Source organism: Lolium perenne, chromosome 3 (assembly GCF_019359855.2).
Source record: "Lolium perenne isolate Kyuss_39 chromosome 3, Kyuss_2.0, whole genome shotgun sequence".
NCBI lineage: Eukaryota > Viridiplantae > Streptophyta > Magnoliopsida > Poales > Poaceae > Lolium > Lolium perenne.
Genome location: NC_067246.2, coordinates 30,741,803 through 30,884,394, shown reverse-complemented (window position 1 = coordinate 30,884,394; position 142,592 = coordinate 30,741,803). Strand labels below are relative to the sequence as shown.

Below are 142,592 nucleotides of genomic sequence, written 5' to 3'. Positions count from 1 at the left end.
TGTCGACATAGTGTAGAGGTACTTCAGCATTTCCTATCCAGCGAGCGAGGCCAGCTAGCTCAGATGTTGATACATCGCTTCATCTCGCATGCATTTTCAATAACCGGTGTTCTCCTACGACAGTTCATCGCCGGTGACCATCGTCAGAGAGCTAGTAGATGGGATTACCTCAGCCTGAAAAGAAAATGGACAAATCGAAATAATTCCGGGATAGATACGCACAGAAGTGGGCTGGCCAGAAATTAATTATAAGCCATCCAATTATCTTCAAGGATCTAATCGTACTTTATGTTTCCATGCATGCAAACAATTTCTCCGCGACTTAAGCAATTCAATTAAGGCAAATCAATTAAGATACACAGCTATGTGCATGCCGCGGCCTCCTCGATTCCTTCTCCCCGAAACCTAGCGGCATCCCTGATCCTTGACTCCCCGATCCGATGACGGCCCCTGCACCTCACAGTCGGCACGCGGATCGTGCTTCCATCCGTCGCCTCTCCGCGTTCTCCGCACCTTCTTCCTTCCCGCAGCTGCCCGTCACCCTCTCTATAAATCTCCTACACGCTCTTCATCCTACAATTTCGCATCATTCCTTCTCCACAAAGTCACCATCATCGTCACAGTATGAATCCCATGTAGTTGATCGTTGCCGGCGAGACAGTCCGGCGTGGGCTGGACAGTACAGTCAGCCATGGCATGCTCGTTCCTGGCGGTCACTATGCTGGCTAGCGTTGTGCCACACATATATGTTTTTTTCGGTTTTAATTGGGCAACACCTTGTGGTGCAGTGGTGGAGATGGTGCTGCAGAAATGTTGGAGGTGGAAACCAAGATGTATGTATGTACTTGTCATCTCCTTCAATTTTGAAACTCATACGGTCGGGCGAGATGCACAAATAACTGCTAACTGAACATTTATCTCTGAACTTTGTAACTCTGTAACCTGCAGGTTGTCTCTGCTATGCACAAAAATCTACTGCGCCAATGTCCAACCGAGAGAGCAGAGAGGTCCACCGGCCCATTGAAAACCCTAGCCCGCTGCTGCCTCCTCGACACACTGCGAGGAGAGCCTCCTCGGAGGAGGGGACAGCCGCATCTGCCGCTGATATTCGACGGCCGGCATTTTCCCTGGTGTCTGGCCGTGAATGTTTAGGGTCCAATGGCTGGGTGGGGCGCTTCTACATAGTGCAGGAGGTCGAGCTGATTGCCCACAAGGGCCACAAGCCCACAATGGTGACCTCGACTCTACCATCTAGGATTCTAGGAACTCTCCAACATCGGCATCAAGGTACTGACTTTAGTGTTACTCAACTTGATTGATATCCGATGGAGAAACTCTGTTTGGTTTTTTTTTCTTTGGCCGTCAAGGTTTTACTTTATTTCTTCCCAATTATCTTGCTTGGACATTCTGTGGTTTAGTGCCCTGGTACCTACTCCCATAATTATGTAATTTTGGTTATCATCGAGCTGATATCTGTAGTTTCATTGCTGGAGCTCAGTGAATTCCTTATGCAGTAATTAATTAATGGAGCAACATAACATATATTGCAGCAGAAAATGGCATATGTTTCTAAAAAAGATTACATTTTAGAAAATGTCATATGTATAAGATTAACTCTGCGTATGTCATGGACAACATATATTTTCTCGTTGCTGGATTTTCAGCTCATTAATGGATCTATTATCAAATCCATAATTTCACACATGGATACAGCTGACCCCAACTTCCATGCTACTAATTTAAGTGTGGTCGAATTGATTATTGGCCGAGGTATATGATGTTTGGTTTTACTTTGATCATCGGCAGTAGGTGTATTTACTGCAGTTAACTCTTTAATTTAGATGCAGAACACACTATTTAGCACCGCTGATTATTTTTTGTTGTCTTAGACCGTTTGTGTGCATAGAGAAGTTTATGTCATGAAGATATAATCCAGTCCCTTTTGATATATTTTTCAGGGTTGAGCAGATAATTGGAAGAACCATATTTTCTCAATGCAAGCAACCTGGGAATAACCTTGAGATCTGCAAGGTTACATCCTTGTGAAATCTTTCTCCATTGAAATTCTTGGCATCTTGTCCTTTTTATTTCTAATTTGTTGTTTTATGTTTTCAGGTGTGAGTAGGAACTGAGGCTCCACTCTTAGAGCAACACTCACGTGTTGAGCTTTTGGTTGTCCTTATTTGTAAGGGGCAGGTAGTCTCACCAAGGTCCTTTAAGTAGTATTTATATATGCCCTTGATTTAAAGAACTTGATCACAATAAATTATGGATATTGTAGAATAGCTTCTTATTTTTGGGGAACTTTTATGGAAGGATGATATCTTCCTTACATATCTAAGCATTACAACATAGTATGGATTTTGTCCGTGCCTATTTTGAAGTAAATTTTCAGGGCTATTCTCTTTTGTGCCATATCTAACCATATTTTTGTTGCTACAAAAGTTTTATATTCTTGAAATTTGGCTCATATATCTGTACCGTCATTTTGGTTTTCACTCTAAAATTTTCTGAAATCTCCAATGTGTATAGCACAAGCAAGTTCCATGTAACATGTCTTAACATACTGCCATTATTACAGACCTACCATTACATCAGGAAATCGGGATGCCATCAGTTTCTCCTATCATAACTGAGGTGCTTGCTATCAAAGTTATTAGTGTGAGTAGAATAAGTGGAGAATGTCAGTTTGTCTCTATTCCTTAAAATCACATATAGCACAACCTGAAGCTTTTATTATCTGAAGGGAAACATTGCCGACTGGATGAAGAAGGAAGGGGAAAAAGTCTCACTAGGTGTAGAAGGTCGAGCTGCTCGTCCTCATGGTGCACCATAGCTACCTCGCTGCTGCCATCCAGGACCTGTCAACATCGGCATCACAAGGTACTGAATTAGGTGCGTTTGATTAGAGTTCTACCCAATCTAGTTTCTGTCTGATTTTGGTTCGTTCTTAAATATTACTCCCTTTGTCCCGTGAAAGTTTTCTTAGATTACTCTAAAATTAGACGCGTCTACATACATCTAATTTTAGTGTTTCATAATTAAATCTAGTGTGAGATTCACTTAAAATAGAGTTGATGCCGGCTTACATTTTTTTTATTGTAGTGCACGAAGCATACTTTGTGTTGTCTAATATTTTCTTCATGGTTGTGTGCCATTTTAGTCTTTATGTCATGGTTTCAGATATGTATAGGCGCTTACATCCGATTTGCTGGGTACACATTACCAAAATTATGTGCAAAAATCTTCGGTATGTTGAAAAAATATGTTGCTGCTGTTCTAACCGTAATGATTAATTTCTTTTATATTTGTGCATCTTCAAATGTTGCTGGCATTAATCACATTATGAATAGTTTCATGCTGCAGATTTGATAAACGTCTTGATTGTGACTAGTTGTGCTAGTGTCGTGAGATCGATACATATCAGGCTAGACTAGAGTGTGTATTTTTTCCTAGTTTGCTGTGAATGCTATTTACTTAACCATATTTCTGTTGTGAATTATAGTTAGCTAGTGTACTGCAAGGTACTTCGCAAATGATAGATACATGCTTGAGATTTTTTTATTTTAGGCATTTGAGACTTTGACTAGTTTAACCTTCTACTTATGTCCTAGTACATAGTGCTCGCTAGGCACCCCAGCTGACACTGATCCTATTTAATATTGCAAAACATTCTGAATTTTTTGGGTTCTCTTGCTGAGCAGATCAGAAATACTGTGAAGCGAGACACATAGTGAGCTACACATCTTATGTCTCATCCCCATTCAATGTTTATTATAGCTATCAGTCCTTAGCCTCCGTAGGTTAATTTGGCAACTAGCCTCAAGTATGTTTCCGAAACCAAATAGATATTATTGGGGTAGTACTATGTTGAAATCCTGCATTCTCATTTGATATATTATTTTTAGAGTTACTTTTGACGCTGCAGTTGTGATTTTTGTTATTATTTTTAGAGCATGAACAATTGGCCTCCTCCCTTCTAAGGCCATGACATTTTCCATCTTTCTACAACTAGCACTATTCTTAGAGGTACTACAAGCAGTAGGTGATGAGGATGTATCATTTGTTTGACTGTACATACCTATACATATGATTTTGCAAAAGCTGAACTTTAATATATGCATTCTTGTTCTTTCTTTTACTTTTTTGATTGTTAATTAACTGATTTGAAATATACATTTGAATGACCTGATAAATCTTCAAGTTTGGTTGCTTGGAGATTTATTATGCCATTCAAATATATATTTTGAATCATATTTTTGCATTAGTGATTCCGATGTTTGATGAGTTAAGAAAGTAGATGCATACAGTTCAACTGTAGTACATAGGACCTTTCACGAAATCATCCCAGGCTGACTCTACCACTTCCAGCTAATCATGTGACTAGTATCATTCTTCTTCCATGTGCATGCATTTGCATCAAAGGAACTCCTTGCTGGCCCCCACGTTCACCACCCATCCTTCCATCTCGCGCATCAATTTCGTCTGGATCGACAGCGGTCCCTCTGCAAATTCGCAGTACAGCTCCTCAAGAACCCGAGCGTTGCAGAGCAAGAACCTGGCCAGCGTCCTCTGCGCTCTACCGCCTTGGTAGTGCCACAGGCGGATATGCCTCACCCGGGTCCCCAGGCACGACGGGATCGCCGCCGTCTCGTAATCGACAGTGTCATACTTGTTGTAGTGCAGATGGTGCGCATCGACGAACTTCGACACCTTACGTTTTCGGTGAAGGTATTTGTTATAGCCGGACTTAAGAGGTGCTGGTTCAAAGAATAGGGTCAGGAGCTCAAGGTCAGGGGCTCGCCGGAGAATTGTGCACGTCGTGGCGATGGCAGCGGCAGGGTCGTCGTCGCGCAGCACACGCCCGTTCAACTGGAGGTGCCGGACGGCCGGGAACGCCGGCAGGGCCACGAAGCAGGAGCCCATGCGAGCGGCGCGGAGTTGCAGGCGTTTCGTGGTGGACGCGAACGGCAGCAGGAACGAACCGAGCGCGGCGAGCTCCTCTTCGGACGTGGCCTCCTTCTCGACGCAGACCGCGCATACGTCGATCTTGCACGACTTGATGGATGGTAGTCCGCCGCCGTTGCCGCGAATCGAGAGGAACGAGCTGCCTCGGACGGCACCACGGTACTCGAAGGCGTGCAGCTCCTGCGCGTCAACGGTGACGGTGGCAAGGTTGTGGCAGCACAGGATGATAAGTCGGCGGAGGCAGCTGTTGTCGAGGAGCGACAGCACTTTCACCGTGGCGCAGGCCTCGAGGGTTAGGTCGGCGAGGTGCGGGGATGCGGAGATGAGCCTCTGGACATGCTCCTCCTCGTCGGGGACGTGGGTGAGGTGGAGCGCCTCCAGCGACGGTAGGCTGATGACGGCCGGTGGGGAGAGATTGCACGAGCTGAGGCGAAGCGATCGTAGCGTCGCGCATGAGAAGAGCCGGCTGTGGACGGTGTACACTGCAGGCGGCCGACGCCAATACGAATCCGTCTCGTCGCTGCTGTCGTCGGTCGAGGCGGCGTCGGCGGTGTCGTCGAGTTCGTCGTCGCTGTAGTCGACCTCCTCGGGGGTAACGTCAGCCTTCCCGCCGTAAACGGCAGTGTCCCCGTCCGAGCCTGCAGCCGGAGCCGCGGGGTGGTAGGCGTAGGGGCGGTGGCAGATGGGAACGCGGCGGACGCGCAGATCGACCTCGAGCTTGGGGGCGGAGTGCTTCACGGCGTAGGTGACCCACTGGTCCACAGGAAAGGCGTCGAGGCCGCCGTAGCTCTCCATGGAGACGCGGAGGGCGCGCAGCGGCGGGGATGCGGCGCCGGGGGCCGGGCGGCGGCTGCGGGCGAAGAGGGCCGCGGTGACGACGACGGTAAAGGGCAGCGTCGGGTCGGGCTCGCGGAGTTCGTAACCGCGTGAGCCGTGGTCGTACTCGGGGATGGGACCTTCCGGCTCTTCCATGGAGACGGTGTGGACGCTGGCGAGGATGTCCCGCCACCGCGACGAGAGCGTGGTGGCGCGCGCGGCCTCCTTGGCGTCGAGGAAGGAGAGGATGTGGCCGAGCACGCCGTCCCCGAGCCGGCTCAGGCGATCCTCGCGCCCTTGTCCGGCGATCAACGTGTGATCCATCGCGCGATATGATGTGCGATCTCCGGCCGGATCTGGTGTCGCAAGGTTTATGCATGTGTGTAGGGAAATAGGAGAAAGAATCGGTACTGACGTTGCCTTTGAATCAGGATAGGATACGTGTACGGTAGGAGAACGAATCGGTACTGTATCTAGTTAAGCAATAAGTACTACAGTACTTGGGACTTCGTATCTCTTTGCGTCATGTCCTTTATAAATCGTTCAAGGGGCTGCCTAGATGATATTATATAAGTGAGGAACAATGTGCACATAGTGGATGAGAACCCACGTTGCCTTTGGATTAGGATACCATACACAACTAGCACAATAAGTATATACTCTGTATTAATACATAACTAGCACAATAAGTGCGCGTAATTAATTACACGTGTAAAATATGAATGCATGTATAATTTTATGTATGTAAACAATGGACGTTTTAAAAAATGGTTGTCCTTTTCTTTCTAGCAAAAACATTTTTCCTGAAATCTTAAAGACCAACCTATGTCGGACCAGCTAGGAACCCTAGTTCTACCACATCGCAGCATCCCAAAGATAGCGTGTCAAGTGGGATCCCATCTTTTTTTTTGAACAGGGGTAGGGTCCGACGACCCTAGAAGCTGCATTGAATGGTGGTTACAAATTGCAGAAAAGCCCCAACAGATCAGGGGAATTCTGGATAAGGCCCGAGCTTTTACAGAGAAGACCCTAAAAGAAAATTGGAAAAAGCAATCAGGCCCTCGAAGCTCTGCACCGCATCTGGAGCACGCCGTCGAGTTGCTCCGCCACCGAGCTGACACCGGCGTCGGGGTCTCTGGGAAGTAAGAACTCCTGGAGAAGGGCCGCCATTTGGCCAGTAGATGCAGGGGCGAGGCAGTGACGTCGGCATAGGTCCCCCGCTGAAAAGCTTCCTAGGATGAACCCCGCCTCAACGACGGAGTTTCTGAAGCATCCACAGCTCTCGAGTGGAAGCACCTCCTCTGCTTGGGGGCCAGACCAACCACCACCTGATCTTCTCCCTCGCCACCGGGGCCGGCCAAGAGAAGCATCGGAGTTGGTTGACCTCCAGAGAAGAGGAGGCAGGTAGAACGCTTATTGCTGCAGGAGCTCGCCGCAGAAGCATGCCGCACCATCTCCCACCTCGGAAGCACGGTGAAGTCGCTTAGCGGCGAAAGCCTGACGAGGCGTCGACACGCCAGGCTATAAGAAGACCCCCGCCTACCACAAGGATCACAGATGCTGGCTCCATTCTTCCTCTTCTCCTCGCCTCCATGGCCGGCCAGAGGAGGAAGAGATAGCAGCGCAGCATCCAAGATCCAGGGATAGCAGATCCGGATCTTATACACGGAGATCCCTGGGGTGACGGATCTGACCTTCTCCGACCGCCGAAGCTCAAGAAGACGCCGCCACGAGCACATGATGCTCAAGATCTGATCCAGACGATCTTGAGCCCTACTCCAAACTACTGGCATATAGCCAAAACCTAGAAAACTAACCCTATCATCTACTCCGGCACCCCTCCTTCGCCATCTCCGGCCGGCAGAGCCGCCGGAGAAGGCTCGGGAGCGGCCCGGCCTCTCTTGAGAGCCTCTCAAGGAAAGGGGGAGGAGAGAGAGAGGAAGGGGGAAAGTGAGCTCGTAGTGGGATCCCATCTATGTTTCACTTGTAGTGTATTTTGCTTTTCCTACTATAAATTTTGACACTAAAATTTAAACTAGAAAATTCAAACCACACTACAAGTGAAATCCAGGTGGGATCCCAGCTTGACACCTTACCGAAAAACCCGCACATCATCCATCCCATCCCCATACGTGAGCGCTCACCCGCCTCAACCTTCCTCGTGCGCCGCCCTCTCTCCCTCACCTCTCTCTTCCACCGGATGCGCTCCCTTTCCCCCGTTCGAACCAGACATGCAAAATGATAGTGCTGCAAGCGCAAATCAAGCAAGTAAAGCAACGTCACAAATTTGTTCTCAACAATAGCTTTACATGTTTGCATAGGACATGCACTGTGCCTGAACATCGTCACAAACGAAACAATGCAACAGTGAATTGCGGACATTTTCTTCTCACTAACCATATATTATCCTCCTTCTCTGTCAGTTCAAACATCTCATTGACTTGAACTAGGTTGGGGAACAATTGACTTGAACTAGGTTGGGGAACAACAGAGAAGCAGCTGGGGCCTAGACTGGATTATGCATATATGAAGTGTAAAGTCGGATGGGTAAAGTAGCAAACACCGCCAGGGAAAGTAGCAAACGAAGTAAATTATGTGCCATACTTACTCGCACTCGCCTTTGGGATTGGTAGGAACCATGAATAGCACTAATGTGCCTTGCAGTTGAATGTTGAATGTCTCCATAAACTGGAGTAGCAGAAATCATCCTCAAGAGGAAGCTGATCCGTTATTTACGGTTTAAAACCAGCTTGGTTACATATTTGAAGTGTACCCTGAGACTAGTATCAGAGAAATCTTCCAAATCTAATTATGGTTTACAAAGCTTTTTTCTCAGCTCATAACAGCTTCAAATGCCGCAGAATACAGAGAATGATTCACACGCACAAAAAAAACAGAGCAGTAAAAGACACGCCTAGCCAGGCCCTTTGTTTTATTGCAGTAAAACACCCCACAACAAAAACAGTATGTGGCCTGCCGAGAGTCCAGTAATGGTGAAGAATCTCCAGAGCCTGCGACAAGGCACCACTGAACCAAGCGATGCCGAGCACCTCGTGGCTGCCCGCATCGTCATGTTCCCAAAACCTAGCTACTCCTCAAGTCTAACAAACAGTTTGGTGATCACCAATTCCCGCACTTCACAAGTCATATACCGAGTACGAAAGAAGCAGCAACAACCGGAACATCAGAAACATTCTCAATAGATCGCTGCCACCAAACTTCGTTCCTTGCAAGGTAGAATGTTCCCTCTTCCAAATACACTGCAAAACTTCTCTTTCACTGCTGGCGACGAACACGTCAAGAGACTCACCTTGCGCCTCGAGTCTGACCGCGAGGCATGGATCGGCCCTTTCTTGAACCGCCACGGCAACGAGGACAGAAACCTGGTCGACCTCATGCTCTCCCACCCGGCAGCACGCCGTGCGGAGGAGCTCCGGCTCCTGCTGGAACCCAACGAGTGGAGCAGCGACGCGGACTACGACAACGAGACCTACCGGCGTCCGGAAACAATCTACACGGTTACCATCGATGCCCTGCGGTTCGAGACCCTCCGCGTGTTGGAGCTAACGAATTGCACACCTCAGAACAAGAAGGACCTTGGCCTTTCCTCTCCCCGTCTACAGTGCTGAGAGGCGATTTGTGCAACCTTCCCGGTCGAGCCACCTCACCGCCGCCGATTCGGTGGATTCTTCGCCCTCCGGCGGCCGCTCCGGCGGCGGGAGGACGGGGGATCCCCGGATCCGGCGTGTATATAGCGTAGGTTTGAGTAGGGATCCCGCCGGCGGCGCTGTGGAGAGGGCGGCGGTGCTGGATGGGCTTTTGAGGGCGGCGGTTCTCTCCTCCGATGGCGGGGCCCCGGTGGAGCTTGGCCGCGGAGCTGCCGTCATCTCCGTGCTCGGTGCTCTTCGGAGCGGAGGGGCACGTCTTCTCTTCCCCGTGCCGGCGTCCGTGGGACGGCGGATCCGGCGTATAAAGTTCCTGCGGAGGAGGATGTTGAAGATTGGCGCGACGACGACGGCGGCCTTCGGGGTAGGGCCATGGGTTCCGGTGATTGGTGACTTCCCGCTCGCGAGGGGACTTCTCTCGATCCAAGGCAAGAAGGGGAGAAGCAGCGACGGCGCGCCACCGACAGCTCCTGGACGCCGGCGTGTTCGTGTTGCAGAAGGACTGGGCTGTATTTTTGTTTTTCTTCGTGGACCTTTCTGTAACTTGCTGATCTAATATCATCTTCCTTTATGCGCAAAAAAAAAACGAATTGCACACGCCTCAGCCAACCGGAGGGCACTGCGGTCGTGCTCCCGCGGCTGTCGTCTCTACGGCTACGACACTGCGCCCAGGACCTAAACTCTCTCCAACGCGTCATCGACGCTGCCCCGGCGCTCGCCGACATCCGCCTCGAGTCTGTGGTCATCGACGCAACCAAAGACGCACCCTCACGAAGCAAACACGGAAGGGAGGACTGGTTCAGGCAATATGAATACAACAATGGCGACAGGCAGGCGTACATGGACAGACAGGGCAACTGGGTGTCTCTGTCTCCTTACAAGGAGGAGAAGGACGACGACAACGACTACAATAATGACTATGAAACTGGCGACGAGTACGATGATGACTATGAAACTGACGACGACAATGACGAAGGTTTTACCCCTCCACATCCCAAAGAAGCCGCACCCCGTGGCCTCAGATGCCCGACGGCCACCGTGCTCGTGCTGGACAGGTGTAAGTGGGAGGAGAAAGACCATGACAAAAATAAGTATGGCTACCACAGTACAAAGCGTGATACCGTCATTGACATGGTGATTCATGCGCCGAGGCTGCGCCGCTTCACGTACAAGGGGCTACTACGGCCGTTTACCTTCAGTCGGCCGCCGCCGGAGTTGGAACACGTGGATCTCCATTTTTTCATGGACGACCACAACTACAGGCATAGGAACAGGGCTCAAAACCGTGACTTAGCAACCTTCTGGCAATTTTCCCAGAGCTTCACCAGCACCAAGGAGATGCGCCTAAGTGTGGATCACCTCGAGGATATCGCTGTCCTCAGAGAGGAAACACAGGTCGAGCTCCTGCCGACATTTCGCCGCCTGGAGCGCGTCGAGTTTCAAGGAGTGCACAGGCCCAAAGGGAAGACTGCGGCAGTGGCCATCGGGAACCTGCTTCGGTGTTGCCCCGTGCTCTCTGCCCTCCGGATCAACCTCACCACAGAGCACCATGACGTCTCCAAAGACCACCGGTGGACAGACGAATTCCTCGAAAGGAAATTCAGATCTGATTGCAGCAAGTCCGTCGATCGCCTCGACCGGTGTGGCTTCCAGCCCAACACGATTTCACAGGAAGGAGACTATGATGACGAGGTTTGTGAGATCACTACCTTGAGCCCGGGCCAGTTCCAATGCTTGCGGAACTCCCTCAAGAGAGTGAGCTTGCAATTCCGGCTAGAACAATCAAACTGTCTTGGTCTCAGGCTGATAAAGTTCTTTGCCAAAAATGCCAGGGTTCTTGAAGAAATGCATATCGATGGAGGAAACAGAAAGTTGCACGAGCACATGAATCCTAAGATCGAAAAATGGGTCACTAATTCAGCAGAAAGGAGAAATTCAGGAGCGACAAGTTTTGTGGTCTTGCCTCTTGAGAGGTGAATGTACTTTTTATGTATGAATACTTGATGTTAGCCCGTGTACTCCTTCAGACATTACTATTTCTTTATCGAAAACGAGATTACTATTTTCTATTTCTATGATATAAATTGCCCAACGCTAGACATCATCCGGCTATAACTTTCTCGCCAGCCCGATCCAATTAAGTGAGTGATTCCAACACGTCCAGTTATGGTATAAAAATTGTTCGTGTGTATTAATTTTTTTAAGAGCATGTAACATTTGTCCGCAATATTTTTTCCTATAGATTGTGCAATCACAAAATTTTGATGCAAAAAAGTCCGCCAATGGTACAAAATTGTAATATTTTTCTATATGTTACATCGTTATGAAACATTTCTCTGCGATATATCCAACACTATTTCCTAACTTATCTAACAATAAAGAAACAAGTATGTAATATTGGTGCCATCTCAGTGTATCATATACATAAAAATCAAGGTATCACTTTACAAACAGAAAACATGCAACACACAACAGGTCGTGACGCCGTATGTAACATAAAAAAGAACCCCAATAAATTGGTTTCTCTGGCGATAATGGAGCCACCACCATGGTTGGTGGACTCGAGCTTGCTGGCCACCAATCTACGACGCCAAAGATCTGTCAGAACAAAATTGAGTGGACCCCTACCAATTCTAGTCATGGGACATAGTCTTCTTGGTTGTCACCAGTTGTGGCCATGGAAACCAATCTACCCGGTATGGACGCGAGCACGGTGGAGCGGCGGCCAGAGTGTCTAGAGGAATTACGGCGGCAACGGACAACCCGCGTGAAGGAATTACGGTGGCGGCCAGCACGCTTGGAGGAGCGGGCCGGGCCACAATATTCAGTGGCTAGGGAGACGACACCGCGACAACCCGGTGATGCCAGGATCTGCTGCACAATGTGTAAGAGCAAGTTCAGTAGTAGAGCTAACTGTGGGAAACGCATGGTTGAACCTGGCGGTATATGCTCTGGGCAGAAGTCTAGTTTTCATTGGTCTAGCTCTCACGTGGGCCATACAACTGCAGCAGTCATTTTATGGTAAAAAGGAGGAGGCTACGAAACCGGAATACACTCCTGGGGCCTAGCACTTAAATGCATCTCTCTCTCCTTCCGCTTATCTTCACAACAGCAACTGACAGCTCACAACCAGAGACGATCTTATTGGACTGCGCCGGCAGCAGCCCGACGATGGTCTCGAGACGGCGCACTGTTTCTTGAGGGCGTCCGTGTCCGTGACGCTGCCGCATTTGTCCGCCGCCGACATGTCCATGCAGATCATGAGCCCGTGCAGCGAGCTCGGGACGGGGCGGCGTCGGTGCGGGCTCGGGGCGGGGCGGGCGTTGGGGCGACCTCGGGGCAAGGCTCGGGGCAGCTGAGCGGCGCACGCGCGCACGCGCGCACGCGGCGGCGCCTTGCGGCACGACCATGCTGCTCCTCGAGTGCTTCGACCTGCTCCAAAAACTCGGTTCCTCCCACGACCGTGGCGGGCGTGGCGGCGTGGAGGACGTGGCGGCATGGCGAAGCGCGTGCGCGGAGCGGCGTGGCGGACCCGGACGTGGCGGATGCGGCAGAAGCACGTGGAAGTGGGGAACGCGTCGGAAGCGCGCGGACGTGGCGGCATGGCGGACGCCATCGTCGCGCCGTCCCCGACCTCGCCCGCGTGCACGCCAGGGCCACCGCGTCGTCGTCGCCCAGCCGACGAGCTGCCGGCAACCCTCTCGCCGCTGCCGCCCGCGCGGCGCGCTAGCCTGCCATGGCGTACACGTGACGACACGCGAAGGACAACGCCCGCGCCGTTTGCGAGCACGAGGGCGACGTCGGGCGCCGTTGCAACCCCTAGCGCCAGCGGCGTCGTCGGGGAACAGCCTGGCGATGGCCTGGGCTTATTCGGCGGGGGCGGGCCCGGGAGCTGGCGAGGCCGGGCGACGTGGAGGCGCCATGCGGCGTGCGCGCTGCGCCGGTGCAGCCTAGAGCCATATGGTCCGTGGAGGTAGAAGAAGCATCAGAAAATATATTATCTAATCCACAAAGCAGGTCCCGCATACTGTATTGCTCCGTATGATCTAAGTTTTACCACAGTAAATAGGCTAGCCCACCTTTTAGCAGTGGTCCCTGCAACATGTGCTGGACCAATGAATTGCCGACTTCACCACGGATCACATGCCGCCGAGTTCTAAAAAGCCACTCTTAGCTAACTGTTGGCTATAAGCCAAGTGTCATGTCATGTATAGTCATCCTAGAGTCAATATGTACAATAGTGAGTTATAAAATTATACTAATTTATTAAAGCAAGTGCAATAAGATATACTCAGCTGGAGGAGAGAGAATGGGAGAGAGAAAAGAGTGGGCTCTAATGCAAGAGCCAGCTCTAACACGTGCTACTAGGAACTTTGTGAGATTGAAAAAAGTGGGCCATATTTTCATAAAGTAGTACATTTTTCAACTATTGTATATTGTGGTTATAAGTTAGCTATAGATGACATGACAAATTACTATAGCTAGCTGCTAGCTACACTATTGTTCTTGCTCTTAGTGCATTGTCCATCATTTACTCTCACATAGTATCTAGAAGCACGTGCTAGAGGTGGCTCTTGCATAAGAGCTCACTCCTCTTCTCTCTCCTCCTCTCTCTCCTCTAACTAGGCAATAATATATTATTTTAATCCTTATAGCCAGCTGATTAGGACTTATTATACTTGCTCTAAACGGTGGCATGCGGCTACACATCAGATGGAAAGAAAAGGTGGCGAAAAAGTTCAAAAGGCAATTAGAGTTTTCCATATAAATTTGCGGTAAAAAATGGTGTGTTGGTCCATCTTGGCTTCATAGTAGTTCTAATTCTAAGTCCACTGACCATATAATCTACTCATTCGGTTCCAAATTGGTTGTCACATATTTATGAAGATAAATGTGCATGATAAATGTCTGAATATCCTTTCTTGAGATACATTAAAAATTATCTAGATAGATGTGTATTTAGGTAATTGTCCGAATATCCTTTCTTGAGAGAGTAATATAATAAATAGCAACAGGCTCACTGCACTGAATTTCAGCACCTCCACCTTGAGTACCGAGTGTAAAGGTCAAACGCTGATTTTCTCATAGTGCTGGGCAGCTTTTTCTTTTTACTATGACTACGGCTGGCATAAGCCAACCTGACCATGTACCTAAGTTTCCTATTAAGGTTTTTAGCCTCTACAAGATGGTTTGAAATGAACCAGAATACACGGAGAAGAAAAAAAAAAGAAAAAAACCCAACACAACAATCAAGAAGAAAAAGTGGCCACCCCCAAACCCGAGGGGCGGTTAGCCAATGAGAAGAACTCATGGCGACCCAGGCACAGCGAGAAGAGCCCCGAGGACACACAGGAGGGACATCCCAGCTCGAGGCCTCGCTAGAGCAATCGAACGACTTTGATCCACCGAGATCCATCAACGACACTGCACCATCGACGTAATCTAAGGGCAACGCGCATACGAGGCCACATTATGCACCGACACCACCTGCACCGAGGGTGTGGCCGAAAGGTCGCATGCGGCCGAGACGACGCCATGACGCATGTGTGTCACCAGCTGGACTCGAAGGGCATCACAAAGTAGAGATGCACTCATTGAGAACTTGGGCATGGAGCACCCTCAACGCGCCAAAGAGCTCCGACAAGGACCTGACATTGGAGTCCAGCAACCGGCAAGAGAAAACCACCACAACAACTACCATGGCTCACCTCGCATCGTAGGGGAGACCGCACCCATGGCATCCATTTGCAGAACCATAGGGCACACTGGTACAGAAGGAAGCAATGTGCTCCGCCACCGATGGCAGGACAGAGGGGCTCAATACCCAGGCACGACAGAGGGGCTCATTACCTAGCCTAGACGCCCGCCCAGGTGGGAAGCGCGTCGCTACCATGGCCACCGCTGTGAAACCATGGCGCTCGCCAGCCCCAGCGGCACCCCGCTGCATGTTGATGTCTGAGAAAGAGGTGACTTCCCTCGCAACCACGCCACTGGCCACTAGAGGCCGACATGCCGCAAGCAGGCACACCATCGTCCGCACCACACCGAGCAACTAGAGGACTAGCCCACATCCACTGTCGCCGAGACGACAGTACACCGAGGCTTGGAGTTGGGCGCCCTGCCATCGAGGTAGGAGTCGCCGGAATCCACCCAAAGATCTGGGACAAACCAGATCTGGGAGCCACGGTCGCCGCCGACCCGAGCGCCAGCAGCAGCACCTCGAGGCCCACCATGCCGCCGCCCATCACCCGCAGCTCTGCCACCAGTGTACGCTGCCACGCCCCCATGCTAGCATGGCGCCGCCGCTTGACACCGACATCTCGCGTCGTCGCCACCGCCAGCGTGCCCCAGCGACACCGACGAGAGGGGAGGGAGGGGTGAGGGCGCGATGCGGCGGCTAGGGTTTCCTCTGGCCGCTCACTGGAGCGACCCGGGAGGTCACAGAAAGGGTATTGTAGCAACTTGAGTGTTCTTGACACTCATCGGATCCAGTCCAACACCTCGGGATTCCGCACGGCAGGGTCGCTGGAGGGGAGGGGCGGACAAATCAGTTATGTTTCACGCGTCGCTGCGTTTTGCCGCGTCCTGGAACGAACGCGCTAAATATGTCGTGCGTAATGTCGCAATATCGCTCCTGTTAGAGATGCTCAAGCTTGCCAAGAATTTGGGTTCATATATATATATATATATATATAAAGATAAAAAGAAGCCAGAAGACCCCCCCCCCCCCCCCCCCCAAGAAAATAACTCTCGTACTCACCACGTTTCCAAAAGAGTCAGAAGAAAATCACTCATTAAATCACCACGATTCCAAAAGCTAGATTGCAATTCACAAGCAGCAGCACGCATCAAAGGAACTCCTTGCTGGCCCCCTCGTTCAACACCCATCCTTCCATCTCGCGCATCAATTTCGTCTGGATCGACAGCGGTCCCTCTGCAAATTCGCAGTACAGCTCCTCAAGAACCCGAGCGTTGCAGAGCAAGAACCTGGCCAGCGTCCTCTGCGCTCTACCGCCTTGGTAGTGCCACAGGCGGATATGCCTCACCCGGGTCCCCAGGCACGACGGGATCGCCGCCGTCTCGTAATCGACAGTGTCATACTTGTTGTAGTGCAGATGGTGCGCATCGACGAACTTCGACACCTTACGTTTTCGGTGAAGGTATTTGTTATAGCCGGACTTAAGAGGTGCTGGTTCAAAGAATAGGGTCAGGAGCTCAAGGTCAGGGGCTCGCCGGAGAATTGTGCACGTCGTGGCGATGGCAGCGGCAGGGTCGTCGTCGCGCAGCACACGCCCGTTCAACTGGAGGTGCCGGACGGCCGGGAACGCCGGCAGGGCCACGAAGCACGAGCCCAGGCGAGAGGCGCCGAGTTGCAGGCGTTTCGTGGTGGACGCGAACGGCAGCAGGAACGAACCGAGCGCGGCGAGCTCCTCTTCGGACGTGGCCTCCTTCTCGACGCAGACCGCGCATACGTCGATCTTGCACGACTTGATGGATGGTAGTCCGCCGCCGTTGCCGCGAATCGAGAGGAACGAGCTGCCTCGGACGGCACCACGGTACTCGAAGGCGTGCAGCTCCTGCGCGTCAACGGTGACGGTGGCAAGGTTGTGGCAGCACAGGATGATAAGTCGGCGGAGGCAGCTGTTGTCGAGGAGCGACAGCACTTTCACCGTGGCGCAGGCCTCGAGGGTTAGGTCGGCGAGGTGCGGGGATGCGGAGATGAGCCTCTGGACATGCTCCTCCTCGTCGGGGACGTGGGTGAGGTGGAGCGCCTCGAGCGACGGTAGGCTGATGACGGCCGGTGGGGAGAGATTGCAGGAGCCGAGGCGCAGCGATCGTAGCGTCGCGCATGAGAAGAGCCGGCTGTGGACGGTGTACACTGCAGGCGGCCGACGCCAATACGAATCCGTCTCGTCGCTGCTGTCGTCGGTCGAGGCGGCGTCGGCGGTGTCGTCGAGTTCGTCGTCGCTGTAGTCGACCTCCTCGGGGGTAACGTCAGCCTTCCCGCCGTAAACGGCAGTGTCCCCGTCCGAGCCTGCAGCCGGAGCCGCGGGGTGGTAGGCGTAGGGGCGGTGGCAGATGGGAACGCGGCGGACGCGCAGATCGACCTCGAGCTCGGGGGCGGAGTGCTTCACGGCGTAGGTGACCCACTGGTCCACAGAAAGGCGTCGACGCCGCCGTAGCTCTCCATGGAGACGCGGAGGGCGCGCAGCGGCGGGGATGCGGCGCCGGGGGCCGGGCGGCGGCTGCGGGCGAAGAGTGCCGCGGTGACGACGACGGTAAAGGGCAGCGTCGGGTCGGGCTCCCGGAGTTCGTAACTGCGTGAGCGGTGGTCGTACTCGGGGATGGGACCTTCCGGCTCTTCCATGGAGACGGTGTGGACGCTGGCGAGGATGTCCCGCCACCGCGACGAGAGCGTGGTGGCGCGCGCGGCCTCCTTGGTGTCGAGGAAGGAGAGGATGTGGCCGAGCACGCCGTCCCCGAGCCGGCTCAGGCGATCCTCGCGCCCTTGTCCGGCGATCAACGTGTGATCCATCGCGCGATGTGCGATCTCCGGCCGGATCTGGTGTCGCAAGGTTTATGCATGTGTGTAGGGAAATAGGAGAAAGAATCGGTACGGACGTTGCCTTTGAATCAGGATAGGATACGTGTACGGTAGCTAGGAGAAAGAATCGGTACTGTCCTGATTCAAATTAAAGAAAGCAGGTGCGCCCGTGGAGTTGGAGCAGGTGCGCGTCGCGTTGTTGCTGGAGTCAGCCTGGCACCCGATTTTGAAACCAAGGAAAGACCGATGGATCGATCGATCAGGCGTCACCAGCCAGGCTGGCTGGCTTGCAAATGGTGCACATCGCTGGGTTCGTTTGTAAATGGCGGCTCCTCTCGCTCCACTTTGATTGGTTCCGACGAGACCCGGCCGCATTAAGTTGAGTTGCGTTTGGCGGCCAAGTTCAAGGAGGAGGTCCGCACCGCACGTGAGCTGCTTGTCGCGCATCTGGCCAGCGGTGACGGGCGGCTCTTTGCTCGGAGTGTCGCACGGACGGAACGAGCGGGATTTCAAGGAGACTCTTCTTCAGCCGAAAGACAACGAGAAATCGCGCGCAAGAGCTCCAACGCCCGCGGCGACGGCCTCCACCTTCACCCTGCGATATTGGTGGAGGTCACTCATGAGGCTCGGAGCAAGACGGCTCGTATGAACTGTATTGCACTGTAGTTTGTACTTTGCAGATCACTTCTAATCTGAAGTTTTAATGACTAGCTGCTTGAACCAACGACCGCGTTTCGATCAAGAGATACGACCCTAGCTAGAGCCTTCAAAGTTCTCAAGAGGCAAGGAAACTCGGCAAGATGACAAAAGTGCTATACTCCTAGCAGATCATGAGAGGAATTACTGATGCATGCAGCTCGATGGTGCAGTGTCGTTGATGCCTACACAAGAACCTGTGTCATCACATGATTTGCTGCGCCTCGATGGAATTTGTACAAGAGACCTTTCCGAGTCAATCTACCTAAGTTGAAAGATGTCTCCAACAACATGAAAAAGTTCAACGCTGTGCATAACATACATGACACGAGTGCATGCATGGCCATATTGCAGTCTAGTTGTACAAGGGTGAGTAAGTCGTACCCGTGAAACCAAATTTCGAAACCCACCGAACTAGCCCGCCAAGGAAATTTGAGTTTTGAGCCAAATTTTATGGTCCGGATGGCGCGGGAATATTTTGGCCCAAACTAAAATTCGAGCTGGGTCCGCCTGAACCACACACCACCCAACAACCAAAATCCCCTCCCAGCGCCGCATCCTCTCTCCTCCCGTTCCCCATTCCTCCAGCTCCATCGACGGCAGATCCCGGCTAACTCCGGCCAGCCCCTGCCTTGCTGGCCACCATCCCGACACTCCCTCATCCTCCTCTCTCGAATCCAGGCCGCATCACCACCTCAAACCCTAGCCTCCGGCTCTACAGAGGTCAAGTTTCGACCTTTGGGTCCATGGCGGCGGCGCGGCCGCAGGTCGGGGTGAGGCTGTTCGGTGACGATCTTAACGCGCAGACCGCAATGAATCCTCTTTCTTGCCACCCCGCTCAAACCCTAGTCCCGACGGCCAAATCCTATCGCCACCCAAAATCCGGCAACCGAGACCATGTTGGCCACCGTGGAAGGCCAAGGACTGCTGCGAGGATGGCCACGCGAGGAGGAAGGCGCTGCTCGCCGCCGGCCACGCCCGACAAACATGCTGCTGCTACCCCCGTGAGTGAGGTCCCGGCCTCTTCCCAGCTACTCCAACAATTCTTGCAAAATTTCGTCACTTTTTACCTGCTGCAATATGCGTGTGTAGGACTTCAACGTGCTCTCAATTGTTTCTGCTGCTGCTTATGAATCGTCAGTGCTGAATCCTGTATCATTTTCAGGTTCAAATCGTATTTGGGCACCAAGCTGCTGCTTATGGAACCAAGCTGGGTGGTACCTGGTGGCGATGGCCAGCCAGGTGAGGAGGAGGCGGACTTCATCGGTGACATCTGCAGGGCCGCGTGGAGGCGCTACAATCGCTGCTGATTGACGGCATCTATTCACTAGGTCTCCCTAAAGAGAAACCCACTGACGGGGAGGTTGCCACCGCCACAAACAAATCCTATGTTGCCATGCGTATTTGGGTTCAACTGTATGTGTCTTGCTCTCACAGTTATGAATGAAGGAAATGAAGAGTTCCATGATGCGCTGTTGTCTTTTTCTTCCAAAACTCCACTTGTGCTTTCAGGCTCCTTTTTTCTGCATGCTTATAATTGTTCTGCTTTTCTTCTTAACTGTATAATCTGTTGTGTGCATAGTGTGTGGATGTCTTAGAGTTAGTCCTGATGGTTTGATTCGGAATAGGTATTATGGAGCGCATGCTTATATTCTTTACTCATTTTAGGCTTAGGAATAAGATGATCAGAATAACATCTGGCTTTATTAATTAAACGATCTGATTGGTATGCTATGATTTTCTTTGTGACTCTAGTTTAACCGTGATATTCTCTGATTTATATTGCTACCCTCAGATTTCTTGTGATACACTATTATTTTCCTAATATTTTTATGTTCATGCTTTGCCTGCAATGGATATATGCTCTGTCCTTCTCATTTGCACTTTATTGGCCACAAATTCTTGCTCACATGGTTACACATGCTGGCTTCCACTAATTACTCTCATTGCTCACATTTGTCAGGTGTGCCATTGACGTGACAAGGATGCTGAACTGCTGCTTGTCGCCTACAGCATCCGCGTTGAAGGCCTCCTGAAGCACTTGCATGTGCTCACTGATCCAACCTGGCACAACTCTGACGTGCCAATGACTTGCAGCTGGTGAGACCTCACTCCTTCATGCATTATTGCTACTAAAATTCATTTCTTTTACCTGGCTGAATCCGCACCTGCTGCAAAGCATGCTATGTTTGGATGCATATCTCTGTCAGATTTTCTTTCATTCGTTTGCTGTACATTTTTCAGATTCAAATCATATCAGAGGAAGAGAATGAGAGACTCAATGGCATTGCAAGAGGAGGTCTACGGTGGCCGCCAATCAGCTACGAGGTCTTCATCCCTAAAGAGCATCTGACCTACCCTGCTGATTTTTTTGCTGCTTATGCATCGACAGTGCTGACAAATTCTATTGTTTTTAAGTTCAATGAATATCGGAGCTGAAAAAAAGGCATGAAGCTGGGGAACTAGGAGGCAGTGTGGGAGGGGAACCAGGACGAGCTGGTGTCATCTCCGACACCCACAAGTGTGGCGATGATGTGATCTGGTGGTACCATAACTTGGAACCATGGAGATTCTTTGCGGTGATGAGGTGCTGATTTTTTATTGCTTAGATATCCATTTGGATGGAATGTGTACTCATCTCCATATTATAGTTAGTCCTGATGGTTTGATTACGAATTGGTATTATGGAGTGCTTGCTTATTTTCTGTGACTCATGTATGGCATAAGAATAAGATGATAAGATAAATGGATGATTTTGCTTTATTAATTGAATGATCTGATTTTTATCTCATGATTTGCTTTGTGGCTCTTTCCTTCGATCTTGTACTTTGTTCTGTATTCTGTATTTTTCATGTCTGATTGGTGATGGCATGCATGGCTGAGCCATTTCTTTGTTGAATTTGTCAAAATTTTGCCTGAAATCGCATCTTTCTATTTCAGGATATTGGCGCCAAGGCTTTGTTGGGTGGTGGAGGCCAAGAGGCAAATAGTCACCTACAGCAGCCGGTTAGTCTCCACCTAACCCCCCTTGGTGCATTTTTAATGTGCTACATTGGTGTATATTGTAGTATCCGTAGAATATGGTCGTCAATGGCTGGTAAACTATTAGTCATGACTAATCCATATGTTCAAACCTTGTTATGGAGTGGTTGCTTAATTTCCTCGCTCTCTTTATGCTTACTTGTAAGATGATAAGAACACAGGATTGCCATTATTGTGCTGTGAGTAAATTGATATCATTAATCCATTTCTGGTTCGCTTATGCTCAAGCATTTTCTAGTTGTGCAACCTCAATTACTTTCTTTCTGAATGTCATGGTCATTTTTGTCTCGCTTTTGGCAGCTCAGTGTAGAAGCATTTTAACGTCATTTATTAGCTGTACAATGTCAGTTTACTTTGTTTATGAATGTCATGGTCATCTAAATCATGCTGATGCTAACCGTTGTGTTTTCTACAAGTTTGCGTGTTCTGTAGATTTGTGAAAGTTGATGTCATGTTCTCTACCTTTGTAGAAGTTGACATCCATGCTTCACTCACAGGATGACGGTATAGCCCAAGGGGGTGGTGGGTTCACGGCCGACAATGATCCTGCTTGGATGATGCCAGGCAGGAGAATGGCTATGCTTGGAAGGTGTCCCCTGCTGCCTTATTCTTAGTTAAATCGCTTCAGCTTTGTACGGTGGCACCTCAATGGCTAGTCATTATTCTCAGATAAATTTCTTTACCGGTTAGGCCATAATGGGCTAACAATGGATTTTCTTTTCTACGCTTTGATATTGGAAAAAATGGATGGTCTCCTATTTTGTGAGGTGCTTGGATTTCCTTACATGGTCTTGTCTTTTGGTTAAGCTTTTGTGTGGCCCTGAATCAGTTATAATTTTTTTGGTACTATCTACTTATCCTCGTAAGGTCTCTCGATGCTCCCTATTTTCGTCTGTCTTTTATTTTGGTACATGCCAAGTAGCTATTTGGCTGGCCTGGGCCTATGGACTGATTCCACATTGTAGGCTTGATGATTTGAATGAAAGGGCCTTATTGCTATGTGGTTGGGCTGGCGTTGTAAAATCGACACTCTTTTTGCATCTTGGAATAACATAGTTTAGTTGGATTCCAACATGAAAACTAGCCCTCAATTCTTCTTTAAAGTGTTGCCTTTGTTGTTGCTTAACTAATTATTAAGATTTCATACTTCTTGAATTCTTCCTTCATTATATATGTTTGCTACAGTGAACCGATGCTCCATCGTGCATGACACCGTGGTCTTTGGGTATGTGTTATCTTGTACATTGTGAAGCCACTTACTAGCAATGGAAATTGCTGCATTTTTCTGTTTCCACCTGGTGTTCATCAAGTAGGTGTACAACTGATTAGTCGTTGTCACGTACATGGAGTAACAATATATGCATAAAACAGCAGTGTTCGCTTGTAAAGTCTCGCGCCATTTAGTTTCTTCAATATGATGTAATTGTTACCTACTGAACATTCCTTGTACCTGTGTTGATCTGTGGCCAGACCTCGTTCATCTTGTTTGTGTGTCGAGTAGTAACTTTTTGTGCCGTATGTGACTCTTTCTTTGTTTGTTGTTGTTCAGTTGATTGATGATGAGCTGAGCTTCTTTGACTAGTGATGTGATGCTGCAGCGGTACATGGAGATAAGCTTCTTCTGTGGTGCTTCTGAAGGTGTTCCTTGATGCGGCAGCAGCAACAGCAAGAGAGAAGTAGAGCTGATGGCCCGTGATGGTTTTTTGTATTTAATCAAGTGATGGTGCTCTTGTAGTGTTGTGGACTTGTGGTCTTAAATTTGCTGCTAGCTGTGTGGTTCTCTTGTAACATTAGTTATTTTTAACTTGCAGTTTTCGTAGGTTAAACTTGTGGGTCGAATTACAAGAGTGATGCTTTTGTCACTTCTTATTATCATATATTTATTGTCTGATCAGAATGTCCAAGGAATGAAGGAAGTATCATGGTCATGCTATTTTCCCCAAAAACCATGCATATATTGCCACTGCCAGGAAAGGCACATAGAAGTATTTTTCATTCTTTTGCAAAACTTTAAATTTTGATTTTTATTTCTCTTGCAAAAATTTCGAGAGCTGGCGGCTTAAATGAGAATATATGCACTCAAAATTCCTGCAATGGTTAAGCTTTTGCATGCATCTTGTCAAAGTTGCCCTCCACATGAGCGGGAAAAATTACATCGCTGTCTGATCGCATTGATTGACCATTGCATGTACAGTCAGGACTAAATGCCACAACTTTTACGTATGAGCTCCTTTGTTGACAATTATGGACTCGTTAGAAAGATAAACGTGGTATCTACAACAGAAGAAGTGAAAATGTCGGATATCCATTCAAATTAAATATAGCATACAAATAAATATGTTTGCTTAGATTGTTTTCAAATTAAAATACAACAAACAATAAAACAACTAAACAAATGTAATAAATGGGGCTAGATCAATATTTCAAAAAAAAAAAGGGGCTAGATCAAGGTGCCGTGACATTTGCTGATAATCTTTTGATCCTCCACATATGCTCAATGAGATCATTTTGAAGTTGCTCGTGAATGTTGTTGTCTCCCGCACTTCTCCACGCGTGCAACCATTGCACGAGGGCGTGCAAAATCGCACGATAACGGGACAGACCCGCTGGGAACTGCCGATCCAGGCATTCCTCTAGGGCCTGTCCTAGGGGTGCTTTGAGAACCGGTTGAGCCAGAACACAGAGGGCTTCCAGGCAACCAAACGGGTCGATTTCTTCTAGAACGATCCGAGCTAGGGGGCTCACAGCCTACCAAACACGCCCTTTGTACTACTGCTTCGACAGTTTCCGCGGGACGCAGGGAGTATTTCTTTTTGTCCTTCCCGATGGTAGTCGCCGCCGGCATCTGGACTTGTGGTTCTCTATTATTCCGGTGAGCGCACCTTTTTGCTCTCGTTGTTCTTGTCTTGGTCGTGGCCGATGCCGCCATGATTACATGTGTCGGATGAACTCATTGCTTCTGTTTGTGACAGATTTTCTCAACATTGCAACGGAAGTGTATATGTATGCAAAGCTTGTTCATTTGTTCCATAGGAATTACGGTAGCTCGTTAATCCATCAGATTCGTCGTACCAAGGTATTCAGCTCTATCAGACTTGTCAGGCTGAATACAACAATGCTGAAGAAGCCAAGCCATATATTATTGCGGGTGTTGTTTTGTTTTGGGCTGGGGCTTGGCATAGGGCGCGGGGGCTGATGTTGATTAGCGTGGTGGGCTCAGATAAAAATTAACGTTGTGGAGAAGCATCGTACATGGATCGTACGCAAATCGTCGTGTGTGGAGCTATTCCGTTGCAAATATTAAATTTCACTACCAACAGGAACTAACAACATAGGATACGAAAAAAACCATGTGAACATGTTGATGTGCCTTAGTTGTCAGCACTACTACATTGCAATATGCATATACATTATCAAGCTAATTTTATTACAAGTGATAAAAAATGAATTATATTTTTGATTTTCTGAATCTAATGTATACATCCCATGAATTATATAGCCATGAAAATATAATACTTTGTTTGGGAAGTCAAACGAACGATTCACTACAAGTGGTTCTACTAATATGTGATCCAAATTCACTTACATAAATCAGGTTTACACTAAAGGTATTATTGCCTGGTCTAATTTTCACCTATGGTAGTGCCTGATAGTCTGTTAATATAATTAAAATGAAGTGGACCTTGGAGATTTCAACAATCTAGAGATGGAAGTACTCTTGTACATTGATTTACAAGGATCAATTTCAGCAGTTTTAAAAGCCAAGTCAAACACAACATGCATATATACTTTATTTTAATAGGTCACAAGAACATGACAAAACCAAAAAAATAAAAGGCCACCTTGTTTCAAGAGTTGGGCCGGTAGCCTCGAAATGGGAGTTTTGCATTATAAGTCTAGAATCTTCCTAAGAAAGAGTCAATTCAAAGTTATGTATTGAATTTTCTCTTTACTACCCTTATGTAGCCATAGTTGGACCTCATGCAAAAGTGAAGGCTTTCTTTCCATTCCTTGCGATTTTTCACGAGCAACCGCGATACGTGCGTCCCACGACATCTACCCCTATCTTATCATCGGAAGTGGTCATTTAATGTGATTTTACAAAACTCGTACTCGTGTGATTTCATGTGTCTCCCTGTTTGGTAGGCCACACGATGTCTATCTGTAGCTTTTCATGTGATTTTTCACTTTTTGTGTGATAACCTAAATTTTATGGTTACAAATTAATTTAAGTAAAAATATAATTAACATCTAATTGTTTTGTTTTCCTAATTTCTGGGTTTTAAACTGGTTTTTTTTATACGTGCATGCAACAAAACTATAGAAGTTAGTCTAAATGAAAAAGCTAATTAACCTGACTTGCTTTCGACTGGTCACTAACTAGTTCCAATGCATCTGCCATAATGGAGGCTAGAAGATCCAAGTTTTCTACGTGAGTGCATGCATGGTGATCATTTGCTCAATCTGAAGGGATGTCGGCCAGCAGTTGTTTCACTCGAAAGGTCAAGGTCTAGATCATAGGGTCAAAGGTCATTGCGGCTGGGATTTTTCTCTATTCTTCAAACGGTGCTCAAGTCTAAACATCAGCGTTGCTAGCTGCTACAGCTGCATGCATCGACCTAGAGCAAGGGCGAAGAAGAGAGTGAGACCACTAGTGCATGGTGGCACAAACACACACTCCAACACAGAAAGAGTTGATCCATAGGCTGTGAAAGAAAGCCGAGTAGTATAGAATACACACATATATTTCTGTAAGGTGTGTTTGAGCAATGAGGGTGTTAATCTCGCTATCGGGGCAACTATTTACTCTGCTATAGCCTACTATGCAAGTAGATGCTCTGCTAACTCATAAGTTCTACTTCACTTGTATATGACGATTCGCCTGATCCTCTTATATCTTACTAGATATTGGTGCATGTGATCCTTATTATGGAGTTGTTGGTGATATCTTGATTCATCTGTATTGGTGACATGACTGCAACTATAATGTATCGGTCACAATGCAGGTATATATGACTATTTGAGTTCTCCAACAGGAACGACGCTTGGTCCGAAGAGGGTATCAGCGATGGATCCTTTGGAGCGGTCCATACTAGTAAGTCAAGTTTGTCGTGTCTCGGCGGGCTAACCCGCTCTACTTTTCTAGAGTCTGTGTGGTTCTAGTTGAGGTTGTCAATGTCGGAGTACCACTCTTAAGGTAAAAGTGTGAATTTCACTCATCTGACTCCCAAGTAGGGAAACTTGCTGGTCATATGTGATACCGATACAAAGTTGTTTACCATCTTTAATTCCATTTCCTTTGGTATTTTTTTCATCCATTAAAATCCATTTTTGTTATTCTTAGTTTATCCTTTTTATGATACTTTGTTCATTTCAGCTCGATACAGTAATTCATTGTTTTTTTTTTACCGGATTACCGTAGGGGAAGCCCCTACGGTGTAGATTTTATATTAACCAACAAACACAAGTACAGACTACAAGAACAATAATTCATTGTTACTGCATTTCAATCCTAATTTCTCCTTTATTGATTACTAAAGTGCCCACTTGTTGAGTATGATTTATTATACTAACCCTCACTTCCTCCAGTTATTTTTAGATGCATTTGACACTAACATAAGCATGTAAGGAAGATGTCGTCATCCAAGGAATAGGCTCGATCAATGAGTTGGGAAGCGTCTTAGAGAATTAATTTTTTTGATAATGTAACTGTATTAAAAGCTTGTCAAATAAGTAAATAAGCATATTGAGATCCACTATGATCGTTTATGCATGCTCTTTTATGCCTTACCCCGGCTGCTCCTCCTCGGCATACCCTCAACCGTCATTTGGACCAAACTGGCCATGGTAGTAGTCTCCTATGCCTACCCCGACTGTTCCTCCACCTTTGCCGCGGCGTTGGCACCAAACTATCCGTGGGATATGCCGGTGATTGTGGACCTCATCAAGGATGAAGACGACGAGCAGTAGAGTCGACTAGGGTTTGGTCCGCTTTAGTTCGAATTTATTTCTCACTTTTAACTATGTAAATTATGTTTCAATAAAGTTTGTCATTTTTTTGCATATCGGGTCACTCGGCTGCCCCTGACCTAGATAGACAAGAGGCACGACATGACCGATTTTTTATCGGCCGCCCCAATCCAAATGAACTAAATCGAACACTTTTGATGCATATTTTATCGTTGGAGATGACCTAGTGCAATCTTGAGCATCCTCTTGTTATATTTTACAAGCTAGCCAACTAGGTTGGCCATATATCTTCTGTACCTACGCAGTTAGATAGCTAGTAGTACTTGGCCGGCCGGTCATCTTGTCGACATAGTGTAGAGGTACTTCAGCATTTCCTATCCAGCGAGCGAGGCCAGCTAGCTCAGATGTTGATACATCGCTTCATCTCGCATGCATTTTCAATAACCGGTGTTCTCCTACGACAGTTCATCGCCGGTGACCATCGTCAGAGAGCTAGTAGATGGGATTACCTCAGCCTGAAAAGAAAATGGACAAATCGAAATAATTCCGGGATAGATACGCACAGAAGTGGGCTGGCCAGAAATTAATTATAAGCCATCCAATTATCTTCAAGGATCTAATCGTACTTTATGTTTCCATGCATGCAAACAATTTCTCCGCGACTTAAGCAATTCAATTAAGGCAAATCAATTAAGATACACAGCTATGTGCATGCCGCGGCCTCCTCGATTCCTTCTCCCCGAAACCTAGCGGCATCCCTGATCCTTGACTCCCCGATCCGATGACGGCCCCTGCACCTCACAGTCGGCACGCGGATCGTGCTTCCATCCGTCGCCTCTCCGCGTTCTCCGCACCTTCTTCCTTCCCGCAGCTGCCCGTCACCCCTCTCTATAAATCTCCTACACGCTCTTCATCCTACAATTTCGCATCATTCCTTCTCCACAAAGTCACCATCATCGTCACAGTATGAATCCCATGTAGTTGATCGTTGCCGGCGAGACAGTCCGGCGTGGGCTGGACAGTACAGTCAGCCATGGCATGCTCGTTCCTGGCGGTCACTATGCTGGCTAGCGTTGTGCCACACATATATGTTTTTTTCGGTTTTAATTGGGCAACACCTTGTGGTGCAGTGGTGGAGATGGTGCTGCAGAAATGTTGGAGGTGGAAACCAAGATGTATGTATGTACTTGTCATCTCCTTCAATTTTGAAACTCATACGGTCGGGCGAGATGCACAAATAACTGCTAACTGAACATTTATCTCTGAACTTTGTAACTCTGTAACCTGCAGGTTGTCTCTGCTATGCACAAAAATCTACTGCGCCAATGTCCAACCGAGAGAGCAGAGAGGTCCACCGGCCCATTGAAAACCCTAGCCCGCTGCTGCCTCCTCGACACACTGCGAGGAGAGCCTCCTCGGAGGAGGGGACAGCCGCATCTGCCGCTGATATTCGACGGCCGGCATTTTCCCTGGTGTCTGGCCGTGAATGTTTAGGGTCCAATGGCTGGGTGGGGCGCTTCTACATAGTGCAGGAGGTCGAGCTGATTGCCCACAAGGGCCACAAGCCCACAATGGTGACCTCGACTCTACCATCTAGGATTCTAGGAACTCTCCAACATCGGCATCAAGGTACTGACTTTAGTGTTACTCAACTTGATTGATATCCGATGGAGAAACTCTGTTTGGTTTTTTCTTTGGCCGTCAAGGTTTTACTTTATTTCTTCCCAATTATCTTGCTTGGACATTCTGTGGTTTAGTGCCCTGGTACCTACTCCCATAATTATGTAATTTTGGTTATCATCGAGCTGATATCTGTAGTTTCATTGCTGGAGCTCAGTGAATTCCTTATGCAGTAATTAATTAATGGAGCAACATAACATATATTGCAGCAGAAAATGGCATATGTTTCTAAAAAGATTACATTTTAGAAAATGTCATATGTATAAGATTAACTCTGCGTATGTCATGGACAACATATATTTTCTCGTTGCTGGATTTTCAGCTCATTAATGGATCTATTATCAAATCCATAATTTCACACATGGATACAGCTGACCCCAACTTCCATGCTACTAATTTAAGTGTGGTCGAATTGATTATTGGCCGAGGTATATGATGTTTGGTTTTACTTTGATCATCGGCAGTAGGTGTATTTACTGCAGTTAACTCTTTAATTTAGATGCAGAACACACTATTTAGCACCGCTGATTATTTTTGTTGTCTTAGACCGTTTGTGTGCATAGAGAAGTTTATGTCATGAAGATATAATCCAGTCCCTTTTGATATATTTTTCAGGGTTGAGCAGATAATTGGAAGAACCATATTTTCTCAATGCAAGCAACCTGGGAATAACCTTGAGATCTGCAAGGTTACATCCTTGTGAAATCTTTCTCCATTGAAATTCTTGGCATCTTGTCCTTTTTATTTCTAATTTGTTGTTTTATGTTTTCAGGTGTGAGTAGGAACTGAGGCTCCACTCTTAGAGCAACACTCACGTGTTGAGCTTTTGGTTGTCCTTATTTGTAAGGGGCAGGTAGTCTCACCAAGGTCCTTTAAGTAGTATTTATATATGCCCTTGATTTAAAGAACTTGATCACAATAAATTATGGATATTGTAGAATAGCTTCTTATTTTTGGGGAACTTTTATGGAAGGATGATATCTTCCTTACATATCTAAGCATTACAACATAGTATGGATTTTGTCCGTGCCTATTTTGAAGTAAATTTTCAGGGCTATTCTCTTTTGTGCCATATCTAACCATATTTTTGTTGCTACAAAAGTTTTATATTCTTGAAATTTGGCTCATATATCTGTACCGTCATTTTGGTTTTCACTCTAAAATTTTCTGAAATCTCCAATGTGTATAGCACAAGCAAGTTCCATGTAACATGTCTTAACATACTGCCATTATTACAGACCTACCATTACATCAGGAAATCGGGATGCCATCAGTTTCTCCTATCATAACTGAGGTGCTTGCTATCAAAGTTATTAGTGTGAGTAGAATAAGTGGAGAATGTCAGTTTGTCTCTATTCCTTAAAATCACATATAGCACAACCTGAAGCTTTTATTATCTGAAGGGAAACATTGCCGACTGGATGAAGAAGGAAGGGGAAAAAGTCTCACTAGGTGTAGAAGGTCGAGCTGCTCGTCCTCATGGTGCACCATAGCTACCTCGCTGCTGCCATCCAGGACCTGTCAACATCGGCATCACAAGGTACTGAATTAGGTGCGTTTGATTAGAGTTCTACCCAATCTAGTTTCTGTCTGATTTTGGTTCGTTCTTAAATATTACTCCCTTTGTCCCGTGAAAGTTTTCTTAGATTACTCTAAAATTAGACGCGTCTACATACATCTAATTTTAGTGTTTCATAATTAAATCTAGTGTGAGATTCACTTAAAATAGAGTTGATGCCGGCTTACATTTTTTATTGTAGTGCACGAAGCATACTTTGTGTTGTCTAATATTTTCTTCATGGTTGTGTGCCATTTTAGTCTTTATGTCATGGTTTCAGATATGTATAGGCGCTTACATCCGATTTGCTGGGTACACATTACCAAAATTATGTGCAAAAATCTTCGGTATGTTGAAAAAATATGTTGCTGCTGTTCTAACCGTAATGATTAATTTCTTTTATATTTGTGCATCTTCAAATGTTGCTGGCATTAATCACATTATGAATAGTTTCATGCTGCAGATTTGATAAACGTCTTGATTGTGACTAGTTGTGCTAGTGTCGTGAGATCGATACATATCAGGCTAGACTAGAGTGTGTATTTTTTCCTAGTTTGCTGTGAATGCTATTTACTTAACCATATTTCTGTTGTGAATTATAGTTAGCTAGTGTACTGCAAGGTACTTCGCAAATGATAGATACATGCTTGAGATTTTTTTATTTTAGGCATTTGAGACTTTGACTAGTTTAACCTTCTACTTATGTCCTAGTACATAGTGCTCGCTAGGCACCCCAGCTGACACTGATCCTATTTAATATTGCAAAACATTCTGAATTTTTTGGGTTCTCTTGCTGAGCAGATCAGAAATACTGTGAAGCGAGACACATAGTGAGCTACACATCTTATGTCTCATCCCCATTCAATGTTTATTATAGCTATCAGTCCTTAGCCTCCGTAGGTTAATTTGGCAACTAGCCTCAAGTATGTTTCCGAAACCAAATAGATATTATTGGGGTAGTACTATGTTGAAATCCTGCATTCTCATTTGATATATTATTTTTAGAGTTACTTTTGACGCTGCAGTTGTGATTTTTGTTATTATTTTTAGAGCATGAACAATTGGCCTCCTCCCTTCTAAGGCCATGACATTTTCCATCTTTCTACAACTAGCACTATTCTTAGAGGTACTACAAGCAGTAGGTGATGAGGATGTATCATTTGTTTGACTGTACATACCTATACATATGATTTTGCAAAAGCTGAACTTTAATATATGCATTCTTGTTCTTTCTTTTACTTTTTTGATTGTTAATTAACTGATTTGAAATATACATTTGAATGACCTGATAAATCTTCAAGTTTGGTTGCTTGGAGATTTATTATGCCATTCAAATATATATTTTGAATCATATTTTTGCATTAGTGATTCCGATGTTTGATGAGTTAAGAAAGTAGATGCATACAGTTCAACTGTAGTACATAGGACCTTTCACGAAATCATCCCAGGCTGACTCTACCACTTCCAGCTAATCATGTGACTAGTATCATTCTTCTTCCATGTGCATGCATTTGCATCATTTCCTTCAACGCGGTGCATTTGCTTCATTTCCTTCTACGTGGTGCATTTGCTTCATAAGGTGCCTATGTAAGACCTTTCATCTTTGATCGTAATCTTGCATCTCCATTTTATTTGATTGCATATCCATTTTATTTCAAGCAAGAGTATATAGGAATGCCCGTAGAAAGACTTGAACACTCGAAGTACCATTTGAGCTCATTGAATCCTACTGTGTGTGTGCAGATCATGGAACTTATGTGTGTGCAGATCAATGCAGTATCTTCGGAGGAGCGAGCAACAATATTCATTGGTTTACATTTAGGCTGCCAAGTCAGGCCGCTGACCTCCTTCGCTGCTGATGTTCGACAACCAATGTCTTAGCATTGGCGCCCAATGATAGGGAGGTTGCGGGAGGCAGAATCTGAAGATAAGGTGGGGCATTTCCACTACGTGCTGGAGGTTGATCTGCTTGCCTCCAAGGGCTACCATGGTGATCTATACACGGACTTTTAGGAGCTCGTCGACATCGACATCGCAAGGTACTAACTTTATTTTTTGATCGTTAATTAACTGATCCGAAATATACAATTGAATGGTCAATCTCCAGGTTTGGTTGCTTGGAGATTTATTAGGCCATTCAAATGTATATTTTGGATCATATATTTGCATTAGTTATTCGGATGTTTGTTATTTAAGCAAGTAGATGTATACAGTTCAAATGTAGTACATAGGACCCGACACAAAATCGTCATTGAATCTTGGAGATTTATGTCTGATGTCCATTCAATCTTGTAAGTGGTATAATTCTCCTTTCCTGATTGGTTTTGGGTCCATTTTGCATGCCTTTGCTTTATTTCCTTCTACGTGGTAAGGTGTGATTGTATGACCTTTCAGCTAATGACCTTTTTCTTATTCAATTAAGTAACACCACTTCGATACAAAAATACCATAGTTTTGGTTTTTCAGTTGTGAACATTTGATTTCATTTAAAAGCTTAAATAAATTAGATGATAGATGTATTATTATTAGTTTATTACTATTTAGCTTTGACCGTAATCTTGCATCTCCATTTTATTTGATTGCAATCTCCATTTCATTTGATTGCATATCCATTTTATTTCAAGCAAGAGCATAAAGGAATGCCCACAAAAAGACTTGAAGTACCACAGGAAGAGGCCTGGTCAGTGAACCATTTCAGCTCATTGAATCCTACCGTGTGCAGATCATGGAACTTATGGGTGCCATGTTGATCATCTTTGGAGGAGCGGACAACGGTATTCGGTGGACTACACTTGGGCAGCCAAGTCAGGCTGCCGACCTCCTTCGGCGCTGATGTTCGACAGCCAGTGTCTTACCGTAGGCGCCCGATGATAGGGAGGTTGGGGGCGGGGGGTGGGAAGAGAATCTCATAACCAGGTGGGCATTTCCATGTCGTGTTGGAGATTGATCTGCTTGCCAACAAGGGCTACCATGGCGATCTATACACTGCCTTTTAGGAGCTCGTCGATATCGACATTGCAAGGTACTAACTTTATGTGCCATTGAATGGATTGCTTCCCGATGCAGTCCTTGTTTGGTATTGCTTTGTTCTTCAGCATTAGGTGTATTCAGTCCAATTTACTATGTTTACTTTGGATGGGCAACTTTGTGGCTTATTTTTATTTCTCTTAGGCCTTGTGTGCTCCTAGAGAAGTTTATTTCTTGGTTATTCAACCGTTCTGATTTATTTCTTCAGGTGTTGAGCAAAGAATTGGAGGCCCCACATACTTCTGAGTACAAGCGAACTGGGAGTAACGTTCAAATGCAAAGTTACGTTCTTGTAAATTATCCCCCTTCGTTGACATTCCTAGCATTTGTTGTTTTCTGTTTTGAGGTATTAGTAGGATACATCAAATCTCCAGTTTTAGAGGCATACTCACCAACCCTGCCCCAAGTACTGTTACTGGCTTCAATGGTGCAGGTGTTGGACGGACGGGCCAACTAGTACATGGAGCAGCAGGCTGGCGTGGTGACCTCTCATTGGAGTTGGAGCTGTGCAGGAGGGAATGAGGGAGCCAGGGCCGCTGGACCCACGGAGGGAACATAACATGATTTTATTTGTTAATTTCTTCAAGTGATGTTGTAGCTGGTTAGGTGTTGCATCTTCAACTGGTATCTTCACTATTTTATCTCAGCTGATTTAGAATTTGAAGTGGATCTAGTTGAATGTAAGTTCCGTTTGAGGGAAATCAAAAGAAATGTACCCATTTGTGTGGATCCAATCATGTCTCGGACATATTTTGACATTGTTATTTCAAAAGAGAACGGTTATATGAATATGAGGAATCATCTGATAATCTGTGACCATATTAAGTGCCAAACTTGTCATTTTGCTTTGAATTGCAAATACATCCGTGTCTTTAACAAGTTTGATTGACCCAAGCCCAAGCATTGTGGCTGAAACAGTTGCTCTACCGTCACTGTCATGGCCGCCTGCGAGGAGTGCCCTTCCCGGTAACTCTGTTTCGTTTTTAACTGCATGTTTCGAATGAATTATGTTGCTTGATGTCTGTGTTTGCCGAATCATACGTATGCGGTACTGCAGTGCATTGTTTTAACACCAAGGACGTACATGTAGCTCAGCAAGATGTCACAATGATGTGAGGCAACAAATTATTATCCAACACTCCAGGGTGAGGTTGCGGATCGACCAGGCTCGTAAAACATATATGTATGTAGGTAGTGGGAAATTACTGACTCGGAAGAAAAGCCCCCAATTAATTCGACTAATATTTTGGATTTTGGAGATGCCTCGTTTTACGCCTGACTTGCGTGTTTTAATTGACCAGATCATCAACCGGGTCGCCCATCCGTGAAAACTCGCCTCTCTTCCTCCTTTGATTTTGTAGAAATTAAAACCTAGCAGCTTTGATTTAGTACAAGGCAACCGTCACCGGTCACGTGCGGGGAGCGTGTGTGACACGACCTGGATACGAGCTTTGCTAGTGTTTATGTGTAATATGCTCCATCAAGCTGACACACATGAACTACATAGGAGCCGGTTTTTCTAGTGTGACACCAGAATCTGCAGTTGATTGAAGACAGTACTAGTGCGTCCGTCAGCTTCATCTAGCGGGGCAAAAAAACTGCTCTCCGTGCTTGACTTGTCTGAGGCCGGAGTCGATGAAGACAATACTAGAGGATGCCAATGACTCTCTATGGTAATGACCGTGATGGAGTTGAGTACATCGTTCATGACGCCTGAGCCATGTTCCCAGGTTTTCCACAAGGCGGCGAGGGCACAACACCGTGCCCTCACACAATCTCTGGCACCATCGCAACATGAAGTTCTCGTGGTGGCAGGGGACGGAAGGGTTGTGGTCAGCGAAAAAACAGGTCTAAATGGGCTAGTGGATTTGTAAACTGCATCAAAGAAAACACTTCTAGTGGTTCAGCGAGACCAGGGGAGAGAGAGGGAGGGGGAGAGGGCTGGACGTCTATGTGATTGATGAACAAGTCATTCGTGGGATTGGTGAAGGAGCTCGCCACGTCCATCGCCGAAGAGATACAGAGTGACATGCTCCTTCCTCTCCTCTTCTCGCCAAAGTCCTTCACCAATCCCACGAATGAGAGAGGGAAAGGGAGAAGGAGAAGAAGAGGGAGAGAGAGAGAGAGAGAGAGAGAGAGAGAGAGAGAGAGAGAGAGGAGGGATGGACGCCTATGTGATCGATGAACAAGTCATTCGTGGGATTGGTGAAGGAGCTTGCCGCCGGCCAGCTACTCGTTGCTCGACCTCCGTCGCCGAAGAGATACAGAGTGACATGCTCTCTCCTCTCCTCTCCTCGCCAAAGTCCAAAGTCATAAGTCACGGCACGCGCTGCCGCCCGCGGCCGTCACCATGGCCTTCTTTTATAGATGAACGAAGGATTGGATTTGTGAGAGATAGATAGTTGGAAACAGAGACATCTTCGTTGTACGGTGGGATTAATAGTGGATTGGATGGCTGCGATGTTTTAGGCCACAGATCGGTGACATGGAACGGAGGCATCGTCAAATTAATATAGAACGCGTGAGATGCGCTGGAGACGAAGGGATATATTATGGGTTGAGATAGAACGGTTAGTTAATGTCCTTTGATTGTGGGCAGCGCCACAAATTTTGTGGGCTTAGTTATGGCCTGCAATTAATCGCTGGAGGTCAGGTTGGTGGGTTTAGTCTGGCACTTTTCATTTTTAGGAATAAAAGATGAAGAGACACTTTTCATTGATCTCAACAACGAATGCATTAGCAAACCCGCAATCTGAAAAAAATTCTCAAATGGAAGAAGCTCCTCAAAGTGAAAAGGACGTGGTTGATGGTGGCCCCACGTAGATGAGGTTTTCACCCTGTTGTGCACTATTTATTCGTGTCTGGGCAAGAGAGAAATCTGGCGCAAGAAAAAACAGCTTTTGAATACCCTATAAGAGCATCTCCAACAGGCGGGATCGCGCCTTCGGCCTCTCGGTCCCCGACTCCCTAGGGCTTCTTGCACCGCCGCCGTCGCCGCTGCCATGCACCGCTGCCGTCGACCTTCCTGCTTGCGGAACTCCCTCAAGAGAGTGAGCTTGCAATTCCGGCTAGAACAATCAAACTGTCTTGGTCTCAGGCTGATAAAGTTCTTTGCCAAAAATGCCAGGGTTCTTGAAGAAATGTATATCGATGGAGGAAACAGAAAGTTGCACGAGCACATGAATCCTAAGATCGAAAAATGGGTCACTAATTCAGCGGAAAGGAGAAATTCAGGAGCGACAAGTTTTGTGGTCTTGCCTCTTGAGAGGTGAATGTACTTTTTATGTATGAATACTTGATGTTAGCCCGTGTACTCCTTCAGACATAACTATTTCTTTATCGAAAATGAGATTACTATTTTCTATTTCTATGATATAAATTGCCCAACGCTAGACATCATCCGGCTATAACTTTCTCGACAGCCTGATCCAATTAAGTGAGTGATTCCAACACGTCCAGTTATGGTATAAAAATTGTTCGTGTGTATTAATTTTTTTAAGAGCATGTAACATTTATCAGCAATATTTTTTTCCTATAGATTGTGCAATCACAAAATTTTGATACAAAAAAGTCCGCCAATGGTACAAAATAATCTCGAATGTAATATTTTTCTCTATGTTACATCGTTATGAAACATTTCTCTGTGATATATCCAACACTATTTCCTAACTTATCTAACAATAAAGAAACAAGTATGTAATATTGGTGCCATCTCAGTGTATCATATACATAAAAATCAAGGTATCACTTTACAAACAGAAAACATGCAACACACAACAGGTCGTGACGCCGTATGTAACATAAAAAAGAACCCCAATAAATTGGTTTCTCTGGCGATAATGGAGCCACCACCATGGTTGGTGGACTCGAGCTTGCTGGCCACCAATCTACGACGCCAAAGATCTGTCAGAACAAAATTGAGTGGACCCCTACCAATTCTAGTCATGGGACATAGTCTTCTTGGTTGTCACCAGTTGTGGCCATGGAAACCAATCTACCCGGTATGGACGCGAGCACGGTGGAGCGGCGGCCAGAGTGTCTAGAGGAATTACGGCGGCAACGGACAACCCGCGTGAAGGAATTACGGTGGCGGCCAGCACGCTTGGAGGAGCGGGCCGGGCCACAATATTCAGTGGCTAGGGAGACGACACCGCGACAACCCGGCGACAACCCGGAGCTGCTCTTCCCCGCGCATAAGAAGGGGAGACGCGGGGTCTCCTCGTCTGGTGGCAGTGCTCCCAGGTCGGAGCGGTTTCGGCGGCGGCGTTTCCTCCTTAGCGGCGCGGCGGCGGGTGACGACGACGTGGTGGCGAGGCTCTTTGGCCTCGGGACGGCGCGGTGGCTCGGGGCTCCACCTGCCTGGCCCAGATCTGGGCCCTTCGGGCCCCATCTGGGTCCGGGAGGGCCGGCTCCCTGCCCCGTGGTGCTCCTCTAGGCGGACGAAGGGAAGGCCGGAGCTCGGGGCGGCGATGTCGGCGGCGCGTACACTGCAGCGCATAGACAGGAACTTCACGAGCCCGCTCGGGCTCGGCAGGGCCAGGTGGGCCTGGTGTGTTCCGGTCGCCGCATCCGGTCGGTGTCCGCAGGTGGCAGTGGAGGTGGTTCCTCCGGCGTGGCTGCCTCGCGCTCCCGGTTGGCTCGTCCTATTCGTGATGACCCCGCTTCGTTGGTCACAGTGAGACGGCGGTGGTGCTTGCAAGGCTGTGGTGGCGCATGGTGGTGGGTGGCGAGTGTGGTGGAGCACGATGGAGTGTCCAAGGCAAGGTTGCGAGGGTCGGGAGAAATCCCTGTCGGCATTGCCGGCACCGACGCGGTGACGCCCGTGGGCGCCACTCTTCCTTCTTGAAGGGCGTTGGGTGAAGCCCTGTTTCCTTGTCCTCGCGTGTACCGGGGGAAACCCTAGGACTACTCTGGGCAGCAGTGGCGTCGTCGTCGCACCCCTTCTTGAAGGTGTTGCTTGGTACGCGGAACTTCAGAGTGCTAGGAGCGTGGTGGGCATTATCCGGCGGGCGCAGCGGTTGTGAGGCATCTCCGTTTTCGTTGATCTAGCCCTTTCGGCATTAGTTTCTCTTTTCTTTCTTTTGTGTTTTCTTTTGGGCTTGCTTTGTGCTGTTTGCCCCAGCAATGGATCCTATGTTGTATCGATGGAGTGCTATATTAATATAGCGGGGAGAATGGCTCATGGTGAGTCGTACATGAAGGTGAAGGATCTAGGTAGTTGGTACATGCCCGCACTTATTTTTGGTTGGTGTCCTTGTATATATGTACGCTTGCGACACACACCAAATTTGACATAATAACAAGGCAAGTTAATTAATGTCTCGCATCATTTTGGCAGAAAAATAAAGAAAGAGCGGGTCGCGTGGGGGTGAATAAACACTCCTTCTCGATTGATTCCTCCAGCCAAAATCATCCATCACATAAGGAGGCAAGTTAAGTAATGCCAGGAATCATTTTTGGGAGGTAAATAAATGCAAAAGAGCGGGTTCGTGGGATGAATAAACACTCTCCCGTATCAATCAATCAAAGAAAAGGAAGGAAAAGGAAAATGAAAATCACGCAACGCACACCGCACCTCTCCATCCAGAATCCCCAACCACCCACGCCTCGATCCTCGCCGGCGAATGCGACCCACCTCCGCGCCGTCAACAACCGGCCGTCGACCTCCACCCTCGCGTCCTTCATTGCGCCCGGAGGCCAACTCCATCTCCGCCCGCCGTCCTCTGGGGGTCCTTCACCGTCAGCGCCGCGCTCCGGGAAGACGTTCATCACCTGGGCACGCCTCCATCGGCGAGCTCCTGCCCTGCCCCGCCACGCCGCCCATCCGGAGAACCAAGGCCGCTTCAGTTCACCCAGCCACCGCGCCACTATCCTACTCACCGGACCCCTGCCGGCCGCCTCCACAAGCCGGTGAGGTGAGCACCACGGTGGCCCATCCTGCTAGCGATCCCTTCACCCCATGCCCCTTCCTCTCGTGCTAATGGAGTGCTGCGTTTTTCTCTCTCTCTCTCTCTCTCTCTCTCTCTGCATATGCGTGTGTGTTGGGTGAAATCCCTAGGAGTAGGAGAAGCTTGGGACGGATGGATCGATGGTGGTGCAGCTCGAGGCGGCGGCGAGGGGCGACGGCTTGCTCAGTTGCTCTACCTACCACTCGGACGATGACGACGACGGGAACTGCAGATACTGCTACGGCTTGCTGCTACCAAGGTTGACTCGTCTCTACTGCCGCCTTTTCCTCTCTTGCTAGACTATGAATGTTGGTTGGTTGTTACTACGTAGCTTGATGATGATGGCTAGTCGTCGTCGTCATCGTCGTTGTTTGGATTTATTGTATCTTGCATCTGTATATCTAGTGGTTCCTCTCCTAATGTCCGCGGCCTGAATATGATGGAATTTTGTCATGTGCGGTACTTACTAGTCCTACTAGATTATCTGCGTCTTTTGTGGAGTTGCTTCGGTTAAAACATAGATAGGTGTTGTTTCCTGGCCCTGGTGCTTGCACAACTTAGTAGATACGTATATGCAATTATGCATTGATGCTAGGTCGGTAGATACCTTGCTATCAACCGAGGAAGCAGTAATTAACTCCTCTGCTTTTTCATTTATTCAGTAAGATGCATACAAGCCTTGCTGTGACTTTTTTCTAGTCAATTCTCTTTGTCCAATGTATTGCAAACTCGTCATGTAATTTTTGTTTGTACTACAGATGCTTGACACTTCACGTTATGTGATTCATTCATTCTTTCATCAGCGGTGCTCCTTTCTTGACATGTCTTAGCTAGATGCAGAGTTATAGCTTTGAATATTTGTAAAAGACTTGGGTCAGGGAAACAGTTTATATAGTGTTTGCATTTGGTCTTGAGATTTCTAATTAATCCTGCGGCAAACAGCAACAAAATCCCCTCTAGATCTTTTGGTTTTTGTGTAATTATTACGCGGTCTTTTCAATCTAATTTATATCATGTGGAGTTGAAGTGGAAGTGAATAATATGGTTTGAAGAACATGATGATTCTTTTTTTTGACTTCTAAATCTGTGGGTTTGCATTATGAGAGATCGTCATAGATTTGTTTCTGTGGTTCTTTCTCTCCATCTTTTGTGTATATCCTTAGAAAGAGGAGCTCTATCTGCATCTATGTAGGTGGCATAAAAGTTTGGCTTTCAAACACTTGTGTTCACACCAAAATTGTCCGAAACGGTTTTGGCACAGTTTGGCATGTAATTTGTACCACCACGGATTTTACTATTTAATTGAAAGCTTAGACTCTGTCTTGCTTTTGTTAATGGGGTTTTCTGTATATAGCAACATCTACTCACTGAATTCTAATTTCAATTCCAGGAGCATGAGAATTCAAGTTATGCCTTTTGTATCAGCGGTAATGCATAATGCATATTATGATGTAGTTCTTCTAATCAAATAAGCCGTAGCTCTTCTGGTTGCATCATAAATAACGATGATATCCCTTTCTTGCCCAGATAATGAAATGTCCACAACTCATAGGTCAATATCACCTTTTTATTGATTGTATATATTCACTTGTCGGCTGTCATTTACGACGATGGTTGCTTTCTTATCTTAATGTGCTTAGTAAGTTATTAATGCTTTACATAGGTTATTTCTTTTGTGTTTAAGGCCTTCACTGAATAATACTAACTATGGAGTTGCTATTTACTGACTGAAAAAGTACAACTATTTTGCTTGGCATTAGTGCTTGTTTATATTGACCTTTATTTTTATATCTCAGTGCCAACAAAAAAATCGGCTTCCTTTATCTTTACAAATTGAATTATGTCATGTGCAGGATTATCTTAAAGAGAAGCTGCAACCCTACAGAAGCATCGTAGAAGATAAGGTCTCCGCGGTAATACATGGTATCTTTGGACCTCTGCACAACGTGAAGTTAATTAGTTTTCAGACATTGCCAAGGCTCTAATGTCATGTATTTGCCTCACGCTGCCTTCTCTGATGATTTTTTGCTTTTTTGGGCTGGTCATTCTCCGCAAGTTTTGCTGCACACAAGGTTGATTTCTGTGTGATGTGTTGCTGGTATTGTTAGGTATTCTATTTGTCAAAATTTTGACTTATTTGCCCTCTCCTTGTGGTCTTCGAAGACTTTCGTCGGGTGTGAATATTGAGTGTGTTTGTGCCGGTGTTAGATTTACTTTGGGAATTGAAAATCAGGAGATAATACGGTCCTCTTGTTTACCTTTCTTGCAGTAAAGGTGCTTGAGTTTATTGTCTTTCCTTTGAATTATTCGTTGTTTCATTTTTCTTATCAAATTGCGAACCAGCTTGGTTAGGTTTCTTCTTGTGGCCTGAAATTTGAACTTATGGATAATTTGAGGTTGTATTATTTGATCTTATGGTGATTGACGGCTAAATTTAAAAGCTTTTTCTATTTTTCCCCTCTGATGAATTTAAGTCCTTTGCCTATTTTGGTTGAATCTGTTCTTGATTTGAGCTCGTTTCATGCAAGTACTATACCATGGTTTTCACAAACATTCGAAACTGATTTGGGTTCAGACTTGTGTTCTGTCGGAGACTAAAAGGAGGTGAACTCGATTTGTCTACTTCGTGATATGTAGTTTTAAATTTATTTTATGTGAGAATGCTACTATTTAATATAAGTATTTTATGTACCGTAGTTTGATCTAGTGAAACTAAAGAAGCCTTGACAAAGTTTTAAGGAGAATGCTGGTACTTTTACTATTGTGAATGCTTCTAGTACAAGGTACCTACTTGTTGCATATGGTTTTTGGACCACCCAATGGATTCTGAAACATGTGTTTTTATTTCTTTCTTTCTTTGCCTGGTATGCTTGTATTTCAATCCAAGAAATGGAAAATTTCTTCTCCCTTTCCAACTCAAATTTGATAAATTCTTTCATGTTTTTGGCTTTTCAAGCAAATTCAAATATACATCTCTAGATGCATAGCTTGATTGGAAATGTAAGTCTATACAGAATCAAAACAGGGAACAAAAAGGCTACAATTTTAAGAATGTTTATTTATGTATAATTCATTGTTGATGAAGATAAGCTTATCCTGGCTCTCTTGTACATCAACTTTTTTACTGGTTTACTTTGTCCATTGACTGGCATTATGTAATGCGCTCTCCCAATTTCCTGGTGTGTTTATCTATTCACTGAAAAGGTGACGCTTCTGCACTGGATAACATATGTATGTTTTGTGTGGGACAGTGATTGTGTTGTTGCATTAGTATTGGTGAGTAGGAACAAGGCTCAAGTGGCTAAATTACATACTCTGAGATTCGGTTCTGAGTTCTAGGATGGGATTTGAGGTTGTTTATCTACAGCTATGGAACTTTGATTAGATCATATATTTGAACTGTTTGGTGGCATGTCAACTAGGTGAACCATTCCCAGGAAGTGAAGGTGAAGAGTAAAAACGTACTGCCTATTTTTACGACTTACGACCCGTGTGGCCTGTTTTATACAGTACCAAGGTTATACTATCTTCGCTATTTATGGCTTGTGTTCGTCTACATGGTCCTTCATGGTGTAATTATGTCAATCAAATATTTAGATAACTATTGAGCTTTGTTTAGGATTAGTGTTGCTGAAAGAATGATCATCATTTAGGATTGGACTTGATGCATCTATTCATTTAAGATTGATCATCATATTCTTTACGCCATAATACGTAAGATAGTTTTCTTAGTTCATGCTGATCAATGTTCACATTTGTACTCGTTGCTGTCTCCGTATGATTTTTGCAGAAGTATAATCCTGCCATGTTCAAATGTTTTGTTCAGTTCACTATCTAGGCTATGCATGGCCTGTCGTACTGGAATGCTTAATTTGCAAGACAAAATATGCAAAAATCTGGTTCTCAGTTAAAATGCTGATGAAACAATAAATGCTATGCTTTGGTAGTTCCTTCAGTTTTCTAGCTAAGCTAGTCATGTTGAATGCTATCTGCAGCATGGTCATGAAAGTCTTAATCTTCCTAGACTTGATATTTATAGAGTATTGGCAATGAATCTCTACTACGAAAAGCCTTTACTAGTAGTTTCTTTGTTAGCTCAGTCTGAAGGTTTAACTTTTACTACTTGTTTGGTGGATCTTTACCATCCACTATTCCCAAGAATTCATTCCTAGTTATGTATGCCTCCTATTCAAGCTCATAGTATTGTTACTTTTCCTGTTAACTTTCTATTTATCTTTCTTCTTTTTTTATAAGGATCGAGGAAGCATTCAACAATTATAGTGCAAGAATAAACAATGTACATAAATGTTTACAGGGCCGTTTAGTAGATCCACTGTAGTAGAACAACAATTTTGGGTGCAATGTCAACAAAGGTTTGTTTTCTGCCTGTAGATCATTTATTTTATGGTAGAAAGGATGATTATGCATGATGTTAAGGTGCATCCATTTTAGTGAGTTTTAGATAAGCTTGGTCATTTTGAAGTTCCACATGATTTCCTCATTTTCCAAATTTGAGTACTTGCATCACAGATAGTTCAACTCTATTTTGGGGCATTGATTATGCGTGTAAGCAAAAGTGTAACATCTTTACCAGTATAACCCAATTAGCCATGATGTCTTATTTGGCATGATCTCTTTTATTTTATGGTTCATTTTTCTGCTATTTCACCAATCATAGCACCTTCATCTTGGTTCACATAATGAGTTGTCGAATTGGGCTCCCAAATCCAGAGTTCCATTGTTTGTACGAAGTCCCAATTTCAGTCCTTTGTCAACTCTTGTCCAAACTGTACCTTCTTATGGTTCACTACTAACTGATTTAGTGCAAAGGGTGTTTTTTTGACTGACTTTCATTTGCTACCTCCTCATCGCTGCATGCGATTGCCATTTACGAGCTGCTGCTGTACTAGCCACAGCCGGCCCTTGGCTTCGACTACCCGGCCTTGGTCCGCGACGCAACCGCGGTGGTGATGCTCTGCCTCGGCTACAAGCTATTCAGGTGAGGTCATTGATGCCATGTCTAAATAGATAGGGATAAACAAGTTTTGCGACCCAATGCATATTTTTGTTTGAAGTATGTCTAAGCTGTTGATGTTGTCTTTCTCTATATCCTGAATGATTTGAAAATTGTTGGCTTGATGAATTAGTATCAAAGCTTGATCATCACATGCAAATGTATTTTACTTTGGTTGGTTGCTGATTAGAAGTTGAAGAAACTCTCTTGTTGTTATTATCCTTTGGTAGCACATGTCCCTTGGAGTTGCTTGGAATGCGTTTGGAGTAGGTTGTAGCATTTTGGAAGGAAACCAATAATTTTTGTGTGTTTAAGTAAGGCTGTTGATGTGTGTTTTGATACATGTTAAGTGGTTAGCTTGGATATTAGTTCCATGTTCTTGACTGAATGCTCATGCATGTAAAGAAAGAGAGAAAGGAGGGTCATATTGTTGTTGCCATTTTATTTATTTATTTGGTACGATTGTGTAAGAAACAATGTGTGTAGCTCATCTCGAAGGAACACCCTCCAGTCATTATCTCATTTTGTTGATGCCTTCTGATTTGTTGTTGTGCATGCAGGTGGTGGCGAATGGACAAACGAGACGCCGACGGAGCCTTGTTCTTGGACCTGCGTTGGTAGATAGCCGGTTGGGACTGACACGACGCCGGAGGAGCAGTGGTGCATGGAGCGGTCGACGAACAAGTAGAGAGAAGGAATGGAGAGTTGTGCACGTGGCTGCCCTGAAGTAGCGGCGACAACAGCAATGAGGGAGAAACAGAGGTGGCCTGGAGGAAGGGATATAGACTAGATGTGTCCGGCTGGACAAGGGAGATGCTGGCCGATATTCCACTGCTAGCATTCTGTTTCAGGCACCCGTCGCGGCCAAGATTTTGTACCAATGTTGCTGTGTATTGTAGTTTCTCTGATAACGCGTCATACTACTATATCAAACCGAACCGGAACCAACCAAGGCGACCAAAATCTATCTTTTCCATTAATTTACATTCTCTAAGGTTGAGTTAGCATTAAATTTGGATTAACTCCTCACTCTAATTCCTCTCCACCGCTCCTAACTTCCGCAATTTTCTGCTTGGTTAGTTGCGCATGCATGGGGATGAAAACGATTTGAGGAGTGAATGCCGCTCTGTTGCATCCCCTAACTAACAGGGATGAGTCACTCCATTAACCGTGAGATAGGTGCGGGCTGATTGGAGAAAATTAGGGAGAGAAACAGATTAGTTGCCCAATGCAAGTCCACCTTTGTCGCGGTGAAAAATCATGGGAGCTTAATACGCCGGACGAAAGGCAGTTGAAGAATTGATTGTCAATGTCACCAATCCCTGGGATAATGTATCTCGACCATCCATCTTTCTCATGTGTTCCTAATTCTAACATGCAATGAACAGATTTGAGAGTCGATCCCTCATCGATGGAACCAAAATTTTATCTTCTTCCCACCAAACTGTTTTGCCTCTCTGAAAGTTTGAACTGTTCCAAAACCTTAGCCTTTTCCTATACCCACTAGTCACAGGGAACGCTGAATTCTGGGGGTTCAACAGTAGGGCATGCGGTTTTATTTGTTGGTGGTGATAGGATTTCCCATCCCGTCCCGTGAAAATAGGTAGGCATAACATTTATTCCCGGGGCACTGGAAATGTTCCATCGTAAAACACTCTCATCCAATTAATAGATCGTCGACGTCACGGATTGAAAATAGAGCCGAAATTTCATATTTTTCCCGCCCTACTGTTTTGTCTCTCTTGAAGTTTGAACTGTTTCAAAACCTCAGGTTTTTCCTCTATAAATATAAGGCCCCTAGTTACATACCTCGTGCGGCTTACGCGTGACAGTACTCGTTGTGTGTAAGGGATAGTGTTGTCAAAATTTCAATTCTTTTTGTTGATTAACATGTCACAGTTGCTTAATGAGCTATAAAAAAATCCCACGGCCAATACCTGCTGCGTGTAAATAGCAGCATAGAAATGATCTTGTGATCCAATACGTGGAGTCGGCTGCATTGTAGGTGTTGACGACTTGTGGTACCAGGATCATGGCTGCAAATTTCCATCGCTCCTATGCATCTAGCTGGTTGTTTCATCAGAAAAACAAGGACGAAGATGCCTTTTCTATTTTAGTAAAACAACGTAACATAGAACAAATTTTTCTCTGAAATCCTAGGAAAAATCTGGTAGTGATTTACTCACCAAATCAGTTATTGCCTAGGTCCCATGGTTGGACTCCCCTAATTTGAGGCCCCAATCAAGGATGGAACAAAATTAGCCCTACTCACCAAATCAGTGATTGACTAGGTCCCATAGTTTTTCCTATTACATCTGGTACAAACTAATGAGTTTCTGTATTTATTCCATCAATTCCCAAGATCCACTTGAATTACGGAGTACTACTACTGCAACTTAAGTTTATTGCATCTGCCCACCTCAACTCTCAATCCTTGAAACAAACGCGAGACCCTTGAACGCTCCTACTACTACCCTTTTATTCATATTCCCTTGTAAGTATATTAATTATCTCCAACAAAGCACACCCCTGTAAGATAGGATTTCCCTAGTATTCAGCCATAGCGTTTATTTCGGGGCAGTGGATTATGGGAACAAAATTAGCGCCACTCACCAAATCAGTGATTGCCTAGATCCCATAGTTTTCCTATTGCATCTAGTGCGAATTGAGGAGTTTCAGTATATTTTTTTTATATCAATTCCCAATCTGCACTTGAATTACGGAGTGCTACTGCAACTTAATTTCATTGGCTCTGCCCACCTCAACTCCCCTTACTTGAAACAAACGTGGGAGACTTGAACTCTCGTACTACCCTTTAATTCACATTTCCTAGCTACTCCCTCCATACCGGATTAGAAGGAAAATTTGTGATTTGAAGAAGAATCGTTTTGTTAGGCAAATTCCGTAATTAGCTCGCACAATTAAATGGATCAGACGTGGGGCTGCCCTCCTAAATTCACTCCCATCCTTTTCTTTTTCTTCCATATAATTCCTCCAACCGGTTGCATGTGGTGTGAATATGGTGTTGCATGCATTGTGAAACCAAAGAGTTTGCATGCAGGGAAGGAGGAGTAACTCGCGCGTGGGCCTCCTCGGCCGGGAACGGTTCGGTTCCCAAATCTAAATTAGCGGAAGGATTAACAGCTATTTGGAGCCAATCAACACCTGCCTTGGTCCCGCTGCGATTGTAAATTTGCTTTCTAATCCGGTATGGAGGGAGTATTAATTCCTCCAACTAAACACGGCATGTGAGGTAGGATTACCCATGGTATTCAGCCGCAGCGTTTATTTCGGGGCAGCTGAATATGGTAGAGCAGTCAATTCCATGCAATTAATTGACCTTACACGTCACCGATCCGTGGGATCATGTATCTGGGCCACCCATTCTTCCCAGATCAGAGATCCTAACGAGCGACGATCAGATTAGAGAGGCTCTCAACGATGCATGGGGCCGAAATTTCATCTTGTTCCCGCCCTATTGTTTTCCCTTTCCGAAAGTTTGAACCGTTCGAAAACCTTAGACTTTTCGTCTATAAGTACAAGCCCCATAGGCACATGCCGCGTGTCGGCTTCACGCGTGACGGGTGACTTAGACTTTGACTCTTGCTCGGCGAGGAGAGGAGAGGAGAGGAGCCCGCCATGCTTCACCGTCGTCGACGCCGCCGGCCATGGTGGTGAAGAGAAGGCTGCTGGAGCCGTCGTCCTAGAGCCAGGTCTTGTCAACATACTGATCCATCCGGCAAGTAAAGGTAACTATATATATATATATATGCTTCTCATGTATTATGATATGTTCTGGTTCCATCTGTGAGTGGATCCGTGGGCGTGAGATCTGGATCGATGCATCTTAATTGGGGGATGATTCTACCTGCCCTAGTTCTTTTGCCCAAATCTTTGGATGCTCCTCTCTATTTTTTTTTAAAAAAAATCTCCTTGTTCTGGTTCCATCACCGTACCGGTCCTTGAATTTGCTTCGGTTCAGAAGCAGTAGCATTGAGGTACTAGTCCTTGGATTTGGCGAGGGCACAAAGAAAGCAGAAGCGGGGATGATCCGTAACGTGCCGCAGAAGGTACAGCCTGGCGCCAGGCGACGGACCCCCTGCTTGTGTGTGCGAGAAAAGGCCGTGAAACCGAACAACGGAACCATCCATGCGGGTCAAAGATAGTATACTACTATCCACCAACGCGACGCGCAGGCGTTGGGAAGGAAGGAAAGCCATCAAGGCGAGCCAAGACCCATCATCCATGCGCTCGTTTCGCTAGCTGGAGCCAGCCTGGCTTTCAGGTGGGTGCGTTTACGCGCAGAACAAAACGGCGCCATGCGAAAATAACTCTCGTACTCACCACGTTTCCAAAAGAGGCAGAAGAAAACCACTCATTACATCACCACGATTCCAAAAGCTAGATTGCAATTCACAAGCAGCACCACGCATCAAAGGAACTCCTTGCTGGCCCCCACGTTCACCACCCATCCTTCCATCTCGCGCATCAATTTCGTCTGGATCGACAGCGGTCCCTCTGCAAATTCGCAGTACAGCTCCTCAAGAACCCGAGCGTTGCGAGCAAGAACCTGGCCAGCGTCCTCTGCGCTCTACCGCCTTGGTAGTGCCACGGGCGGATATGCCTCACCGGGTCCCCAGGCACGACGGGATCGCCGCCGTCTCGTAATCGACAGTGTCATACTTGTTGTAGTGCGAGATGGTGCGCATCGACGAACTTCGACACCTTACGTTTCGGTGAAGGTATTTGTTATAGCCGGACTTAAGAGGTGCTGGTTCAAAGAATAGGGTCGGGAGCTCAAGGTCGGGGGCTCGCCGGAGAATTGTGCACGTCGTGGCGATGGCGGCGGCGGGGTCGTCGTCGCGCGGCCACACGCCCGTTCAATCTGGAGGTGCCGGACGGCCCGGGGAACGCCGGCGGAGGCCACGAAGCGAGCCCATGCGGCGGCGCGGAGTTGCGGGCGTTTCGTGGTGGACGCGAACGGCAGCGAGGAACGAACCGAGCGCGGCGAGCTCCTCTTCGGACGTGGCCTCCTTCTCGACGCAGACCGCGCATACGTCGATCTTGCACGACTTGATGGATGGTAGTCCGCCGCCGTTGCCGCGAATCGAGAGGAACGAGCTGCCTCGGACGGCACCACGGTACTCGAAGGCGTGCAGCTCTGCGCGTCAACGGTGACGGTGGCAAGGTTGTGGCAGCACGGGATGATAAGTCGGCGGAGGCAGCTGTTGTCGAGGAGCGACGACTTTCACCGTGGCGCAGCCTCGAGGGTTAGGTCGGCGAGGTGCGGGGATGCGGAGATGAGCCTCTGGACATGCTCCTCCTCGTCGGGGACGTGGGTGAGGTGGAGCGCCTCCGGCGACGGTAGGGCGATGACGGCGGTGGGGAGAGATTGCAGAGCCGAGGCGCAGCGATCGTAGCGTCGCGCATGAGAAGAGCCGGCTGTGGACGGTGTACACTGCGGGCGGCCGACGCCAATACGAATCCGTCTCGTCGCTGCGTCGTCGGTCGAGCGGCGTCGGCGGTGTCGTCGAGTTCGTCGTCGGCCGTAGTCGACCTCCTCGGGGGTAACGTCAGCCTTCCCGCCGTAAACGGCAGTGTCCCCGTCCGAGCCTGCAGCCGGAGCCGCGGGGTGGTAGGCGTAGGGGCGGTGGCAGATGGGAACGCGGCGGACGCGCAGATCGACCTCGAGCTCGGGGGCGGAGTGCTTCACGGCGTAGGTGACCCACTGGTCCACAGGAAAGGCGTCGAGGCCGCCGTAGCTCTCCATGGAGACGCGGAGGGCGCGCAGCGGCGGGGATGCGGCGCCGGGGGCCGGGCGGCGGCTGCGGGCGAAGAGGGCCGCGGTGACGACGACGGTAAAGGGCAGCGTCGGGTCGGGCTCCCGGAGTTCGTAACTGCGTGAGCGGTGGTCGTACTCGGGGATGGGACCTTCCGGCTCTTCCATGGAGACGGTGTGGACGCTGGCGAGGATGTCCCGCCACCGCGACGAGAGCGTGGTGGCGCGCGCGGCCTCCTTGGCGGTGAGGAAGGAGAGGATGTGGCCGAGCACGCCGTCCCCGAGCCGGCTCAGGCGATCCTCGCTCCCTAGTCCGGCGATCAACGTGTGATCCATCGCGCGATGTGCGATCTCCGGATCTGGTGTCGCAAGGTTTATGTGTGTAGGGAAATAGGAGAAAGAATCGGTACGGACGTTGCCTTTGAATCAGGATAGGATACGTGTACGGTAGGAGAAAGAATCGGTACTGTATCTAGTTAAGCAATACTACAGTACTTGGGACTTCGTATCTCTTTGCGTCATGTCCTTTCTAAATCGTTCAAGGGGCTGCCTAGATGATATTACAAGTGAGGAACAATGTGCACATAGTGGATGAGAACCCACGTTGCCTTTGGATTAGGATACGATACACAACTAGCACAATTAGTATATACTCTGTATTAATACATAACTAGCACAATAAGTGCGCGTAATTAATTACACGTGTAAAATATGAATGCATGTATAATTTTATGTATGTAAACAATGGACGTTTTTAAAAATGTTTGTCCTTTTCTTTCTAGCAAAAACATTTTTTCTGAAATCTTAAAGGCCAACCTACGCCGGACCAGCTAGGAACCCTAGTTCTACCACATCGCAGCATCCCAAAGATCCTGTCAAGTGGGATCCCATATATGTTTCACTTGTAGTGTATTTTGCTTTTCCTACTATAAATTTTGACACTAAAATTTAAACTAGAAAATTCAAACCACACTACAAGTGAAATCCAGGTGGGATCCCACCTTGACACCTTACCGAAAGACCCGCACATCATCCATCCCATCATCCATCCCATCCCCATACGTGAGCGCTCACCCGCCTCAACCTTCCTCGTGTGCCGCCCTCTCTCCCTCACCTCATCTCTCTTCCACCGGATGCGCTCCCTTTCCCGTTCGAACCAGACATGCAAAATGATAGTGCTGCAAGCACAAATCAAGCAAGTAAAGCAACGTCACAAAATTGTTCTCAACAATAGCTTTACATGTTTGCATAGGACATGCACTGTGCCTGAACATCGTCACAAACGAAACAATGCAACAGTGAATTGCGGACATTTTCTTCTCACTAACCATATATTATCCTCCTTCTCTGTCAGTTCAAACATCTCATTGACTTGAACTAGGTTGGGGAACAACAGAGAAGCAGCTGGGGCCTAGACTGGATTACGCATATATGCAGGTGTGAAGTCAGATGAGCAAAGTAGCAAACACCACCAGGAAAAGTAGCAAACAAATTAAATTATGTTTCTTACTTACTCGCCTTTGGGATTGTTAGGAACCATGAATAGCACTAATGTGCCTAGTAGCAGAAATCGTGCTCAGAGGAAGCTGATCCGTTATTTACGGTTTAAAACCAGCTTGGTTACATATTTGAAGTGTATCCTGAGACTAGTATCAGAGAAATCTTCCAAATCTAATTATGGTTTATAAAGCTTTTTTCTCGGCTCATAACAGCTTCAAATGCCGCAGAATACAGAGCATGATGCACACACACACAAAAAAAACAGAGCAGTAAAGACACGCCTAGCCAGGCCCTTTGTTTTATTGCAGTAAAACACCCCACAACAAAAACAGTATGTGGCCTGCCGAGAGTCCAGTAATGGTGAAGAATCTCCAGAGCCTGCGACAAGGCACCACTGAACCAAGCCACGCCGAGCACCTCGTGGCTGCCCGCATCGTCATGTTCCCAAAATCTAGCTACTCCTCAAGTCTAACAAACAGTTTGGTGATCACCAATTCCCGCACTTCCCAAGTCATATAAATGCGCAGAGGCCGAGTACGAAAGAAGCAGCAACAACTGGAACATCAGAAACATTCTCAATAGATCGCTGCCACCAAACTTCGTTCCTTGCAAGGTAGAATGTTCCCTCTTCCAAATACACTGCAAAACTTCTCTTTCACTAGCTTTTACCACCAGATCCTCTTTTCGGAGCGCTAAAGATCCCAAAGCTTTTCTTAACCTCAGGCTTGCCAGCAGACACGCCATCTGTCTTCTTCACATCAGGTGTGGACGGCGTTCGAGTACTGAAGACGCCCAAACTCCTGGCAGCCGAAGCAGGATTCCCCGCATCGCGGCCTGGTGCCAATTCAGCGCTCTGACTCGGTTGCTGGAACTGCCGCTGGTTGTTATTCGGTGGCATGTAACTTCCTCTCTCGTTTCTCCTTGGGTCTTGAGGTGGTGGTGATCTGCCTCCTTGGCTGAACCTGGGAAGCGGTGGCTGGTTGGGCTGTTCTGATGGTCTCTGGTTATACCGGCCTTCGTTTTCATTTCTTCTCGGATCTTGTGGTGGTAATCGGCCTTGGTTGTCGCCGCCTCCGGGCTGCGGTCTACGGCTGGCATACCTGTTGGTCAGCTCAGGTGCCATATCCCGCTTTTCCGTTTGATGAGGATTTCCGCTCCTGGAAGCGCCAAGTCCACGGTCTGGTGATGATTGCGGTCCCGCCTGGCCAGGGTTCATCCTGTTCCCTTCAGCATTCATGTTGTGCGCGCTTTCGCGGTTGTTGCCTGGGTTCGAGTTTAACTCCCTTCTGAAGCCTCTATCTGGCCTTTCTCTTTGCATGGAAGGTTCACTGGAGCGAGGGGAGGGCGTTTTGTCTACTTCCGAACGATATTCACTTGCCACATCCCCACTGTCTGTAGCAGTGGCTGGCGATTCAGGGGCAGTACTGCGAGGGGTGCCTTTGCCCGCGTCTTCCATGGCCTGGCTAGCCTTCTTTCCACCTTTCTTGGTTGCAAACTTCGCATGCCGGACAATTACATACGCATGCTTTGAGTCCAAATGCGGCCCACTTTCTACAATGCACACATCTTGTATCTGTTCAATTGGTGGAAATTATAGAAAGAGCCAAACTTTACTTTCATGTACAGAAATTCTTAAATTGAACTGGAAGCAATAAGGAGCAAAGTACTCACCAGTCCCAATAACCGAGATAGCGGTCCGCCGAGATCTTCTGCTTCGTTACCTGCAGGCATCGCCATGCACTGCCAAATAGGAGCACCATTAAGATTTTCACAGTATGCGTTCAAGAAATTCAAGATGAAGAAATTAATATGAACATCAATAAATCAAATATATACAGCTATGAAGTTTTAATAGGCTGTAACATAAATCTAAGTCAAGCAGGTATTGGATATAAGCATTTTGCTTGGCAGTACAAACGTTGTGCTGTCACCTCAGGTGAAAATGAAGTTCAAGCTGGTATTGGATATGTGCAGACGACCCCAATGAAAATAGTAACAAGTTGATGCTAATCCTATTTATAGGCACAAACAGAAACTATCTACATACTAGCATAAAAGATAAGCCATATCACCGAGCCAGAATAAGGAGTGTTCATATACAAAGATCCCTGGATCAAGTTATAACATGGCAACAACGCAACTCCATTTATGAATCGGCCAAGACTCAACACAGCATGTAAGACTCACAACCTGAATGGCGGATCAACACTTTCCCCACCCTTTTTCATATCCAGGGCAGGCTTTAGGTACGCTTTAGTTTGAAATCATTAAAGATATGCTCGACCTCGTTTATGTCCATGGTACCATCGTACGTACCTTCTACTATCAACCAGATGAGATAGGGCTTTGAAAGGTCAGAGTCAGTCTCCTCTTTCTTTTATTAGGTCCATTGATACTTTATTCCACTGGCAGACCATGACAGCCCAACAAGACCAGGCCAATTTTTTAGCCCATGTGGTAGAAGAACGGCCCCATAAACTTAAAATTTATTATTACTTGGTAACTGGAACTAAGGTCACATGTAATAGAGCGGGAACTGTATCAACAGTGAACACCGATACATGGAACTTAAGAGTTACTACTCTTCAGCCCGCCTCTAACGTCACAACGGCTTTCATAATAGTTGGTTTCCATGTTCACAGAAGCCATCTAATCATTTCACTGTTTGGTTTCCCATTCTCCAGATGATTTAAGTAGCACAACACATAGATAAAATCTACTGTTCAGTAACAAAACATAACTAAGTGGATCAAAGTAAAAAAAAATAAGGAGATTTTTTTAGCAATTCCCTGGGTTGCCAAATAAATATTAGCAGAAGCATAGAAAAGGAACTAAAAGTGAATGTGAGCCCAAGCTTACCTTCACCCTGTAACCACGTTCCATTAGTCTGGTAATTGCATCTGCTTTCACCTTCAAGTCTTTTATTTCCTGCGAGAAACAATTTATGTTCCTCAACATGCATATGTGGCACAAGGCCTCTATACTGAACACAATATATCTCTGTTGGGATTTTTTAAGGCTTTATAATTTAGAAAAGGGATGAGCTCAACTAGGTATATCCAAACAAATAGGAAAACAAGCATGGGGTGGTCTGAGCAAGCGCATACTCCAGCTGCAAGGTAGCAATGAAGCATGCATTTCTCATCCAGTTAAGATTACTGCCAGGTATCAGCTACCAAAATAAAACAACAAAAGTTCCTATCATTCTCCCCTCAAATATTATTCAAGCATGCATTCCATATCATTAAAAATAAACATTAAGAAAGATGATAGGCTACAGTTAACAAAAAGATAAAACAACTGAGAAAACTCACTGTCTTCGCCTTAAATCGCACTTCCTTGTTATCCCCACCACGTAAGACAATAGCAGACTGCAGAAGATCAGATACAAAATAAGGAGAGGGAGATGCTATTATCATTCAGACATGAAGTCAAATCCCATTTGAGGTGGACATTACTGTTTATTGTGCAGCAGCACTATAAACATGGAAGGGGATATTATGCAAAAGTACTACAAACCTTGCTCAAGCGTTGGTGGCTATATTTAGCATTACCATTAATTTTCAAAAGCACTTAAATATCTCTGCTTTCATCAACATTAAACAAGTACAGAACATATTTTTATGGTGCAACAGTAAAATAGTCCAGTAACTAGAAAAATAAAACCCTAACTAACTAGATCCCAAAAGACATCACAGCAACCACAATCGGGGTCTGATTACCCAACCAAGTGCCTCAATACATCAGAAGTCAGTACTGCGATTCTGGCCATTTTGACTGAGTGACCAGAAGACCCTTCAGTAATAAATATCACAAGTGTATATTCTACTGAACATGAAGATAATATGCCTATAAGTATCCACCTAACCAGATGGCGTTGTTTCCAACAGTTCATCTTGTGTCTTGTAAAAGATACTGTCAATACAGCAAGTGGTAAAATGATAAATTGCTGGTTATCAAACAGACTGTTTCTCTTTTACACAAACTACAAACTGTTACTTTGAAACTCTATGATCTCGCAAACTACTAAGCATGGCTCTTCTCTGAACATTCAACTCAACTCCAGTAAACGCTGGAACAAGAAACTCACATACACACCTTAGTTTTTAGGCGTTCTTTCTCCTTGGCGTCTTTGTTGTACTTCTCTTTGTGGAAGTCCATGATCTTGCAAACAGGAGGGTCTGATTTTCGGTGGACCTGCACGGCGACAAGATTATATATAAGCATGAGAAATGCAGCCATTTCCTAAATCCCGACAACTGGATACCTCAGAATAGAAGGAAATAGATTATCAAATGAGGCAAACACTGGGACACCACAAAGTAGAACCAAAATGTGTTGTGGAGTAGTGTACCTCAACCAGGTCCATGCCCATCCTAGCCGCCTGCTGAAGAGCTTCATGCCTGGGGACAACGCTGTGCCCTGCGAGACTGAAATGTTCAGCATCTGACCGGTGAATGGAGGTGAGTGTGAGTGTGAGCGTGTGCCTTCCCTACCCTACCTTGGTCGGTGACGAGCCTGAGGAAGGGGGCGGTGATGTCGTTGTTGATCCTGGGCTCGGTGTCGTCGTCGTCCTTGGGGGCCTTCTTGACCTAGTGACCACGAGCCACAAGCAACGAGATCAACGACGGCGAGAAGACGAAAAGCTAGCCTAGGGCAGCAGAGGGAGGGATGGAGGGAAGGGAAAGACCAGATGAGGCGGAGCGGCGAAGGGCCGGTAGGGGATGATGATCGGGCGGCGGAAGGAAGGCGGGGGCGCGGTAGGAGGCGAGGGGGCGGCGCCGCGGAGGTAGGCTTGAGAGCGGATGGCGAGGCATCCGACGGCGCGGCGGAGAGCCATGGCCGGCGGAGGCGACGGGGCGGCGGCGGCGGCGGCGGCGGCGGACCAAAGGGGGCGGCGGTTAGCTTGCCTGACTGGACCTCGGACGAAAAAGCCTTCACGCTAAAGCCCAGGTTCTTTGCTGCGAGCCAACGACCAGAAAAAAGCCCACTGTGTATGAATGGCGCACGTGCGACACATTGGCAAGGCCCAGTCCAATCACGAGAATGCCGGAGCCCATGCACACGGCCTCTTCATTTATTTCGAAGTGTGAATCATTTGAAGTTTTTTTTTGACCTGGATTACGGCGGGTTTACGCCAGTATGAACTCATTTATAATCACACAAAGGTTTTACAGGGGGTATCATTACAGAGAAGGAGGGGGAGGGGGTGTGGAGAGAAAAGAAGGAGAAAATAGAGGGGAGATCTCAAGGCGGATCATAGCCATTACACCAAGAATTAAGAAGGTGGGATGAGGTGGGGGTGGTATAGCCATAAGCCCATAATGTCCTCTAGGCAACGCTGAGTAACCAACGCAAGATGATCAACAACACTGGTGAAAGTAAGAGCATTCCTTCGCTTCTAGATGTTCCACGCAATAGCCGTGTTGATGGTAGCATCCTCGTAGGTGCGACACCTCAAGAGCCAAAGGTCGGTGAAGGTGTCGATGACGTGGTCGTCGAAGTCACGGTGGAAGAATCTCCATACCTCCCAAGCCTGGGGGCATTGGAGTAGAAGATGATCTATGTCTTCGTCTTGATGGCATGAAAGGCAGCCAGCAGAAGAGTTGAGGTGGTGGTGAAACCTCCGCTCGTTGGTGGGTAGCCGCTTCTTCCTGGCAAGCCAGCAGAAGATCTTGCACTTCAAGGGTGCTGCATTCATGCAAACCTTGTTCTCAATATCATCGATCTGCAGATTGTTGAAAGCAACCGAATAGAAACTTTTGTTCGAAAGATTGACGTTAGGGAGACGGTTAACACGTAAATCCAAGGCATCGGGGCACAAGTTCAGTAGACTCAGGTCGGAGGTGAGGGTACAAGAAAGAGGTCAGCGTGGGGGGGAGAGGGTAGTTGAGACGTTAAGGTTAGAACGGGTGGAGTGGGAGATGAGGTTGGGGAAGCGAGTGCGAAGAGGGGAGTCGCCGAGCCAAAGGTCAAGCCAAAAGGCCGTGGCAACTCCTCAACCGATGGTGACTAAGGAAACGGCTCTGAAATTGTCAAGACCGGCAACGATGTCCTTCCAAATGGGGGTCTCAAGGTAGTGGTGGGTTCCCAAGTCGCGGGAGGCCCCCCAACCATACCAGCGTTGGAACCAACAGGCCCAAGGGGCATTGAATTTTATATTCATGGATCAGACAAAGTTGAAACATGTATGAACCAAACAAAAAATAAGGATCGAAAGTCTATCCATTTTAGATTCTATTAGCATGTTGCCATCCAGTAGCCTGGAAAAAAAGTCCTGAGTAACCGTAAATAGATGGTTGCGCCCAGTAGCCATATCCCCCCTCTGATCCTCCCAGAGAAGTAAAGCCCAAACTTGAATGCAATGCAGGCCACGACGAATAACCTGCAAAAAATTAGTACCCTTATGCTTGTTAAAAATAATATCATTTATGCATGTCTAAATGGACCAGCTGAAACGCCAATAAGTAGCTTTGTTTTATCATTTTTATGTACACCATTTAACCAGTTACCAAACATATCAGTAATATTAGCAGGTGTGGAATATTATAGGTTAAGTAAACCATGCGCCAAATAATTTTTGCAAATGGACATGCAAGTAAAAAATGGTTCACAGTTTCATTAGAATCACAAAAGCAACACTTTTGGCATCCATTCCAATTTCTCTTGGCTAGATTATCTTTAGTTATCAAAACTTTGTTATTTAGAAACCACATAAAAAATGATCTTGAGGGGGATTTTCAGTTTCCAAAAATAATTACGTAGAAACGTCGTATGACCATTCATTAAGTCTAAATACATAGATTTCACCGTAAATGAACCGGAATCAGTGAGTTTCCAAACAAACTTATCATGCTCATAAGAAAGAGTAACCTTCATCAAGCGCTGACACAAGTGCAGGCGTGCAGCCATTCATTCCACTTATGTTCATTAAACGTCCTCCTAAAGGCAATGAGAGGTGTTTGCGCTGAAACAGTCAACACCAATACATTCTTATGTTGAACAATGTTATACAATGAAGATATTGTTGTGCAAGAGGTCATTTTCCTAACCATATGTCTTTTCAAAAACGTATTGTTGAACCATCGCCGAATTTAAAGGAGCCTCTACTAAAAAAATCTTGCTTAACCCGCATGAACCCTTCCAAAAAGGGGAATCAGTTGGTTTTGCTTCAACTTGAGCTAAGGTTTTATTCTTAAGATACATGTTATGCAACAATTGTTGCCATTTGCCATATGCCATCTTCTGTGAGTAATTTGAACAACCATTTGCTAAGCAAACACTTATTTTTTTAATTCAAGAACTTCTATGCCGAGTCCCCCCTGATCCTTCGGCCGACATAAGATATTCCATTTAGATAGTCTATACTTTCTCTTATTCCCATATGATTGCCAAAAAAAAATCTATATCGGTAAATATCAAAGCGCTTCCGAACACCTTTCAGAATTTCTAGAATGGATAGCACAAACATTAGAAGACTTGTGGGGACTGAATTAATCAAAACGAGTCTATCCCAATATGAGAGAAGTTTGCTACACCTGCATCCTAGCTTTGAAAGAAAAGGGCTCTCAATAGGATTTCACTCCGAGTTACGAAGAATTCGATAGCGAATAGGTATTCCAAGGTACCCGAATGGTAAAGATCCGGACTCACAACCAAATAAAAATTTATATTGCTGCGCCATATCCTTAGCTTTACCAAAATAAAAAAAAGCTCGCTCTTATGAAAATTTATTTCTGTCCTGACAGTTGTTCAAAAATGCAAAGAATAAGTTTCATATTAACAACTTGTTCGATATCATGATCCAAGAACAAAGATAACGACATGACACCGCTGGCCATAGAGGCAACCCTAAACCTAGACCAGGCCCTAAGCCTACTATTTACTGGTGCATGCGTGTGTAGCCGAGCTTCATGTACCTGTGTATCATCCCTATTCAAACCGGCGAGGCTGCCGGAGAGGAGTCGGTGGACAAAGGTCAAAATAGAAGTTGTCACCGCTAGATCCTAGATGGAGGTGCAAACAAAGATGGGCATGAATATATATAGAAGTTAGCCGTGCAATGCGTTAGGGATGCTCATTCTCGCCAGAAGGATGCTTGAGATCATATACTCCATGAGCAACTAAAGCTTGGTTCGTATTATTGGTATCAGAGACGTAGTCAAAACTATGTGAATCAATTAATTGGTGAATTCGGTCACGCGGAAGCTCCAACGGCTGGACTAGCTAGCATCGAGAAACTACGACAGGCTGTTTGGATTGAAGACACGCCTTGTCGACCACGTCCTATGTTAGGCATGTGTGTTGTGTGCCACATGTCGTGTGCATTCTCAATTTGCTAAGAACTAAGTTCATGCTTAGTTAAGTCCTACATCGTTCGATTGCATCATGATTCATGCATACGAGTACAAGTTAAGTTGTAACTGAATTTTTTCAGTTGCAATGGTTGCAACTGAATTTTTGTAGTTGCAAGTGAGAGTGTAACTAAGAAAAATACTCCAAAGCATTAGATTTACTTCATGATTCGTGCTAGTTATAAGTTGCAATATAAGTTGTAACTGATATTTGATGACTTTATCTGAGAATAATGTTAGTTCTCAGTCTAGCTAGTGAGTAGTCACACCCATTTTTTCCAAAGTGTTGCCATAAGTGTGGCGAGCAATTTGCTCAACACAAAAAATTATGGCGTGCCACACATTTTTAAAAAAAAAGTGTGGCCTTAGTAGGCATCAAACGGTTGTAATCATACTTTTTGGATAAAATCTGTAATCATATATTTTTTTAGTAGCAGAAACATGGTTTCCCAACAAGAAAATATCCATCAAATTCGTTTCATGTTTCACGCTTTTCGTACATCAGTGTGTGACATGACATCAACCTTCGCTTCAAGCATGTACGATTTTCTTTCTGGCGTGGCGGAGAGTAAGAAGATCGGCTTCTCTTCTTCACGAAGCAAAAGTGCTAAGATCGAGAGTGCAGCTAGTGCACTAGGAATCTATAGGATCAGCCTTTCCACGAAAGAAACCAGCCTTCGCAACCACTGTGATGTGATAGCAGTTTAGTTTTAGTGCTATCTCTTGATGCTAATTACCTAGATTATAGTATGTAAACGAGAAAACATAGTACAGTAGAAGTATAAATTGGTGCACATTAGCATGTTACATGCAGAACGAATTATATTCACTGGAGAGTGGTGGCGCACTGGGATCCCTGCACGACGACGGCCCTGCTGAGCTGCTGCGCCGGCTGGAGCACCACGACGGCGACGCACTGGGCGGCGAGGGCGCGCCTGCCGGACACCCACGAAGCCACCTTCCACCGGAGCTGACCCTCCACGCGCAGCCTCAGCAGCGTCGTGGGCCGACCGCTCTCCGTCTCCGCCTCCACGGCCGACACCGCCGCCGGCTCCGCCGATGAGGCCAGGGAGGCCGAGAGCACGACGTCTCCCTGCGTCTGCTCGAACGGTTGGGCGGCTGCGGCGAGCTGGACGCCGGCGCCGTAGGAGGCCTGGATCACGAGGTGGTCGTACAGTGCGGCTGCGCGCGCGTTTGGGTTGTGCGCGACGAGGGCGGCGTCGAGGCGCGCTAGGGTGCCGTTGGAGGCGGTGGCGGTGGCGGCGAGCAGGGAGAAGTGCGGGGCGGAAGGGCGGAGGGTGAGCCAGAGTATGATGGCCAAGGCAACCAGGGACGACGCCGCCATCAGCAGCCGGCGCCAGGCAGTGCCGCTGAACCGGCCGCACCCGGCGCGGTGGTGGTGCTTGGCGGCGCAGTGCCGTGGGGAGTGGTTGGGATCATCCGTGATGAGGGACATGGAGGGAGCAACAAAAGCAGAGCACAGGCCAATGGGGAGAGAAGAGAAGAGAGGCGGTGCAGTGAGCTGAGACAAGCTAGGTTTGTGAGTGGTGTAGTAGCTAGTTATAACCACTGATAAACTTTGCGAGTTTGTCGCACTGCAACATAATTGTAGTTAGTTTTTCATGATAATGAAACGCAGGTTAGTTGCTTGATTGCTGCTGCATCAGCCATCGTTTTCTCATCTCCTTCTTTTCTGAAGAGAAGAAAGGCACCTACCACTGCCTGCCCCGATGGAGATGCTAAAGTTACCAAGGAAGATTCAAGGTTGATCAGTTAGCAGTTAAGATCAAACACTTGAGCTGTGGCAGCGAAGGAAGCTTGCAATCATCACATAGTAAGCTGCTAAGCTAAGATAGAGCGAAAGAAAGAAGGAAAGCAACTTTTCTCTGCATCTTTCATCAAAGTAGCACCGGGCAACTAGCAGCTAGCTAGCCGATAGATGGATGGATCATCATCGAGTAGTAGCTCTGTTTGCATGCCTGGTTATTCTTGTTGTTTGGATGCGAAATGTGAATCAAACTGTAGATCGCAATCAAGAAGGAGAAAAGGCAGCGCGTGCATATACAAAGTGGATTCGCGAACAATTCAAGCCCACTACTACTACCTCACTCATTCTCAAACCCCACCTGAACTTTACAAAAGAATGGAAATTTACATATTTGTCGTGTCCGAGTAGTCTCTAGAGTCTATCGGCTACTCTGCCAGGACTCGTGGCCCGTTCTCCTGCAACCCTAAGCTCGAAACTCTTGCTAAATTCACTGGTTGTGGCCAGTTCTACCGAAACATGGTTTCTCAAGACTTCCTCATCAGGAATTCGTTCGTGATATACCTTATGTTAATGAAAATTAAGCAATCCGCATAAAGGAAAAAAAATAAGAACAAGGATTTGGAAATATTTAACTAGATTCTGAACAAGGAAAAATGGACAAGCGGCCATCATTGGCTTATGCAGTAACAGCAACACCTAGTTGCCCAGAAAGACGGTGATCGGGGACTTGGCTGCTCCTCCGTCCCAAACGCGCTAGCAGGGGTGTCCATAACCATCGAGGCCACCAGACAACCACTTTCTTCCGTTCCAGCAGCCACCTCCGGAATCATGTCATCATGTGTACATTGAACCATAGCAGGGGTGTCCATACCCAATAGGAAAATGATCTGTTATGGTTCATGTTCAGTTTCATGAATTTCTGGTAGTCGTGTTGGAGATTTCATACAGGGAGCACAATTTTTACCTCAGCATGACTAGGAATGGCAACTGGTCTGCAGTCTGAACTAGTGTTTCGGGAACAGAAAGTTGTGGGCACTCATCTTTGGGACTAGAAAATGGATGTGTGAATGGATGTGTAAAATGAATCACCGATGCTTAACCCTTCAAGGGGGGAGGGGCAAACAATTTACATAATTGTACGTGCAAAAATGATGCCTTACCTTGTACGAGGCATTCACAAATTCCACCATTGCAGTGTTAAACCTTGTTTCTTGGATTTCCTCTAAGACCTAAAAATGGGATAATTCATGGTTGTCAGTAGTTAAAACATAATCATCATAACAGCATGACTTGAAGGTTTGGGACTAAGATGGTACTGAAGATTTTCATAATACAATATCATGAAAACAGTGTCGGACCATTGTAAGTGCCTGTCCTGATGGAGACTGGTGTGTGTGCGCGCGTGCGCGATGGCTGGCTCTCCATCACAAGATGCTAGAGTTACCAAGGAAGATGCATCAGTTAAAGAAACTTGAGCTATGGTGATTAAGGAAGCTTGCAATCATCACGTAGAAAAAAAGGAGGAAAGCAACCTTTCGCTGCATCATTCCACAAAGTAGCACCAGGCAAATAGCAGCTAGCTGATACACGGATGGATCAAGTAGCAGCTCTGTTTGCATGCTTGCTTATTTTTGTTGTTTGGGTGTGTAATGTGAATCAAATTGTCCATCGAAATCATCAAGAAGAAAAGGTATGCAGCGCATATACCAAAGTGGATTCGCCAACAATTGAAGTCCACTACTACCTCGCTCATTCTCAAGCCCCACCTGAACTTTACAAAAGAATGGAAGTTTACAGGATTGTTGTCTCCCAAGTCTCTAGACTATCAACTACTCTGCCAAGACTCGTGGCCCGTTCTCCTGCAACCCTAAGCTCAAAACTCATGTTCCATTCACTGCCTGTGGCCCGTTCTCCTGCATTGTACAGCAGCATAATTAAACAAATCAATCTCCAAAGCATAAAAAAAAGTGTTCCTTTCAATTGGTTTGCACCTGAAATGTATGAGATGCCAAGGAACACATCGTGGTGGGTTTAAGTTTGGGGGGCATAGCTCTACTCATCAAGGTTTAAATTATATTGCTCAAAAACATTATGCCTGAAGTTAGTATTGTTCATAATACCACCAGTCCACATTGAAACATAAGTTTTTGTCAATACTGAATAGAAAATGACCTGTTATGGTTCATCTTCAATTTCATAGATTTCTGGTACTCGCATTAGAAATTCATATTGTGTCCGACGGAGAGCACAACCTTTGACCTGAGCATGAGCGGAAGTACCGCTTGCAAGCGGTAATTCCGGCATGGTACCACCTAGGTACCGTAACTCAAGTTACGGCACTACCGCTCCAGTACCGCGGATGGAGTCCGGGGCTCGCAGAGGCCATGGCGGTACCATGAGCGGTACTACCGCTTCGAGCCCACGTGGCGAATTTGTGGGCTAATTTCAAACCTAGAGCGGTACTACCGGTTGTGCAGGATCTGCACATAACGGCTGGATTTGGAGGAGCCTATAAAAGAGCCCCTACTTCCCCAGCTCGATTTTATCTCTTCTCCTTCTCTCTCCTCCATTGTTGCTAAGCTCAAACTTTGAGGATCTCCCCACCTACCCAACCAATCTTGCCCAAACATTGTGGAGTGGTGGAGGAGGCCCCGATCTATAGTTCTACCAAGAGAGAATTCACCAATATCAGCTAGTCCTTAGTGGATCTTGGAGTTAGAGTTCCAATGGTGGGATCTTGGAGGAAGTGCTCTAGCGGTGGCTAGCTTGGAGTTGTGCTAGCCCCATAGGGTGTTGGGAGCCTCCGGTGTTTATGGAGCTCGCCCCAATCTTGTGAAGGAATCGCCGCCTCGACCGGCTACTTAGTGGAGAAGGGGAAGCTCCTTTGTGGGGTTTTCTCGAGGAACAAGGTGAGGCCTTCCTTCGTGGTGCGACCGCCTAGCCTTCGTGGCTAGCACCTCCTCAACGCAGACGTACTCCCTTTTGTAGGAGGAACTGCGGGAAACAAACCTCGCCTCGTCTCCGCGTCCCCGATTGCCCCGCTCCCTAACTTTATTATCATGTTTGGTTCATTTGCTTGTTGCACTAGACTAGGATCATACTAGGAACACCCCTATCACCAAAGCTATCACATTTACTTCCGTACCGCATAAAAACTGAAAAAGACATAAAAATTATGTAGCGCTCATTCACCTCCCCCTCTTGTTCGCTACGATCCATTCAACGTTAGAAATTCATATTGTGACCGGCGGAGAGCACAACCTTTGACCTGAGCATGACGATGACATAACTTTCTTCTGTTCATCAATATACAAGTTCTATTGATTATGTTAAGATCAAACATCACATGAAATATTAATCCTTAAACTGGCTAGCAACTATAGTCAAATGATAATTCCACATGATGCAACAGAAAGCTGTAAATATGAGTATATAAAAGAATATTTTCATATCTAACCAGATGCAATGGATTCAAGAAACAAAGTGCAACAGAGCATTCCTGAAGAGCTGACTATAATTCAATTGTTTAATAATAACTAGTGCTGGAAGCTCTTCACAAAATCAGGTTAATATTGCTAGTCAACAGACAAGTGGATAATCTAACTCCATTCGTCATCCGTTACAACAGACAAACAGAAGCATGAAACACACGTATATTTGGTATATATATTTATTCGTAAGAAGACCACTGGATTATCTCTAAAAAGGAAGAAGCCATGGAGAAAAAGCAAAGTCAATTCTTCAGTTACAAAAGACATGAGGCAGCTAGATTGCTAACTATTGAATGCTAAGAATATCAGTAGATAAAGTAAATAAAGCAGAGTCAAGTCTTCAGTTCAAGAAAAAAGAGGCACGAGTCAGATCAGTTGGCAAAGATTTCAGAAGTAGACAAAAGATGATTATTGGGAAATATAGCGCATGACAGACATTTCAGCCCAAAAGAATATTGAGAAATATAGCGCAACCATGTTACATTAAACAAAGAAGCTAGTGGTGGATACACTTCATACATATTACAGTTCATGAGGATACAAACAGCCAGGCCTTTAAGAAGCACCACCACACTGAAATGGAAAGGCTAAGTGTTGACAACATAAGCATTTGGGTGCGATGAAAGGCCAAGTGTTCACAACATAACCCTCTATTGTCGGAAAGAAGCTATGCTGAACAAGAGTTTGCTTGAGACGAAGTTGAGAAATACCAAGACATTTTGTATAGAACTTGGCGACCAACTTGCCAACTATGTCAATCTGAAGTAGCCACTCGCTTGTTTGTACCAGAATGAGCACATCATTATCATCCGAAGACGAAACCACCAGATTCCAGTACTTGCTAAGTCCAAACCGCCCGGTGAGCTCTGCAACCGGCAATTCAACCCGGCATTTGAAGGCCCATACTTCGCTGTCATAGTCCTGCATCATCCAGATATCGATGGTTGTCACCGCATCATTGAAGCTGGCCATGCCAAGCATTCCATCCACCTCAAACAGGTCAGCAGTGGCACGAACGGGCGGAGCGGGCATCTGCCTGAACACCTCAGCTGTGGCGTCGAATACCATTATGATGTTGCTTATGACCTCGACCATCGCTACGAACCAGTGCAGGTTGCCACGGCAAAGGACAGATACGAGCAAATGAATCAGCTCCTCCGCCTCCAGCCACCCAATGTGCCTCGGTGGCTGGCAGGAGCCCACCGTGTAAACATAGCACGCTTCTTGAATGCCAGCTGGCCGTTCATCGTGCATCCAAGTCCCGTCAGGGTACAGCAACAGCCGGTACTCGCCCATAGGAGGGTGCGGGTACATTCCCGCGAGCCTGAAGCCACGAAGCAATGGGAGGGGGGCGTACTGACGGGTGGCCGGGTTGCAGACGGAGAAGTACAAGGCAGGAGCGAAACACGGGTCACCAACAGTGGCGAGGACGAGGAGGCCGTCGCAGGACGCCTCCAGATGCATGTAGTTGTTACAGGAGCCAAGCCTGGCGACAAGATGGAGCTGGTCAGCGGCGGAGACCCCCGCCCGGTGGTCCAAAGGCACGATGTCTAGGGACTGGCTGAGATCATAAGTAGCGTCGTGCAGGTAGAGGAGGGGGAGAGTGGGCTGGTGGCTGTGGTGGGCGAGGAGGAAGTCGCGGGAGGAGGTGGCGAAGCGCCAGGCGCGGCAGACCGTGCGGCAGCGGAGGAGAGCCTTGGGGGGCAGGCGAACGAGGATCTCCCAGATGGCGATCTCGTCCGGGAGATCGCGGTGGGGAGGCATCTCTCCTGCTCTTGCGGCCTCCGCCACGGAAGCCACCGGCGTCGCAGAACGTGTATCAACAGCATCACCAGCGCCAGAGCTCTCTTGCACATTCGCAGACATGTTAACAAGCCTAGCTGTCAAAATTAGAGATAGAGAAGATAGCTCATAAGGGGATGACATGCGCTGACAGATACCATTGAAACAGATATATATCAGAAAATAAGAAGATAAATAAATAAACATGAACATACATATTAAAATATCAAGTAGCACGTGTCGATGTACAACATTTCAGTTCCTAGAACGAAAATAAAGATCGTTTCAGTTCCTGGAACATACATATTCAAATATCAAGTAGCATGTGTCGATGTGCAACATTTCTGTTCCTAGAACGAATATAAAGATGATTTCAATTGCACGATCACTGTCTACTGAACAGTGGCTAATTAATTCCCTTGCTAATTTAGGCCTGTCCAAAGGGCTAGAAGCCTAGAACAATCCTCTATAACTACTGCCAGGACAAGTACTCCCTGAGGCAACTAATATAGATCGGAGGGAGTACATAAATTAAACAAGGCAAATCGATTTGCTTGTAATGAGATTTTCTCTTGAGATGTTAAACACTCAAATGATTGAAGCATATGCAATAATATACAAATCCATTTGAAACTGGAATGAAAGAGCCAAGATAACAGCCTAGAAAGTCTGTACTGATTTGTCCAGGACAACCAGTCAGCAACCCAAGTTTTTTCGAATCCTACACTACATGGTAACAACAATATAGGAGTGTTCTGAATATGACAAATGAACTGCAACTGTATCACCCCTCGCTAATAAATTTTATTCGTCTAGAATTTTGATCATGTGCACATTAGATTAGCAAATGTTGGGTCCTGGAGGAACAGATCCGTAGCTAAGGACTGAAGTGAAAGTCTGAATGCTTCGTCTTTACATCAAGGGGTGATTTTCGCAACTAGTAGCTTCAATTCGTACAAGAAATACTACCTAGCAGCTAAAAGAAAACACAACGTCTAGAACCTTGACCAAAAAGACTGTATGTAAATACAAGTAGTAATTCCAAAATGAAGGTGTGCCACTATCAGTCTTGCGTATGAGAAGGTGCTGGGCTGCTGACCTTGGTGAGAACGGAGAAGGGTAGGGTACACCGGAGGAGGGAGGAGGACTAGTGCTTAGAGGAGGTGATCAGCAGGTCGACGGTGGCGGTGTTGTGGGCAATTCTACGCAGCGGTAGTGGTGCAGGAAGGTCGACGGCAGCGATGCGTGGCAGCGGCGACGGCGGCGGTGCAAGAAGCCCTAGGGAGTCGGGGACCGAGAGGCCGAAGGCGGGCGGTGCTCCAGGACGATGGCGGTCAGCGGTAGCTACGCAGGGCGGCTGTGGTAGAGCTGCTGGCACCCTAGGCTAGCCGTGCGGGCGTGCCGCCGCCATGGGGACGAACAGAGGAAGGAGGGGAAATGGGACAGACCTGGGTTTGGGCTGGGCTGGGCTGGACTCAGAATAGTACTAGTACCGTGTAGGTATAAGGGCATCTCGAGCGGCGCGAGGCAAATGGACGCTCAGCCCGACCGTTTTCGTCCGCCGTGACCGGAAATGTGTCTGGGACCTGTTCCAGCGGGGCGACGCAAAGTGACCGGGCCGTCCGCGGAGACGCAAACCTGGCTCAAATATGCGCTAGGTTTGCATCTCCGCGGACGCTCGGCGGTCGCGCGGAGCGTCCTCCATTTCTTACCCGGTCCCACAGGTCAGGGACAGCGAAATCGACCGCTTCGATTTGCTTCTTTTTCCCTTCTTTGTTGCCCTAGTGCGTCGTCACCACCCCAACCCCATCCGTCGTCGTCCGGTCGCAGCGCCGCAGTAGCCGCCGCCGGCTGCGTTCTTGTCGCGCGGGAGAGCAGGAGCATACTCGGGCTTGGCTCCGTCGCGTACCTGCCGGCTGTTTTCGGGCGAAACGCTCCCGGTTGTGCCGCCCTTCCGCGCCGAACACGACCTGTTCGGTCAATTGCGCCGGTAGGTTTCTACTCGTGTTTTCGGCGCTATTGTGCGCGGCCATTGATCCGCAGTTTGTACCCACGCAGATGGACATGTGGCAGATGTTGGACAAGTTCCGCGCGGAGGTCGTCGACTCCTCTTCCGACGAGGAGTCCGATGAGTCGACGCAGACATTGGCAACTACTGCGGCCTCCATGATCCACGAGTTCACCTCTAACCCGGGGCCGCAGCACCGGTGCTCTGTGAAGGGGCGCTCCAAAAACCTGCCGCGCAACAGAGTGGAAGGGCAGGCCCGCCTCCACAAGGACTACTTCCACCTCACCAATCCGATCTTCCCGAAAAAACTGTTCCGGCGCCGATACAAGATGTCAAGTGACCTGTTCTTGGTCATTCTACGGGGCGTCAGAAACTACGACCCCTACTTTCAATGCAGGCGCGATGCAACAGGTGCGTTAGGCTTCACCTCCTACCAAAAATGCTCCGCGGCTATTCGCATGCTCTCATATGGAATGGCTGCGGATATATTCGATGAGTATCTTCGAATGGGTGAGAGCACCTGTCTTGAGGCCATGTACAGGTTTTGCCGAGCCGTGATTGCCGTGTTCGGAGAGTATTACTGTAGGGAGCCAACTGTTGAGGATAAAAGGCGGCTCCTGTCTATCAACGAGTCTAGAGGCTTCCCAGGAATGATTGGCAGCATAGAATGCATGCACTGGCAGTGGAAAAACTGTCCATTTAGATGGCAGGGTGCGTACAGCGGGCATGAGGAGGGGAAAACTGTCATTCTTGAAGTAGTCATATCTCAAGATTTATGGATTTGGCATTCATTCTTTGGCATGGCCGGTTCCAACAATGACAACAATGTGTTGCACCGATCACCGGTTTTCAACAGGCTCATGCAAGGCAAAACTCCTCGGGTGAGCTATGAGATCAATGGAAATGCATATGACAAGCCATATTATCTTGCTGATGGCATCTACCCTAACTGGGCCACATTGGTGAAGACTGTCCGTAATCCAAACTCCGAGAAGACGAGAAGGTTTGCCAAGATGCAAGAGGCTTGCAGGAAAGATGTGGAGCGCGGATTTGGTGTGCTCCAAGCTCGGTGGGCAATTGTCCGTCACCCGGCAAGAACATGGTCGCTGAAGACCATGCATGAGGTGATGACATGTTACGTGATCATGCACAACATGATCGTTGAGAACGAGCGTCCTGATGGCCGCAATGAGAACCAATGCGATTTCCAAGGTGAGCTGGTTGCGCCACTTCCTGGAGCTTCATCTTGGCAGGACTATCTACATATGAATGTAGAAGTCACTGGCGAGAACGTCTCCAAACAGCTGCAAACGGAACTGATTGAGCATCCGTGGACATTGGCTGGCCATGAAGAATTAAATGTAATAACTATGACTTTGTTGATTTCCTTATTTTGTTGTTTCGAAACTTCGAAAATTGATGCAAACGCGGAAATGCGTCGGCCCGCTGGAGCCACCCCTAGGTGCAAACGGACGCGCGGACAAAAACGGTCTGTCCAGCGTCCGCCGCGCGACGCAAACGGACATTTCGGACGTCCGAAATGCGACGCGCCGCTGGAGATGCCCTAAGAGGATCTCCAACGGGCGGACATAAGGGCATCTCCAACGGGCGACCCATCCCGCGCCCGCACGTCCGGAGGTCGAGCCGGACAAAAATGCGGCCCAGCGCGCGGACTCATCCCTAAAACGGATGGCCACGGCGTCCGGGACGACCCAAACCCGACCCAAATCTGGGACGAGTTTGCGTGGCCGCTGAAAGATCGAGATGTCGCCTAGAGGGGGGGTGAATAGGCAATTAAAAACTCTTACGGATTTGTCTTGTAATAATGCGGAATTAAACTATCGTTTAGTTTACAAGCACAAACCCTAAATATGCTAAGCTCAACTAAGTGTAACAATAGCAACTAGAGCTAAGCAAGATAGGCACAAGATATATGTAGCACAAGTGATAGCAAGATATATGTACTTCAAGCACGATGGCTATCACAAGGAAAGAGAGCTCGGGTATAGAAATAACCGAGGCACGCGGAGATGAGGATGTATTCCCGTGTTCTCTTCCTTTGCAAGAAGGTACGTCACGTTTGGAGAAGTGGAGGTCCCACGAAGGATTCCCCGCGCCACGAAGGCTCACCCTATTCTCCGAACCACACCCACGAAGGATAATGGCCCTTTCCTTATGGTTAGCTTTTCCTCCGCTCCGGAGATGGCAAGCTCCACAACCACTTCACAAGCTCCACGAAGGAGAAGCCCGGGCCTCTTCACAATCTTCTTGAAGAGATCACCGGAGCACCAACCGCCAAGCCAACTAGGAGGTCTTCCTCCAAGAGTAACAAGCTCACGGTCTCTCACTCGAACTAATCGTGGTGGAGAGCTCAACACTATGCAATGATGCAAAGCAAGAACACTAGAGGTGTTCAAATCCTTCACTCTCAAATCCCACCCAAACAACAAATGCTAGGATGAGATTGGAGAGGAAGAACAATAGGGAAAGTCAACAAAAGACTCCAAGATCTAGATCCCAAGAGTTCCCCTCACTTAGAGAAGAAATGGATTGGTGGAAGTGTAGATCTAGATCTCCTCTCTTAGATCCCTCAAGAATGAGCAAGAATCATGGGATGAATCAAAGGGGAGAGAAAGTTCTTCCAAGAGCAACAATGGAGGTGAAGAAAGGAGAAGAACTAACCCAGCTCAAGGTGGAAGAAGCCTATTTATAGCTAAGGGGGAAATAGAACCGTTGGGGGGAAAACAGGAAAATGCAAAGGAAAAACGCCCAGAAAAATCGGTTGGCGGAGCATGACGGAGTGTCCGGTGCCGTGGGCCTTTGGGGGACGGGAGAAAACCTTGTCGATGACCGACACCGACGCGGTGACGCTCGCGGGCGCCACCATTCCCTCTTGAGGGGCGTCGGGGTTTCCCCTTCCCACTGCCCTTCCACATACCGGGGGAAACCCTAGGCTTGTCCGGGCGGCACCGGCGTCATCGTCGCATCCCTTCTTGAAGGTGCTGCTTTGGTATGCGGTGCTTCGGAGGGCTAAGCTCGTGGTGGGAATCTTCCGGAGGGCGCAGCGGTTGCGGATCATCAGCGTTTTCGTCGATCCGGCTTTGTCATCCTTTCTTTCTTTTTTCTTCTTCTTTTGTTTTCTCTTGGGCTTTGTTGTGTTGTTTACCCCAGCGGTGGTCGCTATCTTGTATCAGTTCGTTGCTATATTAATATAGCGGGGCGAAAGCCTATTTCGAGGAGGAGGGTGCGGGTACATTACCGCAGGCTGAAGCCATGAAGCAACGACAGAGGAGTATACTGACGAGTGGCTGGGTTGCAGACGGAGAAACACGAGACACTGGAAGTGGAGAGGATGATAAGGCCATCGCAGGACCGCCTCCAGCTGCATGCAGTTGTTGCCGGTGCCAAGCCGGGCGACCGGACGGAGCTGATCGGCGGCGACCCCGGTCCGGTGGTCCAAAGGCACGATGTCGAGGGTACGGCTGCTGGCGTCGCTGACGTCGTACGTGTAGAGGACGGAGAGCGCGGGCTGGTGGCCGTGGTGGGCGAGGAGGAAGTCGCGAGAGGAGGTGGCTCGGCGCCAGGAGCGGCAGACGGTGCGGCAGCGGAGGAGAGCCTTGGGTGGCAGGCAAATGAGGATCTCCTAGATGGCAATCTCGGCCGGGAGGCCGCGGTGGTGAGGCATCTCTCCTGCTGTTGCGGCCTCTGCCATGGGCCCATGGCCACCGGCTGGGAGAAGCAAAAGCGTGGAGAACTGGTGGTGCGGCCGAGTGGTGACTGGTTTTTTTTTTTTTTTGAGACAAACCAGCCAAGCTCTATTATTCATCAAAAACATCAATTACAGGAACTGTCACAGAATGAGGGGTGCCCAGCCATGTATGCCGGCCAACCCCAAGAGCTAAACTATGCCTGTCTAGGTTGTGTGCTTCAAAATTAGAAGCTCTACTCTCAAACACAAAACTACACTCCTGGAACAAAGAGGACCTATGGTTTATTTCAGAAATGATAGCTCCATATCTACCCTTACTACCTACATGAATTTCTTTTACAACTTGCTTGCAATCCGATGCCACATATATTGATGAAAGCATCAAGTCCTCCGCCAGAGCTAGAGCTTCTCTGCATGCCAATGTTTCAAGAACCCCTGGATCTGTTATTCCATCGAATATAATCACTGACGAGCCCAGATAGATGCCATTGTGATCCCGGCATACAGCAGCTGCCGCTCCTTTGTTTGCTACCTTAGCTATAGCTCCATCGACATTGATTTTAGCTACCTCATGGGGCGGTGGTATCCACTGACCCTTCTTTGCAAGAACAGGTGTTGTGATTACAGAATTGCTCACTGGTTTTCCCAAATCTTTCAACTCCGACAGATAAGAATTTATAAAAGTATGGGTAGATAAAGGGCTCTGGAAGATCTCCTCATGTATAGCTTTCCTTCGAGCTGTCCAGATCGCCCAAAGCGTGACAGTTAATCTCGTGAACTGATCATGAGGTAGGGACCCCAGCATATCAAATAACCACTGTTTTGCACTTGGCTCATTGTTCATCATCATATGCTCCACCATCACGCCATCTGCTAAGGCCCACACACTTGCTGCCATGTTACACTCAATTAAAGAGTGTCTCCATGAATCCAGAGCTCCACAAATTGAGCAGGAATTAGACTGAGACATGTTGCGATGTTGAAGTAAATCAGCTGTAGGAAGGGATTGTCTAGCCAAACGCCAAAGAAACACTCTGACCTTAGAAGGAACTGAAGTCTTCCATAGCGAACTCCAACCCCTCTCCTCCGCTTCCGAATTGGATGGTCCCGGATTTCCTTCCAAGTAATTCTCTCTGTGTATTTTTGTAACCATCAACATACGTTATGCCGATTTTACTGAAAAGATGCCGCTCCGATCATAGTGCCAGGCCCAGAAATCTTGTTGTCTCCTAGTACATAGAGGAATACTCAAGATTGCAGCGGCATCCATTGGCAAGAAGAACTCACGAATAATCTCTTCACGCCACGTAGCCTGTGTTTCATCAATCAAATCTGATACTAGATGTGGTGGATTTGGTTTAATAGCCACGACAGGTCTCAGCATATTATCCCGCGGTAACCAGTTATCCATCCAAATATCAGTTGTTGATCCATCCCCAATTCTCCGTATCAGACCTTGGATCATCACCTCTCTACCGTCTAAAATTGATCGCCATATCTGAGATGGGTGGGAACCCAGCCCGGCCTCAAGAATTGACGAGTTGGGAAAATAAACTGCCTTCAAAATCCGAGCACTCAGCGAAATTGGCTGTTGTAGAATTCTCCATGATTGCCGAGCAAGCAGACATAGGTTAAACATCTCAATATCCTTAAAACCAAGACCTCCCAAGTGCTTTGGGCGTGTCATCTCCTCCCATGACACCCATGCCACTTTCCTCTTCCCCTGTTTGCTACCCCACCAGAACTGGCGGATGAGAGAATTGATATGATCACATAAACCTCGGGGCAGCCTAAAACACGCCATAGAAAATACTGGGATAGCCTGAGCAACTGACTTAATGAGCACTTCCTTTCCTCCAGCGGAGAGGATTTTCTCCAACCACCCTTTGATCTTGCTCCAGACCCTATCCTTCAAAAATTTGAAAGTTCCATACCTTGAACTACCAACATATGTGGGCATACCCAAGTATCTATCATTTAAAGCTTCATTCTCCACTTGAAGGATCTGTTTGACCATGTCTCTTATAATTTGAGGACAGCCTTTAGTGAAGAAAATTGAAGATTTTTCCCTATTGATCCTCCGAGGAGAATTGCAATGGACTGAACTGGGCTGGGTTGGGCTCAGAATAGTACTACTACCGTAGATCCACAAAGAAAAACTGCCATAGCAGCTGCCTGGATTTCTCTGCAGCTGAGGCCTTGAATAGATGGGGTGTTCTCTACATTTGGATGTGCAAAACTCCACCAAGGAAAGCAAGAAATGAAGCAAATTATGTGTCTCAGTCATCATTTGGTTTTATAGGAACTAGGGATACAATCACTATGCCGGAGCAATTGAAAGCCTCCTGGTATGTTACAGTTTGCAGTGAAGTTTATCAGAATGCAGCCTAGCTATTTACTGAAGTGTATGGTGTGATGACAAAAAAAAAGCAGGTCAATATTCCAAAAGAAATGAATTAACATTGGAGAACATAAATTTTCAGAACTCATTACAGTTTCACATGCTGAAAGAAAATTTAGTACAGAAAAAGAACATGATGAACAAGAAGAATATCAACAACATAATAGTGAAGTCCAGTGCGATACCTGCTTGAAGCTTGGTTGCATCAGTCTCTCAGAAACTTGGTGGACACTCATACGCCAGGTCAGGGTAGGTGTCATCAGTGCAGCAAATGATATGTTGTTAGACTGAAGAAAATACTGCTCCAGTTAGGCCGTCAAGAAACAGTGTTTCAGAAACTGAGAATAAATGGGGCAACATATTGAGCTAGGTTCTATAGTACTTTTAGTAGCTCACAAGAGTAACCGTCGCGTTTCGTTTATTCAAAACCTTCTGCTGCTCTTAAGTGGAAGTTATATTCAAAGAAAGAAGCCATTGTAAATACAGTATGGCTAAATGCATGACTATCACAAGACATACGTGCCAATAGCATCAAATATTACTACAAAAGAATGGAAATTTACAGATTTGCCGCGTCTCAACAGTCTCTAGACTATCAACTACTCTGCCAGGACCAGAGGAATAATCAGGTCATTGCCTTCTGTTGATCTAGTATAACATTCAAGATCCTTCCAGGCACATAAATCCTCTTCTTGATGACCTTCCCATCCAAATATTTGGAGAGTTTCTCGTCTGAGGCTGCTTTTTCGAACGCATCATCCCCAGAGCACTCCTTGTCGACAAGGATTGTACCCCTGGTCTTCCCGTTGATTTGTACCGGGAGTACGACCTCTGATTCCTTCAAATACTCATCTTTTGCCTGGACAGGAAAGAAACAAATCTAAATATTTTCTGATATGCCACAAAACAAAATTTTAAAACCATGGGCATATATATCAAGACTAGTGATCCAGAAGATGCTCCTTAATAAAGAGTACTCTTCAGGTCACTCATCAGTAGCTTCTACTACCTAATATCTACGAAGTTTTATTCATATCCGCCCACCTACCAATCAAAGCAATGAAATCTTTCTGACTAAATTTTCATCTTAATGGATCTGCAACGTATGCTCACTTGGCAGCAAGGGAAAATGATGTACAAAAGCGGGGCCGGTTTTAGCTTACCTCTGGGAACTGTTCATAGGCCAATGATTGTGAGTGGCCAAGACGAAACCAAAGCTCCTCGGCCAAGTGTGGTGCAAATGGTGCAAGCAGCAGAACAAACGAGTCTATAACTGACTTCGGTTGGGTGTCCCACTGTAGAGAAAAAGAGCATTGTGTCAGATTCTTCTGAAATTGATGTTGGGTGTACAGTCAGAGAAGCTAAAAGGCATACTTAGTAGAATGTTTTGTTGCCAGTGCTATGTGAAACCAAGCAACCTATGAATTTTACTGAGGTGAGTTTTGAGATTCTGTGCCCATTAATACTTTACCAAAGTATGACCTGAGCACATTAATGAAGTGAATGTGCAGTTGTGCACAGTTGACTCATTACAGGAAACAACATACATAAGCTTGCACAGATTTGAATAAATGCAGTACAGCCGGGTGAACTAGTGTTTCGACAGATAACTGATGCAACAGAAAACTGTGGGCACTCATCTTTGGGAATAGAAAATGGATGTGTAAAATGGATCACAGATGCTTAACCCTTCAAGGGGGAGGGGGGTACACAATTTATATAATTGCGCATGCAAAAATGATGCCTGAATTTACCTTGTACGCGGCATTCACAAATTCCATCATTGCAGAAATTGCAGTATTAAACCGTGTTTCTTGAATTTCCTCTGAGACCTACAAACGGGTATTCATGGTATTTAGGAGTCAACCAGTAATCATCACAGCAGCATGACTTGAAGGTTTGGGACTAAGATGGTACTGAAGATTCTGATAATACAATATCGGTAAAAGAGTAGCGGACCATTGTAACATCAGGAAAAGCTTTCTGTGGGGAAAAAAGTCCATCTGGAAGCAGATACAGAAGTAAGGCAGTAAGGTTTGTCCGATTTGGTTCACCCCCATACTGGAATTATAATGATTTCCAAAATATTTAAAACCACAGGTGGTATGGGTTAGGGAACAAATTTACATATTCATTTTTCCCACACCAAACCAAATGCATCACTGATGTTTTACTTTAAAGCTGAAACATGGTAGAAGTTCTAAAACCAAACAGACGACCCTAATAAGCCCAACAAGTTGCATGATTTTCATTTCGAAGTTCATAAGTGAAAAAATGTTATTCAACCTGGTGACAGCTGTGACCTACCCTTGCTATGCACTTGTGAAGAACTCGAAGCTGCTCAAAGGTTGGTTTGTCATCAGTGGCCATAGTTCCATCTTTATATGATCCATCCGGTAAAGGTGCGCCAACTACGAGTCTCCAAGTCCTTCCTAGAAACCGATGCACACCTTCAATTCCACCGGTGCTCCATGTTTTTGAATCTCTGCATGGATCAAATAATCTGTTAACTTTCTGAAAATGGTTGACTAGATCTGTAAAAATCAATGGGTGAAAAAGAAAATGATGCACCTCAATGGTCCCATAAACATTTCATATAGGCGGAGAGAATCAGCGCCGTATTCTGAAACCACATCATCAGGGTTGATGACGTTTCCTCGACTTTTACTCATTTTGTACGCACGGGCATTTAAACGTATGTTTGGATCGTCCTTCAGCACATAATGATCTCCAACTTTTGTGATCTTAAGAACACAGAAACAATCAAAAGTCAATCTCCAAAACTTTTATCACCCCAACTGAACACAAGGACCAGAGCACACCTTATCTGCTGAAACTTTTTCTTGGTAGCAATCAGCTAAGCTTGAACCTGAATCTGCAGAAATCCACCTGCCTTCGTTGTCTCTATATGCAGTATACTCAACCTGTTATGACATCCATTACTTAGGAACAGCAAAATGCATGACAAAGATGTAAAACGTCTGAAAGAAAGTTGCACCACCTACTTCTCCCAGTATTAGTCCTTGGTTTATCAGGCATTTGAAGGGCTCTTTGGTGGAGACCACGCCAATATCATAAAGAACCTAGAGATATAATTTGGTTAGAAGAAACATAGAGCCAACAGATACTACTAGATTTTTGTTCTATATAATAAGCCTACATCATAATAATTGATGGTACAAGCAGGGAGAAAAACCATAATGAACCCGAAAGAGTTGGTGCCCATATATACTACAAGCAGAATTTAGGGCCTGTTTGGTTCCCAGCCACACTTTGCCAAGCCTAACTTTGGCAAGTGTGGCTAGGATTTTGGAAGCCACAAAGTGTGGCAAAAGTTGGCAAAATATGCACTCTATGACAAGTGGGCCATATGGATAGTAAAGTGTGGCAAGAACCAAACACATGCCAAATTGCCAAACTTTGGCTTGGCAAAATGTGGCTGGGAGCCAAACAGGCCCTTAGCTAACCAGAGTGAAAATTCTACTGTACAGTGTATGTTAGCTGAAGGGGCACCCGATTCAAATATCTCAGATTGCTTTTAGATTTCATGCACAAACGAACCAAACCCAACCTCAATCAGCAAAATCTCATACAATTGCACAGTTAGCAAGCTGATAACAAATATATGAACAAATGAAGTCACATAATTTGCATGTATTGCATAAAATAGGTCATTAGCATTCACATGGACTTCAATGGAATTATAAAAGGGTGGCTGTTTGTATTAGAAAAAGCAGAACCTTATGCCAAAATCTTGCATACAACAAATGCAAGACAGAGTGTTCGGCACCTCCGACGTAGATGTCAACTGGGCCCCAATAACTGCATGATATAAAAAAGAAGTTACACACACATCTCTTAAGAGATGATATGAAAGAAAGAAAGAAGCACCTTTCTTTAGCCTTATCAACCAATGTGCTGGAATTTTTTGGATCCATGAATCTCAAATAGTACCTGCATAACCATTAAAAAATATCACAAACATAACACGAAAAGGGCATGCTTAACAGCAAGGGGATAAAGGTTTGTCCATTGTACGATGGTGTTAGCAATTGCAATATTAAGCAAACATGGACAACTTTACACGCTTTGGTTGTGCATACCACCAGTTCCCACTATAAAACAGAACTTTTGCCCTACTTACGGAGCATTAACTTAGTATAAATCACTGAAATTACATCATGGCAAAATTTACCAGCATGAACCAGCCCATTGTGGCATGGTGCTTGTTTCTCTTGTTGCAGGCCCCCCAGTTAAAAAGTCAGTGGTTTTAACCTGAAAAGGGAGAAAACAATTTAATAGTATGTACGAGCAAAATTAAAGGATACTCAATACATATGTTCATGCAAATTCACTAACAGCAATAGCTTACATTAGATCTCATGACCCTCAAGTTGCCAGTTGTTCTTCATAGTTTTCAAACAAATAATAAGGAGTACTTTACATTATCCAATTCATCTAGCTTGCTCATTCAAAAACACAAAATATAAATGACGCAGAACAGTCCAACTGACATAAAACTTTCAGGGACTGTGTTCCTCCGAGCCATCTTTGAGCTTTATGTTTTCTCATGCATTGTTTTAACTTCACAAGATGTAGAGGTGGGATTATTTATTTAGCATTTGTTGTCCTCTATTTTTATTCTAACCGTCACACCAATATGCTCGTTCTATTTGTTCCAATATGGTTCATAGACATGCAACAACTAGAGAAGATTTTTCGAGGAAAAACGAGAAGTTCTTAGTATTACACAAAGACATCATAGTTTCTCAGCATAAAAAATGTTGCACACACATACCCAATCTGTTGCTTTGGTCAAAGGGGGTTCCCCAGTACCAGTGGGGGTGAAGTCATCCAGTTCAGGAAGAGTTAAAGGTAACTCATTTTCTGAAAGAGGCACCATTTCATTGGTATCGTCAAGGTAAATCAAAGGGAAAGGTTCTCCCCAATAGCGCTGTCTAGCAAAAAGCCAGTCACGAAGCTTGTAGTTTACCTGGTAATTGGGTCTGCTCAATTAGTTCATCACAAAAGCAGCATGCAGAATATTGCTATATGATGAAGTGGGAAAAATAATGCACCTTTTTCTTTCCAAATCCATTACTCTCTACCCAATCTGTAACTTTCAGAGCAGCATCTTGTGAAAGCATACCATTGATATTTAATCCAGATGAAGAACTGGATGAGTTTATCATGATACCATCATCTGCATAAGCCTCCTCAGGATCACAATTGCCATTCGGCGGACTTACAACCTTAATGATTGGAAGCTCGTATTTCAAGGCAAATTCGTGGTCACGAGAATCATGTGCAGGCACTGCCATGATAGCCCCGGTGCCATAGCTGCAAAGATGTTAAGAACCACTAAAAACACAATAATGATAATGCTGATACACAACACAACATAAAAAGACACAAAAAACAAAGATAAATTGACAAACCTTGCTAAGACATAATCTGCCACCCAAATTGGGATGATCTCCCCAGTTGCTGGGTTCTTAGCATAAGAACCGCTAAAAACTCCAGTTTTTTCTTTCTGTAATTCAGTTCTCTCAAGTTCACTCTTTCTAGCTGCAACTTCTGTGTATTCCTCTACCTGCTTTTCCAAAGTCCATATTAAAGATGAATAATGTGAAGTTGAGGAAACGACGAGAAAATATACATACATGCACACGTTGTCCCTCAGATGTTAGAGATGGCAATGAAACATGTTCAGGTGCTACAACAAGATATCTGGAGTAGAAAAACAAAATGCGGTTCAATATTGCCATCTGGGTCTAGAAGCTGTAAATAGTTGGCACCGACAAAAAAAAAAGGAGAATACTCACGTTGCACCAAAAATCGTGTCAGGCCTTGTTGTATAAACTGTCAATATAGCCCCTAAATCATGTCCCTCCTGGTCAACTGCACAAAATTCAAGCTCAGCACCTTCTGATCTCCCTATCCAATTTCTTTGCATTTCTTTTATGCTCTCAGGCCAGTCGAGATCATCCAAATCTTCAAGAAGCCGATCAGCATAAGATGTTATCCTCAGCATCCACTGACGCATTGGCTACACAACAGAAGATAAGGTGGATAATGAAATGTGCTTTTTGCATATAGGTGCCGAGCAACAGGTACATTAACATGGCAGAGGCGCAGAGCCTAGATAAAAAAGCAATAAGCTAAACTGACAGCAGAATGAGTTACACAGTTTCCACATCATACCTTTCTTATAACAGGATAACCACCTCGTTCACTGACACCATCAATTACTTCTTCATTCGCCAGAACAGTCCCAAGTACAGGGCACCAATTAACCGGTACCTCAGCCTGATTGTAAGATATCAATGCCAGCCTAAAAATCATTGAAAACCACAGATACAACACTAAGAACATAAAACAGAATCGTAAAAACAAATGGTACAGAGCAGATAGTCACTTGAAATAAAGAAATGAAAAGGAAGAACAGTGTCAAATCAACTGATAAACATGTTTGAAACTCGAAATATCCAACAAACGAGGACATCAGTAGCTCTGACCTGGTAAGCCAGCCCTCTTTTCAGAAGTTGAAGAAAAATCCATTGTGTCCATTTATAGTAGGTCGGTTCTGTTGTGGAGATTTCACGATCCCAGTCGTATGAAAAACCTAATGATTTCAGCTACAACACAAGAAAGAATTCAATTAATGAACCACCAGTAGTCAAGGTAACACACTGAAAAAAATTACACTTGCTTCCATAAGAATAGTGTTTTTATGTCAATATTCCATCCATGTTTCATGGTAATTACAAATGAAGGAGCAAGTTAGTTGCAAACTGCATGACTTATAGTGAATGGAGAACTTTTAGGCTATGAGCCATGGGACATGAATGGCAAGGGTACAACTAATAGCAAAGATTTCATTCTAACCAATCAAAACAAGCACCCTATGAGCATCACAGATCATGTATAATCGACCAAAAAAGCTGTATAGTCACCATAAGTCGCTGTATAGTCGCGAGTCGCCGTGATTTTTGGAAAATGACTCGGCGACTATACAGCGACTCAAAAACCATGCACAGGAAGATCCCATCCCATCTACTATGAGTCGTGCAAGTTGTTCATAAGTCTATCAATGTAACTAAAAACACCTTAGGAATGATTCCACTACCAACATCTTGTTTGGCTAAAAACAGTACTGCTATATTTGTGATGTAGCTCAGGTATCGTGCCTAACTTAGTAGCAGAGCTAATCCAGACAGTGTGTAGTGCTCTGTTCTGTTTATGCAACCTAATACAGGTATCGAGCTTGACTTGCTACTGTAAATATGCAACATCTACCAGACGTAAGGAGCAAAAGATACAATGTAGAACAAAGTGCACTACAGTATTACCTGTGTGCGGAAGCGGTCAATGTTCCGTGCCGTTGTAATCTTGGGGTGAGTTCCCGTCTGCGCACAGAGTACACCATTCAGATCATAGCAACACACAGACTTACAGAGGATAATAAGCTCAGCAACGAGAACGAGGAAGAGGGCTTGAGTTACCTGGATAGCATACTGCTCGGCAGGAAGACCAAACGCATCCCATCCCATTGGATGCAACACATTGAAGCCTTGCATACGCTTGAATCTCGACAAAATGTCAGTCGCCGTGTACCCGAGGGGGTGTCCAACATGCAGTCCAGCCCCACTGCATGGCAAGTTGCAAAATCATGTGAACCAAGACGAACATTTATCTACCTTAAGAGTGGATTCAATTCAGGGTGAGTTTATGCATCCGGGAAAACTAAATTTCAGCATTGAGGCCTTCGTGGCTAAATTTTGGCTTTGTGTGTCACATGATGTAAAGGCCAGAAGATTGATACTTGCACTATCTACAAAAAAAATATAATACAGCCTAGTACTATCCTACTACTAGACGGCAGGACAAGCATGGGGGCATATACTGTGAACTAGGCTAGTTAGGTGTAATGATGCAATAGACAGGTGATTACCATTTTTATCATTTTATGGATAACGAAACTCAGGAAGTAAAAAATGACAACTCTGACGATATGAACTGGTGCTATTCATACTCGGTTTTGTCTATTTTGTTCATGGAGCTATGAATCAGGTTTGGATTTGAAATTTTGAGGCACGGTTGATATGTATTGTGTGTCTATGTCTAGGACTTTTTTCAGATTTCTTCAGGATTTCTGTATGTGCATTTTGACTAGCTAGTAGCTAGTGCACTAGCACACCTCATGTGGTTAGCTGCCTAGCTCACTATGTCCTTGACCATCACTGCCCAACTACACCACTTCATGCAATTGCAAGACGGAACTGCCTCCCGGGTCGCCTCGCTCGGGCGACTCCGGAGGCCCCCAAACCCTAGCCAAAACAGCTCCCCCACCAGCGCTCCCACCGGCCGCCGCCGACGCCGGCGGTGGTGGCGGCGCCCGGCCGTCAAAGGCGGAGGGTGTTGGGGCACACGCCGGCGGCGCGTCTGCGAGCGGAGAGGCGTCGTCGGGCAACCGTGCGCGAAGGTGGTGGCCGCGGAGCTAGCGCGGCGGCGGTGGCCGTCGAGCTGGCGGGACGGCGGTGCTGTGAGGCGGGTTGCTGCGGGGCCGAAGCGCGGGCACCTCGCGCTGCGGTGCGGCGGCGGCCGGCCCGCACGGGCCCGATCTGGGCCGACGCGGGCTCGGTCTGGGCTGTGCCTCCTGGCGTGCGGTCGCGCCCTGGGCGCTGCGCTGTGGTATGCAGGTCTTCGTGGTGGCCGTCCTCAAGTGCCGGTGGTGGACGGAGCTGTTGCTCCGGTTGCGGCAGTGTGCTTCTTGTCCCGATCTGACCATCTCGGTCTCGATCCGGAGAGCGGCGGCTGCGGCGGTGTCTTTTGGTGCGTTCCGCCTTCTCCGTCGACCTCTAGTTGCCTCCTGCTGCGGTGGTTCAGGCCGGAATTTGGCGCATCTCCATCTTGTCGTTGGGCGGTCTTGACCCGGGTGAAAACCCTGCTCGGTTCTTCCGTTGCGGACCGCGGTGACACCTGTGGGTGCCATCTCCCTCCTTGGAGGCGTGGTTTTGGGTCCTAACCGTTTCTACCCTCGACGCCAGGGGAAACCCTAGGTCTCGCTTGCCGGATCGGGCAGCGGCGGCGCAGCAGCGTCGTCCCCTTCTTGAAGGCGTTGTTTTGGCTGCGAGGGATGGCTCTCGGTGGTGGTAGCCTCGCCGGTGTCTGCTACTGCTCAAGGTGTGAGTCTCTGGAGCGCAATGTACGCCATCGCCAACACGCTTGTCGACCCATTCCCAAGTTTTGGCCACACCCTGCCAATCGCGCGCTTCATCTTCTAGGCGTATGATGTGGTACGTTGGTCTGGGCAGCTTGGGAAGTTGGTCGTGTTGTTGGAGTTGGTTGTGACGCGGTTTGGAGACTCTGTGCCCCGCCGCCTCGCCGTTCTTGGGTTGAGGTTGGGCAAGGTGTGCTTGGCGTCGGTGTTGTAGGAGTGTGTTGTAAGCCAAAAGGCATGTGTGGTGTTGTAGCCATTCTTGGCGTTTCTTGTCAGCTTAATGCAATGACGCGCACGCTGTTGCGGGTTCTCAAAAAAATAAATTCAAACAATTCGGGCACAAACTCGCGGTGGGGTAAACAGAAACTGAACGAAGCCATAGCAACGAATTGTCTCTTAATTTTACAAAATTCAAGCACAAGTTCGTGGTGGAGTAGAGTAGCCACACACACACACAACCATAGCGAACTCGAACAATTCGATGGCGAATTCGCGGCGGGGAGGACTGAGGAGAGGCGCGGATGACTACCTCGGGTAGGGGAACATGTCGAGGATGTAGCACTTGGGCTTGGAGGTGTCGAGTCCTTCGCCGATGTCCGGGGTGCGGAACGTGCGGCGCTCCTCCCAGTGCGCCTGCCACCTCGGCTCGATCTCGTCGTACGGGTACGCCCTCCTCGCCTGCGCCTGAGCCTGAGCCTTCCCCGCGTCGGCGCAGCGGCAGAGGCGGAGGCGGGCTCGGCGCGGCGGCAGGCCGCGGTGGAAGGCGGCGGCGAGGGCGGGAGGCCGCGCGTGGAACCGGAGCGGCGGGTGCGTGGTGAGAGCCATTGGGGGTTCGAGGTGGGAGTGTGAGCGGGGTGTGGAGAAATATGAAGCGGAGCGGGAGGTTGCTGGAGGAAGACGACGAGCTTGGGATAAGGTTTTGGAATTTGCTATTGGCATTATTTTTTCTGAAATGTAAACATTTAAACTAAAAATGAGTTTTTTTTTGAAATCATAATATATTAAGTCAGCAAGCCGCCTCATTAAAAACCTTCCAGTCCCCTTCGGTACCCTGGTAAGGAAATGAGTGTGTTTGAAACTTGCCGCTTCCAAATCACAGAATAGTTACATCATCTAGTAGTTTGCTCAAGATACAGCTAGGGGGTTCATCGACCCAGTTACAAGAATTTTTAGAATCATAATAAAACCTAGCAAGATTATGAGCAACTTCATTTGACTCCCTAGGGCAGTGCCTAAACTTGACTTCCCCTAAGATTGCGATAGAGGAAATACAGTCAGCGTAGATTGCTGCCGCTGAGCTCCACCACATCTCCTCTCCATTGCATGCATTAATAACATCAACTGCATCAGATTCAGCTTTGACCCTATTACAGCCCAAACTCACGGCCAACTCCAGGCCATTACGCATAGCTATCGCTTCTGCGGTTGCTGCCGACTCAACGTGTTCCAGAAAGGCGTAGGATCCTACAAGGAACCGGCCCTTATTATCTCTAATCACCGCCGCCATTGCGCCTTCACGCGCATCCGCCAGAAACGCCGCGTCCACGTTAAGTTTGACATAGTTTGACAGAGGTCGCATCCACTTTGCACCACTCGGAGCTGCAGCATGGGACAATGATTTGATAAAATTTGCTATTAGTCCCAAAATAGATGTGGCCCTATACTTAACTGGTGGCACACAGAAAAGACACCAAAATGAGACGTACTCAATCCGAGTAAAGTAAAAGGGATCGGAGGGAATACTATTTTTTTTTTATCGAGAATTGTATAAAATATTAAAAAAAAACTAATTTGTATTCGATAAAGAGGACACCAGAGCCACAAAAAAATCGCCACACTATCAAAGGTTTAGCTGGCTATGAACTATAGTGATTATTTTTGAAGATCTCAGAGCTAGCGAGTCAAAATCTCGGTGGTACCAGATGGAACAAAACACCACATAAGTTAGGTTCCACACGTAAGTGAAAACTTAAAAGCTCGGGTGTTTGAGTTTGGACAGCTGTGAAGTCTCTGCTCATAGATATCGGATGGAATTTCCTTTGAAGTACCATCCCTATACATAAAACTTTCCTCGACCTTGTTTATAAATGCTTGGTGGTATCGCATGCACAACTTACTTGGTAGTGTTGACTGAAATAGTAATAGTGACACATCAATATTTGGAATATTCCAGATTCTTAAACTAACATGGTTGGAGGTACCGGAATGAAAGCATCCGGATGACCCGGGTATGTGTACAAAGATTGAGCTTGGACATTTTGAGTGGATTTTGAAGGAAAACTTTGTGCGGTTTTTGTGGGATCCTTTTTCCTCGTGCTTTGTCAAGTGCACCCACTTGAGATAGTATGGCGTATCTATATATGACTCAAGAAATGCAAATTGCATTGCATGGGAGCATCTGCACATTTTCCTAAACTTTTTAAGGGTCACACTCACACAACATTATCCACTTTGCAATTTCCATGATCAATACAATGATAGCATGATTAACCTATCATGGCATGATCATTCTGAATTAAAATCTGCAAAGCTTGAATTAAATGATTAGCTCCCTAATTGCATTCCAATTAATGAATTATAGAAAACCCTTTTAGAGATCCTTGGTGTACTTTCAACTTGTTTCCCATGAGTAATTTCGTGTATAATTTTCCATGAGTAATTTCGTGTACAATATTTTTTTGGGAAACGGGTAGGTTCGGTTTGTATACACAAGATAAAACCAAGTGCACTAAAGATGGACATATGAATCAAATCATATTTATGCACAAGTAAAACCTGTGGGAATTTTATATTCATGGATGATTAAGTATTATAATGGATGACATTTCAATACCAAATGCACTTCATGCACATGCGATCATCTTATTAACGAAACAAACTTGCAAGACACATTTGCGAACTATTTATTTTTAGATTCTAGAAGTTTCTATAATACGTTATAAATACCAAATAATACACTAGAAAAAACTAGTAATATATGTTCAATTGTAGGCCTTGTAGGTGACTCTCGCAATAACTCAAGATATTATGCACATTCAAATATACATATACTTGTACATGTGTATACTCTATAGTTTATGCAACTAAGAAAAGTTAGTTCAAGGATAACTCTTATTATAGCATATAATTTACTACAATCAAAATTTGTGATGATATGCAATACAATTGTGTAAAAAAACATTATATCTACACTATGGTTAATTATGGCATGTAAGCAGGTGTCGGTGTGTTCTGCATCGTCGATCTATTCCTTGAAATTCCCGCTCGCTTATGCCAGTTTTTCTGATATAAGTAATAGAAAGTTGAACTCACTAATACTACATTATGATTAAAAAACAAGTTCAAAATAAGTATAAAAAATTAGTATAAAATTTAATTATTCAAAAAACAAAATTGGGTAGAAAATTATTTTAGATCAGAAAGGCATCGAGGTTGCACTAGGGTCAAGAGTACTTAGGGTGTGTTTGTTTGGGCTTTAATTAGCTGTTGAAAAGCAGCTGTAGAAAAGCATCCGTGGAAAAGCAGCTGTGGAAGTAGAGATTTGGTGTTTGGTGATGGCGTGTAACTCACACGTTCGTTGGGAACCCCAAGAGGAAGGTATGATGCGCACAGCAGCAAGTTTTCCCTCAGAAAGAAACCAAGGTTTATCGAACCAGGAGGAGCCAAGAAGCACGTTGAAGGTTGATGGCGGCGGGATGTAGTGCGGCGCAACACCAGGGATTCCGGCGCCAACGTGGAACCTGCACAACACAACCAAAGTACTTTGCCCCAACGAAACAGTGAGGTTGTCAATCTCACCGGCTTGCTGTAACAAAGGATTAACCGTATTGTGTGGAAGATGATTGTTTGCAGAAAACAGTAGAACAAGTATTGGCAAGAGATTGTATTTCAGTAAAGAGAATTGGACCGGGGTCCACAGTTCACTAGAGGTGTCTCTCCCATAAGACAAACAGCATGTTGGGTGAACAAATTACAGTTGGGCAATTGACAAATAAAGAGAGCATGACCATGCACATACATATCATGATGAGTATAGTGAGATTTAATTGGGCATTACGACAAAGTACATAGACCGCCATCCAACTGCATCTATGCCTAAAAAGTCCACCTTCAGGTTATCATCCGAACCCCCTCCAGTATTAAGTTGCAAAGCAACAGACAATTGCATTAAGTATGGTGCGTAATGTAATCAACAACTACATCCTTAGACATAGCATCAATGTTTTATCCCTAGTGGCAACAGCACAGCTGAAAGATCGAGATGTCGCCTAGAGGGGGGGGGGGTGAATAGGCAATTACAAACTCTTGCGGATTTGTCTTGTATGAATGCGGAATTAAACTATCGTTTAGATTACAAGCACAAACCCTAAATATGCTAAGCTCAACTAAGTGTAACAATAGCAACTAGAGCTAAGCAAGATAGGCACAAGATATGTGTAGCACAAGTGATAGCAAGATATATGTACTTCAAGCACGATGGCTATCACAAGGAAAGAGAGCTCGGGTATAGAAATAACCGAGGCACGCGGAGACGAGGATGTATTCCCGTGTTCCCTTGCTTTGCAACAAGGTACGTCACGTTTGGAGGAGTGGAGGTCCCACGAAGGATTCCCCGCGCCACGAAGGCTCACCCTATTCTCCGAACCACACCCACGAAGGATAATGGCCCTTTCCTTATGGTTAGCTTTTCCTCCGCTCCGGAGATGGCAAGCTCCACAACCACTTCACAAGCTCCACGAAGGAGAAGCCCGGGCCTCTTCACAATCTTCTTGAAGAGATCACCGGAGCACCAATCACCAAGCCAACTAGGAGGTCACCCTCCAAGAGTAACAAGCTCACGGTCTCTCACTCGAACAAATCGTGGTGGAGAGCTCAACACTATGCAATGATGCAAAGCAAGAACACCGGAGGTGTTCAAGTCCTTCACACTCAAATCCCACCAAAGCAACGAATGCTAGGATGAGATTGGAGAGGATGAACAAGGGGGAAAGTCAACCAAAGACTCCAAGATCTAGATCCCAAGAGATTCCCTCACTTAGAGAAGAATTGGTTTGGTGGAAGTGTAGATCTAGATCTCCTCTCTCAAATCCTCAAATATGAGCAAGAATCATGGGGGGGAACAAGAGAGAGAGCAACTTCTTCAAATGCAACAATGGAGGTGAGAGAAAGGGAAGAAGTGGTTTGGCTCAAGGTGGAAGAAGCCTATTTATAGCAAAGGGAGAAATAGAGTTGTTGGGGAAAAAGACAGGAAATAAACAAAGGAAAACGGGCTGAAAAAACGTTCTAAAAGGTAGCCCAGCCGGCCAGCAGGCCGGTTGACCGGAACCTGGGCCGGAGCGGCTGGAGGCCTGCCCGGTCGGACCGGCCCACCGACCGGGGCAGGCAGTGGGCGCGCACAGGCGGCAAAAGCCTTCGGGCCGCGCGGGGCAGCAGCGGCCGCACAGGCTGCGGCGGCCCGGCAGCGCCGAGCGGCGTGGAGCGCAGGCCGCGCGGGGCGCGACGGGGAGTGGGCCGGACGGGGGCGCGGCCGGTCAAGTGTCCGGTCCGACCGGAGGGCAAGCTGGGCTGCCGGTTGGCGGACCGGGCCAGCAGCCGGTCGAGGGCCAAACACCCCCGGAGGCGGCCCGGATGTCACCGGTCACCAGCCGGTCGGGGATCGAGTGGGCCGGCGCACGGCCCGGCTGACCGGGCGGCCACGCAGCCACCCCTCTGTTTTTTTCTTTTCTTTTCTTTTTATCCTTTTCTCTTTTTCCCTTTTCTTTAATAACAAATGCTCCCGAACTCCGAATCGCATGAAACCAATTTTGTTTGGAAGATAACAACGAATGCTATCTTATAGAAAGTGAAAACCCAAGAATCAGAGGAGGGATTTTATCATGAATATAAAAGGTAGAACCTTATATCATGAATAACCAGTAAAATCACCCAACCTCGAAAACGCAATAGAAGATGCATGTAAACTCCGTTTTCGATGAACTTGGGCTTGTTGTAAAGCTAGCAACAAGCTCAAGAACCTCACACCGAGAAATACCAAGAAGCAATAAGAATATGCAACGCATGCAAGGATTGAGCTCCCTAAGACGATGTGATCAAGTTAACCAACCGAAAGCCCCTCTTGATAGTGCGGCTATCTATCCTATAATCCGGTCTCCCATCAACCACCTCGAGACCGGTAAAAGGAAAACCTATCAAGGTCATACCTTTGCCTTGCGCATCCCATCACTTGATCATTGTCGCTTCGTGTATACTCACAAATGCTCCCCCATACACTATGATGGGAAAGGTTCATTGATGCACATCTTCACTATCACCAAGTGGACGGCAAGCTTCAAGCATGTGATCCACACAAGATGCTCATCTTGAACTTGCCCAACTCAACCTTGTATCTTCTCATACTCACTTAAGATAGAGCATGGATAATATTGAGTTCCACATAAGAACTCCATCTTCATTTCTTCTTCTTGATCATATCACATATATATCTTCATATCGATGATCATGATGCCAATACACAAGGTATATCTTTATCTTCATGGCATCCATACTTGAATCCAACACATGGAGAGCAAGTAGTACCTATGGAATATTCCTTCATATAAACTCAATGAAAACATTAGTCCATAGGGGTTGTCATTAATTACCGAAACCACACATAGGGGCAATGTACCCTTACAATCTCCCCCATTTTGGTAATTGATGACAACCACAATAAGAGGGTTTATATAATGAATATTAGTGACAAGTACGCAACTTATCCGAGAATAAGTTGTATACAAGAGGTTGTATTTGATATGGTCAAGTAACACAAAGCTACTAGTCCATATCAAAACCGGCTCTACTCACACAACTACAACAAATGCAATGGATGTGAGTAGAACCAATATATATAGTGAAAACTCCCCCACAATGTATGCACGTGTGATGAACATGAATTCATTGCATATATTGTCAAGATTAACCTTTGGGATAGTTTCCACCATATATATACAACCATGCAAGACATATAAATATGGAATGCATGAGAGGACAAAACACTTAAGCACAAACCAAACTTAAGTATAAAACCATTCCCTTAAACCCTCTAAACTTCTCCCCCATTGGCATCGATTGTCAAAATGGGCGAAAAATTTAGAAGGCCAATATAATGTGAGTTCCTCCCCAAAGTGTGCACTTCTCATAATTTGAGTGGAATCAAGTGCACATATCCAATGATGAATACTTGAAGGAAGTCAAACTATATTGAGGATCAAAGATTGCATAAAGATAACATGGTGAAGTGAGCTTCAACAAATAAAGCGAGCAATCAAAGATCCAATTGGACAAACAAAGATATCATGATAAGAGAGATATAGTGCTCTAAATAAAATAAGAAAGCTCCCCAAGGTTCGTGCACAATTTATAATGTTTGCATTTGAATACAATATGCACAAACATGGAATCCTCACTCCCTCTATATTATTTAGAACATACCCAAGATAAAAATAATATGCTTATCAAGAATAACTTGAGTCCAACAATTACGAGATATGAGTGCATGAAGAAAAACAAGTAAACCAAGCACTCATAAATCTTCTTTACCAACACCACTAAAAGCAAAAGGGTAAAAGATGATTGGCAAGGAACAAGGATATCAAGTTGATGGATTAACGCTCTCATGTATATAAGTTTCTAAAGTGGACATAGTGATCCATAAAGAAACATGCACACACAAGAGGTTAACAAAATAAATAAGACATGATATCCAAGATGAAGTCATAAAATATACCAAGGATGTTCGCTTAAAAAGCATATATAGCCTATGGCTCCAATTTACACACTTGTGGTATATGAATGAGCTTCAACCAAGAAAATCTCAAAAACATCACAACTAACAATAAGGGAAGTAAAGCTAGTTGGAATGTTTTGAGAGAGGCAACAAATATCACAAATACGGATTTATTTCACAATTTCATCAATATTGTACACAAGAGCTCTTTGAGGAATTGATATGCAATAAATTGCTAGAGGGCATATTTGTGATAGGTGAATCATAAAATATGATATATATATATAACCTATCATATGCATCTTCTCAAATTACTCAAGTGTTCAATAAGAAGTTTTACTTAAAAAGGGTTTTTCAAGAACCGCAATATTTTCGAAATAAATAATTTCATGTCAAGATACAACCTACAAGAGGTTGGATGCTATATGAGAGTGCATGAATAAGATACTTGTTACCGAGATGGCAATGGCTTGATGTAGTGGATAAGAGTTCATCGATCATCCTAGCTTGACTCCAATCGTCATATGGTGACAACGCCTTCCTTATAGATGAGACAAGCCTCCATTGCATCTCCAATGTACCTAAAACATCATTCAAGTACATCTTGGTCCCCAAACTTATTGGGTCCAACATGGTTAGACTAACCACAATATATAGGACACACTCCATATAAACATGTGCATATTTAGATGAAGTTTGAATTTCATGCACATCTTAGCCATTTAGGATTTGATGGAGTATATCCCACATAATGGATCAAAAGAAAGCAAGCATGCTACAAGTATAAACAAATTACATATAAGCATGCACCAAAACCTTTAAAGATCCAAGAAAGATATACTTTTGGACAAAACACCAAAGGAATTAAATAAGGCATAGAGGTGCCACAAAACAAATTTGTTGTCCAAGTTATATCTAAGAAGCAAATCACAAAAGATTTGTTCAACAAAGTTCAACAAATGAACTAAGAGGAAACCATTGAGCATAACGGATGAAATAAAGCAAACATGCTCAAGGATTTATCTCATTCAAGCAAATAAATCATGTAAGAAAGAATGAGATAGCAAACTCCCCAAAAGAGCAAGGTTCAAACAAAATAAACCAAACCCTATACACTTTTCACAATGGCACAATGTACCGTAAGGAAAAGGTTTGTCTTCCAAAACAAACACTTGATATGAATCAAGAGAATTTATCAAAACATTTTTCAAAGGGACAAGGAAGACACATGGGAGCAACAAAGATTTCTTGGAAATAAAAGAAGGAAGTAAGAAACAATCCAAGGTGAAGGTGATCCATAAATTCAACCACATATAAGGTTATCAATTGTCAAAGACAATGAGTATATTGGAAATAATTTCCGGTGGTGAATTGACAAAGATAGTAAGGATCAATCTTCACAATAAAAGGCATAGGATAAGTATATAGAATTAAGCACTATGCACGGATGAAGATTCTTGATAACTTCAACTAGTCACACAATCACGCACGGCAATGATTAGAATAACTTGAAGCAAACGGTGTCCCAAATAAGATATAGAGATATGTATTTGAGGAAAAACCGCACCAAGAATTTCATATTCAAACAAGAGCCCACAAGATGAGTAATAAAATATTTTTATTATGAATGGAGCTTGTTTGAGCAAACATGCCACCTATGAACAAGATAATTAAGAGCATCAACTCTAAGTGGCATAACCTCATATGTTCACATTTTCTAGGCTTGTGATATGTACAAAACATATTACTCCCCCATTATGTGATAAAACATTTCTTCTAAATAAGAGGCAACTAAAATTCAACTAGAGATGATTAATGGATATTTAGAATTTGAATTTCTCATGAGTATGGCACACCACATAGTGACTAGATAATCTTGCAATATCAATACTAAGTGGTGGTACCCATGTACACACATTTTAAAGAAAGAGAGATGCACAAAGCATATCACTCCCCCAAAATGGGATGTTCCATTAATCACTTCAAAGAGAGCCAAATAAGATATCATCAAGATGCATTAGGCTCAAAGCAATACACAAGTATATGGTGAGTCAAACAAACATACTTGAATACACAAATAAGCAAGTAAGACACAACACATACATACACATATTTGGTACAAAACCAAACATGCAAAGGGGCAAGTAACTTACAATAAACATGAAGAGTTGTAGTATAAGTTACCGCAAGGAGGAACATTGGATTATGAGATATAGATGATAATCCATACGACTTGGTTTGGTCAAAATATAATATATGAAGATCCCTTAATTCTTCATGAAGTAGCCAAATCTCCAATGCCCTCCTCATGTACCTATTGATCAAGTTTGAGATTGTTGGTCCCCAACCAAGTTGGGTCCTAGGAGGTTAGTCACAATAGGCTTGGCAACCCAAATGGTTCTTTTCTTGAAACCACTTTGAGTTCCAACAAACTTGGCAAACACATTGCCATCCTTATCCTTCCCTAGAGAATAATCATTATCAACAATTATAGGGTTAGATAAGGTACCACCTAAGCAAGAAGAAGCAAAGTGCCCCTTCTCACGGCATAAGTAGCAAGTGTTCCCCTTTCTCTTCTTTATTGATTTCTTCTCTTGAGGAACAATATCTTGATTCTTCTTGGGAAGTGGCCTATCTTCAACTTGAGGTCGAGCATGAGCTTGACCTTTACCTTGTGGCCGTTTCCCTTGTTGTTTCTCACTCAAGTGCTTCTTCTTCTTCTTCAATGGGCATGATCTAACATGATGCCCTTCAACCTTGCACTTGAAACAAACCAACTTGGCCGAATCCTTGACTTTGTCTTGGCCCTTCTTCTTGTTGCTCTTGCTCTTGGACTTGTTCTTGTTATTGGAGTTGAATCCAAGTCCACTCTTGTCATTGGGGGATTGTTGCACACTTAGCATCTTGTCAAGTGCGGATTTCCCTTCATGACGCTTTTCCAAGTCTTTCTTCAAAGAAAGGACTTGGGCCTCGAGCTCTTTTATTTCCTCTACATGGTTAGTAGAAATACAAGAACTAGAGGAAGTAGAAGCTTCATTGTTAGAGCAACAAGGCAAAGTGAGTAATCCAACACAAGGTGTATCACTAGTTTGACTAGATGGATTACAAGGACTAGCACATGAAGATATAGCATTTGTAGTAGAGATTGTGCTAATGTCCACATGAGGCTCACAAGATGTTACCTTAGTGATACTAGCCTCATGAGCTAACTTTAGCCCATCATAGGAAATTAGAAGTTCATCATGAGAGCTTGAGAGCTTTTTATGACTTTCTTCCAATTCCCTATAATTGCTAGTTAGCAACTCAAGTTGAGCCCTTAGCTCAACATTCTCCTTTAAGGTCGATGCTTCACAAGAATTAGAGTTAGTAGCACAAGCATCAACAATAGTTTTCTCATTTTCATGCATATAGGATTCAACTTTTTGTGTAAGCATGAAATTAGCATGCTTCTCATCTTTTAGCTCATGCTTGAGGAGAGTGAATCTCATTTCCTCATTTTCAACATGGGACTCCAACTTCACTATGGTTTCCTTATATTTATTCAAGATATCCATAGAGTATTCGAGATTAGCACGAGCTTCTTTATTACCATGAAGAGAAGCATATATCATTGCCATATTATGCCCCAAGGTATTATATTCTTCATCATTATCATCATCATCACTCTCATCATTAGAGGAAGTGTTAGGAGTCAAAGTAGGAGATACCTTTGATCCATTTGCCATAAGGCACATGTGCATACCGGAGAATGAAGATGAAGATATTCTTGAATCCTCATTTGAAAACATGTCTTGATCCATATAGTGTTCGGTTTCCTCTACATTGTTAGTCAACAAACAACTAGAGGAAATATAAGCATTTTGATTATGGGGGCAAGACAAGGTAAGCATATCTTCATGAGATCTATGTAAGCAATTTACACATGATATGCAAGGACTAACAACACAAGCATGTAGGTTATTTTCAATGCTAGATGTGTTTAAGTCCAAAGAGGAAACATTGCAATGAGATAGAGATGAAGAGTCATCACTATTGAGCACAATATCAACATTGCAATTTCCCTCACCACTCACCATATCATTACCTTGTGTCTTGCAACACGTTGGTGAAGTGGAAGAAGATGATATATCATCACGACCGGAGGTGGAAGCAACTTGGAGCTCTTCATGATGTGAAGGGGAAGAGAGCTCCTCGGAGACACCACCGACCAATTGAGAAGTGGATCCACCAAACATTTCTTTAAGCTTGATCCACATCTCATGAGACGATTTTCGCTTTATATATATCAAGAACCTACGAAAATCGGGTCTCAAAGAGAATAAAAGCTCATTAGATACTTGAGCTTCAAGATGTAAGTTTTTCTCATCCTCTAAAGATAGATTTTGAGAATCCATCGGAGGAGAAAAACCGACATCTAGAAATTGCTCTATATGTGGACACAAGGTCCGAAGCTTACAAAGCAAGCAATTTCTCCACAAAAGATAATTTGTGCCAACAAAGATAATTGTGTCATTGTGCACTAAATTACTAGCCGACATCTTTACTCTCAAGGCGGTGAAGCCTAAAACAAGGAGAGACCTTGCTCTGATACCAATTGAAAGATCGAGATGTCGCCTAGAGGGGGGGGTGAATAGGCAATTACAAACTCTTGCGGATTTGTCTTGTATGAATGCGGAATTAAACTATCGTTTAGATTACAAGCACAAACCCTAAATATGCTAAGCTCAACTAAGTGTAACAATAGCAACTAGAGCTAAGCAAGATAGGCACAAGATATGTGTAGCACAAGTGATAGCAAGATATATGTACTTCAAGCACGATGGCTATCACAAGGAAAGAGAGCTCGGGTATAGAAATAACCGAGGCACGCGGAGACGAGGATGTATTCCCGTGTTCCCTTGCTTTGCAACAAGGTACGTCACGTTTGGAGGAGTGGAGGTCCCACGAAGGATTCCCCGCGCCACGAAGGCTCACCCTATTCTCCGAACCACACCCACGAAGGATAATGGCCCTTTCCTTATGGTTAGCTTTTCCTCCGCTCCGAGATGGCAAGCTCCACAACCACTTCACAAGCTCCACGAAGGAGAAGCCCGGGCCTCTTCACAATCTTCTTGAAGAGATCACCGGAGCACCAATCACCAAGCCAACTAGGAGGTCACCCTCCAAGAGTAACAAGCTCACGGTCTCTCACTCGAACAAATCGTGGTGGAGAGCTCAACACTATGCAATGATGCAAAGCAAGAACACCGGAGGTGTTCAAGTCCTTCACACTCAAATCCCACCAAAGCAACGAATGCTAGGATGAGATTGGAGAGGATGAACAAGGGGAAAGTCAACCAAAGACTCCAAGATCTAGATCCCAAGAGATTCCCTCACTTAGAGAAGAATTGGTTTGGTGGAAGTGTAGATCTAGATCTCCTCTCTCAAATCCTCAAATATGAGCAAGAATCATGGGGGGGAACAAGAGAGAGAGCAACTTCTTCAAATGCAACAATGGAGGTGAGAGAAAGGGAAGAAGTGGTTTGGCTCAAGGTGGAAGAAGCCTATTTATAGCAAAGGGAGAAATAGAGCTGTTGGGGAAAAAGACAGAAATAAACAAAGGAAAACGGGCTGAAAACGTTCTAAAAGGTAGCCCAGCCGACGGCCAGGCAGTTGGACCGAACCTGGGCCGGAGCGGCCGGAGGCCTGCCAGTCGGACCGGCCCACCGACCGGGGGCAGGCGCGCGCGCACAGCGGCAAAGCCTTCGGGCCACGCGGGGCAGCAGCAGCCGCTGAGGCTGCGGCGGCCCAGCAGCGCCGAGCGGCGTGGAGCGCAGGCGCGCGGGGGCGCGACGGGGAGTGGGCCGGACGGGCGGCGGCCCGGTCAAGTGTCCGGTCCGACCGGAGGGCAAGCTGGGCTGCCGGTTGGCGGCCGGGCCAGCAGCCGGTCGAGGGCCAAACACCCACAGGCGGCCCGGATGTCACCGGTCACCAGGCCGGTCAGGACCGGGTGGGCCGGCGCACGGCCCGGCTGACCGGGCGGCCGGCCGGCAGCCACCCCTCTCTGCTTTTTCTTTTCTTTTCTTTTTATCCTTTTCTCTTTTTCCCTTTTCTTTAATAACAAATGCTCCCGAACTCCGAATCGCATGAAACCAATTTTGTTTGGAAGATAACAACGAATGCTATCTTATAGAAAGTGAAAACCCAAGAATCTGTAGGAGGGGATTTTATCATGAATATAAAAGGTAGAACCTTATATCATGAATAACCAGTAAAATCACCCAACCTCGAAAACGCAATAGAAGATGCATGTAAACTCCGTTTTCGATGAACTTGGGCTTGTTGTAAAGCTAGCAACAAGCTCAAGAACCTCACACCGAGAAATACCAAGAAGCAATAAGAATATGCAACGCATGCAAGGATTGAGCTCCCTAAGACGATGTGATCAAGTTAACCAACCGAAAGCCCCTCTTGATAGTGCGGCTATCTATCCTATAATCCGGTCTCCCATCAACCACCTCGAGACCGGTAAAAGGAAAACCTATCAAGGTCATACCTTTGCCTTGCGCATCCCATCACTTGATCATTGTCGCTTCGTGTATACTCACAAATGCTCCCCCATACACTATGATGGGAAAGGTTCATTGATGCACATCTTCACTATCACCAAGTGGACGGCAAGCTTCAAGCATGTGATCCACACAAGATGCTCATCTTGAACTTGCCCAACTCAACCTTGTATCTTCTCATACTCACTTAAGATAGAGCATGGATAATATTGAGTTCCACATAAGAACTCCATCTTCATTTCTTCTTCTTGATCATATCACATATATATCTTCATATCGATGATCATGATGCCAATACACAAGGTATATCTTTATCTTCATGGCATCCATACTTGAATCCAACACATGGAGAGCAAGTAGTACCTATGGAATATTCCTTCATATAAACTCAATGAAAACATTAGTCCATAGGGGTTGTCATTAATTACCGAAACCACACATAGGGGCAATGTACCCTTACAACAGCACAACACAACCTTAGAACTTTCTGTCACTGTCCCAGGTGTCAATGCAGGCATGAACCCACTATCGAGCATAAGTACTCCCTCTTGGAGTTACAAGCATCTACTTGGCCAGAGCATCTACTAGTAACGGAAAGCATGCAAGATCATAAACAACACGTAGATATAACTTTGATAATCAACATAACAAGTATTCTCTATTCATCGGATCCCAACAAACGCAACATATAGAATTACAGATAGATGATCTTGATCATGTTAGGCAGCTCACAAGATCCGACAATGATAGCACAATGGGAAGAAGACAACCATCTAGCTACTGCTATGGACCCATAGTCCAGGGGTAGACTACTCACACATCACACCGGAGGCGACCATGGCGGCGTAGAGTCCTCCGGGAGATGATTCCCCTCTCCGGCAGGGTGCCGGAGGCGATCTCCTGGATCCCCCGAGATGGGATCGGCGTTGGCGGCATCTCTGGAAGGTTTTCCGTATCGTGGCTCTCGGTACTGGGGGTTTCGTCACGGAGGCTTTAAGTAGGCGGAAGGGCAAGTCAGGAGGGGGCACAGGGGGCCCACACCACAGGCCGGCGCGGCCAAGGGGGGGGGCCGCGCCGCCCTAGGGTTTGGGCACCCTGTGGCCCCACTTTGTTTCGTCTTCGGACTTCTGGAAGCTTCGTGGAAAAATAGGCCCCTGGGCTTTGATTTCGTCCAATTCCGAGAATATTTCCTTACTAGGATTTCTGAAACCAAAAACAATGAAACAAAGAATCGGCACTTCGGCATCTTGTTAATAGGTTAGTTCCAGAAAATGCACGAATATGACATAAAGTGTGCATAAAACATGTAGATAACATCAATAATGTGGCATGGAACATAAGAAATTATCGATACGTCGGAGACGTATCAGCATCCCCAAGCTTAGTTCTGCTCGTCCCGAGCAGGTAAAACGATAACACAGATAATTTCTGGAGTGACATGCCATCATAATCTTGATCATACTATTTGTAAAGCATATGTACTGAATGCAGCGATCAAAACAATGTATATGACATGAGTAAACAAGTGAATCATATAGCAAAGACTTTTTATGAATAGCACTTCAAGACAAGCATCAATAAGTCTTGCATAAGAGTTAACTCATAAAGCAATAATTCAAAGTAAAGGCATTGAAGCAACACAAAAGAAGATTAAGTTTCAGCGGTTGCTTTCAACTTGTAACATGTATATCTCATGGATATTGTCAACATAGAGTAATATAATAAGTGCAATAAGCAAGTATGTCGGAATCAATGCACAGTTCACACAAGTGTTTGCTTCTTGAGGTGGAGAGAAATAGGTGAACTGACTCAACATTGAAAGTAAAAGAATGGTCCTCCATAGAGGAAAAGCATCGATTGCTATATTTGTGCTAGAGCTTTGATTTTGAAAACATGAAACAATTTTGTCAACGGTAGTAATAAAGCATATGCATCATGTAAATTATATCTTATAAGTTGCAAGCCTCATGCATAGTGTACTAATAGTGCCCGCACCTTGTCCTAATTAGCTTGGACTACCGGATCATCACAATGCACTGTTTTAACCAAGTGTCACAAAGGTACCTCTATGCCGCTGTACAAAGGTCTAAGGAGAAAGCTCGCATTGGATTTCTCGCTATTGATTATTCTTCAACTTAGACATCCATACCGGACAACATAGACAACAGATAATGGACTCCTCTTTTATGCATAAGCATGTAACAACAATTAATAATTTTCTCATTTGAGATTGAGGATATATGTCCAAAACTGAAACTTCCACCATGGATCATGGCTTTAGTTAGCGGCCCAATGTTCTTCTCTAACATATGCATGCTTAACCATAAGGTGGTAGATCTCTCTTACTTCAGACAAGACGGACATGCATAGCAACTCACATGAAATTCAACAATGAATAGTTGATGGCGTCCCCAGTGAACATGGTTATCGCACAACAAGCAACTTAATAAGAGATAAAGTGCATAATTACATATTCAATACCACAATAGTTTTTAAGCTATTTGTCCCATGAGCTATATATTGCAAAGGTGAATGATGGAATTTTAAAGGTAGCACTCAAGCAATTTACTTTGGAATGGCGGAAAATACCATGTAGTAGGTAGGTATGGTGGACACAAATGGCATAGTGGTTGGCTCAAGTATTTTGGATGCATGAGAAGTATTCCCTCTCGATACAAGGTTTAGGCTAGCAAGGCTTATTTGAAACAAACACAAGGATGAACCGGTGCAGCAAAACTCACATAAAAGACATATTGAAAACATTATAAGACTCTACACCATCTTCCTTGTTGTTCAAACTCAATACTAGAAATTATCTAGACCTTAGAGAAACCAAATATGCAAACCAAATTTTAGCATGCTCTATGTATTTCTTCATTAATGGGTGCAAAGCATATGATGCAAGAGCTTAATCATGAGCACAACAATTGCCAAGTATCACATTACCCAAGACATTTATAGCAATTACTACATGTATCATTTTCCAATTCCAACCATATAACAATTTAACGAAGGAGAAACTTCGCCATGAATACTATGAGTAGAAACCAAGGACATACTTGTCCATATGCTACAGCGGAGCGTGTCTCTCTCCCATAAAGTGAATGCTAGGATCCATATTATTCAAACAAAACAAAAACAAAAACAAACCGACGCTCCAAGAAAAAGCACATAAGATGTGATGGAATAAAAATATAGTTTCAGGGGAGGAACCTGATAATGTTGTCGATGAAGAAGGGGATGCCTTGGGCATCCCCAAGCTTAGACGCTTGAGTCTTCTTGATATATGCAGGGGTGAACCACCGGGGCATCCCCAAGCTTAGAGCTTTCACTCTCCTTGATCATGTTGCATCATACTCCTCTCTTGATCCTTGAAAACTTCCTCCACACCAAACTCGAAACAACTCATTAGAGGGTTAGTGCACAATAAAAATTAACATATTCAGAGGTGACACAATCATTCTTAACACTTCTGGACATTGCATAATGCTACTGGACATTAGTGGATCAAAGAAATTCATCCAACATAGCAAAAGAGGCAATGCGAAATAAAAGGCAGAATCTGTCAAAACAGAACAGTTCGTATTGACGAATTTTAAAATGGCACCAGACTTGCTCAAATGAAAATGCTCAAATTGAATGAAAGTTGCGTACATATCTGAGGATCATGCACGTAAATTGGCTTAATTTTCTGAGCTACCTACAGGGAGGTGAACACAGATTCGTGACAGCAAAGAAATCTGGAACTGCGCAGTAATCCAAATCTAGTACTTACTTTTCTATCAACGGCTTAACTTGGCACAACAAAACACAAAACTAAGATAAGGAGAGGTTGCTACAGTAGTAAACAACTTCCAAGACACAAAATAAAGACAAAGTACTGTAGGTAAAAACATGGGTTGTCTCCCATAAGCGCTTTTCTTTAACGCCTTTCAGCTAGGCGCAGAAAGTGTGCATCAAGTATTATCAAGAGACGAAGTGTCAACATCATAATTTGTTCTCATAATACAATCAAAAGGTACCTTCATTCTCTTTCTAGGGAAGTGTTCCATACCTTTCTTAAGAGGAAATTGATATTTTATATTACCTTCCTTCATATCAATAATAGCACCAACAGTTCGAAGAAAAGGTCTTCCCAATATAATTGGACAAGATGCATTGCATTCAATATCCAAGACAACAAAATCAACGGGAACAAGGTTATTGTTAACGGTAATACGAACATTATCAACTTTACCCAAAGGTTTCTTTGTAGAATGATCAGCAAGATTAACATCCAAATAACAATTTTTCAGCGGTGGCAAGTCAAGCATATCATAAATTTTCTTAGGCATAACAGAAATACTTGCACCAAGATCACATAAAGCATTACAATCAAAATCTTTAACCTTCATCTTAATGATGGGCTCCCAACGATCCTCTAGCTTTTTAGGAATAGAGGCTTCGCGCTCTAGTTTCTCTTCTCTAGCTTTTATGAGAGCATTTGTAATATGATGCGTGAAAGCCAAATTTATAGCACTAGCATTAGGACTTTTAGCAAGTTTTTGCAAGAACTTTATAACTTCAGAGATGTGGCAATCATCAAAATTCAAACCATTATAATCTAAAGCAATGGGATCATCATCCCCAATGTTGGAAAAAATTTCAGCAGCTTTATCACAGTGCAGTTTCAACAGCTTTAGCAGTTTCAGGCAGTTTCTCGCGCTTTGCATTAGAAGTGGAAACATTGCTAACACCAATTCTTTTATTAGTATTAGTAGGAGGTGCAGCAACATGTGTAGCATTAGCATTACTAGTGGTGGTAATAGTCCAAACTTTAGCTATATTCTTCTCTTTAGCTAGTTTTTCATTTTCTTCTCTATCCCACCTAGCACGCAGTTCAGCCATTAATCTTATATTCTCATTAATTCTAACTTGGATGGCATTTGCTGTAGTAACAATTTTATTATGATGATTCTCATTAGGCAAAACTTTTGATTTCAAAAGATCAACATCAAGCAGCAAGACTATCGACTTTAGAAGCAAGTATATCAATTTTCCCAAGCTTTTCTTCAACAGATTTGTTAAAAGCAGTTTGTGTACTAATAAATTCTTTAAGCATGGCTTCAAGTCCAGGGGTGAACTCCTATTATTATTGTAAGAATTCCCATAAGAATTACCATAGCCGTTGCCATTATTATAAGGATATGGCCTATAGTTGTTACTAGAATTGTTCCGTAAGCATTGTTGTTGAAATTATTATTTTTAATGAAGTTCACATCAACATGTTCTTCTTGTGCAACCAATGAAGCTAATGGAACATTATTAGGATCAATATTAGTCCTATCATTCACAAGCATAGACATAATAGCATCAATCTTATCACTCAAGGAAGAGGTTTCTTCGACAGAATTTACCTTCTTACCTTGTGGAGCTCTTTCCGTGTGCCATTCAGAGTAATTGATCATCATATTATCAAGAAGCTTTGTTGCTTCACCAAGAGTGATGGACATAAAGGTACCTCCAGCAGCTGAATCCAATAAATTCCGTGAAGAAAAATTTAGTCCTGCATAGAAGGTTTGGATGATCATCCAAGTAGTCAGTCCATGGGTTGGGCAATTTTTAACCAGAGATTTCATTCTTTCCCAAGCTTGAGCAACATGTTCAGTATCTAATTGTTTAAAATTCATTATGCTACTCCTCAAAGATATAATTTTAGCAGGGGATAATATCTACCAATAAAAGCATCCTTGCATTTAGTCCATGAATCAATACTATTCTTAGGCAGAGATAGCAACCAATCTTTAGCTCTTCCTCTTAATGAGAAAGGGAACAATTTTAATTTAATAATATCACCATCTACATCTTTATATTTTTGCATTTCACATAGTTCAACAAAATTATTAAGATGGGCAGCAGATCATCAGAACTAACACCAGAAAAGTTCTCTCTCATAACAAGATTCTTTAAAGCAGGTTTAATTTCAAAGAATTCTGCTGTAGTAGCAGGTGGAGCAATAGGTGTGCATAAGAAATCATTATTATTTGTGGTTGTGAAGTCACACAACTTAGTATTTTCAGCGTTGGCCATTTTAGCAATAGTAAATAAAGCAAACTAGATAAAGTAAATGCAAGTAAACTAATTTTTTTGTGTTCTTGATATAGCAAACAAGATAGCAAATAAAGTAAAACTAGCAACTAATTTTTTTGTATTTTGATTTAGTGCAGCAAACAAAGTAGTAAATAAAACTAAGCAAGACAAAAACAAAGTAAAGAGATTGAGAAGTGGAGACTCCCCTTGCAGCGTGTCTTGATCTCCCGCAACGGCGCTGGAAAATATGCTTGATGGCGTGTAACTCACACGTTCGTTGGGAACCCCAAGAGGAAGGTATGATGCGCACAGCAGCAAGTTTTCCCTCAGAAAGAAACCAAGGTTTATCGAACCAGGAGGAGCCAAGAAGCACGTTGAAGGTTGATGGCGGCGGGATGTAGTGCGGCGCAATACCAGGGATTCCGGCGCCAACGTGGAACCTGCACAACACAACCAAAGTACTTTGCCCCAACGAAACAGTGAGGTTGTCAATCTCACCGGCTTGCTGTAACAAAGGATTAACCGTATTGTGTGGAAGATGATTGTTTGCAGAAAACAAGAGAACAAGTATTGCAAGAGATTGTATTTCAAGAAAGAGAATTGGACCGGGGTCCACAGTTCACTAGAGGTGTCTCTCCCATAAGACAAACAGCATGTTGAGTGAACAAATTACAGTTGGGCAATTGACAAATAAAGAGAGCATGACCATGCACATACATATCATGATGAGTATAGTGAGATTTAATTAGGTATTACGACAAAGTACATAGACCGCCATCCAACTGCATCTATGCCTAAAAAGTCCACCTTCAGGTTATCATCCGAACCCCTTCGCATTAAGTTGCAAAGCAACAGACAATTGCATTAAGTATGGTGCGTAATGTAATCAACAACTACATCCTTAGACATAGCATCAATGTTTTATCCCTAGTGTCAACAGCACAACACAACCTTAGAACTTTCTCACATCGTCCTGTGTCAGTGCAGGCATGAACCCACTATCGAGCATAAGTACTCCCTCTTGGAGTTACAAGCATCTACTTGGCCAGAGCATCTACTAGTAACGGAAAGCATGCAAGATCATAAACAACACGTAGATATAACTTTGATAATCAACATAACAAGTATTCTCTATTCATCGGATCCCAACAAACGCAACATATAGAATTACAGATAGATGATCTTGATCATGTTAGGCAGCTCACAAGATCCGACAATGATAGCACAATGGGAAGAAGACAACCATCTAGCTACTGCTATGGACCCATAGTCCAGGGGTAGACTACTCACACATCACACCGGAGGCGACCATGGCGGCGTAGAGTCCTCCGGGAGATGATTCCCCTCTCCGGCAGGGTGCCGGAGGCGATCTCCTGGATCCCCCGAGATGGGATCGGCGTTGGCGGCATCTCTGGAAGGTTTTCCGTATCGTGGCTCTCGGTACTGGGGGTTTCGTCACGGAGGCTTTAAGTAGGCGGAAGGGCAAGTCAGGAGGGGGCACAGGGGGCCCACACCACAGGCCGGCGCGGCCAAGGGGGGGGCCGCGCCGCCCTAGGGTTTGGGCACCCTGTGGCCCCACTTCGTTTCGTCTTCGGACTTCTGGAAGCTTCGTGGAAAAATAGGCCCCTGGGCTTTGATTTCGTCCAATTCCGAGAATATTTCCTTACTAGGATTTCTGAAACCAAAAACAGCAGAAAACAAAGAATCGGCACTTCGGCATCTTGTTAATAGGTTAGTTCCAGAAAATGCACGAATATGACATAAAGTGTGCATAAAACATGTAGATAACATCAATAATGTGGCATGGAACATAAGAAATTATCGATACGTCGGAGACGTATCATTTGGCAAAAGTGTTTTTAACGACTGATGTTGTTGTTTGTAGAATTGAACTGTCGGAAATGCCCGAGATGCAGTCAATGTTGTATAAGTGTTGCTTTGAAATGAATTAGCCGTTTCTGACCGTCTTTTTACATAATTAGCATGTTCATTGGCTAAATTAGCTCAAATTTTCTAATTCTTTTTTATAAAATAATTGTATTACAAAGTTGTCCAAAGTAACCGAATAGAAGTCTGCCTTCTCGTCCTAGTCCTGCCATGACTTGGACAACTTTTTCGATGAGAATTAATGCACAGTTAATTAGCAGCTAAAATGCATATCATGAACGCATTAACAATAGTATATGTTGGTTTGGTTCAGAACTGGACCTCGCTGACGATCTTTTCCCCAATATCGTTCGGGTTGATGAAGTCGGTCATCCCCATCCTCTTACCTGCAAATTATTACTAGTACTGTTCTCACAAGTTCTCTGGATGGTGAGAAGTGCTCGGCCTATTCGAAGCGGGCGGCGGCGGAGGCCAGCGGGCCGCAACTCCGGGGCGCGGCGGAGCAAGGCGAGGCGAGGCGCGGCGGAGCTCCAGGTGGCGGCGAGGCAGCGGCTGGTCGAGCTCCCTTCTCCGGCTGGTGACGGGGAGGAGAAAACTGGGCGGGAGAGGCCGACCACGGAGCGAGGGAGGGAGATCTGACGGCGGTGTCGGCTTCTTCGGCGGCGGCGGCTGTGAAACCCTAACCCTAGCTCTTGCCTTCCATGGCACCGCACAGGAGGAGGCTCGGGCTCGATGCGAGGGGAAAAACTGTTCGGCCGTGCTGGGCACCGGGGCAGTTCACGGGCTGGACGGGTGGCAGAAGTTCTGTAATTGCGCAAAAATGGAGAGGCTACTTTCGACCGCTGCACTCGGGAAGCGGTGGAAAAGCTGGAGAAGCGCCCTTGGACCAGCTTTCGCTCGCGGTGGCTCGCTAGTGCATTTTTCCAGACCAATTCTTGCCAGCGCTTTGGAGAAGTTGGGTGTTTGTTGCAGCTTCCGATTTTGGAGCCCAGAATCTCAAGCGGAACCGCAAACAAACGGACCCTTAGTTCATAGTTGATAGTCTATTGTTTTGCTTCTTAGTGTCGACTATATTTCTGTATGCAAGCAGACCGGAATGGCTTTGGGAGTCGTATGTACTAAAGCATGAATGTTGACAATTAGTTTTATAAGCTTCTTGTTTTTATGTCCAGCCAAAACTAAGAACTATCACTACTAGTATTTTGTAAGTCTGGTCAAATTCTATTAAGTTGTCATATCCTAAGGTTACAAAAGTAGTAAAGTTGACGTGAACGAATTTTTCTGATATTTCTACGTGTACATACTAATAAGTACTATACTAAACGTGAATAACTTCGATTTTTCTCACAATTTTGAGTTTATTTCCTGGGGACCTGTTTTACTCACACATGCAATCCTGCTTGATTTGTCTACCCATGTTTCTTATTTTTGTACGTCTTAGGGCCCTACAGCGATTTGGGAAAAGTTCGGTTCTTATCCAAATAAAAGCTAGTTTCTAACCCAACAATGTGAACACTCATAGGTAGCGGAGGAGAATCAACTCGGAGGTACTAGGTCGAACACGACATCCTCATATTTAAGTTTGGACATATTAGTGTAAAGTCTCTGCTCATAGATATCGGATGGAATTGCCTTTGAAGTTCTAGCCCTATACATAAGACTTTCCTCGACATTGTTTATAAATGCTCCGTGGTTTCCCATGCACACCTTACTTGGTAGTGTTGACTGAGATAGTGACACATCAATATTTGGCATATGCTTGTTTCTTGAACTAACATGGTTAGAAGTACCGGAATGAAAGCATCCGGATGCACCGGGTATGTGTACAAATATTGAGCATTTTGAGTGGATTTTGAAGGAAAGCTTTGTGTGTTTTTTTGTGGGATCCTTTGTCCTCGTGCTTTGTCAAGTGCACCTCTTGAGATAGTTTGGCGTATCTATGACTCAAGAAATGCAAATTACATTGCATAGGAGCCTATACATTTTTCTAAACTTTTTAAGGATCACACAACATTATCCACTTCGCAATTTCCATGATCGGTACAATGATAGCATGATTAACTTATCATGGCATGATCGTTGTGAACTAAAATCTGCAAAGCTGGAATTAAATGATTAGCTCCCTAATTGCGCTGCAACGAATGAATCATAGAAAACCCTTTTAGGGATCCTTGATGTACTTTCAACTTGTTTCCCATGAGTAATTTCGTGTATAATATTTTTTTGAGAAACATGTAGGATTGGTTTGTATACATGAGATAAAACCAAGTGCACTGAAGATGTGCATATCAATCAAATCATATTTATGCACAAGTAAAACCTGTGGGAATTTATATTCATTGATGATTAAGTATTATAATGGATGACATTACAATACTAGTTATAATGTTATTTTTTGCGCAATTGCATTGCATATCAACACAAAATTTGATTGTACTAAATTATATGTTGTAATAACAGTTATCCTTGAACTAACTTTTCATAGTTGCATAAACTACAGAGTATACACACATATTTTTGTATATGTATATGTGTATTTCAATGTGCATAATATCTTGAGTTATTGCGAGAGTGACCTACATGGCCTACAATCGAACATATATTACTAGTTTTTTTTTCTAGTGTATTAGGTAAGTACAATGTATTACAAAAACCTTCTAGAATCTAAAAATAAATAGTTGGCAAATGTTCTTGCAAGTTTGTTTCGTTAATAAGATGATAGCATGTGCATAATGTGCATTTAGCTGACCAGTGTTGCTTGGATTGGATTCGATTTCGGTCCCGTGGTCTTGGGGTACCTTTGTAGATATAACTTTTCCAACACGTGCAACAATTTGGGTGCCGGGATTGATAAGGAAAGAAGACCGCGGCGCAACTGTTAATGACTTGACGCAAAATGGCTGGAGGAGAATTTGAGACAGTTTACAACATGAGGAGAATGGAGACTGCGGCAGGAGGCTAGTTATAAGCTGACGTCAGAGTGTGGCAAACATGATCCATCGGTCGGTCTCTAGGAAGAAGATACCCTATCTAGCAAGCGACCGATCTAGTAGGAATATTCTTCCTCAGTTCGCTCTTGATCCTAGACAGGTAACAAGTACGTACTTCATTTGTTTTAAAATAAGTCTCATGGATTTATCTAAATTTGCACACGTAGTTTATACATCTGTGAAACTTTTTTAGACGGAAAATTTAATTCGGCTCCAGGATGCCTCTACCATAAAACATATTTTGAAGTGTCAAATTTTTTTGATAAAAAGTTCTACATGTATATCTCTATAGTATATGTGATTTCGTCAAGTTTCACGAAAAGATGATATTTTTTATGGTTTAGCTAAAACGGAGAAAGTTTATCTTGTGAAAAGCCTTATTTTAACATCAAATTTTGTCTTTTTTACATATGTCACACGCCAAGCCTATTTTTCACGAAATGACTATGTGGACGCGTAGCACGTTAAGATGTATATGCAGATATTTTGTTTCAAAATTTTTAACATTTTAAAATATGTCTAAGATGCATTTCAAAATAGTGGGATCATATGCTCCCATGAGCCAATATGTAACACTTATTTTGAAATAGAAGAAATACATATATTTTGTTTCAAGTATATTTCGGAAGGGAGGTAGTACACTCTTCCATAATAAGATGCATTTCAAAATAATGGATTCTCCGTTTTTCCACTAAAAAAAGAAAAAAAAAACAACTTCGTGCGTGCGTAGAGTGGTGACCCACGCACGGACGCAAAGTGGCGTCATGTCGTCTCTAAAGTAATCTAATATGTGCAATTAAGGTAAGCGCTAGTGTGTAATCTTCCTCTCCTTGCATACGGTCGATGAATCCCCACGCATGCAAACTAGTGAAAGTAGTGTCACACACACACACACGTACGGGGTTTGAAATGTTCAAAGGCTCGCTAGTCGTTTGTTGATCGTTCATTCATGCCGTACCTGTTCCTAGCTTCTGACATGCATGCTACAGTACTGATCATCGTCATTATCATCATCATTCATCAACGACAATAACAAACGAAACTAATCATCAGCGAGACGAGAAAGGTGACTTGATTATCATCGGTTGGCGGTTGCATGCTTGTGAAACTTGGAATCTTCCGTCACATACGTGCAAGCTAGCTACCAGCTGCCGCCGCCGCCGCCATGCACGCATCTCTTGATCAAAGTTGCTGTGATCTTAGCTAGCCTCTGCATCTGTCTTCCTTTCTTCCCTAGGAGGAGCTGGGTAGGTAGGTAGCTTTGCTCGCTTGCTTGCTTGAACTGTTGGAAGACTAACTTCCCCATCCTAACGGTAACCCACTCGCCGTCCAAACGAAGCAACCCTCCATTGACGACAACAAATATTCTCCTCTCTCTCTCTCTCTCCAGCTTCCAATTGCTTCAATCCATCAAACATATGTCAAAACTTATATATACCGAATCATGGATTGATCACTGTCACAATTAGATCACAACGGCAATCGTGAAACAGCTAGCAAGAGAAATCGATCGCCAAGAACCCAACCAATCAGCTGCTACAAAGCAAAGATCATCAGGAACCGTGCCGAACGTAGTCTATCAACCATGACGACGACAATGAAGAAGGAGATGGTGTTCTTCGACGTGGAGACGGCGGCGGCACCGTCGGCGTCCGACACGGACCGCCGGTGGCACATGCTGGAGTTCGGCGCCATCCTGGTCTGCCCGCGCCGCCTCGTGGAGCTCTCAGCCTACTCCACCTTCATCCAGCCCGACGACCTCTCCGCCGTCTCGGGCCGCTTCGCCTCCTCCCCGTCCCACGCCGCGGCCTTCGCCGAGGCCCCGTCGTTCGAGGACGTCGCCGACGACATCTTCGAGCTCCTCGACGGCCGCGTCTGGGCGGGCCACAACATCCGCCGCTTCGATTGCCACCGCGTCCGCGACTCCTTCGCCGCGGCAGGCCGCCCGGCGCCCGAGCCGGCGGGCGTCGTCGACTCCCTCGCCGTGCTAGGCCGGGTGTTCGGGCGCCGCGCGGGTGACCTCAAGATGGCCACCCTGGCGACGTACTTCGGGATCGGGAAGCAGACGCACCGGAGCCTCGATGATGCGCGCATGAACCTCGAGGTGCTCAAGCACTGCGCCACCGTGCTGCTGCTCGAGTCGAGCCTCCCCGGCGTGCTCGGCGGCGAGGACGCTGGCGACGGCGCCGTCACCCGGCGGAGGGCCGCCAACAGCATCGCCGGCAACGTCTTCAACAGGAACAGGTCGACGGCACCGAAGCCGAACACCAACACGCTGCAGATGGCGTTTGCTCGTGCGGCCGCGTCTTCCACGGTGACGGCGGTGACGACTCCTGCTTCCGCCGCGGTTCAGAAGGTGAACGGGAGGTCGTGCAAGAGGGACAGTACGGGGAAGGTGGTGAAGGCCACAACAACGGCGACGCCTAGCGCCGCTCCAAGAGCCCGGCGGCCGGTGACCACGACGCCGTTCAGCATGATCCTCAGGCACTCGAGGGCCATCGTTAGATGATCCATCGAGTCGATCGACTAATTGCTTGGATACTGATTTCCATTCATTCATTTCTACATGGAAATTGATGTGCAGTGTACAAAAAACCCTGCTAGGTAGCTAGCTCTGTTCATATTTAACTCAGGTTTGATTAGATATCAACACATTTCATTACATTTGTTGTAATCATTTAGTTGTTGTTGCAAAAAAATGCAACACATTTCATTCCATTTGTTGTAAGCAGTTGTTAAATTCATTTTATTTTAAATCTGTATATATAAAGAATAACAATTCATTCGTTTCTGGGTTTATTCTTCTGAGCCATTGGCAATTTCACATGGATTGAAGGTTCTTTTATTCCTTCATTCCAATGACTCATTAATTGAAGATGTAATTTTATTCTTTGATGTGATTGTTGTGGTGCCATTACAAAAAGGAGAAATAGTTAATTTTACCACTGGTAGACTTACTTTTCTAAAAGATGCTCCCTCCGCTCAATGCTAGTTGTCACTGAATTAGATGTATATAGAGATATTTTGTGAATAAATCCATCCAAATCTGCAACTACTAATATGGAACAGAGGGAGTATCTCCCAAAGCTACCCTCAACCTCAAGGTAAATCACCAAAACATTATTTCTAGAAACAACCTTCAGGACAGAGGAGGTGTGACAAACTCTGCACCTCTCCCAAACCACCCTATAGGACGACAGCTAACACACTCAGCAGTCTAGTGAAGCAAATATCTAATGGTATATTTCACAATACAAAAGGCAGTACATATATCTCAATGAACAAGGAGATGCAGGATAGCTTGCTAAGGTTTACACCTGAACACACGCTGCACATCGGCCTTTCCAGTGCTGTACCAAGGTACAAGAGGAGATGGAGACAACAAATCGACGAACATAAAACAAGTACCTTCTCAAATACTATATGCGGTTGTCTACTTTGTTCTCTGGACATTTAGCATGGCCACACAGAACTAAATGCCAGCCTTCTGATCCACTAGATAGCTATTCTTTCACTTCTCTCGCGAATTCTACGGGCGAGAGATGTACAGAAAAAATTATGGGTTGATGCTGTAGGAGACTTTAGTAACGCCTTTCTTGACTCGGATACTCGTGACCTGATGAAGCATGGAAGATCAGATCAGCCTCCAGATATAAGAAGGGCATGGCAAAGGAAATAATCAGCCAATCTACCAAAAACATGAATGTGTTTCTTGTGCAATTTCCTCGAAAGGCCGGAGGCCGATCTTTATTAAGATGAGAAGAAGAGTACAGCCAGGCTGCTAGCAGCTCCGAGATGGGGCAAATAGATAACAGAGATCGTCCCAGACAGGCCTCGGGGCAATCTAGCGCAGCAACAACTGCAGGCAAGAGCTACTGCGAGACCACTACTTGGTAGCCTACTGCAGTTTCTAGTGTAGTAGGCTACCAAGTAGTCGTCTCGAGTTTCCAAGGACTTGGTCGCAACATGTCAACCCTAAAAAAGACAAAAGGTTACATTAGATAGCTACAACTCGTCCAGCGGTCCGCCACAGCGATATCTCCTCTCTGATTCCGTCAAAAACTGACTCCTCATTGTGCTGCAAGGTTTCTTGTGTAATTTCCTCTTCGTTTTTTTGGCACAGTTAAATGCCTAGACCCTTTTGTTGCTTCAGTGCGGTTTCTAAAATAGACCAGATTATTTTGCATTCTCTTACCAAACTGTTAGGGTATACAATGTGATGTGTCCTATTATTTTACTACCTCATTTTGCCCAATGCTCCCTGTATGTGTCTATGGCCTTGATTTTATCGAAACCATCAAAGTTGGATTTCATAGTTTCCTGATGGCAGTGCACAGAGTCATTGAATATCATTATGGCCTTGAAATTCCCTATGAAAACCATCTCGCCCTGTTGACATGTTGCGACCAAGTCCTTGGAAACGCAGGTACAAGCATATTGCTTATACTCTCTACCATCACTCAACTTGCACAAAAGAAATGTGGACGACAGCTAAACAGATACGAGAGTAGATCATACATGGACTATCAGCATCAACGGGACAACTAAAACTTCTCTGAATGTCTGATTTTCATGAGTGTTGCTCAAAAATATCATACGTATGATCCCACTGATAACCAACAAGATGTACTATCTATTCAAGTTTTGTTATAAAATCATCTTCAACTTCGTAGAAGAAACTCAATTTTGTTCTAATCTCTGCGCTAGATAGTTTTCACGACTTGCTTTTAAGATTTCTGGAAATTTGGACATGCGTGAGAATATACCTTTAGGTTGCCAATGTCTGCAACATCGGCTACATGAGTGCCTCCACAAGGACAACCAGGATACTCACCAAATTTCACAATGCGGGGAGTGCTATCCTGTAATAAAAAGATTTTGTTAGCAAGACAATATTATTTAATTCATGGAAGAGTAGGAATTAGGGAAATACAAAACTGCAAGTTAGGATTCACTAACAGCTATACTAATAAAGCAGGATTGATTTTTTTTAAAACAGCATACACCCAAAACAGATACTATTACACACTGAATTATACCAGAAAATAGCTATTCATTATATCAATTGTCGAGTTGTTTCATAATTCAAGATGGGCTCACAATAGAACAATCTCTGCATATGTTATATGCAACCACACATGCTTTCACATTGATTGTTTTTCCAAGTATCAAACAAATGCAGAGCCAACATCTGAAGTACAAAGATGTTGGCTGAGTGTGCACTCAATACATGGAAGACAAATTCCTCTAAAAGGAGTAGAGAACTAACTTGTGAAATGTAGCCAGGCAGAGCGCCTCCACATAGTTTAGCTGCCTCCTCATAAGGAAAAACAGAGACTAAAACCTGCATCAAGGGTAAATAATTAAGTGTAGAAAATTATGCACTTCCATATATCGAGATTTCTTGGTTATACCTTGGCTCCTTTTGAAATCAGTTCATTTGCCTGTTTCTCTAACTGAGTTTTCTTATCCTGCAATTGATCTGGTGGAATAACTCCTTTATACTCAACGGAAGGTCTGCAATGAACAAAACTAACATGAGCTGGACTGCTGGAGTGCTTATACCAAGTAAAGAAAAGCAAGCTGGGCATAGAGGCAATCAATCAGCCAGTGGTGCACAGAAGAACAGAACGAAGAATGGAAAAACAAGTAGTCGTCATATACCCATCAGGGAAATGGTATCCCTTCCCAGGTTCGAAATGAAAGCCAAGATTGGTCATGCAACTGTCCAGCAAATGACCTGCAGAGTGAAGCCTGCACCATTGCAGGTTTAGCACAATCAAAACTCGCTGAATTTACAGAGCAAGGCAAAAAAAAAAATAGAATGAAATGGTGCTGATTTTGTTAGTGTCGACTGCCGCAATTTTTGCCGACATCGAATTGCTAACACGAAAAAGAAGATAACAAATGGGTTTACATCGTGCGTGTTCCAGCTCCATACCTTGAGTTCAGACTGCGCCGGCCGGCGTCGATTTCTAAGGTAACGCTCTGCCCTTTGTCGAGCTCTGGTCCGCACCCGTCTCCAGCAGCATCCTCGAATCGCCCATAGTGGAAAACCTAGGCATGAACACGGTACAGATAAAATATGCACAATATCCCGCACAAGTCCCGGATCGTGAAAAATCCCGTTGCTCACCACCCCGTCCTTGACGCGCACATCCTCGACGAGGAACCTCGGGGCGCCGGTGGCGGCGGAGATGACCCCGGTGTCGGCCGGCTGGCCGCCGCCTTGCGGGTGGAAGATGGTGGCGTCTAGCACCACCGCCCGCCGGCCACCCTCCTCCTGCGCGCACCACCAGGAGCCTGGTCAGGGTCTAGGTTTGACCGTGAGGAGGGAGAGAGGGGAGAACAGAGGACCTGGTGCAGCGAGAGGACGGTCGCGGGGGACCTGAGCGCCCACATGTCGTCGAAGTAGGCCAGCCTGGTGGGGCTAGCGGCCTTCAACGGAGCCGCCGCCATGTCGCGGAGAAGGTGGTCGCCGCCGGTGGTGAGCGGGAGGTGGCGCGGTAGTGACGCGCAGAGCTTGTGGGCTGGGCTGCCAATCCGCAGAGTGGTAGCTCTGCTCCCAACTTCTGAAAAGGCTACAAGTCATCCTGGTATTTTCCACAAGCACAAGGTATTTTCCACAAGGAGACGTACTACTCCGTTCCATGAACTTCTCAGAAAAAAAAAACTCCTCCGTTTCATACGAGTTGTCTAAAACTTATCAAAATTTAAATATATCTAGACTTAAAAAGTTTTACCTCCGTTTCAAGTCTTAAGGATATTTTGTAGATAGCATGTGAAAATATATTTCATATATTGATTTTGTATTTTGCATGTTAATGATTTTTTATAATAGTTTGACTTTCTAAAAATAATATATCTAAGAAAAAATTTGCTACAAGACACCTTCATTTTATGGCCTTTGCCAAAACACGCGTTCGATTGTTTCTTTGTCAGGTACCATTACAATTTTGTAACACATTTGCCAAAGTACACCACCTATCCAAAACAGAAAGTTTTCCATTTTTCTCCAAAACCAGTCATAGCATGGTCATCCCAGCCAAAAGTGCAATTAAGCTTTAGGAGGATGGAAGTGGTAGTTAGATACATCTAAACCTTAACAAATGTCTGATAATTTTCATGTATTGAAGGAAGTACATAATTTGGAAGAGCAACATCGCACCAGTTTTTTTCCGTCTTTTGGACAACCACTAGTAGTTAGATCTTTTTTCTCTTCTCGTTTTATTACTTTCCTGTTGTAACTTCCACCAATTTATCATCTACACTACTTAAAAAGGAGGAATGTGTTCCTTATTCTGCCATACGTCAAACGTTTTGGTCACCCCCTTCGTCGTCGCTTAACTGGGCCCGTCGCTCTTCGTTATCCGCACGTATGGGCCTGGCGAACTGGCCCATTTTCTTCTGCCTCCACAGCACGAAGCCACGAACAAATTCATCTTCCTCTTGCACGGAGATAGGGTTCCGTCGCCGCCGCCCTCGCCCTCGTCCTCGCCTCCGGCCCATCCCACCCCAACCCTACCCTACCGACAAGACCCCACTCCGGACGCCAGGACAGAGCAGAGCGCGGCGATGTGTTGAGAAGGCGGAGCTAGCAGCGCCTGAGCACGTGCAGGTGCGGGAGTCGGGTTAGAGAGAGAGGAGGTCGCGCTGCGTGCGACGGCCGGCGAGGAGGAGGCGACTGGGAAGAGCGAGGCGAGGGGAGCACCACCAGGTACGAACACCATCCTATCTTCTTCTCGACCTGTTTAGTCCCCGGCGCTCCGCCTGACTAGGAAGCCGCCGCGGCAGCCGCGTCCCCCCGCGCTCCACCGGACAGGCTGCTGCCGCCACCACGTTCCCTCGTGCACCACCGGATAGGTGAGGTGGACCTCCGAATTCGACGGCCCGCGTGTCATGCTCAGACTACAGATTGGAAGGGATGAACTGAAGGCACGCCTGAACTGAAATTGCTCACCTTGATGCTGCGGTGCCCGTTGCTGTCAGCGATGAAGAGGAGGAAGACCCGGAAGAACTTGTCTTCGGCTCTGGCTCGAGTGAGGACGAGCCCCCCCTGCCTCCTGTTGCCCCTGGTGCTCACCTCTCTGCCTCCGAGGACGAGGAGCACTTCCTTCCTATCTCAGATGCTGCAGCTTTCCTCTCCGCTCCGGTGTCCGACCCTAGTTTTGGTTCTGATGAGGAGGACCTGCACGAACCTGAGAGGCCGGATCATCTTGATGTCTACATGCCTTTTGTTAACCTCCGTCATTTCGACAACTTAGCCTTTGCCTTCGTCCACCCAGCTCTCCTCAACCCTGATCCGCTTGTCCTTCAGGCTGCCGACCTCGCCACGGGGCCTGATCGTGTGTCCCTTTTCCCTTCTTCGATTGGGGCCAGGTTGGCGGTTTTCTCCTCTCCTCAAGACCGGGAGAACGCCGTCCATAATGGTCCCTTCCTTGGTCAGGAGACCTCTGTCTTTTTCCAACGACACGACGAGACAGACAACCGTTTCCTCTTCGAGCATGAAACCATGGCGGCTCTCTCCATCGCTAAATTCCCTACTGAACATTGGCAGCGACATCTTATCACCCACGCCTCTGGCCCCTATGCCAACCCTCACTCCATTGATCCGATTTGCCTCACCGGCGTCGACTTCTCGGCTGTTCTTGTTACTGTAAAAGCTGAAACCATCACTGACATTCCCAGGCATCTCTGCGTCAAAAATCATTGCAGCTCTGGCTCCTACAGTGAAATCACCATCATAGACTTTGATGATCTTGCCCCTGGTTCCGACCCCTCCTCTGGCCCTGACTTTGACCCCATCCCAGAGGCCTACTCTTCGGAGGAGGACGAAGTGGATATTGAGCTCGAGGGCGGGACAGGATATGCTGAGATGATGCAAGTGTTGGGTGTTCCTGCTCCCCCGGTTCCCCACGGTCAACCTCATAGCGCTGCCCCAGCTGCTTCTATCATCTCCAGGGCTCTTGCTAATGCTCCTCCTCTACCGCTCGTGTCTGGGCAGCCTATCCTCTCCAAACCCAAAAAAGTGGAGATTAAACTTCACCTCGGCTTCTTCGACGTCTTCGTCTCCGGCGACAACGACACTGCAGCGACCTTCCGTTTGCCTTTGCGTCGGGCATCCTCCGATCCCGGCTGCAAAGGTCTTATGGTGGCAAACTTTGCTACCGCCTCGGTCGGCCTGGTGGACTCCATCGCCACGGTCGGCCCGCTTCGCTGCCCGCTGCTCTCGGTCAACATCCTGGCACGCGAGGGGCAGCCCAGTGACAACAATGCTGCCCCTCTTGTCGTGGCGGAGCGCCTCCTCTTGGGCGGTGCACCGGTGTCGCCGGCGGACCCGGCCACTCTCCTTGCGCCTCAAGCGCCTACCCCGGATGCGCCCCTGGATCCTACCTTGCAGGTTACCGGTCAGCCTGAGGCGACAGCCTTCGATCCTTCCGAACCTCGCCGCAGTTCAAGGTTTGCCAAAGACGCCTTGTTCGTGTCCATTGTGGACAGGGCGATCCTGCGCAAAAAAGCTCTCAATGAAGGCGCACCTCCGCCCACTCAGCCTCCTCGACGCCGTGGCGAGCTCCTCGCCGATGACCTCCTTGCGGTTGCTGTTGAGGACGGGGAAACCTTGAGTGATGGAGATGTGACGGCTCTTGCCGATGCTTGTGACATTTCCGCCTCGGAGCTCGGCGCCCTGCACCACCGTTGGCTCTTCGATCTCCATGATTAGCTCGCTTTCTCGCGGTTCGCTGTCGGCCTGCTGTTTCGTCTTACCTTATTTCGCTATTGTTGGCTCTACCTTAGTGAGTCCGAGCTGGAGTCTCGTAACCGTGCCTCTGGGCTTGACTTGCCTGGAGCAAACTTTTGGTTCTCCACTCGTTTGCGCATGGACGCGTGTGCTCCTTTTTTTGGCTGTTATGTAAACCTTGTTCCCATTCCTGTTAAGAGCCCTTCGTACTCTTTGGCTTATGCTGTCTTTTTTCCTTTCAACAAGGGGCTTTCTAGCCGCTTCAGCTTACGTCGCTCCTGCTTGAATCATGTTAATTAAACTGCTGTTTGCTTGCTGGAATATTCGCGGGCTAGGCCAACGGCAAAAAAGAATCGATGTCCGAGCTGCTGTTGAATCCTTTCTTCCTTCCATTCTTTGCCTTCAAGAATCTAAGCTCTCCAAAGATTTCCACTTTCCTAGCTTCCTCTTTTCTTCCGCCTTCCCTTAGATCCTTTGTTTTTAAACCTTCAGTTGGCTCCTCTGGAGGCATCCTTACCGCTTGGGATGAAAGTTTGTTCGATCTTGCTTACCATTCCATTGATGACTTCTCCGTCACGACCACTTTCTCTCTGCGCTCCGACAATCTTTGCTTCTCCATCATCAATGTGTATGGCCCTTGCGTTCACGCCCAAAAAACCGACTTTCTAAACTCCCTCGAGCTGATTTTTGCCTCCCTTACCGGCCCTATTGCTCTTATGGGCGATTTCAACTTAGTTCGTGCTCCGCGTGATAAGTCCAACGATAACTTCAACTCTTCAAGCCGCTTCCTTCAATGATTTCATCAACAACCTCGGCCTTATCGATATACCGCTTCTTGACCGGCAATTTACCTGGTCAAATCAGCAAAATCCCCCATTTTGGCTCGTCTAGACCGGGTGCTTGTCAACCTGAATGGAGCCTCGCCCTCCCGGACTCGACGCTCACCTCCTCCTCCCGCCCACTTCCGACCATGTCCCTCTTCACCTTGTCGCTTCCTCAAAAGCCCCCCGCAGCTCTATCTTCAGGATGGAAAACTCTTGGCTCTCCCACTCAGATTTCCCCCACATTGTTTCCGCAAACTGGAACAGTGTGGGCGCCTCGCACTTGCACCTCCCTTCCGTTGGGCGTCTGTGCCTTAAGCTTAAACGGATTAGGTCTGCTGCTAGGGCTTGGGCCAAGGATCGGCGCCTCCCCTCCATCTACCTGGTTAATTGTCGCTCTGTTATCTCCTTCCTGGACCGGTTGGAAGAAGTTCGTAACCTCTCCCCCCTGGAATCTCGCCTTCGCGCTGTTGCAAAAATTCACCTTAGTAAAAAAAATGCTGATAAGGCGAACTACTGGCGACAGCGCGCAAAAATTAAACATTGCACTCTGGGTGATGAAAACTCTCGTTACTTCCACCTTTGCGCCTCCGGCGCCTCGGGAAAAAACCAGATTAAGTCTCTGGAGGCTGACGATGGAAACCCCATCTTTTCTCACCTAGGCAAAGCTAACATTCTCCATGGCTTCTTCCGTGACCTTCTGGGGACTCCGGTTCTCTCTTCTGACAACCTTGATCTCTCATCCCTTGTTCGCTCTACCTCCCTTACCTCCTCCCAGGCTGCCTCGTTGGTTCGCCCTTTCACCATTGATGAGATAAAAGCCGCTCTCTTCTCCATGAATGACAACTCCAGCCCAGGTCCGGATGGTTTTGGTCCTGCTTTCTTCAAGCGGAACTGGAACCTCGTGAAAGACAACCTCCTTGAATCTCTGGCCGATTTCCACTCCCTCAACTCCGATCTTCGCCCAATCAACAAATCCTACATTGTTCTCCTCCCGAAAAAAGAGGGTGCCAACAAGGCGGACAGTTTCCGCCCTATCTCCCTTCAAAATTGTTGCCTCAAGATCCACTCTAAATGCCTAACCCTTCGCCTCCGCGACCTGATCCCCTATCTTGTCCACCCCGACCAGACCGGCTTCATCTCTGGGAGGGCCATTGCCGAAAATTTTGTGTATGCTGCGGACATTGTCCAAGCCTGCCACCGCAGATCGGCTCCCGCGGCAGTTTTCAAACTTGATTTCCGCAAGGCCTTTGACTCTATTGGTTGGGGACGCCCTCGACGGGATCCTTTCGGCCAAGGGGTTTCCTGACCTTTGGTGCACCTGGATTAAAAATCTCAATCTCTCTAGCCACACAGCCGTCCTCCTTAACGGAGTTCCCGGACGGTGGATTCAATGTCGTCGAGGGCTCCGCCAGGGAGACCCCCTGTCCCCTTTCCTCTTCGACATCATTGTAGATGTCCTTCAGCAAATGCTCCTCCAAGCCTCCAGGGAGGGACTCCTCCTTCACCCTCTTGTCGATGATCTCCCCTGTCCCATCCTCCAGTATGCTGATGATACCCTCATCATCATCAGGGCCATTCCCGAGCATGTCGTCAACCTGAAAAGGGTCCTCGACGCCTTCTCCGCGGCCACGGGTCTCACTATTAACTTCCATAAAAGCACGTTTGTCCCCATCAAGACTGACCCGGCTATCTCCCTTGCCATGGCTACCTCCTTTGGGTGCGTCGTCTCCTCCTTCCCCCAGACCTATCTTGGCCTTCCCCTCTCAACCCATAAACTTCGCTTCGCCGATTTTGCCCCCATCATCTCCAAGAGCGACAAACGCCTCTCCGGGTGGAGAGGTCGCTTCCTCCCCATTGGTGGGCGCTTGATTCTTGTCAACTCCGTTCTCACCTCCATGATCTCCCACGCTATGGGCGCCGGCCTCCTTCCGGTCGGCGTCATTGAAGCCATTGACAAACGACGTCGGGCGTTTCTGTGGACTGGCAATGAAACTTGCAATGGCGGGCAGTGCAAAGTCGCCTGGCCAGACGTCTGTACCCCAAAAGCTCTTGGGGGTCTAGGCATTCTCTCTATCCCCGCCCAAAACTCGGCGCTTCTCGCCAAATTCCTTACAAAACTCCACTCTGATTCCACCGCCCCTTGGGCATGCTGGTTCCGCCGGATGTACGGTTGGGGGGCGTCCAGGGATCTTGGCGATCATCACTATCTTGATACTCCTGTTTGGAAGGACATTTTGGCCGGACTCGACACCTTTCGCTCCATTTCCAAGGTCGTTGTTGGAAACGGTAACTCCACTGCCTTCTGGCTTGACCTTTGGCTCGGATCCACCCCTTTTTACATCCGCTTCCCATGCCTCTTCTCCCACTCCATCCGCCCCCATGCCAATGTCGCTTCCATCCTTCGCTCCGGCCTCCCCCTGAACCTTGGGCCGCGCCTTTCGACCGCTGCCGTGACCGAGCTCCGTGTGCTTACCTCCGAGTTTAGCTCCTTGGAGCTCCGTGATAACCCGGACTTTCGTGATAGCCGCCTCAATAACAAAAAGCTTTCAAACAAAAGTTTCTATGTCAATTCTTTCTGCATCTGGCCCGACGAGCTGGCCGTGGGGATCTGGAGGAGCGCTGCCCCCCTAAAGTGCAAGGTTTTCTGCTGGCTTGCTAGACGTTGGCGCCTCCAAACCAATGCGAGACGGTTCCGGCATCACCTCTCCACCTCCGCAACCTGCCTCTCCTGCCCTGAAGACGAAGATATTGATCACCTCCTGCTTCTATGCCCCCGCGCTCAGGAAGTCTGGCATTTCTTCCACAACAACTTCGGCTCCCGCGGGGTCGCCCACTTCACAGACATTTGGTTGGCTCGAGACCACTCCTACGAGGAAGCCACGATCAACACCGCCATCGCTTGGACCATTTGGAAGAGGCGGAACGCGCTTGCCTTTAATGGAATTGTGGAAGACCTCTCCCTCGCCTCCCGTCGCTGCATTGAGGATGTTAGGCTTTGGGCCTATCGTTGTAACACTCCCTCCTCCGCCGACGCTCTTAATTTTTGGTGTAATAGCTATGACCCCCCCTGAACTACTCCCTCCTACTCTACTCCCCTCTGCCCTCTAAAAACTGTTGTAATGTTCCCTGGTTATGCTCCTTTCTGGAGTAGTTTAATATAATCGTTCAGGCTGGCGCAAGCCCGCCGTAGTCCAGGTCAAAAAAAAGAAATTGCTCACCTCTTGGGGAGCTGTACTAGACTACTAGGTTGCCGTCCAAGTCTCCACCCCCCGTGTGGCCCAGAACTGGAGCTAGACGAGCTCGGCCGGCGCGTCGACCTTCCCAGGCCACGCCCATGGCATCTCAACCTACCAACAGTACCACCACAGCGACAGCTAACGTCAGATCCAGTCAAAAGCGCAACACCCAGGTCGCCGCGCGGACTGAAGACTATTTGTGCTGGTGGTGTGTCGTCCTCTGCTGCGCCGGCGGAGGCCACGGCCAGTCACTGGTGTGTGTTGTGCAAGACTCTATGGCGCTCTACAAGCAGCATAGCGGAAAACACTGCTTGGCTTTTTTGGGTTTCGACGAATCTGAACTTCTGAATCTGTGTGTGCTTGTCGCTTGTCGGTGTGCCAATACATGGAGTTGGACATGGTATTGCAGGTGGGTCTGAAACTGCAGATAAGGAATCAGGATATTGATGTATGTATTGCACTCCTGCACCTCTCCATCATTTTTCTGCTCAATGTGATACCCTATGTGCGATGCATGATGATGCAGTGATGTCGCTGATGCACACAAGATGGAGATGAGAAATCATGGTGTGGTTCCTTCCCTGTGCTCTCAGTGCGCGGACCTGGTAAGCGTTCCCAGTTTCTTTGCTTTCCGAAGGTTTCTTCATTAATACTTTATATGTAATAGTGAGACAAGTCGGTAACGGAATAATATTTATAGGAGTATTATAATTGAATGCTTATAAGATGTTCTCACTATCGTGCATTTAATATTTTGTAAAATCTTTGATGAGCGATATGTATATATTTTTCAAAATTATAAACAGTGAAGGTCAAATATCAAGTGAGACAAATAGCATGATGTACATGTCAAATCTCTGTCTCCAAATATACTCTTAAATTTGAAATACTTGATTTAGTGTCAACCAGAACCACTTCGTCTCAATGACCATATTAGCATGCATCCTTTTTATTGCTTACTTTTGTTCGTCTCATCGATTGGAAATTAATTCGTGTTCTCATGGCCAGTGAAAATATGTCATGAGACACCTAGGAGGGGCATCGTTCGCAGCTGTGGGCTCGAACGTGTCCCGGGCACAAGGTATCTCCTAAGAAGACGGCAGCCGTCCGCTCGTCAGCTGCCCCTTGGAGGTTATCTATGGAGATTAGAGATTTGTTTTCCTTCTGTTGGTTCTTGCGCTCACATGGCTATGAGCTGTCTTGCTTAATTTACAAAGTAACATCCTGTCCAGTTGCATGGAGATATATCATAGCCCTTGAAGCATGGAAGCATGGAAGCAAACAGCCAATGGAAGCATGTTATCAGGTATTACGATTGGGTTCAACTTTATTTTGTTTTCACCAAGAAAGATGGATGCTTTGGCTGATAATGTAGGCTTCTACCTCGAGATTTAGCTTTTTCAGATTGTTGGTAGAGGTTGGCATCTGGTCATTTTCCCACTTCTGCTGAGGCGAAGGCTTTCATTGACATGTCATTGTGGAGGTACGACTTCTATCTTACCTTCTTCATGTTTCACAATGTTTCTGAGATATAAGCTTCTTCTTCCTTTCGGTCAAACAAAAGTGCAGACTTGCATTGTTGTAATTTCCTCATCCTTAGAAGATTTGATATACATGATTCACCCTACACTACTCAAAATTACTAAATTAGTGAAAAGTCGCAAAATCAGTGGAAGCATTGACTTATTTTGAGATTATTCGCATAATTTACTATTCCGGGTCTGTATGTATGGTAGTACTGGCATGGGAAGGACTAGACATATTTTCCTCCTATTTTCTCCTCATAGGTTGTCCTTGCTATAGATTTAATATTTCATATTGCAGCTCACATATTTGTCACATATTGCAGCTCACAAGTCGTTTTTCTTATGCTCTACGGTCCAATGTCACAAATAAGTTATCTTCTGTGGAACTCAGGAGAGGTTTGCTGCCTGTAGGAGGACGCTGTATCCATTGCAGAAGGTAAAAAATGATTTCCTTGTTGAAGAAGTCGAGTACATATATAGCAACAATACTTTTCCATATTGAAGCAGTCGAGTAAATATATAGCAGGGCAACTTCTTTCCTTGTTCACCTCTCAACTTTTGAATAAAAGATTGAAGTAGCGATAGATGTGTATGCATGGCTTTTGTACATCATTTTAGTCCTTGATGAACTGGACAGTTTTCAGATTAATCTTTCGACGCAACAGACTACATATGCATTTATTTTTTGCTTCTTTTGAAGATGCGAAAGGATGTCTAATAATTACGATTCCTTTGCAGAAGACCTTGGACCTGCTTCAAGAGTTCAAGTGTGCTCACTACAGCTGCCTTCTTGAGACTGCATCTTACCCTGTCACTAACGAGATCATGTACTATCATCACCACTTCTTGCAACTGTTGAAGGATACGAGCAGCTATAACCGAATCCACTAAGGAAGTGGCGTCGTCGAAGGATCAGGCATCAGAAGCCATAGAGGTATTGGTCCATAAAAACAATACCTACAGAACTTCTATTCTTTTCTTCTTTTGATCAATGATTAGTGCCATACCACATCCTTCTAAATTTTGCATTTACTATAGTTGGCATATGTATCTCAACTATATAAAAAGGACGAATTGGTTCTGTTTCCTCCGATCAAAGTTTCGTCCTACATATTTTCAATAAGACATTTTTACCCTCCCACCAAAAACACAAAATACACACAGATTCACAGCGCCGGTTCCTTTATTTCTCCTCAGCCCTAAAAGTCCCCTCACCACCAACCGCGACCTTGACCCACTTTTGACCCCAACCGCGTGCGCCGCCTCCAGCGAGCCCCTCCCCGCGCGCCCGGCCGCCGGCGAGCACCTACCCACGCGCTCTGCCACCGTGCCACCCGCCCCCAGATCCCTTCTACCGCTTGGGGAACCACGCGCCGGGAGGCGCTACCTCCAGGGATGCCCGCACACCGCCGCAGGGTGGTCCTCTCGCTACCGCCGTCAGCCCTCCATCCGGCACCGCGCAGCGACTCCGTGCCCCTTCCTCCTCCATTCCCAGGTCGAGACCGACCACGAGCTCCACGCCCACACACGAGGTTCTCCGCGGTGCTGTGAGATGCAGGGCGCGCGGTATCCCGAGGCGATGGAAGCTCGCCCCCACGGTATTCACCTCAGCCTGCCCCCTCCTTCTCAAGCAGGACTTCGCTGCCGGCGGCCTCCTTTGATTCATCACCTGGCAGTCTAGAGGTAAGTCCTGAACAATGGAACCAGAGAGACAGATTCTTGGAACAGAGACCAACAGATTAGTCCTCGTGATGTTCCTGATCTGTGCTAGATTAATTTCAAATTTTGCTTCGTGATGGAAGAAGTTGTAATCATCAATCTGTACGAGTACACATGTTTTAAAATGTGTGAATTGACAAAATTGATTGTGACACACCGAGGTTCAATCTCTCCTTTTTAACATGCCAAACTTCAAGTTCTTGTGCTGATTTTGAATATATAGCTACAAATCGGGTGAAAGATAATTTCGTTTTCTGGCACATTATCATATTAGCATACCATGATGGTACTCTGCATAAATTTATAAATTAGATGGATTTTGCTGCATGTTGTCCGCAGAAACTAGACGGCAATTGAGCTTTACATTACTGCCTTCTCTACAGTTCTGAAGCACTTGCAGATCAAGGTAGTTAAATACTTGCATGTTATTATCAAAATGATTTCGCCCTTACCTTTTTGTGAAACTAAACATACTGTTCGGAGAGGCAATGGTGAAGATACGCTGGCGCACTAGCCATCTCCATCAGGAATAATGACATTAGAGGATTCCTTTTTTAGTATCTTGCGCTACTTGGATAAAGTATGGGGGACAATATCATGTAGCACAGATACACACCTTTTACTTTTATCTTACTGTATATGACATGGATTGTTTGCCATCTGTAATAACATCTTCTACTCCTCACCTTTGCATTGTGTTTAATTCCAGTTACTTGTGGTGAAGTTTGTTCTCGCTGTTTTCTTTGTTTCGAGCAAGGAGTTACCAGCAAAACATGTGGGAGCATATCAGTTCCCTTGTCATGTGGAGGCTCAAATTTGTCGTATTATGTATTTATTTTTTAAATGAATATGCAGTTGTTGTACATCCATTGTTGCACCATTTAACTATTCTATATTACCTTATACCATGATGAGACAAAGTAATGCATGCAGGCTTATCTAATACAAGTATTATATGCTAAGATCGTAGCGACCATATCTTCTGCTCCTACCTACCATTATTAGATTATATTTTTCTGTTGCTTATATGCTCACTGGTTTTTTTAAATTTTGCTTTGACATTTTTCTTGTGGAAAATGGAATGGATTCGACGTATATTTAGATTGATCGCTTAACTTGGTGTTTCTTTATGTAGCTTGATGCTTTCAGAATTATACTAGGAGGGCTGGGCGAGGATTTAGGAAATAACAGAGGTGTCGTCGAGGATATGAGAGATGAGGTAAACATTCTTCTATGTGTTATCGTGTGGGATTATTTAGACTGTGTTGTCAAAATGGAATGGCCCAAAGGTGATGTACCGTTGTGCAAGTGATGTACTATTGTTCTAAGGCTAGATTGCACTGTTATTGATGATATATGGCTATTGCTATCAGTAGTACATATAAGCTCTTTGTGAATAGCCCACTCGCTTTATTACCCAAGATATGGCCTAATTTACTCTTCAGTCTGTATGTGGATGAGCATTTTTTTTCCTGATAGGCTGGGCCCTGTTTGTTCAAAAACTGAATTATTTTAGTGCTAGGGCTTGGAATACTGCAGTTTCATGATACCGTAGTATTTCTCGGTTTTGGCAAAACTGCAAGGTTGGGAAGTGTTGTTTTATCGTCCCTGTGAATGGCTTTTAGGCTAGATGAAAATTTAAAATAATGCGACAAGCAAAGGACCTGAGATGCGTCTCTGTAGTGTTGTGTTGTCATTCATCATTTTTTAAAATTGGTTCTGAGATCCATGGAAATAATATACAGAAACGAAATTAAAATTTGGTTGACAATGTTAGCGTGCGTGCAAAGACTTATGTCTGACTATTGATGTACTTCACTGAATTTATTAGCAAAACTTTGGCAGAACAATTTCTGAAGATTCCCAGGAAAGATTGTAGGATAGGAGAACAATTAATCAAACATGGGTACATCCAGTTCCTTGGCAAGTGAACAAATGCAGTATTGGATTCATGTTGCAACATCATGGGGCTGCCTCAACAGTTGGCGAACCATTATACATAGTTTACAATCTGTTCGTAGCTCTACATTCCACTGTATATTTATTTTACCTCACAAGAACACTATACTCTCTACATATGTGTGATGGTTTGCCTCTTTATAAGACAGTGTTGGAGATTTGTCATAAAAGGACAATTTAGCGATGTCAACTTCTTTATTTGATTCAGGTGCGTACTATAATTCGGGTGCACTGCTTACTCTGTACAAGATTTCAGTGGACTTTTGGTCTTATACATAGGATGATAATCTCCTTTTTGGCTGCATGAAAGGGAACTTAATCATGTGAGATGAATGCTGCAACTTTTGCGGTACTTCTGTAAGACTATATAACCATGTGATGATTTCCACACATCTTGCAGGTTCAGGTGCCACATGTGCATTGCAGCGGGTGGAGCGCAGCTTCCATCACAGATTGGGTATCTAGCTCCAATTTATTAAACAGGTAGGTGCATTCTTTATATATACATAGGTGAGTAAACACATCATAAACCATGCCTGGTAGATGTGTGGGAACCATAAAGTAATTTTCTCCACTACCGTTTTGAGGCTGTAATTTCTTGTGTGCGAGACATTTAGCAGTGGAAGTTTTTTTTTCTCTTAAGATCGATCTGCATATAGGAGAGGCTGGGTGGCGTACTGAACATTATGCTTAAATTAGTTGAACTTTTACTGTTTCATGTAGCACATTGCATTGAGTGTGACGGTCTACCTTGATGTATGTTCAGCTTGACAGTCTACATTGATATATTGGTCGGGAATAGTATCTACTAGATTCACCACAAGGACATGTTAGAAAGTTTTGCCTTTTCTTACAAAATTAAGGTATGAAGAATTGGAGGGTGATCCAAGTGTTTCGTGTGATGTTAATTGTTTATTACCCTTCCCTACTCTCGGGTAAGCTATTGTTATAAGGTTGTTTTCTTGAAAGTAGTAGCATGGATGTTTACAGATGCAAATCTGAAATGAACTATGGGCAAAATTCTTTTAAAGAGCAAGTATGTTCTTCCAACTTGATCAAAGTGGCGAAGTAATATTTGCTTGTAATACCTGCAGTTATTGAAGAGCATGTTACTATGGCAGACGAAGTAGTTGACGAGCATGATCTAGCGATAGAGATCGCTGAAGGAGACAGAGAAGGTGATCATTTGTTTGCTCGAATTATAAGGCTTCTCCGTATCTTTCGTATTTCGTCCAAGGTTCTAAATTTGGGAAAAGACACGTGCACCTCATCCGAGAGATGGTAAACATGCGGGAGCTATTCTTAGAATTAGTAGCAGTATGATCATGTCTTGGTTGTATGCTATTTACGCCATTTACATCTGTGTTATTTTCGTTATATATGAAGGGAAAAAACGTGGTGCTTATGCTTTACTCAAAAATGAATTGCAATTGCTCAATTCAGTGACTTGACCAATCCATTAGATGCTGATAACTTGATCCTCCTGTGTGAATATGTTGCTGCAATTTGTAGTTTGGTGATTCTCAGTTTTTTAATAAATATATTTCTTCTGTTTCTCATGTTATTAAAGTTTGACTAATAATGTATCAAACTGGTGCAGAATCTCTCTGCGGACCGTGGGCGCCTAGAGGCGCGCAAAATCTCCCTCTCCCGGCACTGCTTCCGGCTTGAATTTTACTTCTGCACCCCTCTCTTCCATCACTTACTGTTCATGAGCAACCAGATCTCATGGAACAAATCTGTCTTCATCACCCCCACCAGCACTCCGATAGTTGGTACCGACAAAATCCAACATTTTGTTTTGAAGTGCATGCTGATTTGTGCAGGTTTGAGGTGTGCCTGACTGGCTGATTCAGAGGCTTCGAGCGACCACTTCATCTAAATCTGGTGAGAATTGTCTTCCATGTTATGTGCAGTAGGTTGCTTGATAGATTTACTGCTAGAAATTTTCTCTCTTCATTTAGTTCATTGCAACAACATAGCATGAAATTTAAGTAAGGTCTACTTCTGGGAATTCATATGTCAAAACCTATTTCTATTGGCACTTATTTCAGAATTAGTTGTTTTTTCCTTGTAGGTAAGCATTATGCAGCTATGGTTAAAGAATGTTTAATACTTCACACTGTGAGATGCTGCTCTTGGAGAGCAACACGACAACTGTGACCTTGCAACCAATGTCGTGCTGCACGACCATGCGAGTGACCATCGTGCGATCACTTGTCTATAGCACCTTCAACGCTGATGGTGCCTCGCTTTGTTCCTTCCACTGCACTCTGGTGGATTCACCACCACTAGGGAAAGTGTGGAGCTATCTTTTTCGATGGGAAGAGAAGGAACCATCAACTAATTTTTTATGGCTACTTCAGGAAGGACGCAATGGATACATGACACGTGCCTGTTATTTTCTTACTGTTGGTAGCATCTAGCGTATGTTAATTTGGTTCTTGGAAATTACTAACTCAATACGGTACTTTGTCTCATAAGTGAACTCTTCTGATATCAATTAATTACTCTATGTCCACTTAGCAGTTCTGAATTAAATATCAGCAGAGATAGGAGTTTATTGCGTCCATGTAATTGCATATGTACATGCCAGATGGGCATGAGCCCTTCTGTGATAAGTTATTCTGGTCTGTATGACAGTATGAGTGGACTTACATGATCCTGTATGAGTTATTTTGCTTTGTATGAGTGCAGTCAATGTACGATGCGTATTTGAGCATTCTAAGATACTCTTCACAAGTTCACATGTCTTTCTTATAATATTGCAAAGAGTAACATCAGTCAGATTTATGCATGAAAGGTAAATTTAATTATTGCTTACATCCTCATAATAAATACTCTCCAACTCTTACGAGGACACATCTGCCTAAAAAAAATAGCATCCGTACTATTGGCCTGCCGACAGAGTTTTTTTTACCCCAGCCATTATTTGGAAGATTTGGTAAGCCTCTTTTGTATGTTTGACATAGAAGGCTAGACTAATCACAAAAAAAGTATTCCTTCAGTTATACACCCACGTTTTGTGAGACGTGTTATAGATTCAATAGCAGAGGTTGTTGAGTTGACAGTTATGACGGTCTAGATTACATATGTGGGACTTACTGTGGAAGAGTAACAAGAAGACCTAGAACTTGGAACCACGCAGATGCACAACAAGATGTCGATGTGCGACTTACCGCGGAAGAGTAACAAGAAGATCTGAAACTTGGAACCAGATACACAACAATGATGTCTTGTTATTGTGCTTGGTATTATTATGATGCAATACGTTATGATATCCTTGATTTGTTTTGAATTCCTTTTAAATTTTCATAGTGAGTTGTGAATTATATACGTGCATTGAGAAATAAAATTTAAGTACCCGTAGCAACGCACGGGCATTTGTACTAGTCTAATAGATATGTTAGCTATGCTCAATCCTAATATCAATGTTCTAATTAATGTACAGAGATTAATAGAATGTTTAATAAATCATAGAAAATAATTAGTCAACCAAAAAATAAATTTCTTTTGATGCACTCTAGCCTACAATAGACTTATTTTATAAATCAATGTACTCAATTTTCTTGGTATAATTATATTTGCAAAACAAATACTCATAACACTAAGTAAATTATAGGAAAATAATTGTCAGTCAAAAAATTATGAGTGCTTTGTAGGGCGTACAAACCATTTTTTAACATAAATTAACCAACCAACAACAGTTCGAATAAATAGTCTCAATTTTTCTATATTTTATGGAGGAGTAATTATTTTGATATATGATGGGTTCGTTGCGTGTAAAACAAAAAAATTCTACCGTGAACATGAAAAAAAATCAAGATCCAATCTAGGAAGAAGCAGGATCTAATCTATGAAGATCGAAGCAACGAGATGTATGAGAGAGTAACCCTCGAAGATCCAAAGCCTTACGAGATCAGATCTCGTTGTTGATGAAGTCGATCGTCCGGTGCTGCAATCCGGCAGCACTTCCATACTCGATCGTGCGTACAGTGTCGATGAAGTCCGTCATCTCCCCGTTCCAACGGGCAGGGGAGGTGTGGTAGCTCTCCTCGGAATCCCAGCAGCACGACGGCGTGGTGGTGGTGGTGGTGGAGGAGAAAAACTGCAGGGCTTCGCCAAGCCGGAGCAGATGTATGGTGGAGGAAGAGAGGGGGGCGGCCAGACTTTGGTGTAAGGGTGGGCTGCGCCCCCAACCCCTCCTCTCTTTATGTAGGGGGGAGGGTCGGTTGGGGTGGCCCCCCTGCGCCCCAAACCCATCTAGGGCTGGCGGCCAATTGGGGGAGGGGAATTCTCCCCCCCCCCCCCCCCCCCAAGTTGATCCCCCCTAGGGCCCGTTCGGTTTCATCTGATTTGAGGGGGATTGAGGTGTATCCAGGTGGTTTAAATCCCTAGCAAGTCAAAATACCCCTCAATCCACTCCAAGCACCATAATCCACCTGCCTAGGGGATTAACCGAACAAGGCCCTAGGGTTTTGGGGAAACCCTAAGGGTGGCCGGCCTAGGCCTTGAGGGCTTGGTGCGCCTGGCCCATTAGGGCAAGGTAGCACCCCCTCAGCCCATATGGCCCCTCCTAGGGTCGTGGGCCCACTAGGGTCCCTTCCGGAACCTTCTAGAACTTTCCGGTCTTTCACCGGAAAATCCCGAACTTTTCCAAAATCCTAGAAATTAACTTGCCTTATATGAATCTTATTCTCTGGACCATTCCGGACCTCCTCGTGATGTCCTGGATCCCATCCGAGACTCCGAACAACCTTTGGTCTCCATCTCATATTCCGAAGCTACTATACAACATCGAACCTTAAGCGCGTCACCCTACGGTTCGTCAACTATGCAGACATGATCGAGACTCCTCTCCGACCAATAACCAATAGCGGGACCTGGAGATCCATAATGGCTCCCACACATTCAGCGATAAATCAATGATCGATTGAACCATTTATATATGATACCGATTCCCTTTGTCACGCGATACTTTACTTGTCAGAGGTTTGATCATCGGTATCTCCATACTGATACGTCTATTTTGCATCACTATTTTATATCATAATTTACTGTTATTCATTGATATATTTCATATTTAGAGATGATACTTATGTTATTTAATCTATTTTGCATGTTTCATGATTATTGGAGAATCGCGCACCGGAGTCAGGATTCTGCTGGAAAAAGCACCGTCAGAATGCAATATTTCGGAAGATCAAAAATTGACGGAAATTACACTGAAAATCCTATTTTTCCAAAAGACGAAGATAGCCCAAAGGAGGAGCCGAGGAGGGCCGCCATGGCCCCCCCATAGGCCGGCGCGGGCCCAAGCCTGGCCGCGCCGCCTTGTGGGGAGGGGGCCCACAGCCCCCTCTGGCCTCCTCTCCTTCGTGTATTTCTTCGTCCCGAAAACCTAAGCTCTAGGGGATAGTCGCGAAGAGTCACAGCCGCCTCTGCGGGGCGGAAAACACCAGAGAGAAAAGAGCTCTCCGGCAGGCTGAAATCTGCCGGGGAAATTCCCTCCCGGAGGGGAAATCGACGCCATCGTCACCGCCATCGAGCTGGACATCATTGGGATCATCATCACCATCATCTCCATCATCATCACCGCCATCTCCACTGCTGCACCTCGTCACCGCTGTAACAATTAGGGTTGGATCTTGATTGTTTGATAGGGGAAACTCTCCCGGTATTGATTTCTACTTGTTATTGATGCTATTGAGTGAAACCATTGAACCAAGGTTTATGTTCAGATTGTTATTCATCATCATATCACCTCTGATCATGTTCCATATGATGTCTTGTGAGTAGTTCGTTTAGTTCTTGAGGACATGGGTGAAGTCTAAATGTTAGTAGTGAATTATGTTGGGTAATATTCAATGTTATGATATTTAAGTTGTGGTGTTATCCTTCTAGTGGTGTCATGTGAACGTTGACTACATGATACTTCACCTTTATGGGCCTAGGGGAATACATCTTGTACTCGTTTGCCAATTGCGGGGTTGCCGGAGTGACAGAAACCTAAACCCCCGTTGGTATATCGATGCAGGAGGGATAGCAGGATCTCAGAGTTTAAGGCTGTGGTTAGATTTATCTTAATTACTTTCTTGTAGTTGCGGATGCTTGCAAGGGGTATAATCACAAGTATGTATTAGTCCTAGGAAGGGCGGTGCATTAGCATAGGTTCACCCACACAACACTTATCAAAACAATGAAGATTAATCAGCTATATGAAGTGAAAGCACTAGACTAAATTCCCGTGTGTCCTCAAGAACGTTTGGTCATTATAAGTAAACAAACCGTCTTGTCCTTTGTGCTAAAAAGGATTGGGCCACTCGCTGCAATTATTTCTCTCGCATTTTACTTACTCGTACTTTATTTATCTGCTATATCAAAACCCCCTGAATACTTGTCTGTGAGCATTTACAGTGAATCCTTCATCGAAACTGCTTGTCAACACCTTCTGCTCCTCGTTGGGTTCGACACTCTTATTTATCGAAAATACTACGATACACCCCCTATACTTGTGGGTCATCAAAACTATTTTCTGGCGCCGTTGCCGGGGAGTGAAGCGCTATTGGTAAGTGGAATTGGTGTTGCCTGCTAAAACCCACTGGCGAGCTTAGCGACGATCAACACCGTAGAGCCGGGAGGCTCCCAGGGCTGCGGTTGGCCCTGGTCCCTCGGGCGACGGCCCGCAATGCCTTCTGGCACACGTCCCAGCTAAACGCAAGGGCTGGCCACCTGACCTATACCTGGCCAGGGAGGTGTTGAATTGCTTCGATCAGCTTCCTGCATGGCAAAAACACATAAACATTAAATACGAGCCCCGATCGGCTCTTAAGTTGTTCTGTGGATCGGCTCAAAGAGCCGATTGTCCCATAGTTCGTAATAGATTTGCAATAATATGCGAATCCTGCCTAATCAACATCAAGATGAATCAATCTACGACAGTTTATGGTTTTCACCGCATAACCGGAACTTCCTACACGTAATTGAGCCTAGCAGACACGTAAAATAATAGAAGAACCAGTCCTAAAGAGGCCTAAAAACCAACATGAAGTCGATCCCCGGAACAATCCCTCTAGGAACAGCAAAACTACACCTTACGCGCTACCGGATCATCCAACCCGTTTGCAAGGCCTAACTATGCAGATATCAAACCAATCCTTGAAGATCAAGGAGCAACTATAACAGATTAGATCTACCAAGAAAAGACTAAGCAAGATGCCACCCTTACACCTAAAATAGGTGTAATGGTGGCTAGACGTTGAAGGGTGGCATAGCTAAGCAAGTATATCATGAAAGCATCTACGTCAACCCTAAAACATCCAATTAAGGTGTTGCTCGCCATCAAAAGCGCTTCAGCACGAACAACACCAGGTAACGAATAAACAGGTACTGCCTAAATCGCAAGATGCGATCTAGGCAGCATGACGCTTACCCGGGAGAAACCCTCGAAACAAGGGGTGGCGATGCGCCTAGATTGGTTTGTTGTGAACGTGTTCGTCCTCCTTCTCAAATAAACCTAGATACATATTTATAGTCCGTAGACTGTCTAATTCGGGAATAATCCCAACCGTGTACGAGCTAAACTCTATCTTTTATTTCCTAACTGACACATATCCTACTAGTTTACAGATACACGGGCAATCTAGCCCAAAATATTCGCACGAGGCCGATTCATGCCCGTTTTACATGTATAGCTTCCAAGCCCATTTAAATTGCGGCCCACCTCTTGATCCGGTTAAAATCTGGTGATAACACATGCCCCCCTGGTTTTGGCGATGGTAATTCCAAAACCACTCTACTTTCTTCGTTGGGTCATGTCATGGCAGGGCAGAACCGTCGCAGAATCTTCATCATGACGCCTTGCCTTCTCAACTTCTCTGCACGACTTGACAGTTCTGTGGCACCACCTCCTCGGAAACTGCTGTGGCATTAAACCCAGCCTATATCCCCCTTTATTTAACCGCGCCGAATAGTTCACTTCTTCATCCCCTTGCCCTGCACTAGCCATCGGCCAAAAAACCCCCTTTTCCTCTGCAACCATGTCTTCCTCCTCATCTTCCTCCGCCTCATCGGGACTCTCCTTCCAGTCCTCTTCTTCCTCCTCCCGCGCGCCCACGCCGGAATGGGATCACATGGCGGCGTACAACATCCAAGCCCCAGAGGAATGGGACCAAGAGTCCCACGACTCCTCCGTCTGGTCTGAGGATAACAAATCCTTGACCGACGGAGAGGAAGACCTCCAATTCCTCGCCGATGGGGAGTCGGAGGCGGAGAGCGAGGACGATCGCTTCTCCTGGGACGATTTCACCTCCTCCGACGAGGAGGATGAAGAGGAGGAGGAGGACGACGACTCCCTCGAGGACTACCCGCCTGCGAAGCGCTTCCGCGCCGGGTCGTACGACGACACCGACGACGACGACGACAAGGAGGAGTACGGGGCCCCCGCCAAGGGCTACAGCAGCGACGAGGAGCCCGCCGGCAGCAGCGCCGATGAGAGCTTCGCCGACGACGACGAGGACGACGACGGCCTGTAGATTAGCCCCTACTAGTATAGGGCTAGCAGTAGTAGTAGATTGGTCAATAGACCTTACTTTTGTTCTCCCTCCCTCGAGCAACCGGCTCTTTCTTTGTAAGAAATTCCTCCTATTAATGAATAAAATGTTCCTACATTGATTTTGCTTTCGCATCAATTCCACCGATTGTCGAGGCAAGTTGATGCGCAAAGAGCCGATGGCAGTGCATCGGCTTTTCCCACAAAACGCAAGTTAGGCCCAAATATGCCGATTCAGTTGCCTGTTCATACGACAATTGCAACTTCCGTTTGAAAAAATGAACATGCCCAATTTGCGATCCCAACTTGTAAACTTTAACCGGCACAGATCTCTTCCATGAATTTTAATGGGAAAACCATTCCAATGTCAATGTCTCTGGCCTGAAAATAATCTGTTGCGCTTATTCCTCTAGAGTCGATGGCTGCGCATCGGCTTTGTAGTCTGGAGTCGATGTCTGTGCATCGGCTATTACTTATATGTATTTTTTTTTACTGGCCGATTTTATGATTGGCCTCCATATTTCACTGTCCGTCAATCCACATGCTTGGGAAATACTTCTTGAGATGTTGCCCATTGACAGCTACTGGGAATTTAACCCCGTCCAACTGCTCGAGCATGTATGCATTACCCTTCAAGACTTGGTCGACTCTGTACGGACCATGCCAATTAGGCGACCATTTGCCATATGCCTTATCCTTGGTTCCTAATGGTAACACAGCTTCCCATACTAGATCATCAACCTGAAACTCCTTTGGTCTCACCTTCTTATTGTATGCGCGAGCTACCTTGGCTTTATTCTCTTTAATTTTCTCCAAAGACCAAAGTCTAAGTTCCGTTAGATCCTCAATACTATCGCTCATCAGAGCTGCATACTCTTCAGATGTTAGATCATTCTGAAACGTAACACGTCTTGATCCAGCCGTAATTTCCCAAGGCAATACGGCTTCTTGTCCATAAACCAACTGGTATGGCGAAGTTTTTATAGCTCCATGACATGACATTCGATAAGCCCACAAAGCTTCTGACAAAACTTCATGCCAACGTCTAGGGTGCTCGTCAACTTTTCTCTTAATCAGCTTGATAAGGCTCTGGTTGGACGCTTCAGCTTGCCCATTTGCTTGAGCATAGTACGGAGACGATCGGATCAACTTAATTCCAGTGTCATCACAGAACTTTCTGAACTCTTTAGAAATAAAAACCGAACCTCCATCGGTTGTAATGGTCTGGGGAATCCCAAACCTATGAATGACGTGCTCCTTCACAAAATTGATAACATCTTCCGATTTTACTTTTTTCATAGGGACGGCCTCCACCCATTTGGTGAAGTAATCTGTGATGGCCAGAATCCATTCGTGGCCTTTGCTCGATGCAGGATGGATTTTACCGATCATATCCATGCCCCAACCTCGAAAAGGCCAAGGTTTGATGATGGGATTCATTGCTGATGCAGGTACCATTTGAATCTTCCCAAACATCTGACATGCTTGACATCCTTTATAATAACTAAAGCAATCCTCAAGCATGGTGGGCCAATAGAACCCTGATCGCCTGATCAACCATTTCATTTTATGAGCCGATTGGTGAGTTCCACAGGCGCCTTCATGTACTTCGTGTAAGAGCCGATTCGACTCGGCTGTTCCCAAACATTTAAGAAGCAATCCTTCCAAAGTTCTGTAAAATATATCATCTCCTATAAGGACATACTTCATGGCTTTGTACCTTATCCGTTTAGGTGCCCCCCGAGCCGGATCTTTCAAGTAATTGAAGATATCGGCTCTCCAGTCATCTGGCTCCAGAGAATATACCTGAACATCGGCTTCTTCTGCAACATCCTTGTAGCCTGATGCTGTCTGGGCGAGATCGTTGGCTTCGGTATTTTGCGACCTCGGGATCCAACTGAAGTTGATGTACCTGAATTGCACCATGAGTTCACGGCATTGCATCCACAACGGGAAGAGGGACTCGCTCTCGCATTTATATTCCTCCGTTAGCTGGGAAATTATCAATTTGGAGTCGCCGAAAACTTCCACTGCTTCTGCCCCGGCTTCGAGAAGCAACTCTATCCCCTTGTATATTGCTTCATACTCAGCGACATTGTTGGTGCAAGGGGTAGGTAACCTGATGGAGAAGGAATATGTTGCCCCCCGAGGCGACACGAGCAGAATTCCGATGCCGCAACCATCTTCACAAACGGATCCATCGAAAAACATGGCCCATGCACGTACCGAGTGCTGCCACGTCCGTATTGATTCGTTCAGCAATAAGATCGGCTAATGCTTGTCCTTTGACTGCCTTCGCTGGCTGATACCGGAGATCAAATTCTGATAACGCAAACATCCACTTACCAAGTCGGCCTTTCAATACAGGAGCCGACATCATGTGTTTGACCACGTCTGATTTGCAGATGATGACGATCTCCGCGGTGAGTAGGATGTGTCGAAGCTTGGTGCAGGTAAAGAATAGGCAGAGGCACAACTTCTCGATCTCAGGGTACCTAGTCTCTGCATCCAACATCCTCCTGCTGAGGTAAAACACAACTCTTTCCAGACCATCATAGACTTGGACCACCACCGAGGCGATGGAAGTGTCAGCAACTGATAGATAAATGTAGAATGGCCTGTCCTGCTGGGGCGGAATTAACACGGGCGGCTTTGATAGATACTCTTTAATATCGTCGAAAGCCTGCTGTTGTTCTGCCCCCAGCGAAATTCTTCATCCGCTTTAAGTTTCACCAACCCCATGAACGGCTCAATTCGTCCTGACAAGTTGGAGATGAACCTTCTGACAAAGTTGATTTTGCCGATGAGACATTGCAGTTCTTTCTTTGTGGTAGGCGGTTTCATTGTGCGTACTGCCTCCTGACTCTTCAGGCCGATCTCGATTCCACGTTCATGCACTAGGAAACCCAGGAATTGACCGGCCGTCACGCCAAAGGCACACTTCTTGGGGTTCATTCTTAGTCCAAATTTCCTAGTTCGGTCTAAAATGCATCGCAAATCGTCCAAGTGCCCTTCTATCGAGACAGACTTGACTACCACGTTGTCGATGTAGATCTCTACCAACTTGCCAATCAGATCATGAAATATGTAATTCATGGCTCGCTGATATGTTGCGCCGGCGTATTTCAATCCAAACGTCATGACCACGTACTCGAACAAGCCCACTGCACCTGGTACTCTGAATGCGGTCTTGTTTATGTCTTCTGGAGCCATGAAAATCTGGTTGTAACCGGCGTTGCCATCCATAAAACTCAACACCTTGTGACCGGCAGCTGCGTTGATCAACGTTTCTGCTACCGACATTGGATACTCATCCTTTGGAGTGGCTCTGTTGAGATCCCGAAAATCTATGGCGACGCACATTCGGCCGTCCTTTTTCTCCACAGGCACGACACTGGAAATCCAATCAGCGTACCTGCATGGCCTGATGAATCCTGCAGCCAACATTTTCTCGATCTCTTTCTTGACTGCTTCTAAAACTTCGGCCTTCATCTGTCGTGCTCTTTGCTGGAACGGCCGAAATCCTTTCTTAAGAGGTAGCCGATGCTCGACGATACTCCTGTCTAACCCGGGCATCTCTGTGTAATCCCAGGCAAAACAATCTGGGTACTCTCTCAACAGAGCTACCATCAGACTCCTCAGATGTGGATCCAACTTTTTGCTGATAAATGTTGGTCGTGGCTTATCCCCAGGACCAATGTCGATTTCTTCTAGCTCATCAGCCGATGTAAACCCATACCCTAGCTTTCCATCACCTGCCAGATCAATGCTGAACGCAGGCGAAATATATGATGAGGGTAATATGGGCCGATTGCCTGAATCGGCCTCCTTTTTGATTGCATTATTCAACGAAGGTTTACAACTTAGTTTCATTTTTTGGGGCCGATCGTAAGGATCGGCCTTGTTACAACCTAGTGAATTTGGTGCAGTTACGCTGCCAGGCCATTGGATAAGACCAGCCTCACCCCGTTTTTTGTAACCTCAATGCGCTCGCAGTCGTTCAAATTGACTCCAGATAGTGGCTCTTGACCATCTGCGTCCCAGATGTTCATGCCAGCTGTTGATACCTCAATCGAATCATCGGCGTGGACGACTTCTATTTCATCTCCATCCCACTGTATCAAGCATTGGTGCATCGTGGATGGAATGCAGCAGTTGGCGTGGATCCAGTCTCTCCCTAGCAGGACAACATAGGTGCTTTTACTGTCGACGATGAAGAACGACGTAGGGACGGTTTTCCGGCCCACAGTTAGGTCTACGTTCAGCACACCTTGAGTCTCTGACGCCTGGCCGTTGAAATCGCTTAACGTTACGTTGGTCTTGATCAGATCCGAGTTGGAGTGTCCCAAACGCCGCAGCATGGAGTATGGCATGATGTTGACTGCCGCTCCTGTGTCAACCAGCATCCTGCCGACGGGCTGCCCATTGATATATCCTTTTAGGTACAGGGCCTTCAGATGCTTGTAGCTTTTCTCTCGTGGCTTTTCAAAAATGAATGGTCGTGGGCCGAAGTCGAACTACGCTATCGGCACCTCTTCGTTTCTTGGAGCACAGAATTCTGAGGGAAGCATGAACACCATATTCGTGCCAGCCGATGCCTTTGCATCGGCTCTTGCCTGTTTGGGGCGCCATTCTTTCTTTGGTGGCCGATCCTCTGCGTCCAAGGTTTGCTGAATCTTCTCGGCCAGATCTGGCCGTGCCTTCCTCAATGTGTGCAGGTATTGTGCCTCAGCTTCTTCTAAGCTACGTAGCCGTTGGACCCTTCGCTTCTGGGAGTGACTGAGTCCGTCTGGGCACCACCTTGGCCGATGGTATCGGTCTTCTTCTTCGTCTTC

General features: G+C 45.7%; 7 protein-coding genes, 5 long non-coding RNA genes and 1 pseudogene across 27 annotated transcripts; 6 read left to right on the top strand and 7 right to left on the bottom strand.

Moving 5' to 3' along the window:
• The first annotated feature begins 1,956 nt into the window (after window positions 1-1,956).
• LOC127340838 (uncharacterized) lies at window positions 1,957-2,662 on the top strand. The gene is made up of 3 exons (XR_007874947.2): window positions 1,957-2,031; window positions 2,116-2,196; window positions 2,582-2,662. It is a non-coding gene; the product is annotated as an uncharacterized lncRNA (long non-coding RNA).
• A 1,757-nt stretch (window positions 2,663-4,419) lies between these two features.
• LOC127339104 (uncharacterized) lies at window positions 4,420-6,108 on the bottom strand. The gene has a single exon (XM_051365001.2). It carries the CDS (start codon window positions 6,106-6,108, stop codon window positions 4,420-4,422), a length of 1,689 nt encoding a protein of 562 aa, XP_051220961.1.
• A 10,189-nt stretch (window positions 6,109-16,297) lies between these two features.
• LOC127339105 (uncharacterized) lies at window positions 16,298-17,985 on the bottom strand (annotated as a pseudogene).
• A 12,010-nt stretch (window positions 17,986-29,995) lies between these two features.
• Window positions 29,996-30,928, top strand: LOC127340836 (uncharacterized). The gene is made up of 4 exons (XR_007874945.2): window positions 29,996-30,070; window positions 30,155-30,235; window positions 30,621-30,700; window positions 30,786-30,928. It is a non-coding gene; the product is annotated as an uncharacterized lncRNA (long non-coding RNA).
• Window positions 30,929-33,844: 2,916 nt separating this feature from the next.
• LOC127340840 (uncharacterized) lies at window positions 33,845-34,646 on the top strand. Its single transcript, XR_007874949.1, has 2 exons — window positions 33,845-33,962; window positions 34,176-34,646. It is a non-coding gene; the product is annotated as an uncharacterized lncRNA (long non-coding RNA).
• Window positions 34,647-39,466: 4,820 nt separating this feature from the next.
• LOC127340830 (uncharacterized) lies at window positions 39,467-45,941 on the top strand. Of its 2 annotated transcripts, none has more exons than XR_011754719.1 (4): window positions 39,467-39,882; window positions 40,032-40,174; window positions 41,769-44,914; window positions 45,490-45,941. It is a non-coding gene; the product is annotated as an uncharacterized lncRNA (long non-coding RNA). The 2 variants fall into 2 exon arrangements; XR_011754718.1 differs by having other exon boundaries at window positions 40,026-40,174.
• A 6,537-nt stretch (window positions 45,942-52,478) lies between these two features.
• On the bottom strand, window positions 52,479-57,134 carry LOC127340829 (uncharacterized). The gene is made up of 8 exons (XM_051366585.2): window positions 56,899-57,134; window positions 56,710-56,800; window positions 56,563-56,630; window positions 56,307-56,405; window positions 55,523-55,579; window positions 55,068-55,136; window positions 53,880-53,948; window positions 52,479-53,781 (listed from the first exon to the last, which is right to left on the bottom strand). Exons 1-8 carry the CDS (start codon window positions 57,046-57,048, stop codon window positions 52,867-52,869), a joined length of 1,518 nt encoding a protein of 505 aa, XP_051222545.1. The 5' UTR covers window positions 57,049-57,134; the 3' UTR covers window positions 52,479-52,866.
• Window positions 57,135-61,092: 3,958 nt separating this feature from the next.
• LOC127340841 (NDR1/HIN1-like protein 26) lies at window positions 61,093-62,119 on the bottom strand. The gene has a single exon (XM_051366592.2). The coding sequence runs from the start codon at window positions 62,016-62,018 to the stop codon at window positions 61,389-61,391; it is 630 nt and encodes a 209-aa protein (XP_051222552.1). The 5' UTR covers window positions 62,019-62,119; the 3' UTR covers window positions 61,093-61,388.
• Window positions 62,120-66,258: 4,139 nt separating this feature from the next.
• Window positions 66,259-69,064, bottom strand: LOC127340842 (F-box protein At5g49610). Its single transcript, XM_051366593.2, has 2 exons — window positions 68,703-69,064; window positions 66,259-67,701 (listed from the first exon to the last, which is right to left on the bottom strand). The coding sequence occupies exon 2, from the start codon at window positions 67,685-67,687 to the stop codon at window positions 66,377-66,379; it is 1,311 nt and encodes a 436-aa protein (XP_051222553.1). The 5' UTR covers window positions 67,688-67,701; window positions 68,703-69,064; the 3' UTR covers window positions 66,259-66,376.
• Window positions 69,065-76,157: 7,093 nt separating this feature from the next.
• On the bottom strand, window positions 76,158-85,814 carry LOC127340843 (leucine--tRNA ligase, chloroplastic/mitochondrial). 3 transcript variants are annotated; one of them, XM_051366595.2, is made up of 20 exons: window positions 85,474-85,812; window positions 83,227-83,371; window positions 83,074-83,130; window positions 82,240-82,359; window positions 81,926-82,030; window positions 81,547-81,770; window positions 81,385-81,451; window positions 81,160-81,314; window positions 80,800-81,061; window positions 80,520-80,714; window positions 79,917-79,996; window positions 79,613-79,675; window positions 79,462-79,543; window positions 78,727-78,804; window positions 78,544-78,645; window positions 78,293-78,465; window positions 78,029-78,206; window positions 77,476-77,553; window positions 76,885-77,016; window positions 76,158-76,580 (listed from the first exon to the last, which is right to left on the bottom strand). In XM_051366595.2, the coding sequence occupies exons 1-20, from the start codon at window positions 85,767-85,769 to the stop codon at window positions 76,347-76,349; spliced, it is 2,826 nt and encodes a 941-aa protein (XP_051222555.1). In that variant the 5' UTR covers window positions 85,770-85,812; the 3' UTR covers window positions 76,158-76,346. The 3 variants fall into 3 exon arrangements, with proteins under 3 accessions (XP_051222555.1, XP_051222556.1, XP_051222554.1); XM_051366596.2 differs by lacking the exon at window positions 77,476-77,553 and having other exon boundaries at window positions 85,474-85,814; XM_051366594.2 differs by having other exon boundaries at window positions 79,462-79,675; window positions 85,474-85,813.
• Window positions 85,815-111,632: 25,818 nt separating this feature from the next.
• LOC127340844 (protein NEN4) lies at window positions 111,633-112,867 on the top strand. The gene has a single exon (XM_051366597.2). The coding sequence runs from the start codon at window positions 111,789-111,791 to the stop codon at window positions 112,710-112,712; it is 924 nt and encodes a 307-aa protein (XP_051222557.1). The 5' UTR covers window positions 111,633-111,788; the 3' UTR covers window positions 112,713-112,867.
• Window positions 112,868-113,421: 554 nt separating this feature from the next.
• LOC127340845 (uncharacterized) lies at window positions 113,422-116,757 on the bottom strand. The gene is made up of 8 exons (XM_051366599.2): window positions 116,561-116,757; window positions 116,340-116,486; window positions 116,145-116,260; window positions 115,868-115,957; window positions 115,618-115,720; window positions 115,473-115,547; window positions 114,970-115,065; window positions 113,422-113,819 (listed from the first exon to the last, which is right to left on the bottom strand). Exons 1-8 carry the CDS (start codon window positions 116,660-116,662, stop codon window positions 113,760-113,762), a joined length of 789 nt encoding a protein of 262 aa, XP_051222559.1. The 5' UTR covers window positions 116,663-116,757; the 3' UTR covers window positions 113,422-113,759.
• Window positions 116,758-117,602: 845 nt separating this feature from the next.
• LOC127340846 (uncharacterized) lies at window positions 117,603-131,863 on the top strand. 13 transcript variants are annotated; one of them, XR_007874963.1, is made up of 14 exons: window positions 123,985-124,450; window positions 124,529-124,607; window positions 125,011-125,133; window positions 125,235-125,308; window positions 125,398-125,485; window positions 125,852-125,964; window positions 126,267-126,462; window positions 128,383-128,466; window positions 129,356-129,414; window positions 129,607-129,689; window positions 130,070-130,141; window positions 130,301-130,384; window positions 130,807-131,093; window positions 131,284-131,863. It is a non-coding gene; the product is annotated as an uncharacterized lncRNA (long non-coding RNA). The 13 variants fall into 13 exon arrangements; XR_011754715.1 differs by adding an exon at window positions 117,603-117,920 and having other exon boundaries at window positions 124,412-124,450; window positions 129,607-130,384; XR_007874960.1 differs by lacking the exon at window positions 130,070-130,141.
• The last annotated feature ends 10,729 nt before the right edge of the window (window positions 131,864-142,592 follow it).

What these genes read in the sequence shown, in the direction of transcription:
- LOC127339104 (XM_051365001.2), bottom strand. Translation starts at nt 6,108, where the DNA reads ATGGATCACACGTTGATCGCCGGACAAGGGCGCGAGGATCGCCTGAGC.
- LOC127340829 (XM_051366585.2), bottom strand. Translation starts at nt 57,048, where the DNA reads ATGGCTCTCCGCCGCGCCGTCGGATGCCTCGCCATCCGCTCTCAAGCC. An exon ending in TGGGCATGGACCTGGTTGAG is followed by an intron (nt 56,406 to 56,562) that starts GTACACTACTCC and finishes GTCGCCGTGCAG; the next exon opens with GTCCACCGAAAATCAGACCC. An exon ending in AAGAACGCCTAAAAACTAAG is followed by an intron (nt 55,580 to 56,306) that starts GTGTGTATGTGA and finishes GATCTTCTGCAG; the next exon opens with TCTGCTATTGTCTTACGTGG.
- LOC127340841 (XM_051366592.2), bottom strand. Translation starts at nt 62,018, where the DNA reads ATGTCCCTCATCACGGATGATCCCAACCACTCCCCACGGCACTGCGCC.
- LOC127340842 (XM_051366593.2), bottom strand. Translation starts at nt 67,687, where the DNA reads ATGTCTGCGAATGTGCAAGAGAGCTCTGGCGCTGGTGATGCTGTTGAT.
- LOC127340843 (XM_051366594.2), bottom strand. Translation starts at nt 85,769, where the DNA reads ATGGCTCTCACCACGCACCCGCCGCTCCGGTTCCACGCGCGGCCTCCC. An exon ending in ATGTTTATGGGACCATTGAG is followed by an intron (nt 78,207 to 78,292) that starts GTGCATCATTTT and finishes TGATCCATGCAG; the next exon opens with AGATTCAAAAACATGGAGCA. An exon ending in TTCACAAGTGCATAGCAAGG is followed by an intron (nt 77,554 to 78,028) that starts GTAGGTCACAGC and finishes ACCCGTTTGTAG; the next exon opens with GTCTCAGAGGAAATTCAAGA.
- LOC127340844 (XM_051366597.2), top strand. Translation starts at nt 111,789, where the DNA reads ATGACGACGACAATGAAGAAGGAGATGGTGTTCTTCGACGTGGAGACG.
- LOC127340845 (XM_051366599.2), bottom strand. Translation starts at nt 116,662, where the DNA reads ATGGCGGCGGCTCCGTTGAAGGCCGCTAGCCCCACCAGGCTGGCCTAC. An exon ending in GGATACCATTTCCCTGATGG is followed by an intron (nt 115,721 to 115,867) that starts GTATATGACGAC and finishes TGTTCATTGCAG; the next exon opens with ACCTTCCGTTGAGTATAAAG. An exon ending in TGCCTGGCTACATTTCACAA is followed by an intron (nt 115,066 to 115,472) that starts GTTAGTTCTCTA and finishes TTTTTATTACAG; the next exon opens with GATAGCACTCCCCGCATTGT.